This window comes from Salvia splendens, chromosome 16 (assembly GCF_004379255.2).
Source record: "Salvia splendens isolate huo1 chromosome 16, SspV2, whole genome shotgun sequence".
Classification (NCBI taxonomy): domain Eukaryota; kingdom Viridiplantae; phylum Streptophyta; class Magnoliopsida; order Lamiales; family Lamiaceae; genus Salvia; species Salvia splendens.
The window spans coordinates 23,906,657-24,050,835 of NC_056047.1; the positions used below are offsets into that span (position 1 = coordinate 23,906,657).

The 144,179-nt window shown below is 37.8% G+C and overlaps 7 protein-coding genes, 5 long non-coding RNA genes and 1 pseudogene across 26 annotated transcripts; 8 read left to right on the forward strand and 5 right to left on the reverse strand.

Annotated features, from left to right (window-relative positions):
• The first annotated feature begins 2,131 nt into the window (after nucleotides 1-2,131).
• Nucleotides 2,132-5,042, forward strand: LOC121772415 (protein BASIC PENTACYSTEINE6-like). 6 transcript variants are annotated; one of them, XM_042169519.1, is made up of 5 exons: nucleotides 2,132-2,555; nucleotides 2,621-2,696; nucleotides 3,063-3,297; nucleotides 3,563-3,613; nucleotides 3,973-5,042. In XM_042169519.1, exons 4-5 carry the CDS (start codon nucleotides 3,611-3,613, stop codon nucleotides 4,885-4,887), a joined length of 918 nt encoding a protein of 305 aa, XP_042025453.1. In that variant the 5' UTR covers nucleotides 2,132-2,555; nucleotides 2,621-2,696; nucleotides 3,063-3,297; nucleotides 3,563-3,610; the 3' UTR covers nucleotides 4,888-5,042. The 6 variants fall into 6 exon arrangements, with proteins under 6 accessions (XP_042025453.1, XP_042025449.1, XP_042025454.1 ...); XM_042169515.1 differs by having other exon boundaries at nucleotides 2,132-2,477; nucleotides 2,556-2,696; XM_042169520.1 differs by having other exon boundaries at nucleotides 2,132-2,477.
• Nucleotides 5,043-9,829: 4,787 nt separating this feature from the next.
• Nucleotides 9,830-11,839, forward strand: LOC121770978. The gene is made up of 2 exons (XR_006043896.1): nucleotides 9,830-9,894; nucleotides 11,641-11,839. It is a non-coding gene; the product is annotated as an uncharacterized LOC121770978 (long non-coding RNA).
• Nucleotides 11,840-33,782: 21,943 nt separating this feature from the next.
• LOC121769971 (glutamate decarboxylase-like) lies at nucleotides 33,783-36,104 on the forward strand. The gene is made up of 4 exons (XM_042166757.1): nucleotides 33,783-34,258; nucleotides 34,555-34,808; nucleotides 35,320-35,372; nucleotides 35,452-36,104. The coding sequence occupies exons 1-4, from the start codon at nucleotides 33,819-33,821 to the stop codon at nucleotides 35,923-35,925; spliced, it is 1,221 nt and encodes a 406-aa protein (XP_042022691.1). The 5' UTR covers nucleotides 33,783-33,818; the 3' UTR covers nucleotides 35,926-36,104.
• Nucleotides 36,105-36,936: 832 nt separating this feature from the next.
• LOC121772066 (pre-mRNA splicing factor SR-like 1) lies at nucleotides 36,937-40,671 on the reverse strand. Of its 3 annotated transcripts, none has more exons than XM_042169012.1 (5): nucleotides 40,555-40,671; nucleotides 39,437-39,743; nucleotides 39,242-39,322; nucleotides 38,192-38,263; nucleotides 36,937-38,090 (listed from the first exon to the last, which is right to left on the reverse strand). In XM_042169012.1, the coding sequence occupies exons 2-5, from the start codon at nucleotides 39,725-39,727 to the stop codon at nucleotides 37,293-37,295; spliced, it is 1,242 nt and encodes a 413-aa protein (XP_042024946.1). In that variant the 5' UTR covers nucleotides 39,728-39,743; nucleotides 40,555-40,671; the 3' UTR covers nucleotides 36,937-37,292. The 3 variants fall into 3 exon arrangements, with proteins under 3 accessions (XP_042024946.1, XP_042024947.1, XP_042024945.1); XM_042169013.1 differs by having other exon boundaries at nucleotides 40,505-40,646; XM_042169011.1 differs by having other exon boundaries at nucleotides 40,464-40,609.
• Nucleotides 40,672-53,141: 12,470 nt separating this feature from the next.
• LOC121772522 (transmembrane 9 superfamily member 3-like) lies at nucleotides 53,142-56,690 on the forward strand. Its single transcript, XM_042169656.1, has 8 exons — nucleotides 53,142-53,406; nucleotides 53,788-53,828; nucleotides 53,907-54,492; nucleotides 54,581-54,718; nucleotides 54,830-54,986; nucleotides 55,511-55,995; nucleotides 56,087-56,326; nucleotides 56,420-56,690. The coding sequence occupies exons 1-7, from the start codon at nucleotides 53,255-53,257 to the stop codon at nucleotides 56,304-56,306; spliced, it is 1,779 nt and encodes a 592-aa protein (XP_042025590.1). The 5' UTR covers nucleotides 53,142-53,254; the 3' UTR covers nucleotides 56,307-56,326; nucleotides 56,420-56,690.
• Nucleotides 56,691-63,392: 6,702 nt separating this feature from the next.
• On the forward strand, nucleotides 63,393-66,443 carry LOC121772021. Of its 3 annotated transcripts, XR_006044249.1 has the most exons (5): nucleotides 63,393-63,644; nucleotides 63,854-65,322; nucleotides 65,890-65,964; nucleotides 66,054-66,110; nucleotides 66,192-66,443. It is a non-coding gene; the product is annotated as an uncharacterized LOC121772021 (long non-coding RNA). The 3 variants fall into 3 exon arrangements; XR_006044247.1 differs by having other exon boundaries at nucleotides 63,854-65,964; XR_006044248.1 differs by having other exon boundaries at nucleotides 63,854-65,964; nucleotides 66,202-66,443.
• Nucleotides 66,444-103,918: 37,475 nt separating this feature from the next.
• LOC121772452 lies at nucleotides 103,919-105,596 on the reverse strand. Its single transcript, XR_006044345.1, has 2 exons — nucleotides 104,305-105,596; nucleotides 103,919-104,210 (listed from the first exon to the last, which is right to left on the reverse strand). It is a non-coding gene; the product is annotated as an uncharacterized LOC121772452 (long non-coding RNA).
• A 7,083-nt stretch (nucleotides 105,597-112,679) lies between these two features.
• On the reverse strand, nucleotides 112,680-114,342 carry LOC121772199. 6 transcript variants are annotated; one of them, XR_006044282.1, is made up of 4 exons: nucleotides 113,810-114,342; nucleotides 113,290-113,367; nucleotides 113,051-113,197; nucleotides 112,680-112,956 (listed from the first exon to the last, which is right to left on the reverse strand). XR_006044282.1 is itself a non-coding variant. In XM_042169204.1 (3 exons), exons 1-3 carry the CDS (start codon nucleotides 114,038-114,040, stop codon nucleotides 112,828-112,830), a joined length of 507 nt encoding a protein of 168 aa, XP_042025138.1. In that variant the 5' UTR covers nucleotides 114,041-114,342; the 3' UTR covers nucleotides 112,680-112,827. The 6 variants fall into 6 exon arrangements, 3 of the variants coding, with proteins under 3 accessions (XP_042025138.1, XP_042025137.1, XP_042025136.1); XR_006044283.1 differs by having other exon boundaries at nucleotides 113,290-113,372; XR_006044281.1 differs by having other exon boundaries at nucleotides 113,290-114,342.
• A 1,740-nt stretch (nucleotides 114,343-116,082) lies between these two features.
• LOC121770390 lies at nucleotides 116,083-118,622 on the forward strand. The gene is made up of 2 exons (XM_042167127.1): nucleotides 116,083-116,131; nucleotides 117,817-118,622. The coding sequence occupies exons 1-2, from the start codon at nucleotides 116,086-116,088 to the stop codon at nucleotides 118,620-118,622; spliced, it is 852 nt and encodes a 283-aa protein (XP_042023061.1). The 5' UTR covers nucleotides 116,083-116,085.
• Nucleotides 118,623-123,685: 5,063 nt separating this feature from the next.
• LOC121770391 lies at nucleotides 123,686-124,807 on the forward strand (annotated as a pseudogene).
• Nucleotides 124,808-126,282: 1,475 nt separating this feature from the next.
• LOC121772419 lies at nucleotides 126,283-129,835 on the reverse strand. The gene is made up of 2 exons (XR_006044339.1): nucleotides 128,331-129,835; nucleotides 126,283-126,926 (listed from the first exon to the last, which is right to left on the reverse strand). It is a non-coding gene; the product is annotated as an uncharacterized LOC121772419 (long non-coding RNA).
• Nucleotides 129,836-129,846: 11 nt separating this feature from the next.
• On the reverse strand, nucleotides 129,847-139,955 carry LOC121772418. Its single transcript, XR_006044338.1, has 3 exons — nucleotides 139,827-139,955; nucleotides 138,677-138,766; nucleotides 129,847-130,240 (listed from the first exon to the last, which is right to left on the reverse strand). It is a non-coding gene; the product is annotated as an uncharacterized LOC121772418 (long non-coding RNA).
• A 781-nt stretch (nucleotides 139,956-140,736) lies between these two features.
• LOC121771228 lies at nucleotides 140,737-141,345 on the forward strand. Its single transcript, XM_042168002.1, has one exon. It carries the CDS (start codon nucleotides 140,855-140,857, stop codon nucleotides 141,176-141,178), a length of 324 nt encoding a protein of 107 aa, XP_042023936.1. The 5' UTR covers nucleotides 140,737-140,854; the 3' UTR covers nucleotides 141,179-141,345.
• Nucleotides 141,346-144,179: the final 2,834 nt, after the last annotated feature.

Sequence of the window (144,179 nt, forward strand, 5' to 3'; positions counted from 1 at the left end):
TATTAATTTTATAATAAAATGAGAGTGAAGTGAATTAGTGGAATGTGAGAATTACTTACAATAAAGTGGCACAATTATTATTGGACGGACCGAAATGAAAAATAGTGACATAATTATGGGACGGAGGGAATAGTATTTACTAGCTATGTGAAAAATAAATAATTTTGTGAGTTTTCAGATTATTAGAATAATTATAAGTGTGTAATATGCATCGAATGAAATGTTAGACTTAAATTTTACAATAATAATTTTAAAATATAAAATTATCAAAAAGCCATGCATTTCTTAGATTGTTGGAACTTGGGGTATAAAGTATATGATCACCTAAAGTTTTGGTGTGCTCGCTCATCTCCAGAGTTGAGGCACTACGGATTTGGGGATTCATGCCCCCTTAATATGTAATAAACCTTAATGAATGCAAGCTTACGTTTAGTTATATAACAATATTTCGACAATGTTGGTCATTATTTTAGTGTCAACCTCTTGTAGGATTTTATTGATATGCATTCGAATTAAATATGTCTTGGCTTATGAACATTTGTTGTCAGTAAACTTTAATTCATTTATCGTAGATAGATTTGGTTAAACAGAAGATTCTTTAGTGAATTTGCAGGATATCTCTATCAAGTATAACCTCAAAACATATTTGGGTGTAGTTAATTAATAAATTAATGATCAACTAATCCAACAAGGACTCGTTTGATGATATGAAAACACCAAGGACTTTGGTGTACCTTAGGGCTAATAGAGGTGTAAACAATAATCGCTTTCTATGTGTCATATATGAGTCTCGCAAAATTCGAGTCGATCTTGTGGCCTGGTGTATTTTCCTCCCAAAAAAATACTTATTTCATTTTTAAGAGATTGTCGTCTTGTGGTGTATTTTCCTCTACTCAAATCTATTATGGTTCCTTCTAGTGCACACCATAATTCAAGTTGGCAATAGTTTTGGGGGTGGGTGAGTGGTGGTGGAGAACAAGAGTTCTGTTCCTAGCTTGCCCTAAAGAGTCTTCCCATATAAACCTAGAAATTTAACATCATATCACGCACTGTGGTTCTGAAAATACCATAGATCATAACTACCTCTCTATAGAGTAGGTTGCCTACATGCTTCGCATCATTATGTTTTTTTACATGGTATGAATTGAGTCATTTCATTTGGAAACCTTTGACGACCTCAAAAATGCTATAATTATTTTTTTAAATCTTTTCTAAAAAACAATAAAAAAAAAGGGAGAAAAGAAAAAGGACGGGAGCAGGGTTAGCAGACCACTGAGTTAATCTCAGCGGCCCGCTGAGGCGAGTCAGACGCGCTTTCATTATTTCATTTATTCTACTACTTTCAAACCCTAGCACCCACTCCCCCCTCTTTATATTTTGTTTTCTCCACATTATTCACACAACCACACTTCATATTCACATCAGTCTTTCAACTAACACTAGGTACGTTCTTCTTGTAATTTCTGAGTATTGATCTTGAATTCTTTCATTGAATAACTTTGTTGTTGGTATATATTTTGGTAGTGTGGATTGGAGTTTGATGGGGGATAATATACTCATGGTAAATTGTTGGTGAATTTGTGAGGTGGAGTTATTGAAATTTATTAATTGTTGGGTGTGTTTGGATATGCTTAATTTCTTGTAGATGAATTTTGAATACTCCCTTGGCTTAATTGTTTATACGATGTATTTCATGTTCATAGCATTGTGAGACTATTTTAACTTCCATGACTTGTGTATATCTAAACTTAATTGTGTTGCATGATCTTGGTCTATTATTTTTTTAAAATTCTTGCAAATCATTAGAGGATAAAGATCATGATGAGGGGGATGATTTTCGAATCAATGTAGATTAGTTAGTCTTGTATGTTTAGTTTGTTTTACAGACGTTTAATTATTTTTACTACATTAGTCCAGCTCGACCCTTGGTTCAATCGGTCCAACTAGTTAAATCGATAACTTTCTTAGTTCACTCACCGATCCGATATTTAAAATATTGACTAACACTATTTTAACTATTTTTCTACGAATTTGTCTTTTATTTTATGATATTAAATGAGCAAAGCCCGGGGGTTAAAATACTACTAATACATAAACAATTGAATGGAAAAAAAAGATAGTGAAGGGGCAAATGGTGCAAAATGAAGTTTATCTTGACTAGCAAAGAAGGCAAAGGACAGAAGTGCGCAGTTCCGGCGATATCAGAAAACGGATACGGTTCAACTCCGACCCGTACGACCATTAAATGACGTCGTTTCATCCTAATAACCACTAAAACGACCCCACTTAGCAGCTCCGAATTCCCAATTCAAAAAGGAAAGAGCATCTTTTATTCTCTCGCCTGCAAACACGCACACTCAGCTCTCTTCTCTCCGGCGAAGAGAGGGGAGAGAGTGAAAGTAAGATTTCGAGAGAGAGAGAGAGAGAGCGTGAGCTTAAGGAAGCTGAAGCTCTTCATCGCCGGTAGCCTCTCTCCGGTTTGTGTTGAAATTCAGTTGTGCTTCTTTCCCCGATCTACTAGCTCGATTCTCGATAATCGTTTAATTTATTGCCAGGTTTTGAATTGAGTTTCCTTGTTTCCGATCTTGAGCATTCCAACCTTCTGATCTTCGTTTTACAGCTCGCAATTTGGTCGGTAATTGTGAAGATCGAAAATTGAATTTACTTTGGGAATTCATACACCGGCGATTTAGTTGGTAATCATTTTTTTGTGCTGTTTTACTGCTTTCTTATTCTCTAAATGGGGAATTGTTAACTTGATGCTTTACTTCGAGCTACAAAGTCAACCCAATTAACTCCGTCTGCATTAGCAGCTATTATGAACTGTGTTTTTTTTATTTTCTATGCTGACTTTACTGTGTTTGTTTCGAATAGATATGAACTGCTCGAATCCTCCATCCATTCTACTTAATTAAGTGTTAATTTGCCTCGATTTTCTTTCCAAACGAGGCGCGTCTTGCTGTACAATTTCAATGGATGTCGCATTGTGTTATGTGTTTGAGGGAGGTTGTATTTGAAATCATGAGCTGTTACAATGAAGTTAAGTCAGTGGCATTTGGCAGGTAGAACTGTAGAAGCTTCTTGGCCAAGATTTCCCGATCAAGCATCATGGCTTCGAAAATCACTTCTTTGCAGGCATCTTCCTTTTGTGCCTGCCTAAGTGATTGGCTAATTTTTCTACCTATCCGTTTCCATTATCTTGTTAATTGGCACAATAGAGGCGTTTAAAATTTGAAAGTTTTGATATGAACTTTCCATTTGTCTACTCACAACTTGATCGACCATCAGGAGAACAATGTATGTGAAATTTTCTTTCTCCCTTTCTTTCCTTGAATTTGGTAATCAATATTAACAAAATCACCATTCCTCTTGAAGACTGAATTGATGTTATCTAAGACTAGTAGGTGTTGTGATTGAGTGCTTTTTGGCGGCTATGATTATATAGTTGTATAAATTTAATTAGGTACTTTAGTAGTTTTTGTTAGTACGCACTGATGCAAACAGCAGAAAAATCAGCTGCTGATAGCTTTGTTTTCTGAATGATGTTATTTGCCTCTTGCAGGAAAAGACACTTAGAGGATGGACTTCTAAACTAGTTCTACTGTTAAAGATGGTATGAATATTGCAGTTTCAATCATTCGGTGCCTCTGTTAATTTCTCAATTGTGGTAGACTTGTAGACAGTAGTATATTACGTGCATTCCTGAAAATTTCAACTGGTTAACTGTAGGGTAAAATAGTGTAAGATATGATAAAAAAAAGTTTCCAAATGTAGAATGCGGCCATAGACCTTTTATGCAGAATATCATATTTTCTTGAGAATAGACTAATTAGTTGATGTATTTTCTGCACAAGTTAATAGCATCTTCATCTCTTTCATGCATTACGAAAACAGGTATACTGTGAATGAATGTATGTCTAACCTCTCATCTTCATCAGATACTATTTTTACTGACTTCATGCTTTAATGAAGGACCACAATCACTTGACGATAAAAACCTTTATGGCCATCACGGCCGACAGAGATGCTGCCATCCGAGAAAAGAACATGGCATTGGAGGAGAGGAAGAGGGCTTTTCAAGAGCGTGATATGGCAATGTTACAGAGGGATGCTGCAATTGCTGAAAGAAACGCTGCCATACAAGAACGGGATGAAGCGATTGCTTCTCTTCGATATCGAGAGAGCTCAATGAACGACAACACAGATATCCCTGATTCATATGGAAGTGAGCTTGCAAGTGGGGGAAAACATATCATCCAGTACCAGCAACAACAGCAAATGCGTGTTTCTGAAGCTGCTGGATATAGTCCTAAAGGAAACTTACGAGGCAATGAAATTGTTATTGCAGAGACTGCCGAAACCCCCAAGCCTCGGAGAGGGAGGCAGACGAAAGACAAAGAAGGAAAAGCGACAAAATCAGCCAAGCCTCCGAGAGCAGGCAAAAGAACTGCTGAAGCAGTGGTAAAAGAGGAGGTAAATTCTGATGCGTACAATGGTTGGAGTAACGAGCAGGGTTTGGACAGTGAGGAGGAGTACCTAGATAAGCAAGTCTCGTGGAAGGATAATCTGGGTTTAAACCAAATCAATTTCGATGAATCAGCCATGCCAGTCCCTGTTTGCTCGTGCACAGGCGCACCACAGCCATGCTACAGATGGGGGAACGGCGGCTGGCAATCCGCGTGCTGTACAACTACGATCTCAATGTATCCGCTGCCTCAGGTAGCGAACAAACGCTACTCCAGAGTTGGGGGGAGAAAGATGAGTGGGAGTGCGTTCAACAAGCTGCTCAATCGACTCGCTGGAGAGGGGTATGACTTCTCCTCTCCCCTCGATCTCAAAGACCACTGGGCGAAGCATGGCACGAACCGTTACAGCACTCTTAAGTAGATGATGCTATGCTCTGTTGTTGTATTCCATCCCCTAGATTTTTATTCTCTCTTTATAAATGCCATTGTAATTGCGTTGATTGGATTCGTAATCTAATATACAATCTGTTATATACTGCTTATTGGATCGAAATATGGCATTGCTTTAAAATTAAATGGACTTTTTTTTCTTGTCTATCAGTAGCATTTGAAGCCGTTAATCAATTGAGTTCATAGTTGGTTGAATACACACGCACACACATATGGTTTAATAACAATTTTCTTAATTTTCACATTAAAAATGAATATATGAAATATATTGGTGACGGAGAGAGCATTAGAATACAATCATTCAAATTATATCAAACTATTATTTTATGAACAAAATATATCATTTTTGCTAAAATATCGTTGTATGCTGAATTTATATCATTCTAAAACTATCATTTTTATATAAACAAAAATAACATTTTATTGATTATAAACATCATTTTATACATTCAGAAAGAATATCATATTATTGAGTACAAACATCATTTTATACGTGCCGAAAGAAATACTACTATCATTTAATTGATTACAAATACTCTCTCTACATTCTTACTTTTTACTACTTTTGGTAATGAACCACATATTTTACTAACTCATTTCACTCACATTTTATTATAAAATTAATACTCCCTTCGTCCATAAAAAATAGTCTCGTTTTGCCATTTTGGGATGTCTACAAAAAATAGTTCCATTTCTATAAATGGAAAGTCTCTATCTCATACTTTACCCATTTTTTCTCATCTCTCTTACTTTATGAACTTTTTCTCTTCTCTTATTTTATCAAATTTCTCATTAAAACTCGCGCCGTCAACAAATGTGACTATTTTTTGTGCAAGGAGGGAGTATATAAAAGTAGGACCTATATTCCATTAACTTTTTCTACTACATTTCTTAAAACTCGTGTCAAGTCAAATAGTGTCAATTAATAAGGGACGAATTGAGTATTATTTTTATATGGTTATCACCCTAAATATGGGTTATAATGTGATCACACCTCTACAATATGCAAAAGTAGCCATTCTTGATATTAGTGGAACTGGAATGTTGATCAGGCCAACCTACTAACTTGAACTTTGAAGTCATTTGTATTCGGGTTGTGAGCCATGGAGTTAAAACTTTATTGAGTTAGAAATTTTAAATTCTAATCCTAGATGTTCAGAATTTGGGCTAGCTCACTGGACTAATCAGGCTACAACTAAAATTAAAATTAATCTATATATTATTTTATTTTTTTAAGATTTTACTTCATTCGTCCACAAAAAATAGGGCACTTTGTGAATAACACGAGTTTTAATGTATAGTAATTGGTAAAGTAAGAGGGAATGGAAAAAAAGTAAAAGAGAAGTAGTGCTAGTGAAATGTGGGGTCCATATTATTAGTAAGAGAAAAAGGAAAAAAGTAAGAGAGAAGTAGTGTTAGTGGAATGTGTGGTCCATATTATTTGAATGTGCCCTATTTTTCATGGACAACCAAAAATGGCAAATGTTCTATATTTTTCATTGACGGAGGGAGTATTTATCTATCTATACATATATAAAAAGAGAGTTTTAGTTGATATTTTCACAAATGCCATTTTAAATAAAAAAAATGTAAAACTTAATTAAAACTATGTTTGAAAATGAAATTGTACATCTTTCATAGCGGCTGTTTCATACATATATATAAATGCAGCTCGCCCGCGGGGGCGTAGCGCAGTTGGCAACGGAAGGGCAGATCTTGCTGCAATGAGCCTAGATTGTCGTGTAGTTGGTTTCATCTCTCAGGCACAAGTGTGAGGCCTTGGGAGATGGGCTTCTGACATTCAGTGGGTTAAGGGAGAAGTTAAGGGTTCTCCGTTAACGGGCTACTGCGTATCCTGATTTAACCCCTCACATGATGTCGAACCGGAGTGTATGGGCCGCCAAGGCGACGGAATCGCTTTTTTTTTCTGCAATAAATGCAACTCACACTTTTAAGGAAATTAAAAACATTAATTCCTATAATTGTTGCCGATTAAAGTTTCAGTTTCATATATTAATGTGATTCACGGTTCAAGAAATGAAAATTGGATCTATAATGGCAGCCAAGAGTACATTGTCCCACCAAATTCCTCTAGATCTATTTTCAATTATTTTTAATTATAGTCAATTACACATGAAAGTTGAAAAACGTATTCGTTCCATTAATTTTCATATCTTCTTTTCCTATATATTATCCCACTTACTGAATCATCTTACACATCAAACAATTCCCCTCTCATAGCAAAAAATATTAACAAAAAAAAATATTACCCGTGGTTCTACTTGCCGAGCACTTGCCTTAATTCGTTGATGCAGTGACGGAACTAGTAATTTAAAAAAGTCGAGACTAAAATTAAATGATACTATATTATTTATGAGATAGACTAGCCTTTATCCAGACACATACTATAAGATTATCAATTAAAAAATTCAAAGTAAATATTAGTGAGTTTTTATATTAATATGAATAAATATGAATTATAAGGATATGTGCGTTATATGGCTAACTCACCCTTAAATTGATAACTACAACTAAATACCCAACAAAATTATTTTAATCATAGTGTCTAAATTTGCTATTTCATATTTTCGTTCACATATCCACATCAAGATCTCTTTGTAGATAAAACAAAGATTTTACAAGATATATTCAATCACCCAAGTATATACTCGGAATATACCTTTCAATTTTTTCTCAACCGTTGAATTTAATTACAAAAATCAAATATTCATATGACAAAAACTAATTTCCCATGAAAATCATTAACATAAACCCTAAATTGGTGGCAGGACTTATATAGTAATTCAAAACCTTCGTTTACGATATTCTAAACCTTCTATACACAAGCAAATAACGGAAGAAACGAATTCTCCTATATAAGGGAAAAAAATATTGAGACAAAAACGAAAGTCCAAACCCTAAATATATATATGAAAACTTTGTGAAGGGAGTATTTCCTTTTGAGTTAATTATTTTGTTCACTGGTGGACACACATGTGATTAGGGAGGGGCTTAAGCCCTTCCCCGATTAATTTTTTTTATAATTTTAGTTATATAACATTATGGTTTTGTTGGTATTTTGTGTAAAATGAAGTGCAAAAGCCCCTATCAAAATAATAAATTATAGGAAAATTATTATCTCATACAAAATTTAGAATATATAGCCCCTACTATAATAATTTTCTGTGTCCGCCCTTGATTTTGTTATTTAATTTATGTAGTGAGTTGGGCTTTCACGGCCCTGTTTGGGTTTTCTTGATGGTTCTTTCCCAAATGTATAGGTTACGTTGAACCAACGCATGGGGCTAGGTCTTTTTGGTTTCTTATAAATATAGGGAAACATCATCAATAGTTGACATAGAAATATAATAATAAAATTGATATTTCTCCAAAAATTATCGCTAAACCCTAGTTCATGCCTACTTTGTTAATTCTTCTTCTCACAAAGCTAGACAAACACTTCTACAACCTCCTGGAGCTAGCACTCCTCCTAACTCCCTCGTCGGCCATCACGCTGCAGTCACCGCCTCCCTTCTCAAGCATCCCACAGGGCGTGCGGAGGAGTGCTCGTGAGCAGTGGCTGCAGCGTGATGGCCACCAAGGGCGTGAGGAAGTGTGCTAGGTGCATGAGTGAGAAGCTCCAATTAAATGGGATCGAGAGATTGAGGAGTTTGTGGAAGTGTTGGCTTTCATTGAAATATTTGTTGGTTTTTGATTTCTTGTTACTCCATTTAAATAGTACTCTCTCCGTCCCATAAGAATATGCATTTTTTTTCCTTTTTAGTCCGTCCCACAAGAATATGCACTTTCTAATTTTAGAAACTCTTTTATCCCTAATGAGTTGGGACTCATTCCCCACTAACAATACTTTATTTACTTTTTCTTTCTATCGCTCTCTTAATTTACTAATTTTGCATTAAAACCCGTGTAGAAAGTGTATATTCTTTGGGGACGGAGGGAATATCTTTTTCAGTTGTTATTGTTATCAGACCCTATAATCTGTAACTACTGAACTGCAGTTGGTCAATAAAAATTGTGTTCCAGTGAATTAAATATAAGACATGTCTTTTGATATTAATGACATGCATAATACAATGCCTTCATCATTTCACAATTTTTTTTACTTAAATCAAAACATTGGAATTTTAATTTATGCATATATATGACTATTGACAAAGATGTCATTAGTAGAGAACACTTAAAAGACCACGGATGTTGTGAAAGTTTATTATGGATAATAGATGTTACGTAACATCCCAAATTATAGGGCTCGATGAAAGGTTTGGATATGTGATGAGGAATAGTAGTTAAGTTAAACCGTAAGGTATAAATTTGATACGAAATGCCGATTAGTCAATTTTCGGCAATTTCTTTTGTCCGTGTAAAATCATAAATCGAAGCTAAGGGTAATAATTTTATAAATTACAAATTATGGCCTAGAATAATTGTAGATAATGTGAGGAATTGTTTTGGACCATTTGAAGGTAATTAAAAATTTTATCTCCGATTATTTCATTTTTTAGGGAAAACGATCGGCGAAACGTTTGGAGTTATAGACGGAGATAATTTTACATTAAACTAGAATATAAATGCTAAATGATGGTATATATAAATAATTAATATGATATCTTATGATATGGAAATAAATTAGCACAAGAAATGAAATTAAGTTAACTAAGTAAATAACTATAAATTAAAAGAAAATTCTAGAAGATTGCCACCTATTATTATCAAATAAAGCTTGACTTCTTCCTCATTGGGAAAAGAGGAAAGAAACAGCAGCCATGGGAGAAGAGAGATCCGTGAGTTCTCATGGCACTTCTAAGTTCGATTTTTCGTTGAAATATCGATCCAATCGCGTAAACGTTAAGAAATCAAGCGAAAGAGCCTATAGTGTGTTTTGGACACAAAAGAAATGGACCTAGAAGATAGCGAAGGGTAGGAAGATGAAATAGGCTTATATTCATAAGCCTGCGAGGTAGCGTATCCTCTCTATGGTTTTTGATTCCTTTGGTTGAGATGATGTGTGCTATAATGTGATTATATGTGAGATGTTAATTAAATAATGTGCTTAAATATGCTTATGATTTAATATGTGGATTATTATGATACTTATTCATTTTAATATGAATGATCTGCGGAAAAATGGTACAAATATGAGTAAAAGACATTGGATATGATATGCAATGAAATGTAATAAATTATGAAGATCTGAATAATGTGAAATATGTCTGAATAGATTATGAAAAGATATCTGAATGTATATGAAAAAGAATTTATCTGATAAGTAGAGCCTGAATAAAATGAAACAAGAGAATAGTATGTAAAGGTTATAAAAACATATACTAAAAGTTTAGAATGTCTGTGAATTCGATAAGAATGGTTATCTGAAGTGATATTTGGAAATAGAATAAATGTGAAAAAGATATTTGAAAGAATAATATGAAAAAAAAAACGTCCCATTTGCTTGGTCATATGTGTTGGGTACAATTGGCATGCCATAGGACAGCAGCGCTGCATTATCTGTGATGACTCGTCTTCTGGATAACCGAAGCGAGGATCGTCTGTTATCTGATGGGCCCCTTATCTAATCTGTCTGATCTGCACCCTAATGGGTGGTTGATTATCTGTCTGCACCCTCATAGGTGGTCTGATTATCTGTCTGCACCCTATGGGTGGTCTGTGCGGAGTCCTCTCGAGGACAAAATCCGCGTCTGCATCTGATTCTGTTTCTGATCTGGTCCGTGTACCCTGCCTGAAACCAAGCAGATATTGGGGCTATATGATAAGATAAAATAAAATAATATCTGATGATTTCTGAAGAAATGATATGTAATCTGTAATCTGTGATATGTGATAATATAAGATAAAATAATATCTGATGATTTCTGAATAAATGATCTATAATCGGTAATCTGTAATCTGCGATATATGATAAATAAGATAAAATAATATCTGATGATTTCTGAATAAATGATCTGTAATCTGTAATATGTGATATATGATAAGATAAGGAAAAAAATAATAATATCTGATGACTTGTGAATAAAGGATCTGTAATCTGTGATATGTGATTTGTGAAATATGATGTATGATATGATTGTTGATCGGTCCTCACGGAGGAAATGATATTTTATGTTGAACGGTCCCCGCTCGGGGTAATTAACACGGAAGAATAGTATATGAAAATAAATGGTAAAAGGAGAAAAATGTGATACGAAATGATATATGATGATATGTGAAATCTAGAGAAACCAAAGCTATAAGATACAATGAAAACGTTGTATTATAGAAATAAATATATGAATATGTTATCAAGAGACCGTAAGAGAAATATAACGAGAATGATATGACGAATATATATGGGTATCTGAACAGGTATGCTTTGGTGTGAAAATTATGAGGATTTGGAATATATATATATATATATATTGTAATAATAAGTCAAGATGATAAGGAAATGACATTAAAAATGAAATCTCTGAAGAGACATGAGTAAGAATGTATGGAAAAGTTGTATGACAATAATACAAATAAGTTTGATATAATGAGTTTGTAAGTAATTTTGGAAATCTGCGATATTGAAATGAAAACAAGCAAAAGATTAAAAAGAAAATAATGTAGTTATTATAGCTACTATTGTCTTAGCTGAGAGGGTTGGATTCTGTAGTTTGGATATTGCTACTAGGCTTTCGAGCTCACTCCCCATCTTTCTCCCCTGCAGGTTAGAGTCGACATTATGTCAGTGGTGTTGCGCAGCTTTGCATCTTTGGCGAGTCACTGGTGGTCAACTTGGATTAGTAGACGTGGCATGTTGTGTAATAGTTTAATCTTTAACCTTCCGCTGGATAAATGTTACGTTTTCAAATGTAATAGAATTTAATTGTGCTTTTAAGCTAAAAAGAAAAGGAAAAATTTCAGCACGGGTTTTTGATACTGAAACGTGACATCACTTGTTTGGTGGGTTACCAACCGGGTAAGGGGTGTTACATGTTACTTTGCCGTTTAAAAAGATATACTCCCTCTATCCATTATTTAAAGAACTATTTTGGATTGTCCGCGATTTATTGAATCATTCAAGAATCATTTTGGGTTGTCCACGATTATAGAATCATTTGAGTCAAAAGGGCTCTTTAAATAGTGGACGAAAGGAGTAATCCTTATGCAGGTAACGTCTTTTTCATTTTACGTACATATTATGTATTCCAAATAAGTAGACTAAATAAGATCTTACCTTGTACTCCCTCCGTTCCAAGGAATGGACTAAATAAGATCTTAACTTAGTACTTCATTCGTCCAAAGGAAGATGACTCATTCTTTGGGCGACTCGGAATTTTATAAATATTTATTTTGTGTTTTAGGTGGAGAGAATAGAGTAAGATAGAATGAATAAAATAAAGATAAATGAGTTTTTATTTTTAGTAATGAATCTTTTTAAGTGGTACAAACTAAAAAGAAAAGTGAGTAATTTTCTATGGGACTCGTGAGGGAGTGATTCTTTATAAAAATAACTAGTGTCTCACCCGTGCTATGCATGTCACATTGTATTTTCTTACAAAATGTATATAACATTAAATTATTATGCATCATAAATATTAGTGAATGAAAAATCACTTATTGTAATTAACCTATAAATATTAATTATAATTTTTTATATACCTAATACAAAAACATATATAATTGAGAAAATGTATAATTTAATAGTGAAACACTATTACCCAGAAATGAAATAATACAATTAAAAGTTCACGGTGAAAATTAAAAAAAAGTCAGTATAAACAAATGATTTTACTATAATTATAAAATTAGAACATAATTACAATTTAATTTTAATTATGTATTACTTTCTCGGGTAGTAGGGTGCAATTGTGCGTCGGATCTCACAATTGTTTTGAAGAGCTCTCATGCCGTTGTTGAAGAGCTCGTCCACAGAGCCATTTCCCAATTGCGCAAAATCGAGATCATATCATCATCTTCAGCATTCACCACTGATTTTGTTGTACCTGCCGATTATGATTAATAAAAATCAGTTTTAATTAAATTATTATTTTAAATCTAAAATGGCAGTTTTGTAAATATCTCCAAAACTCCCCTTTTATATAGATTATATATTTATATAAAATCGAAGCATCTTTTTGTAAATTTTACTCACTAAATTACTTCAAACTTCTTAATTTGATTCGTTCAATTGGTTAATTTCACAACCTTATATATCTACAATAATGCACCTGCCAACTATTATGGTGAATTTAGTATCAAAACTGATACATCAAATATTTGAATGCTTTATTAATAAAGTCTCCGAGTAGACATGGATAAAAAGTCCGCTTGTTTATTTTCTAATAAAAGATAGTACTACTTTCTCCGTTCCATTATAAGAGCATCCCAGGGGAAGAGATAAGATAAATAAATAGGTAAAATCATATAACTACTATATTTACATTTTTTCTATGAAAATTCATTTTTTAAGGGAGTGATATTTGAGAAGATATTATACATTTTCTCATTTTGAAGAGGTATCTTTACCTCTTCATTGATGGAGAGGTAAAATCTTATAACTATCATACTTGTCTTCTTTTCACGAAAAATCATTCTCAAATGGGGAAAGGTATTTGAGAAGGTATTACACTTTATGGATTTTAATGCATTTTGTACTACTATTTTATTTTTTTAAAAATGATTTACCTTTCTATATACATTTTTTCCTTCGGAATATGTTATTTTTTAGAAGGGTATATTTCACTTTATGAGAAGGTAAATAGATAATATAAATCTTCCATTTACCCCTCCTTGTCGGAGTTGTTCAAAGTGGAGCGTTTCTATTTTAACACAAAATTTTATATAGTACTCCCTTCGTTCCATAGTAGTGGAGTCATTCTGTCGTTTTGGTACATTCCATAATAGTAGAGTCATTTCGTTTTTAGTAAAAGTCGATACATTTCTTCTCGCTTACTTTTCCTCATCTCTTACTTTATTCTCTCTACTTTTTACTCTCTCTTACTTTATTATCTTTTTATTTAATACATTACAAATCATTTTCTTAATCTCTGTGCCGAAAAGAAATATCTCCACCATTATGGAACGGGAGAGTATATTTCTTTAATTTCCCAACAACCAAACATAGCCTTTGGGGTGTATTTCTTTTTGGAATATGTTTTCTATTATAATTAGAAATACGACTATTTATTTTGTTTATAAATAGATGTGCATGTGCTCTCCTATGGTAAAATCATCCAAAAATTATATAATTAAATCTCTAGTTTGACATCATCTGCAAATATAGATATATCGAATTGTCTAAACAGTTCTATATGTGAATCTCTGATAGGATTTGCAATGTCGAGACGTGATCAATTACTAACTTTGTTAAGTCATCAACGTAGTGTATTAAAAATGTCAACACGATGATATTGATATGTCATAACATAATTTTGTTAACATTTTCATATATTGTATTGCCATTATATGTTGATATTTTAATATCATCGTGTTGATAGTTTAAATACACTGTATTGATGAGTTAACAAAGTTAACAATTTGAAAAGTTAGCAATATAACGCACAATTGTCTGGGTTTATATCTCAAACTTGCCATTTATATGAGCTCCTCTGGAAAGTCCGAATAATGATTGTAGGAAAGGTTGAATTTAGTTATAGGTAAAAAGGAGATGAATCATCAGAAAATAAAAGGTAAAAATTTAATATTCATTTCCAAGTAATTAAATACTATATAGGATGGAAATCATTTCCCTTTAACCTTTTAAGCCGACAGGATAATAAGGGACTAAAAGTAGGGGCCAAGATCTCCTGCTGTGCACAGCAGGGGCTGTGCCACACATACACACACATTTATTTGTTTTATAATAAACAAACTTAATATTTTAATATTATAATTTAACAATTAAAAATTCTATGTATGGAACAGCATCCCCTGCTGTGCTAACAGCCACAGCAGGGGATCCAAACCCCTAAAAGTAGAAGCAGCAGCCATCATACTTACATATATCATATATGGATGATGTGATCTTAATCGAAATATTTGTTCTAGTAATAAACATTACCTTAATTCATTTAAATAAATAAATAAAATAAAATAAACAAATAATAAACCACCTAAGTTATGTCCCACATTTATTAATGTATGATAATTATTATCTACGATCCTTGTTTGTCATCTTCCACGATCCGACATTCAGACTTACGTTCCACAATTAACTAATTAGTTGCAATTTTGGGGTAAATAATTAGTATTTTATATATTAGCCGTGGATGGAATATTATAAAATGAAGTTGTTTCTCTAACTAACTATCACTGCACATTCTTTTCTGATTTTGAGTCTCTACTAGATTAGTGTTTATCTAAAAAGTCTTCGTATTTTGCACAAAAGTTAGTTGTGATTTAACTATTTAAGATAACTAAACTAAAAATTCATTAAGAAATTAATAAACATGCATGAAAATGAAGAGAAGAGGGAAATTGAATCGAGAGTGAAAAGAGGTTTTTGTATCTAAAATTTAGTATTTAATTATTTGGTTTGTTTTAATTTATGAACATTTGATTTAATTTTTAATGAGGCGATGTCGTAGGCAAATGGAAGGGTTTGCACGGATGGTAACATCGATAAAATTGACCGATACTGGTTATAAAATTCAACACTCAATCAATTTTATGGATTTGATTTCTTTTGTTTGTATTCAATTGTAACGCGTCTCTACACTTCCCAATTAGTAATCAAAGTTGCAAATACTAAGATATTTCCACGTTTCAATTATTTGTTACACTCAATATGCGTTAAATATAAAGACACCGATTCAATCAAATCATCTAATCCCCTCACTTGTATATATATTAGTTTTAAATAAAATGTGAGTGGAGTGAGTTAGTGGAAAGTGAGACCCTATTACCATTTAATCAGTTTTAATCAGTTTTGTATCGTCCTAAAATGGTACGGAAATAGAAAAATGGGACTCCTAGTCACGGACGGAAGGAGTATATTTTAATCAGTTTTGTATCGTCCTTCTAGTATCTTTTAATTTTGGTAAACTTATTCTAAATACTCAACTAATTTGATGATATTACCAATATATTGTATAATGGTACGGTAATTCAAATATCAACATATAATGTCAATATAGTATATTCTAAATACTCAACTAATTTGATGATATTACCAATTTCAATCAAAATACTCAACTAATTTGATGATATTACCAATATACTGTATAATGATACTATATAATTAAAATATCAACATATAATGTAAAAAATACTCAACTAATTTTATGATTTCTAAATACTCAACTAATTTTATGATATTACCAATTTCAATCTGATGAATTATATGATGTTGCAGATTTTGTGGTAGATATATAGCCATAAGCAATTAATAAAAAATGGATCTGTGATTTCTTAAATTCAATGAAAAAATTGAAAGCTCAGACGAGAGGTTTATAGTATATAATTATCCTTATTTTGACAACGGCATTGGAAATTCGTAGCTAGGAAAGATCACATTCATGCCTCGTGTCCACACTATTAAACCATGCTCCGATCTCAATTAATTAAGCGACACTTATTTTTTTTAAAACCCAACAAATCAACATTTCCATTACTTTTGATGGCGCAATAAATAACTACAACTTATTACAACTCTTCATAACCATAAATTCATCACCACTGAAAGCTGACAGATCAAATGATGGTGGAGCCAAAATTCACTTACTATTATTCTTTTTAGAAATTAATTTTAATATTACTTCACCAATACAATAATGCAATGTGCGCCTAATTTTAAAAATACTTAAATTCCACCACTTTTAATATGGAATTTAATTCCAAATCGCAGTATTTTTATGATACCAAATACTACCTCAATCCCTTAAAAATATAAATTATTTCCATTTTGGGTCATCACATAAGAATAGAAATATTTGAATCTTTCTATTTTAGAACGTGAACCCTATAATCAACTAACACTATTTTCACTATATTTGCTCTTCCTCTCTTTTACTTTATCTATTTTATTTCTCTCTTACTTTACCAAGTATGCATTAAACTTGTGTCGTTTCAAAGTTTCTATTGTATGAGGAAGGACGCAGTACTGTGTTTGGAATTGAAGGCTCCAATAAAATTCTGTGTACCAAACGAAGCACAATACTCGCTCGCCATAGAAATAAGTCATATTTCATTTTTTATCCGTCTCATAGAAATAGTCCATATCTATTTATAACAACATTTTTCTTCCTTTTTATTTTATCATTTATGAGCCCTATCATCGACTATACAATCCAAACTACTTTTTCTCATTCTCTTTTATTTTACCAATTAGGCATTATAACTCATAACAAAACTTTAAATGGTCTATTTGTACAGGAGCATACTTTTACGAAACGGGTGAAAATGAAAAGGCATGAGAGCTGCACGACCACTCACCCCCCTATATATATATATATATATATATATATATATATATATATATATATATATATATATATATATAGGGTAGTGATCTATGGCAAACACCTCTTAACCAAATAACTAGAGAACAAATAATAGCCACAAGATCAAAAAAATCAAGGGCTAGTATTAATTTTCGAATTTAATGAGATATTAGTTCCCTCAATCACAAATTTACTCCACAATAACAAGGCGGGGGTATAATTGTCATTGCAGCCAAATCCTGCGTCGCCACCATCGTCAAACAGCTCAAACCTTCCCCGACCTCCACAAACTAGCTCACCGCCTCCACCACCAAATCTGCCCCCGCGATATGCACCGTCACCGGCGGCGATTCAATCCCCTGCCCGCTCGAAACTTGTAGCATAAACCAAAAGTCCCCTGCGGATCGGTAGCCTTCTCCCCGTCGATCGCCTCCGCCAGCGCCGAAACCACCCCCTCGTAGATCTCCTGCGGCACGAACGTCAGCGTCGTCCCCGAATCGATGATGATGTTCCCCTCCTCTACCGATCCCCCAATTGAGCTTTCGAGGATGAGGCAATATCAGTCCTCTTCTCTCTGACGCTGCTAGTGACCGATCCGACACTGCCCTCTGATGCCATGTTAAACTATATTGGGAAGAAGAAATTGAATTGGATTGCATTGTATTACATCATTTGGAGTACCGAATACCTTAGTATATAGGTGGAGTTGGGGACTCTAAACAAAAATTAATCTTAGAACAATAATACTTTGGGACTAAACATTATCAATGCTAGGCTTTGGTACTCTAATATCTCTTTAACCACAATTATGCATTTTTTGGAAATGCTAAACACAATTGAGCAGAATCAATGGAATTAGAACAAAATGATAAACAAATAAGCAAGAATGAAGATTGGAAGAAAGCCCTAGTTTCATTAATTTGTGATTTGTAATTATAACTTATCTATATGGGTACATAAAAATTGTGCTTAATTTGTGATTTATGACTTGTCTATATTAATCGAGTACAATCAATAAGAAATTTGTGTTTTGTGTTGGTATTAACATTAATGATTTTACTTCACTCTTGTTTACAAAACACATCACTCTTAGCATGATTTTACTTCACTCTTGTTTACAAAACGCATCACTCTTAGCAAGATTTTACTTCACTCTTGTTTACAAAACACATCACTCTTATTATGATTTTACTTCACTCTTGTTTACAAAACACATCACTCTTAGCATGATTTTACTTCACTCTTGTTTACAAAACGCATCACTCTTAGCAAGATTTTACTTCACTCTTGTTCACAAAACAAGAGTGAAGTAAGATCAGAATAAGAGTGATGTGTTTTGTGAACAAGAGTGAAGTAAGATCAGAATAAGAGTGATGTGTTTTGTGAACAAGAGTGAAGTAAGATCAGAATAAGAGTGATGTGTTTTGTGAACAAGAGAGAAGTAAAATCAGAGTAAGAGTGATGCGTTTTGTGAACAAGAGTGAAGTAGGATCAAAATAAGAGTGAAGTAGGATCAAAATAAGAGTGACGTGTTTTTTGAACAAGAGTGAATTAAAATCAGAATAAGAGAGACGTGTTTTGTGAACAAGAGTGAAGTAAGATCAAAATAAGAGTGATGTGTTTTGTGAACAAGAGTGAAGTAAAATCAAAATAAGAGTGAGGTGTTTTGTGAACAAAAGTGAAGTAAAAACAGAATAAGAGTGATGTATTTTGAGAACAAGAGTGAAGTAAAATCAGAATAAGAGTGATGTGTTTTGTAAACAAGAGTGAAAAAAATCATGCTAAAAGTGATGTGTTTTGTAACCTTATGTAATTTGTTACACTTTCTTAGAGCCATCAATATACAAGCTGTCATGATTATAACATAATCTACAGATTAATCATTGGTACAATTGAATCTGGCCTCGAAAGTCATGAAAAATAAGGACTAATTTTTCTCCTACTACTATTTTTATTTTATTAATATTGCTTGTTAATGATTACGTACTTATAATTTAAAGGAACATTCCCAATTAACCACAGACACCGCCTTCTCGTCCCCTCCATCACCAAAGCATGCGCCCATTCCCAATCTCCCCGCATTCTCGGCCGCCATCTCCACTGCAACGCCGTCAAACTCGGCTTCACTTCAGATTTCACCGTATCGAACTCGCTGCTATCCATGTACGCCAAATTGTCCGACACGGGCAGAGCTGACCGCCGGAATCCCCACTCCTCGCTTCGGCCACCTGACGCAGTTGGAGGACGAGGCGGCGTACGTTGATGCTTCCTAGATAAGGCGCCCCCTGGAGGGCTGATCGCGTTGTGCCGACGTTGATCCCGGTGAGTCCGACGTAGAGGTACAGCCACCGACGGACTATGCATACAGCGCCAGAGCCGAAGAAGTCGACGAGATCACCACAGACGGCGGCGGTGCAGCCGTCGGAGCCGTCTGAGAAGGCGTCGGAGTGGGCGGCGGTGGGGAGGCGGAGGGTCACAACCGAGCCCGACAGTCACTTGGCATATTCACATTCATGTATTGAGTTCCCAAAATGCCCTTGGACAAGTTTTTTTCATAAAAATCTAAAAGTTTGTTTAAGCCATAGGATTAATTTGGAGTATTAAGATGTGTGGCTGAGATTTATTCTCTAGTTATACACTTAAAATTAGTTATATCTTGATCAGTACCATATATATATATATATATAAAACAATAACAACCACATTAATCAGTCTTCTGATTTCTTCCGATTTTCCGAACTCGGCATGGTTCTCTCGAAGGCGGCTTCCCAGTCAGATGTGTCGGTCCACTCGACTTTCGCTTCGCGATATGTTCGCCACTCTCTCCCCAGGTAAATATACAAATTCAAATTCAAATTCAAATTCAAATTCAAATTAATGGTCAATTAGGTATAAGATGTCGGAGAATTCGATCCCGAAGGAAGCAGCGTACCAGATCATCAACGACGAGCTGATGCTGGACGGAAATCCGAGGCTGAATCTCGCCTCCTTCGTCACCACCTGGATGGAGCCGGAGTGCGATAAGCTGGTTTTGGCCGCCATCAACAAAAACTACGTCGACATGGATGAATACCCCGTCACCACCGAGCTACAGGCCAGTCATTTTTCTCCCCAATTTCACTTTTTTTTTTTTTTATCTACATGCTTTATTTCAACTTTTTTTTATCTTAATTTTAATTATATTATTATGCATTGAAAGTCCGACAAACTGTATCTCATAACGACTCACCTAATCATTTTCTTTTATCATTTATTTGCCAATATATTTAACTAATAATGTAATACCCGAAAATTTGTGGAATTTTATTCTTTTACTTAAGGATGAAATTCTTTTCTATGTTTTTGTGTTTATTTGATTGTTGTGGATGTGGTATTTTCTACCTAGGCAAATTAAATGTAATTAAATAATTAATTAAGCCATGTGTTTAAAAATCCTAATTAAAATTAAATCTCTCTCTCTCTCTCTCTCTCTCGGTTTCTCACCCCCTCCCCACTAATTTCTCAACCTCCCCCACTCCCTCTTAACCGATACATCTTTCCCTTTCCAATCTCTCCCCACATCGTTTTCTCTCCTTTCTCTCTTGCAATTGCTCTCAACACCGGTAAGCTCCCTCTCTCCTTCTCCCTCTCGGTTCTCATCTTTTTCATTCACTCCCTCTCATCATCGTCTTGAATTCCTCAAGGTGATACCCTCCTTCGTCGTGAATCGGAGTCGGAAAAGGAAGTAAAGCTTTTGCGTTTCGTTTGAACCATCCGGGGAAGGTAACCCCTAACCCTTGTTTAATTCGAAAACTCATGCATATAGGACGTTTTTGGATGGGTTAGATGTTGAGTAGGATTTGTGGCTATGTGCTTGTGTTGAACATGTTTTTGATAGTAACTGGCAGTGGGTTCCGACCCCTTTTTAACTGAGCAAACGACCTCCTTTTGGTACGATTTTTTTAACTGTATAAACTTTGGTGTGTCTTCTGTGTGGTGTGTAATTTTCAGCCTCTTTGGATGTCGTATGAATTTATTATGATTTTTGCAAGTAAACTGCGCAGTTCTGCGTGTGGTGTGTTCTGGGTGATGTTTTCATGTGCAATGGTTGGGTTTCTGAGTGTTATGTTTTTGTGTTGAATGTGGGTGTGTTTGGCCAAGAGATGGCTCGGGAAAATCTGTGTTTGGCTCAAGGGTTTTGTGTGGGTTGGCCGAGAGATCTAGGGTCCGGCCTAGGGCAGGCTGGTGGGAAGTTTTGAAGGGACGATCCCAGGTGTTTGGGTGTGTTTTGGGACGTAGAATGCGTGGTGGGAATGTCGTATAGGGTTTGAGAATCGGAAGTTGAAGGAAAGTGAGTGTACACGGAACCAGCGGCCGAGGTGCCGAACAGATGGCCGAGGTGCCGAACAGACGGCCGAGGTGCCGAGCATAAGATGCCGAGGTGCCGAGCAGGCGGCCGAGACGGTCGGTCGAGGTGCCGAGCCGGACGGCCGAGATGGTCGGCCGAGGTGCCGAACAGGCGGCCGAGACGGTCGGCCGAGGTGCCGAGCCGGACGGCCGAGATGGTCGGCCGAGGTGCCGAGCTGTGCCGAGACAGGTGTCGAGCTGTGCCGAGATAGGTGCCGAGCTATGCCGAGACAAGTGCCGAGCTGTGCCGAGACAGGTGCCGAGCTGTGCCGAGACAGGCGGCCGAGGTGCCGAGCCAGGCGGCCGAGACGGTCGGCCGAGGTGCCGAGCCAGGCGGCCGAGACGGTCGGCCGAGGTGCCGAGCCAGGCGGCCGAGGTGCCGAGCCAGGCGGCCGAGATGGTCGGCCGAGGTGCCGAGCCAGGCGGCCGAGACGGTCGGCCGAGGTGCCGAGCCAGGCGGCCGAGACACCGAGCCAGGCCGAGACGCCGATCCTTTTTCCGAGCTTTTTCCGAACCTTTTCCGAGCCAAGTGAGCCGTTGCACAGTAAGGGTATGCCAGGACTTGGAGTGCTGTGTTCGTGTGTCGTGTGCGCGTTTTGGGTACGTCGTTTGCGTGCGGGGTGTGTTTCGAACGTGTGACTTTGTGTGTTGTTTTGTAATATGTTGTTAAGTGTGCGTTCGTGTAACGTGCTAGATGTTGAAGTCGTCCACGTAGGAATCATGCATTGTCGTTTAAACCTCGTTTACCCTGACTCTAATCATGATATTATTTATCTTTCAAAAGGGTGATCTTTTTCGAGGAAAGTGTGGTTGAAGGGAACTGTTTTAAAAGCTAAGCAATCGAGGTGGGCTTTTCTACCCTACTTTTATGTGGGTTATCTTTAAATACGGACTTTGTTCCGGAAATGTTTATGGAGGTGAACTGTTTGTCTTGCCAATTATTTTGTTTTGAAACCTATCTGAAGTGGTTTACCACATATGTTTAATCGAATTCGGGTCTGTTGGGCTGCGAACCCTCAGGCTAGTGTACACGAGACTGGGTGCCATCTGAGAGCAAGTTGGCCGGTCTAGATGACCTGGGGTGTGGCCACGCCCCTTGTCATGGTTTGGATCAGATAGTGTATGATTGAGGGAATAAGGGTGGCAATATCGGAAAATGACTGCGCAGTCGAATTTATGAAATGTGTTTTGTGTACTTGGGTTATTTTCATTATACTCAAAACCCCAATGTTACACTGTTATGGCATGACAAACTTTGTTTTTGGCGTGTGTCCACTGAGTGCATTAAGTACTCAGCCCTGCATGTTGTTTTCTTAATGTGCAGGTTGAGCGGCGATGGGGAGGACGGATGTTGAGCAGTTAAAGCCAAAGTGTGTTTTTATCTTTTGGATGGTGTCGTGTCGTCATACCCGGCATCATCTGTCTTTGGGTCTTTTCCGCTGCTTGTAAACCGTCACGATGTTTTCATTTAAAACTCTGAATACTTTAACTCAAGAATGTCGTCACAGTACTTTGTTTTGAATTGAATTTCCTTTTATTAAATGTTTTGGGTCAAATATTCTTGTTACCCCCCTTTCTTCCCCGCTTCTTTATTCCCCCCCTAGTCGCGGTCCACCGTACTTCCTATCCTTAGGAAATGCGGGCGTGACAGAGTGGTATCAGAGCCTAGGTTTTCTCTTTCTGCTCTGGACCCAAAAAAATTCTTTTTCTGACTGGAGTAAGTTTTCAAAAGTGTCATTGGCTCAACATCCGACTCATCGCACTCAACCAGAAATGAGGTAATGAAAATTTCGAAATTTTGGAAAGTATATGGAAGTGGAGGAAATTGTGATTTTGGTGTTGAAAATGATTTTTTTATGTAAAGTTTAAGTAAATGTTGAGACATGTGGAAGGGTACAACGTGATGTGGAAAAGTTGGAAATTATTTGAGTTATGAACTGTTAGGGTGTTATGAACTGTTGATGTATGATGAACTTATATGGAAGCATGTGGCTGATGTGTGATGATATGATGACGTGAATGTTGATGTGAGCTTTTATGTGAGTATGTGTTGGCCTTTTGAATGTTTGAACTTAGACGTGATAGAATTTCACTAGTGCTTCTTGGACCTATGATAGATAAAAGCTTTTGGCCTTTGAACACCAGCGGGTTTGGGTTGGAACAGCGATACGTACACTCTCTCTCTCTCTCTTCTTCGGTTATGCACTCTGTTTTTATACGCGAGGCGGTTGTTTCTGTTTTTCTATAGATGGCGCGTATGTTCCGAACCCCGCGACGGAGTGATCGCGATAGACTTAGGGCACAGAGGGTGCTCAGAGATTATAGAGTGTACCGAAAGAAGGATCATGTACCGTTGATCGAGTTCGTGGCACACTTCGACACCCTCTGGAGGGCAGCTCAGGAGTTCGGAGTGACAGAGCATGACGGCATTGAGAAGCTAATAGATTTGCTTCCCGATAGCTGGAAGGAGTGGGCCGAAAGAACGGCGAGGAGGTACACGTGGCATGAGCCCGCTACCGATGACATGGTGGGTGACATGGCTGGCTTTCGGAAAGCCGTGTATTGTGCACTGGTGGACTCTCGAGAGGAGCAGCCCCCACAGGAGGTGGAAGAGAGGGTCGTGTATCAGGATAAGTATGTGAGCATGTACGAGGGTGAACAAGGGTATGAAGATGATTATGAGGAGGCTCTGCCAGGGAACTCCGAGGAGGACGACGACGAAGACCCGGAGGAAGGGCCTATGGATGAGGATGATAGAGTCGTAGTCTAGAATTAGAATAGTTCGTTGTCTTTTCAGTTTTTGCTTTCTGTACGATCTACTCTTGGGAACAATGTTGGCCTTCTTTCTTTTAATGAGAATTTTGATTTTGATTTATATCCTATGTGTTGCATCTTATACTACATGAAGGTTTTATAAGAAAATTTTGAGAAAGTGGTAATTTTGGATGAGAATTGTAGTAACACTTTTTGGATATTGAATCAGAATGCCGCCAAGACGTGCACGCCAACCACGACAAGAACCCCACGTGGAGGCACCACCTCCACCACCTCCACCACCACCACCTCCACCCCCGCCTCAACAAGAAAGGTTCATAGTTACGTTCTCAAGGCAGAATCCCCCAAAATTTGACGGACAAGGAGACCCATCCAAAGCGGAAGAGTGGATACGCGGCCTCGAGCGTATCTTCAGGGTCATGGAGTGCACAGATAGGGAGCGCATTGCTGGTGCTACCTTTCAACTGTTAGGTGCTGCCGATTACTGGTGGGAGACTCGGCAGAGAACTATGGATCCTGCACGCCTGGAGGCGCTAACATGGGAGGAGTTTAAGGTGGAGATTGACAACAAGTATGTTCCAAAGACGTACAGACGGGCCAAGGTGGTAGAGTTCCACACACTAAGCCAAGGCCGAATGACTGTAACCGAGTATGACCGAGCCCTCGCGCAGATGGCACGATATGCGCCCGAGTTGATGGACACCGATGAGAAATGGGCGGTGAAGTTCCGGGCCGGGCTCAGAGATGAGATAAAGGCCGCATTGGCCTGTCGAGGAGAACTCTCCTACTCGGAGATCTTGACTTGTGCACTGGACGTGGAAGATGCACTCCCTAAGCCAAGAGTTGTGGCAACAACAAACGCGACACCTCTACAAGCTCAGCCGGGCCACCAAGAGAAGAGGAGGTGGGATGGTGACCAGGCTCAGTATGGTGGTAAGAGGCCACAACACATGAGGAACCCACCCTACAATGGCGGGAGACAGAATACTTTCCAACCGAGGGCAAACTTTCCGCCGAGGAACCCTCAATGTGGAAGGTGCTTCAAGTACCACGCCGGGGAGTGTCGAGACCCTAGGTGCTTCAACTGTGGTGGGAGTGGCCACTACATCCGAAATTGCCCAAACAAGCACATGGGAACGGGAACGAGACAGAACCAGCTAGGTTTCCGTCCACAATCCCAGGCACTACCTGCACCTCCACCGCAACAACGCCGCCAAGGATTACCATCGCAAGCAAGGGCCTACGCCTTGAAGGGGAAACAGCCGGCAAACGGGAAAGAAACCTTTGAGCAAGGAAACTTGGCAGGTATGGGCACACTTCTCAATATGCCTATAGTTGTCTTGTTTGATACGGGTGCGTCGCATTCCTTTATATCAACGTCTTGTGTGGATACTTTGGAATTACCTACTGTTAAGACCGAACCCACTATGAGTGTGACCTCACCGGTAGGCGGGGCTATAGATATATCCCGATCTTGTGCATGTGTGAACTTTGGAATAGGTGAACTCAGTTTAGTGGCTTATAATTTGCAAGTAATGACGATGGGTAGCGTAGACATAATCTTGGGTATGGATTGGTTAGCGGAGAACCACGTTACCCTTCATTGTAGAGAAAGGAAAATTTCGTTTGAAACCCCCGGAAAAGAGCCGATGAAGTTTCACGGAGTCCCAATGAGCCGACGCAAGTCCATTATCTCTGCGCTGCAAGCCACTACAATGATGAGGAAGGGATGTCCAGCGTACCTTGTTTATTTGAATGGGGAGGAGAAGAAAGACAGGAAGATAGAAGATGTGGCGATAGTGAGTGAATATCCCGACGTCTTCCCCGATGCGTTGCCAGGACCCCCACCCGACAGACAGGTAGAATTCACGATCGATCTGGAGCCCGGATCGGCACCAATATCCAAAGCACCTTATAGAATGGCACCAAAAGAGTTGGAGGAGCTTAAGGTGCAACTGCAAGAGCTATTGGAATTGGGATTCATTAGACCTAGCGTGTCACCATGGGGAGCACCAGTGTTGTTCGTAAAGAAGAAGGATGGAACGATGAGGATGTGCATCGACTATCGGGAGCTAAACAAACTAACGCTGAAGAACAAGTATCCACTACCAAGGATAGACGACTTGTTTGACCAACTTCGAGGGGCAGGAGTCTTCTCTAAGATGGATTTGAGGTCTGGGTACCATCAGCTGAGGGTTCGGCGAGAAGATGTACCCAAGACAGCTTTTCGAACAAGATATGGTCATTATGAGTTCGTTGTAATGCCTTTTGGACTGACGAACGCCCCGGCAGTGTTCATGGACCTTATGAACCGCGTGTTCCATCCATTTCTGGATCGGTTTGTCCTGGTTTTCATCGATGACGTGCTTGTTTACTCAAAGAACGAGGAGGAGCACAAAGAGCACTTGAGAACCGTCCTAGCAACTCTAAGGGACGAGAAACTATATGCCAAGTTCAGTAAATGCGAGTTTTGGCTCAAGGAAGTAAATTTTCTTGGACATGTAGTAACTTCAGATGGAATTCGTGTAGATCCGGCCAAGGTAGAAGCGGTGCAGGAGTGGAAGTCACCTTCTACACAAAACGAAATCCGAAGCTTTTTAGGACTGGCGGGCTATTATCGAAGATTCATCGAGGGATTCTCGAAGATAGCAAGGCCAATGACGCAACAACTGAAAAAGGGAGTCAAGATGATTTGGACGCCAGAATGTGAGGCGAGCTTTCAGTTGTTGAAGGAGAAATTGACCACCGCACCAATCCTAGCTGTGCCGGAGCCAGAGACTGACTATGCGGTATATACGGATGCGTCGAAGGTGGGACTGGGATGTGTGCTTATGCAGAAGGGGAAAGTGATTGCATATGCATCGAGACAATTGAAGCCCCATGAACTGAATTATCCGACGCATGACTTGGAACTGGCAGCTGTGGTACATGCTTTGAAGATCTGGAGACATCATCTTTATGGAGTCCGTTGTGAGATATACACGGACCATAAGAGTCTAAAGTACTTCTTTGAGCAAAAGGAGCTGAATATGCGCCAACGTAGGTGGCTCGAGTTGGTAAAGGACTACGATTGTGGTATAAATTACCATCCGGGAAAAGCAAACGTAGTGGCCGATGCTCTTAGTAGGAAGTCTCAATCTCAGCTGGCCACCTTTCTTACTATCGAGGAGAGTTTAATCCAAGAGTTCAGTAAGATGCGGTTGGAAGTAGTGAGAATGCCCGAGACTGTGGAAGGAATAGTAGCCACGTTGGTGATGGAACCCGACTTAAGAGCCAAAATTGTAGAAGCTCAACGGCGAGATACGTTACTAGAGAAGATTCGCTCAGAAGTGAGGACGGGTGAACTCGGAAATTTTCGTGAGGCAGCGGATAATGGTCTCACATACAAGGGAAGGTTGTGTGTGCCTAAGGATGAAGGCCTGAGGATGGAAATCATGAGAGAAGCACATGAAACCCCATACGCTGCTCATCCAGGGAGCACCAAAATGTATCAAGATTTGAAAAGACAGTTTTGGTGGAACGGTATGAAAAAGCATGTTGCGGTATTTGTGGAGAGATGCCTAGCATGTCAACAAGTAAAGGCGCTACACCAACGGCCCTATGGGAAATTGCAACCCCTCGAGATTCCGGAATGGAAGTGGGAACATATTGCAATGGACTTTGTGGTAGGACTGCCAAAATCCCAGCGAGGGAACACGGTGATTTGGGTGATTATAGATCGCCTCACCAAATCTGCCCATTTTGTGCCGGTTCGTGCCACTTATGGATCCGATCAGTTGGCTAAGGTATATGTACGGGAAATTATACGCTTGCATGGAGTCCCAGCGACAATCACATCTGATCGTGATGCTAAATTCACTTCTAGATTTTGGACAAGCCTGCAGCACGAGTTGGGGACTAAGTTGAATTTCAGTACAGCTTTCCACCCACAAACCGACGGGCAGTCGGAGAGAACAATTCAAGCCTTAGAGGATATGCTGCGAGCCGTGGTGCTAGATCGAGGCGTAGGTTGGGAAGAAGTGTTGCCCCTGGTAGAGTTCGCTTACAATAATAGTTACCAGGCGACTATCAAGATGGCCCCATATGAGGCTTTGTATGGAAAGAAGTGTAGGTCGCCACTTTATTGGGATGAAGTGGGTGAGAGAAGAATTCTCGGACCAGACTCTGTAGAAGAGATGATAGAGATTGTCCGACAAATCCGTGGGAGGATCAAGGAGGCACAAGATCGACAGAAATCTTATGCGGATGTTCGAAGGACCGACTTACAGTTCGAGGTCGGGGAAAAGGTCTTTTTGAAAGTTTCCCCTTCTAAGGGAATAACTCGTTTTGGAGTGAAAGGAAAACTGAGACCCCGATTTATCGGTCCATACGAGATTTTGGATAGAGTCGGCGTGGTAGCATACAGATTGGCCCTACCACCAAGCTTCGGAAATGTGCACAACGTCTTCCATGTGTCACAATTGAGGAAGTATGTGTACGACCCCACACACATCGTTCACCAAGAAGAAATGATGGTCCTAAATCCCGATCTAAGCTATGAGGAGAAGCCCGAGGCCATTGTGGATCGAAGAGTGCAAGAATTGAGGAATAAGTCAGTTGTTTCGGTGAAGGTACGGTGGAGGAATCATGGAATCGAAGAAGCAACATGGGAATTAGAAGATAAGATGAGAGAGAGGTTTCCAGAGCTGTTTGAGTAATCTAACAAATTTCGGGACGAAATTTTTGTTAAGGTGGGAGGAATGTAATACCCGAAAATTTGTGGAATTTTATTCTTTTACTTAAGGATGAAATTCTTTTCTATGTTTTTGTGTTTATTTGATTGTTGTGGATGTGGTATTTTCTACCTAGGCAAATTAAATGTAATTAAATAATTAATTAAGCCATGTTTTTAAAAATCCTAATTAAAATTAAATCTCTCTCTCTCTCTCTCTCTCTCTCTCGGTTTCTCACCCCCTCCCCACTAATTTCTCAACCTCCCCCACTCCCTCTTAACCGATACATCTTTCCCTTTCCAATCTCTCCCCACATCGTTTTCTCTCCTTTCTCTCTTGCAATTGCTCTCAACACCGGTAAGCTCCCTCTCTCCTTCTCCCTCTCGGTTCTCATCTTTTTCATTCACTCCCTCTCATCATCGTCTTGAATTCCTCAAGGTGATACCCTCCTTCGTCGTGAATCGGAGTCGGAAAAGGAAGTAAAGCTTTTGCGTTTCGTTTGAACCATCCGGGGAAGGTAACCCCTAACCCTTGTTTAATTCGAAAACTCATGCATATAGGACGTTTTTGGATGGGTTAGATGTTGAGTAGGATTTGTGGCTATGTGCTTGTGTTGAACATGTTTTTGATAGTAACTGGCAGTGGGTTCCGACCCCTTTTTAACTGAGCAAACGACCTCCTTTTGGTACGATTTTTTTAACTGTATAAACTTTGGTGTGTCTTCTGTGTGGTGTGTAATTTTCAGCCTCTTTGGATGTCGTATGAATTTATTATGATTTTTGCAAGTAAACTGCGCAGTTCTGCGTGTGGTGTGTTCTGGGTGATGTTTTCATGTGCAATGGTTGGGTTTCTGAGTGTTATGTTTTTGTGTTGAATGTGGGTGTGTTTGGCCAAGAGATGGCTCGGGAAAATCTGTGTTTGGCTCAAGGGTTTTGTGTGGGTTGGCCGAGAGATCTAGGGTCCGGCCTAGGGCAGGCTGGTGGGAAGTTTTGAAGGGACGATCCCAGGTGTTTGGGTGTGTTTTGGGACGTAGAATGCGTGGTGGGAATGTCGTATAGGGTTTGAGAATCGGAAGTTGAAGGAAAGTGAGTGTACACGGAACCAGCGGCCGAGGTGCCGAACAGATGGCCGAGGTGCCGAACAGACGGCCGAGGTGCCGAGCATAAGATGCCGAGGTGCCGAGCAGGCGGCCGAGACGGTCGGTCGAGGTGCCGAGCCGGACGGCCGAGATGGTCGGCCGAGGTGCCGAACAGGCGGCCGAGACGGTCGGCCGAGGTGCCGAGCCGGACGGCCGAGATGGTCGGCCGAGGTGCCGAGCTGTGCCGAGACAGGTGCCGAGCTGTGCCGAGATAGGTGCCGAGCTATGCCGAGACAAGTGCCGAGCTGTGCCGAGACAGGTGCCGAGCTGTGCCGAGACAGGCGGCCGAGGTGCCGAGCCAGGCGGCCGAGACGGTCGGCCGAGGTGCCGAGCCAGGCGGCCGAGACGGTCGGCCGAGGTGCCGAGCCAGGCGGCCGAGGTGCCGAGCCAGGCGGCCGAGATGGTCGGCCGAGGTGCCGAGCCAGGCGGCCGAGACGGTCGGCCGAGGTGCCGAGCCAGGCGGCCGAGACACCGAGCCAGGCCGAGACGCCGATCCTTTTTCCGAGCTTTTTCCGAACCTTTTCCGAGCCAAGTGAGCCGTTGCACAGTAAGGGTATGCCAGGACTTGGAGTGCTGTGTTCGTGTGTCGTGTGCGCGTTTTGGGTACGTCGTTTGCGTGCGGGGTGTGTTTCGAACGTGTGACTTTGTGTGTTGTTTTGTAATATGTTGTTAAGTGTGCGTTCGTGTAACGTGCTAGATGTTGAAGTCGTCCACGTAGGAATCATGCATTGTCGTTTAAACCTCGTTTACCCTGACTCTAATCATGATATTATTTATCTTTCAAAAGGGTGATCTTTTTCGAGGAAAGTGTGGTTGAAGGGAACTGTTTTAAAAGCTAAGCAATCGAGGTGGGCTTTTCTACCCTACTTTTATGTGGGTTATCTTTAAATACGGACTTTGTTCCGGAAATGTTTATGGAGGTGAACTGTTTGTCTTGCCAATTATTTTGTTTTGAAACCTATCTGAAGTGGTTTACCACATATGTTTAATCGAATTCGGGTCTGTTGGGCTGCGAACCCTCAGGCTAGTGTACACGAGACTGGGTGCCATCTGAGAGCAAGTTGGCCGGTCTAGATGACCTGGGGTGTGGCCACGCCCCTTGTCATGGTTTGGATCAGATAGTGTATGATTGAGGGAATAAGGGTGGCAATATCGGAAAATGACTGCGCAGTCGAATTTATGAAATGTGTTTTGTGTACTTGGGTTATTTTCATTATACTCAAAACCCCAATGTTACACTGTTATGGCATGACAAACTTTGTTTTTGGCGTGTGTCCACTGAGTGCATTAAGTACTCAGCCCTGCATGTTGTTTTCTTAATGTGCAGGTTGAGCGGCGATGGGGAGGACGGATGTTGAGCAGTTAAAGCCAAAGTGTGTTTTTATCTTTTGGATGGTGTCGTGTCGTCATACCCGGCATCATCTGTCTTTGGGTCTTTTCCGCTGCTTGTAAACCGTCACGATGTTTTCATTTAAAACTCTGAATACTTTAACTCAAGAATGTCGTCACAGTACTTTGTTTTGAATTGAATTTCCTTTTATTAAATGTTTTGGGTCAAATATTCTTGTTACCCCCCTTTCTTCCCCGCTTCTTTATTCCCCCCCTAGTCGCGGTCCACCGTACTTCCTATCCTTAGGAAATGCGGGCGTGACAAATAAATTCAATAATATGCACAAATTTGGGAATACAATATCAATATGTGTATATATTGGTGGTACAATTAATTTTGTGCAAACTGAGACCTACAACTCCTCGACGACGGTTGGTGATCACTGATCACATTCCATGATACAGATTAACATTATTTAATTTCTACACCATTTGGTTCTTCTCATTTAATAAATGTGGACAATTGGACTACGTGTAGACAAAGGAAAGTTACAAACAATTTTTAATTATCGAAGAACTTTTGCACCAATACAAAAAGTCTAGTGAGAGAAAGTAGGGACCAACTACTTATCGACGAGTGGATGTCATCCTATACAATTTCAACGGAGTGTGAGTGAATAGATCCTTGATTTTTTTTATGTTATTTCATACGAGTATTTAATTCTTTTGATTTCCAACAATTATTTTTAATTTAGAATTTAATTATTAATACTTCTTTATAGGTAGTATGTTATATTTCAAATATTAATGAGACCCAAATTACTTTACATAAGGAGGCCACTTAGTTATATGTTTTTCCTAGTTTATGTACTATAATAATATTTTACATTTTAAGAGAGCATATATATATATAGCTTCTTTTTAATCACAGCCCTTGGATCCTTGAATTGGATGGTTGTGATGATATGCATTATTACACTATAATGGTGCATTATTAGTCGGTGTGCATTATTCAACTGAAAATCTGCATTATTACACTATAATAGTGCATTATTAGTCGGTGTGCATTATTCAACTAAAAATCTGCATTATTAAATGACACGTGACATCAATCTAACTGTCGGATGACAAAATCGTAAGGCTGAGATTAAAAAGAACAATAGAACAAAAGATACAAAAATGATATGAATACATCCCTATATATATATATATATATATATATATATATATATATATATAATGTAGAAAGTAAAGTAAAACGATTATATCTGCTACCAACTTATTATGTTCAGATAGAGCTACTAATAATTTATGGTAAAAAAGTTTATAATTTGAACTAAAAAAAGAAGTTGGTACTCCATCTGTTCCATTTTTAATGGAACGTTTTTTTGTTTCAATAAAAATGAAACGTTTCATAAAATGAAAACATATCATCTCTACCTTTTTTCTCTTTTTAACTTTACTTTTTTTCAATAATTATAAAACAATATTATATAAAATTCTGTGTCGGAAATTAAATATTTCATATTTATTGAGAAAGAGTGGATATAATTTAACTAATTAACATAACCAATCTCGAACACTCTAGATAGTGGTCCTAACATTGCAGGCCCAACTAGGGGAGGAAGAATCCTCCAATGAGTAAGATAGAAGTATGGGATGTTTTGGTTTTATTTAAAAATTAAATGTGTCAAGTGTTGGGATGATGGATCCAAAAATATGTTAGTCATTACAAATTAGATCCACTTAATTTAATTTTTTATGGTCCATATTAGTCCTTCCAGCCTACCCAATCCCCTTCAACTTAAGGATTTCACTCTAGAAAGTAGAAATAAGAGTCCGTCCGCTAAAACCTAATACGTTTTATCATTTCAGTTGTTCACCAATTAAAGACATATTTGCACTTTTTTTTTAATAAGTGGATTCTATGTATTTTACTAATTTATTACATTTATATTCTACTATAAAATTAATACATAGAGAATAGGATTCACATTTCATTAATTATTTTAGCAAATTTTTTTATAAAGTTAAACAATTTCTTAAAACACATATCAAATCAAAATGTGTCTTTAAATGACTATCCGAATAAGTATATGATAAATGTCCTCCATTCTTAATAATGTTGAATATTGTGTTGGAGCAGAACCGGTGCGTGAACATGATCGCGCATCTATTCAACGCACCACTAGGAGACGACGAGACGGCGGTGGGAGTGGGAACCGTGGGATCTTCGGAAGCCATAATGCTGGCCGGTCTGGCATTCAAGAGGAAATGGCAGAACAAGATGAAACAGCTCGGGAAACCCCACGACAAGCCCAACATTGTCACCGGCGCAAACGTTCAAGTCTGCTGGGAGAAATTTGCCCGCTATTTCGAAGTGGAGCTCAAGGAGGTCAAGCTAACTGAAGGATACTACGTCATGGATCCCGACAAGGCCGTCGAGATGGTCGACGAGAACACCATCTGTGTCGCCGCCATCTTAGGCTCTACTCTTAACGGTGAATTTGAGGATGTCAAGCGCCTCAACAACCTCTTGGTCGAGAAGAACAAACAAACAGGGTATCTTATTTCTTACACAAAAACTCGTATATAATCCTCTCTCTGTCCCATTAAAAATGAAACGTATTTTGGGTTATCCCATTAAAAATGAAACATTTCCTAAAATGAAAATATCACCGTCTCTACTATTTCCCTCTATCTTACTTCCCACTATCTTACTTTATTCTCCTTATCAACTCACAAAACAACACTAAATAAAATCGCGTGTCTAAAAGTAAACGTTTCATATTTAATAGGACGGAGGGAGTAAATATCTAAAAACTGATATATTACTAGTATCTAATTTCTCTTGGCAGATGGGATACCCCCATTCATGTGGATGCGGCTAGTGGTGGCTTCATTGCTCCGTTTTTGTATCCGGAGTTGGAGTGGGATTTCAGATTGCCGTTGGTGAAGAGTATCAATGTGAGTGGGCACAAATACGGGTTGGTGTATGCTGGTATCGGATGGGCCATTTGGAGGACCAAGGACGACTTGCCCGACGAGCTAATCTTCCACATCAACTATCTCGGATCCGATCAGCCCACCTTCACCCTCAACTTCTCCAAAGGTAATGTATCCCATACTATCTCATGCCACTGAAACTGAAAGGATAGTCTACTACACATTAGTTTGATATTGTCTGCTTTGTTTCGATGGGTTTGCCCCACGATTCCGGAACCGGCGGTTAAGGTTTGAAACCGCCGGCTTCGGTTTTGGAAATTGTCGAACCGGAACCGAACCGTGAGGGTGGTTTGCGGTTCCGATTCCGGTTTCGGTTTTTTGTTTGGAATCGACGGTTTTTCACGGTTTCGAACCGCCGGTTTGCGGTGGTTCCGGATCGTTTCACGGTTTTTCGGTGGTTTTTCAAGGTTCCGGTTTGGAACTGCCCGAAACGGCAATCCAGCACGGTTTCGGTTTTGGAATTTTAGAACCTGAACCGGCTTACGGTTCCAAAAGTGACAGTTTCGGTTCTATTTAAATCTCACGATTCCGGTTCGGAACCGTAAACCTTGGGCATCTCTAGTTTGCACCCAACAATTAAGTTCATCAACTAAGTTTGATGTTTCAAAAAATTGCAGGGTCCAGTCAAATAATTGCTCAATACTATCAACTCATTCGGTTAGGTTATGAGGTAAAGCAATCAATCGCTACGTATGCTCAACATTTATTAGTATGAATACAACAAAATGAGAATAGAGGTAAAAATGCAGGGGTATCGCAACATAATGGAAAACTGCCAAGAAAATGCAATGGTGCTAAAAGATGGCCTCGAGAAAACAGGGCTCTTTACCATCGTGTCAAAGGACCACGGCGTCCCGCTGGTGGCGTTCAGCCTCAAGGACAGCAGCCGCCACAACGAGTTTGAGATCTCTGAGATGCTCCGCCGCTACGGGTGGATCGTCCCCGCCTACACAATGCCGCCAGACGCGCAGCACATCACGGTGCTTCGCGTCGTCATACGCGAGGACTTCTCGCGGACTCTGGCGGAGAGGCTGGTGCTGGACATCGAGAAGATCATGCACGAGCTCGACACGATCCCTTCGAGGGTCACGGAGAAGATCGCCACGGACGAGGAGCATGCGGTTGTGGTGAAGAAGACTGCCCTTGAAGTGCAGAGGGAGATCACTGATGCTTGGAAGAAAATGGTTGCTGATCACAAGAAAAAGACTAAAGGGGTTTGCTGATTATTTTAATCTACATAATTAAGTGAAATGCTACTGCTTTGGTTTGGTTTGGTTTGGTTTGGGGCATTATTAGCATGAACTATATTTCGTCCAGCTATGTCTGCGGAGTTGTGAATCTTTAGGAATGTTATGTAAGAGTGTATTATGCCACCTTTATGTTTAATACTCTTTTTCTTTTTTCTCTGAAATTCTCTCCCCTATTTCCCTCTTTTATTCATAAACTAATCTCCATAACCTCTTCAGCCTCCACGTCATTTTCTTGCCTCTTTATTCTTGCGCAATTTTGACTTTTTTAATCAATTTAGAAAGAAATATTGGTCTCTAAAATCATCAACTTTGCCTATGATTTGGTATTTCCCATGAACTTTAAAATTGATCTATAATATCACAAACTTTACATTTTGTTTGGTATTTCTCAAATTCACTCAAATAAGATATTTTCATTAAAATTTTATTTTACGTAGGCAACCATGATACGTTTTATGATATTTTAAACCACTTTTTAATTTTATAACATGTAGGATAAAAAGTATGGTTGAAAATTACGCTGATTTAATTGTGTCAAGTATGATAAAAAAAAAAGTCTCGTAAGTTAGTCAAATATAGTAATAGACATGTCATGAGAAATACCAAACAAAGTGCAAAATTGTGATTTTATACTAATTATAAAGTTCGTGGATCATACCAAATTTTAGGCAAAGTTTTTGATTTTATGGACCAATTTCCTATATAGAAACCACAAATTTCATTGTTTCTCCAAATGACAGAAACTACTCAATTTTGTTTCTATTTGCAAGTACAATTTCATCACCAATTACCACCTCATGTTTCTTCTGTCACCACACAATCTAATTCAGTCAAAAAATTGAATGCTCGCAGCCGCACCGGATTCGTCCCCAAAGTTTCCACTCTTCAAATTTCGAATCTATAAGCATTGAGTTTGAATTCAATATCCCCTCACCTTCGTCCCATAAAAAAATCTCAGATTAAATATCAAGAAAGCAAGAGAGGTAGAAGAACATCGTCAATTGAAATAAATTCAGAATACGGGGAGATGAGGGTTAAAGGAAAAAACTCATCAAGTATACTGCTCGTACATTACAGTTTAAAATTGGCTTATACAGTAGTTGAAATTACAAGAAGCAAAGATCTTGAGTAAGAGCCTTACCAAATTTTTCATTGTCGTAAACAAGGTGATCTCTCGCTTCATATCCCCCTTTCATTTGCTAATCATGCCACGAATACATTACACAGTGCTTGATTATGCATCAATCTCTTCCCATACTTCCCGGTGTCGTGAATCAGTCAGTCACTTGTTCGCGATAACATTAACAACGAATTTCCTTCATGTTTGCAAGTGAATCACATTACCTCCATGACGAACCACCAAGTCTGATCACCTCCTCAGTACCACCGGGCCTGTAAGGGCGACCCTCCGAGGCCTCAGCCACGCCCTCCTTTTGATTGCTCGACACACCGTACAGATCTTTGAGCTCAGCCAGATTACTTGATGCAGATCTCTTCTCCTTACTTTCATGGCTAAATGGATTGTGACCACTTACATTATGCTTGCCATATTCATTGGTGCTCTGACTTTGACTCCGGCACCTGCTCCTACTCCTACTTCTGCTCTGATGAGAACCGCCTTCTCTCCTGTAGTCTTCACGGCCCCTCCTATCATAACTCCTTCTATAGGTGTCTCGGGATCTCCTGTCATAATCATGCCTCCTATCCTTACCTTTTTCCGGCTCTCTTCTCCTTTCATCATCCCTGTCTCTATACCGCCGATCCCTGGTTCTGTCTTGATCGCGGTTGTCGTCCTTGTCCTTGCCCCTGTCTCTCTCCCTTCCAGGATGATCCCGATCAGATAGATCACCATTTTGGGGAGATCGTCTTGATTCATTACCTCGATCATAATAATGATTAGCTGTTCGCCGAACTGGAGATGAATCCCTAGTTATTGTCCGATGAGGGGCACGTTGACCGAAAGAGACAGAAAGGGCAGCCTTAACAGAAGGTGGTCTTCTTGCAGTCTCTTCACTGCCACGAGTGGTCTCACCAGTAACTCCACAGTGTTTAGATGGCAGGTTCATACTTTCAAGATTGGCTACAACAGTGCGCAACACCAGCACCGGAATACGAGGAAGAAGTGTGTCAAAATAGTACTGCATGCAGAAAACAATTTATCAGAATGGACAAAGATGCTGATGGTAGAAAAGCAATAATCTCAAAATTTTAATCAAAGCAAGAGCAGATGATGCACAACCTGTCCAAGAAGCAAATCCCTCACATACGCACCCATTGTTGTCATACGGCCATTACAACCAGGAGAGAATTCCTGGAATTAAGAGATGGACATAAAATATAGTGATGTTCAATGGATACAAGTTGACGGTGAAAAAAAAAAGAAAATTAATAACATAATGGTGCTGACATAAAAAAAAAAGGTCCCCCAGAAGCCACTAGACAACTTGAGAATTATTCAAGAAATGTTCCCAGATATGACTAATGCAACAGCCTAAGTAATCCAGGATGAGATACCAAGTGGAAACAGAACTAGACCAGTCAGATAATAAAACATGAATAACTTATCATATATACAACAAAACCTTGTCCAGATATTTTTTAAATTCCCACATAACATTTCACCTGAAGGGAATCATGCCAATGCACCACTGATGAATTGTAAAATTGTTCCATCCTGGCCATAATGCATCAGACACAACAGGAAATTCCAGTCATATAGGCAAGAGATCATCCACACATAACCCAAACAGAACGATCATAGATTCCCTTGCAGTCAGTGAGAGATAGCACGATAACTTATAAAATTGCTAAATAAAAAACATCAAAATAATAGTGGAAATATCAAAAAGTACCGTAAGAGAAAGTATTCAATAAGGAGAGACTGACTTCCGAGAAATATGTAAACCACAGTGCCTGGTTTTATATGAGAATATGCCACAGGAAAAACAGGCTGAATGTGTTCGAAGAAAAAAAAATCAAATATTTCTTTCTTTTTTTAAATGTTTGGAGAAATGTGCTGTGAATCTTATATTTGTTTGCCTAAATTATATTTATGTGTTAACTTTTATGTGTGGAAATTCGGACGCTATGAGTAATACATTAAAGATTAAGTTATTATAACAAACACAATGCTGACATGTAATCTAGTTGGTCGGCTCGAGCTGTACCAGTCCATTGAAAGTCCAACACATTACAGTCGTTTCAAACTACATAAAACCAACTTCAAGAAACCAATTCATGATAAAAACGAACTTTACAGAATCAAGTGGACAAGGCATTTACGGCATACCTCATCATCTTTTACATACGGTTCACACCAACTCCATAAAGTCTTTGGATCAGCTACATACCTTAGATAGAGAAATCCTATCTGAAAAATGATACATGACAAAACATCAATCATTTCATACCAAATAACTGTAAACAACTTAAAACAGAAAATAGGAAAATCTTCTATGTCCTATATACCAGGAAAGGTTCTTACTGCTCTAATATAAGGAGAATCTGGGTGATTCAATAAGCCATGCATTTGCTTGACAGTGAGCTTCATAAGAAAGAATTTGTAGAGGAGGCAGAAAGCAGTAGAAGGCCCTCGGCAGTTTCCAGTCATCCATGGCTCCACGTGTGTGACAGTAACATAAATCTCATCAATAACCTCATGATAAGTTTTCAATTTCAACAGGTCACGAAAATAATCAGAAGAAAGTATATTCATGCATAATACTTTCTCCAATAATTGATCAAATGGTCTCCCAGATGACTTTATCTCGGACATTATGGATCACCCGTTCCTACAATGATAAGGAATCAAAGATCATATAACTGAATTAATGATCAAGAGCAGTAACGATAAAGAAATATCACCATACCACACACATGGAAAAGAAATAGTAACTGTTAGATAGAAAGAGAATCATCTGGTTTACATTCTTGCCAAAAAGCCTAACGAAACTAGCCTCAAAATATCAAAATAAACCAATAGAGACTGTTAGAGGGTGTTAGCCCCAAAATTTAAGGATTCAACTGAGTATGAACACCATTCCCCAGAAAAACATCCAAAGTTTCCAGATATTATTTTATTTGCAGTATAAAAGTTTTTTTATTAAAAAAAACATTATTTCTTACTCACATGAATGCTTCCTCCAACTTGAAAGACATACAACTTCAATAATCAGTCAAAGTTGACTCCAAATCTAAAACATATACTCATTTTCACAACTCCATATCTCAAAATACCCATTTCCCCCAAAAATCCTAAAAGAAAAAACATGTCAAACCCTAGCTACAATAAAAAACTACATGAAATCCGACCATCATAAAATTCAGTACAACCATGCTCAATTACAAATGCGCCTAATCAGAATATATATTAAAATCATATCTTTCAATTTGCTTCTCAAACTGAAACATAAAGCAGCTATGAGCAGAAAAATAATACTTTAAATAAGTAAATAGACATTCGGCGCGCGCATAATTCACATATACGATTGGGGATTGAAGGAATCACAAACCAAAAAGTGGCTGAAAAATTGTTCTTCCAATTGAATTAAACCTGGCTACAATTTATCGTAAAGGAGCTGAAGCAATGATCCATTTCCTCACCTTGAATGAAATGGGGAATTGCGAAGGAAAAAGGAGAAAATTTGAGAGAGAACCCTAGGCGGAATAGTAATGAGAGAATTTGGGGATTAAAAATGTAAATATTGACTATTGGTTGGACCCCCAAATGAATAGATAAACCACTATTTATATAGTATTAATTAGTCGACTTGATTGGTAGCAAATTCAATAATAAAAAGTTATACAATTCGTAAAAATTAAGATAAAATAGCTTTTTTTTATCCTAGAGAGAAGACAATACAAACTTCTCTGTATCGGCCAAAATTTACAAAATTATACTACTGTTTAAGTTATTAGTAATGTACTAGTACTTCTTCAGTTTGCTAGTTATTTGAAATCATAATTATTTATTTTATTTTATTTATGAAAAATAAAGGCTGCCACAATAAGAACATTAATGCACGGATAATTAAAAAATGGAGTCCTATATTTAAAGGAATATTTTAGCTACTTTATTAGTTACTACACTGTATCGAAGCCTAATTTCCAAAACACTTAATTATATTATTATGATCGTTAGTATATAAATTAAAGAATTATATTATCTTTCAATAACAAATTATACCCTCCGTCCATTAAAAACGATATTACAATTATTATAAAATATACATATTACAGCTTGATAAGACTTACTGATTAATGTCGAACTAATTTTAAAAATCGAACTAGAGACTAAATTAGGGTCATTAAATCTAGTTTTTTTAGGAGATTCGTTGATGTGTAAATTATTTCGTTCTTCATTACAAGCTCATTTTACTTAATTATAGTAGATTTATTACCTCATTCCGATACATAGTACATTGAAACTACAGTATATTTTTACTTACTTCCAGTAAGTTTTGAAATGATTCACCACATGCTTCATTCTAATTCATTGAACTGAGTTTTTACTTTATTCACATTAAAAAATACAATATATTCCAGTAGGTTTATTACTTCATTAAAGATGTTATTACTACCTCCGTTCCATAGTAATAGAGTCATTTTGTCATTTTGGTACGTTCCATAGTAATAGAGTAATTCCTCTTTTTAGTAAAAGTCAATACATTTTTGCACACCTAATTTACTCTCTCTTACGTTTTCTCTCTCTTCATCTCTCTACCTTTTTCATTTTCCACTTTATTCTCCATTTACTTAACTCACCTAACACAATTTTTCTTATTCTCCGTGCTGAAAAGAAACGTCTCAATTACTATGGAACGGGGGGAGTACTTCATTGGACAAGGTTTTTTCTTCATTCGAGTAGGACTTCAAATGTTTCTACACATACTTCGTTCAAATAGTTTATTACATCATTGCATGTGCTTATTACATCATGAAATTAGGCTATCATTCCATTTAGTTGTCAGCGATGTGGCGGTGGTGATTGAAGAGAGAAAGAATGGTACGCGACGGCAAAACGCATGAACGTACTGGAATGAAATAATAATCCTATTGGAATGAAGTAATATATATTCTGGAATGAAATTAGATCCTCCTAATATGTTATGACTTATTTGCCCTGGGCTGAAACAAAATAAGCTCGTGATGAAGGCGAAAATATTTTATACATTTGCGCATCTCATCCATATAAAACTAGATCTAAAAATCCTAATTTGGTGTAGTTCTGCAGTTATGCAATTAGGAGTGGATTTGCATATAATGAGACTCTCACAGATAATATCTATAATATGTATAAATATCTTTCAAAATATTGTGTACTTTTTAGGGACAGAGGGAGTAATATTTACATACACATTGAATTATAAAGATAAAAGAAAAAATATATTATTTCATTGATTGATTGAAATGAATAACAATGTCTCTTCTTTATAATATTCCTAAATAACCCAACATGAGGGCTGGTGCGGCGGGGGGTGGTCGTATTGCTGAAGTCTGAGTTGTTGGAGTTAGATAGGTGAGTTCCAACAAGTTGGTGGGTGTTGCGGCAGGGGATGAAGCGTCTAGCAGTGGCGGTAGCTGCTTGTGGGTGTATGGAGGTGGCTGATGGTAGCAGGTGAACTAGAATTGCGGTTGTGTGGCGGCGTACAACGGGTGTTCGTTGGGTGGATCAGGTTCTGGGCGCAACGGTCAGTGACAGAAAGCTATGACTCCATCTCGGCAAACACCTTCATCCTTCTGTTAGGTTCTTGCAGCGGCGGCACAGCTGCATCAAAGACAGTGTAGAATAGCTGATCAACAACTGAGGTCGTCGAAATCTGGTTGTAATATAGTTGTTGCAATTCTAATTGGTCGGGCGGTTGAGTGGGCGGTGGGTGCAATCCCGCGTCGACTAATGGCAGGTGGTCATATGGTGGCGACGTATATGTGGGCTGATTGTTGGTCGGTGAGTGACATTGCCAATTTTGTGAATCGGGAGGCTGCTGATATACCGGCTGGTCAAAGTATGGTTCAGCCGTTATTTGCCACGGTGTGACGTAAGCATGCGCCGGATATTGCAACGGCGCATATGAATCCATATAGGTAAACATGTGCGTCAATCACATCCAACCTCTTGTTTAATCTGTTGCAAACAACCATTATCCGGTCACATAGGGAAGACATAATAATCTCCTCGTTGGAATTCATGGATGGAGGATGAGAACGCAATGAAAGCATCTATTAATAAGGGTTTAACTCCTTATCAAGTAGGAAGATGAGAAAGTCGCAGAGAAACGTCGCTCTGTCGACAATATATACTTTTAAGATTTTAGACATAAAAGTAATTAAAGATAAAAGGCAAAATATTATATTATTTCATTGATTGATTGAAATGAATAACTGAAGGAGATCGTTTCTGACTTCGTACGCGTAAAGAAAATAAGTAAAATTAACGCAGACTGATCAAGAGGACATCAACGAACTGACCCAGCAGACTCGCTTTAAACTGACATGCAATGACTAGCAGACTGATCAAGCGGCAGAAATCTAACTGATCAAGGCGACTCTTAAGGACTCTATCTACGTGTCGTTGGGCGCGCAAACCAGAACAAGGACTTTCAAAGCCTTAACCCACAATACTATTAACTAGTAAAGGGAAGTAAGGGTCATATCCCACAGAGATGAAAGTGTTTTGACGAGATAATCATGTTGATATTTCCCTGAAATGACCAAACAAAAGGTAAAAACAAAGTGAGGACCAATTCCCTTAACTAACAACTCCTGCAAAGCTGCCAAAAAGCAAAAGGTGGTGCAAAAGACCGCAGATCGGGATTTTAACATCTAACTACTTCATCTTCTTCATGTGATCGACGAGAAACAAAGCATATACATAATTTCACACATCATTAGAACAGAGCATGTTTCAGATAACGCATAAACATGAAATTCAAACTTAAAACTGCAGATCTAATCTAACTAATCAAACGGAAGTAACGTGAAGGCAGAAACAATCCATGACCATGCAGACTCAAAACAAAACAATCCATATCTATCAACTTAAATTCTAATCCTACATGAATCTACCATCATCAGGCACAAACAAGCTCATATCGGTAACATCAGATGTCAACAAACTAGATCACAAATTTTATAAAATGAAATCGACAGCAACATCCCAGATTCGGGTTCTAGAACAGATTTAAACAAGATCCAACAATAAACCAAACATCAACACCATAAGATTCAAAGAATCATCCACAAAACATGCATAACTTTAGCAACTACCAAATCTCATCCTCCAAACATCAAGATCCACAAAGTAAAAGCAAAATAACTTCGATATTCAACAGCTGAATGTATCGGAACTAGAAATATCTCAAAGCACGAAAGCTAAAAACTAAAACAGAAAGTAAAGATTGTTTTCTCGCTTAAAAGAGCAGTGGAACACTACAATGAAGACTGAAAAAGCAGCAGCAGCAGCCAGAATCAACTCCCCTCTAAGTGCGCACAACTATAAACTAAGATTTGAAGTGACTTAAACTAAGAGTGAGCTAGAGAAGCTCAAATGTGAGCTCCCGAACCAGTCTTTCACCCCCCCCCCCCGAACTCCATTCATCCTTCCAATTCTATCCCTATATATAGGATGACTTGAGGCTCTGATCCATAAGGCATTCCTCCTTTCAATTGATGCTTATGCCCTTAAACAGGATCTTTGGAATATGTTCTCTTCTCCCACTTTGCTCTTGTCGCATTCTTCATGATTCCCCTCGGTCAGTTTGTCGACTTTATGGTTCTTCACTTCAAATCTGCCTGATTTTTCGGCTGCTTGGTCAATTTGCACAATCTCCTGAACCTGGCAGATTTCTACGCACCTGAACTCAAAATCACACATTAGCTTCCCAAAATTACAGAAATTCACCCCAGACCGATGCATGAAATGAGCCTTATTAATAACAATGTCTCTTTTTTATACTCCTAAATACCCTAACTTAAGGAACAAGAAATAAATATCCTAAGGCATATTTGATAAGTTGTTAATGTCTAGATATAGATACTTAGATGATCATTTCCAAGTATTTGGTAACATGGTTAACCTATCATGTGAGCCTGTATTTTTCCTCTAAAGCCCATCCGAACCTGCAGATTTTTCCTAAAGTTACACTGATATGTATCTCACACATTTGATGAGACAAATCTACCTCAATTTATCTAGATAGAAAAGAAAAAAATTCTCCTTCATGCCCTTGCATCAATCTCTTTTGGACGTCCACCTATACTCTTCCTTAGTATCGTGAACAAGTAAATCAAAAGTTCACTACCAAAATTTCCATTCAGTCGGTGCTTCTTTATCATCAATCTTTCTCTCTTTTTTTAAGTATGAATGTTTTTGTGAGCTATTCAATTTGTTGCCTTCTTTTGACGATATCCCCAATTCAATTCCACCGATGATTATGTTGATTAAGATTGATTTGGAACAAATTTAAATCAAGCATAGGTTTAAAAAGCTCTCTTTGTGAACAATTTATCATGGCTATGCTTTTAAATCAAGCATAGGTTCAAAGAAGATTGCAAGGTTCAAAGAAGATTGCATACTGCTTTAGGTTTAGAGCTGCCAAGAAATAACGATGGAAAAATGGAGAGGGAATTGTAATGTTTGTTTTTACGTAGCATATTCAACTAGGGTAGAGCTAAAGACAATTTAGCAAATAAGTAGGTTTTGTATAAGGTCAAATAAGTCATTATATATCTAATTTTGACTTTCGTATCAAACAAAGTAGGCTTATAAGAAAAGAATTAACTACGGTATCAAACAAGTGATATTAAAATCAAATCATATCCTCACTTGGCCTCAAATGCTGGTCATCTACTAATCTGTGCATATCTCACATCACTTATCAAACGGGCCTAAACATATATAAGAAAGATATGACAAATTACTAATACAGTAAATAATAGAGATATGAAGATATTCTTATGATATGATCTTATCAGATGCTCATCGTGTGAGTGCCAGATAAACGAGTTTGTAAGATCTTTTGGCTTTTCATTTTTTTAACTCCCATTAGCTAATTTAATGGTGATCAAAATTTAAAATATGAATTTAAATTAAGTCAAATGACATTCTTGTTAATTCTTTCAAAACTCCCCTTTCATATAGGGTTATTTATCTTTAATTACATCAACTTTCACAATTTCCTATTATTTCCCCTAAACTTTATTTTCTGAATATAAACTTTAGAGCTTTCTAGTTTTCTCATAATTGAAAAATCAAAACTAATATGGCAATTAAATGCTTTTGTGGCATTGTAGTTTTAATTAAATAATCTAAATCTAAATAAGTAAAAGATTAAAAAATAAAATTTCATGTAATCATCTTCCTTTAGACCATCCACAATAGGCGCCCAGCGACCGCCCAGCCGAGCGCCGGCGCTGGGCAGTTCGCTGGGCGATCTATTGCAGTCGCCCAGCGGACGATTGGAGAGAGAAACCGCGCAGCGCTGGGCGGTTTCGTGGCGCTGGGCGGTGCGCTGGGCGATCCGCTCGGCGCTATTGCAGCGCCCGGATCGCCCAGCGCGATTTTTTTTTTTAAATTCGAATTTTTGAAATTCAAATTTTTTTAAAAAAATCAAATATAAAAAAATATTATTTATTTATAAAAATTGTTTTCTATATATAAAAATCAATTTTTATAAATAAATTTATACTAGAAATTCGTAATAGCCCATATATATTTAATGGGCTTGCGAATTTATGAAACTCATTCTTGGTTGTCTCTCTTTTATAGAGACATCCTTGAATGTTTTATGTTCCACTTTCGATGTGGGATAAACTCATTCTTGGTTGCCTCTATTTTATAGAGACATCCTTGAATGTTTTATGTTCCACTTTCGATGTGGGACAAACTCATTCAAGGATGTTTCTCTTTTATAGAGAGATATCCATGAATGTTTTATGTTCCACTTTCGATGTGGGACAAACTCATTCAAGGATGTTTCTCTTTTATAGAGAGATATCCTTGAATGTTTTATGTTCCACTTTCGAATGTTTTATGTTCCACTTTCGATGTGGGACAATCTCATTCAAGGATGTTTCTCTTTTATAGAGAGATATCCTTGAATGTTTTATGTTCCACTTTCGATGTGAGACAATCTCAATCAAGGATTTTCTATAAAATTGTATTTTAAATTATGTCATTTTTATTTTTAAGATTTTAATTATGTCTTTTTTTTATTTTTTAACTTTAAGTTGTAATGTTATTTTAAATTTTCATTTGTAAATTTAATTAATGTAATTTTTTTTAATTATGTAATTTTTTTTAATTATGTACTTTTTAAATTTTATTAATATTAGTGAATTTTCCCGTATATGTCTCGTAAATTAAATTTCGTATATTGCGTTATTGTTAATTATTGTATTTTGTATATATTTGTTAATAGTGATGTGGATAGTATGTGGCTAGGCTATGACTGGGCTATTGCTGGGCTATTTGCTTGTTTTGATGATGTGGCAGAAGGATTTTTAGTGCTGATGATGTGGCAGTGGCTAGGCTATGGCTGGGCTATTGCTGGACTATTTCTATTGTGGATGGCCTTATCAACCTCAATCCCCTTTTCTTTCTCTTCATGTTTTAATTTCTCGTTCTCTTTCTTAATGGCAACTTTCTTTTCCACTGTTTAGCAGAATGAGTTAAGAGTGGTCAAATCAAATTTAGCAAAACTTCCACCTTTAAACTGAAATCTAACTCCATTAGTACTTGTGTAGTTTTTTCTCCAAATTCTAATTTTGAATTTGCTGTTGCCACATAAACTTTAAATTGCCACATCAGTTTTGATTTTTCAATTTGAGGAAAAAATAGAAAACTCTCAAGTTCATGTATTTATATTGAAAAAATAAAATTGAGAGGAAATAGCATAAAATTATGAAAGTTTGTGTATTTATAAAATAACCATTTTATATTTGTATGGATAAATATGTTATTATAATATAAAATTATAAATATGTAACCGTTATGATGAGATCCGTTGCATGCATTAACTATGAAATTAAAAATCATCATAAATTATAATGTGGGAAGAAAAAATATTACAAAACGTTTGTGAGTGATATGGAAGTCCAATGATTTTTATAATGCCAATATAACCTATATAAAACTAATCGAACATTCAGTTATACTAATTGTAAATTAATTACTAATGCAAATTACCAGAAGATTAAATAATTTTAGTGCTTTAATTTTTTTTTGGTTACAATTTTTAGTGCTTTAATTTGAATCATTATACTTTGTGCTTGATTACGATTAAATTATTTTGATATAAATAAAATTGATTAGAATTAGTAAATTATTAGTAATAAATACTAGTACTCTACTACTATTATTTATGTAATTAAAGGTTGCGTTGCGTTCAATGTATTTATCAACAAAATATTAAATAATAATTACTTACATTAAATTAGTTTAATACGAATTGAATTACACAATTAGTGAAGGGATCTTTTGACTTTCCATTTACCTCCATTGCCTTAATGGTTGTTTAATAGTGATTTAGTTTCATAAATTTCATATTCCCAACTTGTGTCTATGAAAGATATGGAGGCATAAATATTAGGAAAATGATTTTTAGACATAATGACATTACCATAATGGGGTGTAAATAGTAATTTCAATTATATTTCATTGTCGATTAAATTTATACAAAGTATATATACCTTGTTGCCCCTTGTATACGGAAGTATTAAATAAGATACTCCCTCCGTCCACGAAAAATAGGACATATTGTGAATGACACAGGTTTTAATGTGGAATTGGTAAAGTAAGAGATAAGGGGAAAAAAGTAAGAGAGAAGTAGTGTTAGTGGAATGTGAGGTCCATATTATTAGTAAGAGAGATGGAAAAAAGTAATAGAGAAGTAGTGTTAGTGGGATGTGAGGTCCATATTATTAGTAAGAGAGGGGGAAAAAAGTAAGAGAGAAGTTGTTGAAAATTTTCCTTTCTAAATGTGCTCCATTGTTTGTGGACAATCAAAAATGACAAATGTGTTCTATCTTTCATGGACGGAGGGAGTATTGGATAAGGAAAGCTTGATTAGGGAAAATATATATGGAAGATGTGAATATGGGTTCTCATATTCTTTATTAATCGCCAAAGTCAGAGAGATAAATAAATTAATCAAATTCTACCTATATTCTATCCCTCCAAGAGTTAATTTTTTCCCTTTTTTAAAAATATTAAAATTCTTAGTATAATTTATTATACCATGCAACAACAAAAAATTGATATATGTTACGTATAATTATAGTTTTATAATTTTATTAATTATTTAATTTCCAAAATATAAATTTCATTATATTGAAACTCAATTAAAAAAATAATCACATGTTTTTGCTCATCTATTTTGTATTTCAAAACTATATGGTAAATATTTTTTTTTGTATTAAATATTAGAATTCCTATCTCAATTCACTCGAACGCGCAACAAATTAAATTTGACTTAATATTGTAAAAATATTAAATTGACTTAATATTGTATAAACCACAAACAAACCAACTATTAAATCACAAAGCAAACAACTAAAATCATGCAATAGCCTCAATTTGACATCTCTTTCCAAAGAAGCGTATAAAATTAGTATTCGGGCATATTCGTCAAAATAAGAAATATCATCAAGGAAAAAAACCATAAGGGGAATATGGCATGGAGACATTATGTCTCTAAATCACTATCCTAAATATTATCACGTTACAACATAAAGCACAGCCGCTCTCTCTCATTTGTAGTATAATAATAGTAGCTTGTATTTTAGGAAGATTGCTTTACCTAGTTTCCGCTCGACATTAAGTACGTCGGTGCCTACGAGCTTGGGGCGTTTCTACTTGATATGAGACAAGTCGTTTCATCGCCTAAAAGCTTTTAGATGAAAAATGTTTAGTCACTCGCCGCCACCATCTAGCTTCGCTCCTCTGCCACATCACCTCCACAACGGGCAGGTCAAGTAAGAAACCTAGAAGAGATAGTTGTCGGACGACGAAGAGGAGTGGCTTAGGCCATCCACAACGCTGTTCCTATACCGTTCCTATCTCGTTCCTTAAACCACTATTTGAGAGCCCCACTGTACTTTTTTGCTCCATTCCTTAACTAAGGAACGGAACCTGCAACCCTCCGTTTCTTATCCGTTCCTTAACCGTTCCTTAAATTACTATTCATTCAATTTCATTTTTTATTTTTATTTCCAATCCAATTCAATTAAAACAAACACACTTCATTAAAATTAAAATAACATTACAACATAAAATATAAATACAACTTAAAATTCAAAAAAATAAAAAAAGACATAATTAAAATCCTAAAAAAATGACATAATTTAAAATACAATTTTATAGAGACATCCTTAAATGTTTTATGTTTCACTTTCGATGTGGGACAAAATCATTCAAGGATGTCTCTATAAAAGAGAAACAACCAAGAATGATTTTATCCCACATCGAAAGTGGAACATAAAACATTCAAGGTTGTCTCTATAAAATAGAAATAACCAAGAATGAGTTTGTCCCACATCGAAAGAGAAACATAAAACATTCAAGGATGTCTCTATAAAAGAGAAACAATCAAAAATGATTTATCCCACATCGAAAGTGGAACATAAAACATTCAAGGTTGTATCTATAAAAGAGAAACAACCAAGAATGAGTTTGTCCCACATCGAAAGTGAAACATAAAAACATTCAAGGTTGTATCTATAAAAGAGAAACCACCAAGAATGATTTTATCCCACATTGAAAGTGGAACATAAAACATTCAAGGTTGTATCTATAAAAGAGAAACAACCAAGAATGAGTTTGTCCCACATCATCGAAAGTGAAACATAAAACATTCAAGGATGTCTCTATAAAAGAGAAACAACCAAGAATGATTTTATCCCACATCGAAAGTGGAACATAAAACATTCAAGGTTGTATCTATAAAAGAGAAACAACCAAGAATGAGTTTGTCCCACATCGAAAGTAGAACATAAAACATTCAAGGTTGTCTCTATAAAAAAGAAACAACCAAGAATGGTTTCATAAATTCGCAAGTCCATCAAATATATATGGGATATTACGAATTTCTTGTATTCATTTATTTGTAAAAATTGTTTTTATAATTAAAAACAATTTTTATAAATAAAAGTATTTTTTTTTAAAATTCGATTTTTTTAAAAAAAAATCGAATTATTGCGTCACCGTGACGACGCCCACTCGCGGGGCAGCGAGTGGGCGTCACGCACGTCGCGGGGAGAGCCACGTCGCCGAAGCGCGTGGCGGCACAGACCGTGCCGCGTCTCATGCCGACGGCACCCGTGACGGCATGGGCACGGAACCGTGACGAAACGTAGCGCCGCAACACGTTCCGCTACGGTTTCGTTCCGGAGGAACGAAACGCGGAACGCCCACGGCCCGCGTTGCGGGTGCCCTTAGGTGGAAGGAGATGTGAATGTGACAAGAAGGTTGGACAAAGAAGAAATGGAGGTTTTTGCATACTGCATACATTGTTGAATTGTTAGAGATTTAAAAATTATAATTCTGACAATTTGTAACGTAAAATTAAATAAGATCTTAATCAAATTCAAATATTTAATTTGATTTATTTTAAGAAAAATCTAAATTATGTAAATGAGGTGGTTTAACTTTTAAAAAATATAACACAGTCGAAATAAGGATAATGTTTATAATTTCAATTTTTTTACATAATAAATTATAAATTTTAAAATAAAATACATTATGTTATTTATGTATGACCACTTTATTTATAATAGAAATCCAATTTTATTTATTACAGATACTAGTTTTTATAAAATAGCAATATATAAATTTATTATAGTTAAAATTTAATTTAAAAAAAAAAATGATAAAATATGTTGTGATTGATTTATTGCATGTGTAACATAGGAAAAATAAATGATGGATGGTCGTTTTTTCTTTCTTATTAATTATTCTCTCCGGTCCATAATAAGATCATCCACAATAGCGGACTAGCCGACGCCCTAGCCATCGGCGTGCGGCAAGGGCGCTCGGCTCGTCTGCTATTGCGTTAGGCTAGCCCGACGGACGAAAAACCAACGCCATAGAGCTAGCCGAGCTAGACGAAAAATCCGACCGGCTAGTCGATCGCTAGCCGCCTATTGCATCGGCTAGCCGATTTTTTTTTAATTTTATTTATTTATTTATACTCTATATTTACAATTCACTGCACTTCATTTTTTAAATATTTGATAAACATCAAAAGTTAAAATGAATTAATCGTATTTGTAAATTTATTTGCTGGGCTAGGGCGTTGGCTAAGCTATTGTTATAGGCTGTTGTTTGGTTAGACTATTGCTAGGTTGTGGGAAGGGAATGGTAATGTGGCAGAAGAAGTTTTTGGCTAGACTATTGCTAGCATATGTCTAGTGTGGATGCTTTAAAAGTCACATTTTTCCATTTTAATATGTCACGTAATAAGAGTTATATTTCACTTTTATCATAAATGGTAAGTAGATCCCACATTCAACTAACTCACTTCACTCTTATGTTCCATTAATTTTTCCAACTCATGATTAAATATCCTCCCTCCGTCCGCGAATAGGAGTCCAGTTTTGCTATTTTAGTCCATCCGCGAATAGAAGTCGCGGTGCACTTTTACCATAAATGGTAATAGGGTCCCACCTTCCACTACCTCATTCAACTCACATTTCATTTAAAACTATTATATACAAGTTGGACCCTTATTCCACTAACTTTTTTCCATCCACTTTTTTAACATTTCTTAAAATCCGTGCCGTCAAGAAATGAGACTCCTAATGGCGGACGGATGGAGTATTTCTTAAAATTTGTGGCCACATCAAATATGACTCATGTGGGACGGAGAAAGTATTATACTACTCCCTCCGTCCCAGCTTAATTATCACTATTTTCTATTTCGGCCAGTCTCAATTTAATTGTCACATGTTGCACATTCCATTCACCCTACTCATATTTTTATATAAAATTAGTATAAAAAAATAGGTCTCACGTTCAACTAACTCTTCCAAATCAACTGGAGTCATAATTAAGTGGGGGGGGGAGAGAGTAAGATATTTCTACAATGTAAATAACAACTTGACAGTCAGGTGCGTGGCCATAGCCCACGCGCTCTTAACCTCGCGTGTACTCACATTTCCCTCAATCAAGACTTATCCGGCCCTGTATACAAGTCGAGATCCAGATCTGAGCTTCTTCTCTCTCTACAACTTCTATCTCTAGAATTTAGTTCCCCTCTTTTTGTTTACAGTAAACCCCCCTTTCAGTCTGAAGCAATTAACAATCAAAATGGCGAGGGGAGGAGGGTGGCACGTCGTCGTTTTGCTATTGCTCTGCTCCGCGTTCTCCGCCGTGAGGTCGGATGGCTCCGATCACAAGTACAAAGTCGGAGATTCGGTGCCGCTGTATGCGAACAAAGTGGGGCCATTTCATAACCCGAGGTCTTTTTGCTATCATATCTTCCTCTTTTGTTTAATTACTCGAGTAATGTTGATTTATATTTGGGGATTTTTGTGCACTATCGGTTTTGTTCATTGTCGTGGACGATTTAGGATTTACTAGCTCCAGATTAAGCTAATCGGCGTGTGGAATTTACTTTTGATTGGAGATACTTAGTTTGATTGGAGAGTGTGGGGTTTTGACTTTGATTTTGCAGTTGATGGTTGTGTGATTGTGTTATCATGAAGCTTCGATGAACATTGGTTTCCTGATTGTGATTCTGTTTTGCGGTGTTCATTTAATTCGTTAGTGTGTTGTGTGATCGAAGGAAGAGTTTCATCATCTTGTAATGCTGATATTCTATTGTGTGTTCTGATTTACAGTGAAACTTACCGTTACTTTGATCTCCCGTTCTGCTCTACAGGTATTGATTCACATTACTCTTATGTTATTACCTTTTGTTTTTCCATTCCCTCGCTCATCCTAGCATTTGTGCCAACAGGTGAAGTGAAAGATAAAAGTGAAGCTCTCGGTGAAGTTTTGAATGGAGATCGTTTGGTCAGTGCTCCGTACAAGCTTGACTTTTTGGTTGACAGAGAGTCTGAAGTCATTTGTAAGAAGAAACTTTCAAAGAAAGATGTCGCTGAGTTTCGAAGAGCTGTGGCAAAGGACTACTATTTTCAAATGTACTATGATGACTTGCCCATTTGGGGTTTCCTGGGAAAGGTTTATAAGGAAGGCAAAGGCGATCCTAGCGAGTACAAATATTACCTGTTTAAGCATCTCCACTTTGAAATATTTTATAACAAGGATCACGTGATTGAGATCAACGCACGCACCGACCCTAGTGCTCTTGTGGATCTAACTGAAGACAAAGAAGTGGATGTTGAATTCATGTACTCAGCCAAATGGAAGGAAACTCATGTGCCTTTTGAGAAGAGGATGGAGAAGTACTCTAAATCCTCTTCACTTCCTCGCCACTTAGAGATCCACTGGTTTTCAATTATCAATTCTTGTGTGACTGTTCTCCTTCTAACTGGATTCCTTGCTACTATCTTGATGCGAGTGCTCAAGAATGATTTTGTTAAGTAAGGCCTTTTTCACATTCTTAAGCATTTAGGAGCGGATGAATTATGTGTGATCTCTAATGACACTTTTCTTGTTTTGCTAAAAAAGATATGCCCATGATGAGGAGGCAGCAGACGACCAAGAAGAAACTGGTTGGAAATACATCCATGGTGATGTTTTTAGGTTCCCAAAATACAAGTCATTGTTTTCTGCTTGTCTTGGAAGTGGCACACAGCTATTTACCCTGTAAGGATGTCATCTTCTATTTTTTGAAGTTATTTTTATGTTTATGGAATTGTTATTTATTGACTTTAAAAAATTGGAGAGCGCTTAACAATTGAATTTTCTCATTTCCAGGGCCATCTTTATATTCTTACTTGCTCTTGTTGGTGTATTTTATCCCTACAACCGAGGAGCTCTTTTCACTGCACTTGTGGTCATATATGCGCTTACATCTGGCATTGCAGGCTATACAGCAGCTTCCTTTTATTGCCAGCTAGAGGGAACAAATTGGGTTAGTAAATTCAGTCCAAGCACCATGCTCGAGTTTCATAGTATTTAATTTCATGTACATAGATGTTCTTTGTGTTCTGCTCTGTTTTCTGTAGATATATTTTACGTAAACTTACTTGTGGAGAATCTTGTTTATCAACAAACCTGATGTTTGTTACTGTCTTCTCCTGCCTTTTCCCTGCACTGACTATCGTTATAATTTATGAATATACTCCATAGATGAGTTGCATGAACTAAAATGTAATTCAAATGAGGACTGAGCTGGCTTTGGTTTTCAATTTAATTGTTGGTAACATATGAAAATTTTATTGAGCATTCAGGTAAGTCCAAGATCTTTAGAACATTGAAAATGAGTTACTTATTTTATTTTCTCCCTTGGTTCTATCTTGGTGAATATTAATTACAAGATAACTTATGCCAAAATTTCCAACATCAGTCTTGTGACTCATATTTCCTATATCTTGTGTGTAGTGCATGTTGCTCTCCAACATGTTTCTTATCTTTAGTGCTTTATCTTCTTAACAGGTAAGGAATTTGTTATTGACTGGAGCTCTTTTCTGCGGGCCATTGTTTCTCACATTTTGCTTCCTCAACACGGTGGCCATTGCTTACCATGCTACTGCAGCTCTTCCTTTTGGCACCATCGTGGTGATATTTCTGATATGGGCTCTTGTGACATCACCTTTATTAGTTTTGGGAGGGATTGCAGGAAAGAATAGCAAGGCAGAGTTCCAAGCTCCAGTCCGTACCACAAAATATCCTAGAGAAATTCCACCTTTGCCTTGGTACCGTGCTACCTTGCCTCAAATGGCTATGGCTGGATTTTTGCCATTCAGTGCCATCTATATTGAACTTTACTACATATTCGCTAGTGTTTGGGGCCACAGGATCTACACCATTTACAGTATTCTGTTCATAGTCTTCATTATCCTCCTGATTGTCACTGCATTTATCACCGTAGCCTTGACATATTTCCAACTTGCTGCTGAAGATCATGAATGGTGGTGGAGGTATGTTAGCATGCTGTGAACATTGTCGTGCTCTTAGTATCTCTCCTTGAATTTATCTCTCAACACCTGATTTTTCTTTTCTACCAACCAGGTCCTTCCTATGTGGTGGATCAACCGGCGTGTTTATTTATGGCTACTGCCTGTATTACTATTATGCACGGTCAGATATGTCGGGCTTCATGCAGACCTCATTTTTCTTCGGGTACATGGCCTGCATATGCTATGCTTTCTTCCTAATGCTTGGAGCAGTCGGCTTCCGTGCTTCTTTGTTCTTTGTGCGCCACATATATCGCTCAATTAAGTGTGAATGATAAGCATCCAAGTTCTGCAGGTATGTTCCCTTCATATGGATAAATCTATCTAGTACTATGTATATTGGAGCCTAATTTGAAAAAAGGTACTGTGTTATATAATCCATGTACAGGAAGTATTTTTGTGTGGGGAAAATGGCGGTGTATCATATCATCCTTGAGTGAGTGGCTGCATCCAGGGTAGAGTGGCCATTGGGGTTACTTGTTGAAACATTTTATGAGAGGAAAGTAGTTTGTTAAGTAGGGCTAATAAACTCTTATCAAACACTAGTATAGGGCTTTTGCTATTGCATGTAGTACTATTTTTATTTTATTTTTTGTTGAAAATTTTGTATCAGACGAATATGAGATGTGAACATTTATGTTGATTTGATCCGTCTATTATTTACTGGTGCACTTCATCCAAATCTCCTTTGTTTCTTTTGGGAGAGTCCAGTTCAATTTCAACACATGTAAAGTGTGTTCATTTTATTTTTAAAAAGTTGAACTGGAGTTCACTTGCTGTGGAGTGCAATTATTAGAAATTTTTTTACTACCTCCGTCCTTTAAGAATACTATCCTTGTCCCTCAATAATTGTTCACTTGGTCCGGCACGGAGTTTTAAGAAATGTAAATAAAAGTAAATTGATAATTAGTTTTATATATTAATTTTAAAATAAAATTTGAGGGAAATTAGTTAGTGCAATATGAAGCCTACTTGTCATTTATGATAAAAAGTGAAGTGGACACTTAATGAGGGGTGAATAAAAATAGCAAAAGTGGACAATTAATAGGGGAAGAAGGGAGTATAAATTATTTTTGTTTTGATCCGTCCCTTAAAACATAGTATTCCCTCGTCTCAAGTTACTTGAGTTGTATTCCATTTTGGGTTGTCCCAAGTTACTTGAGTAATTTATCTGTTTAGCTAAAAACAAAACATCTAATCTCACTATCTCTTACTTTATTTTCTCATCTACTTGATTTATCATTATTTAACTCACTAAACACCACTTTCTTAAATCTCGTGCCGAAAAGAAACGCCTCAAGTAACGTGGGATGAAGGAAGTATTTTATTATTATTAGACGGATGTAGTAAATGTATTTATTTTGGGTACTCCCTTCGTCCCAAGGAAGACCCCTTCCTTGGGCGGCACAAGATTTTATGCAAATTTACTTTATGTGTTAAGTGGAGAGAGTAGAATAAGAGAAAAAGAATAAAATAAAGATAAATATGTTTCAATTTTAAGTAATTGGTTATCATGACTGAGACAAACTAAAAAAGTAAGTGAATCATCTTTAGTGAGACAGATGAGTAAGATATTTTAAAAAATGATGTTAAGTAAGTTACACTGAGTCATATCTGATAACATTTCTTGAATAAATTCTCAAATTGTCTAGTCGCTTATAGGGAGTATGAGATTTTAAAAAATGATATTAAGTAACTTAAGTGTAGAGAATAAAGTACTCTCTCAGTCCCAAGAAAGATGACTCCTTCTTGGGATGACACGAGATTTTATGCAAGCTAATTTAAAAGTGTTTTAAGAAAGGAGAGAGAAAGTTGTTGGATATTTAAAAATAGGAGAGATGAATAAAGTAAATGAGATAAAAGGCTGTTAATGTTTAAAAGTAGGAGAGATGGAAAAAAGTAAGAGAGAAAAAAGGCTCTTGAGTGTTTAAAAGTAGGAGAGATCCAAAAAAGTAAGAGAGAGAAAATGTTGTTGGGTTTTTAAAAGCAGGATAAATGAATAAAGTAAGAAAGAGAAAAGATAATTGAGTATTTTAAATATTTCCTAAATAAGAAAAATGGTCATCTTGGTTGGGACAGACAAAAAAAGAAAGTGAGTCATCTCAGTGGGACGGAGGGAGTACTAGAAAAGAGAAAAAAAGTAAGAGAGATGAAATGTGTTGTATTTTGCCAAATAAGAAAATGTCTTAACTATAATGGAACAATCCAAAAAAAATACTCCCTCCGTCCTCAATGAGTATGAACATTTGACTTGACACGAGTTTTAATGCATAATTGGTAAAGTAAGAGAGAAATAGAAAGATAAAGCTTTTTAGGTTCCACCTCATTAGAGAGAATAGTGTTACCAAAATTAGATTGTTCATACTTTTCAGGGACATACTAAAAAGGAAATGGTTCATACTTTTCAGAGACGGATAGAGTATGACTCAACTACAAATAGAATGTGTTTTACAATATTTTGATATGAAATATCCCCCGTCCCGGCCTAAGCGAGATGTTTCTATTTAGGCACAAGAATTTAGGTAGTGGTGTTTAGTGAATTAAATTATTAATAGTAAAGTGAGAGAGAGTAAAGTAAGAAAGAGAAAGAGAGAAAAAAGTAAGAGAAATGATGATGCCGGGGATGGGGATGGGGAGCATGACCCCAAATATGATGGGGGGCATGACCCCAAATATGATGATGCCGGGGATGATGGCGGGGATGATGCCGGGGATGATGCCAGGGATGATGCATGTGGGAGGGGGTGGCAGGGGCCCTGAACCACTAGCGGACGATGTCTATCGGCCGGTTGTGGATATGCAGTCTACTGATACCCCTTCCACTTATGTTCCGGATACTCAGTTCACCGGCATAGACACTTTCTCTTTTGAGGAGTTGGGGATATCTCCAGTCAGGCAGACGCCCGATGATATGAGCGGGGGCAGGGGGAAGGGACGTGGCAAGGGCAAGGGGAAAGCCCCAGGGTCTTCCTCACGAACGGTGGCAGAGGAGGAGGATGAGGAGACGGGAAAGAGGACGATCTGGAGCCAGTGGGAAAACGTCGCGCTTGCGAAGGCTTGGATTGCAATTGTCGAGGATCCCTATGTCGGTGCCAACCAGCATATTGACAGACTGTGGCATCGGATCGCTGAAGCCTACCACACACACAAACCGGCTGGGGCGAAGCGTCGCCTTCCCGAACAGTGCCAGAAACAGTGGGAGCGGTTGAGGCCTAAGCTTAGTCGATTTGCTGGCCTCTACCAAAACAACCTCCGCCAGGCAAGCAGCGGTATGTCCGAGAAGGATGTCCGGAACCGTGCCTTTGCTCAGTACCCTGACAAAGCCTTGAAATTCAAACAATTCGACCAGTGTGAGGCCTTTCTCGTGGTGAAGGATTCCCCAAAGTTTTGTGGGGGAGTCGAATCGGGCTGGGCGAAGCGGACGAAGATCAACGCTTCCGGTGAATACAGCAGCAGTGCTGGTTCGCACGAGCTCCCGGAAGCCGACGAAGTGTCCCCGCTACCGCAATCAGACTCTCGCCGTCGTCGTCGCCGGGTTGGGCAAAAGGCTGCGCAGCGGAGGGCTAGGGGAACCAGCGGCGGTAGCGGGTCGTTCGAGGTCGAATCGGAGGCCCCTGCTCCCCAAGAAGATATCGACCGCCTCGCCCGCGCGCAGTTAACGACAAGCTTGGTCCGGACCATGCATAGGTGGCATAGCACGACCGATCCGCTGTACAAGAGGATGCTGAAGGATGTCATCGATGGATGTCGGCGCGATTTGGGGATGCCCCCCATTGGAGATGATGGCGCCGAGATTAGCGGAGGGGACGACGGGGGCGGCACGGGCGACGAGGACAGCGCGGAGTGAGCCGGGGATGTTGGATTATGTATTTTTCTTTTTTTGAATGACTATGTATTTTGCTTTTTTCTAACTATGTTTTTTTTATGTTTTATGAATATGTATTTTTGCCCGTATTTTGCTTTCCCGTATTCTGTGTCAAAATTATATTTCCGTTTTTACGTAATTAAATTATTGTGATTTTTTTTATTGCGAGATGTCCTAGTGGGAAGGGCGGACATAGGAGGGGATGTCCTAGTGACGTGGCAGTGGGATGGGAAGTCCTAGTGACATGACATGAGGTGTTTTTGGGATGTCCTAGTGGATGTCCGCCCACTGGAGATGCTCTAAGAGAGAAAAAGAGAGAATAAAATAATAGAGAGGATAAAGTAAGAGAGATAAGAGGATAAAGTAGGAGAGAGAAGTGAGTTGATTGTTGCCAAAAAGGAAACGTGTCACTTAGGTTGAGACGTACCAAAAAGGAACAAGCCTCACTTATGCTTGGACGGAGGGAGTATGAAGTACTTTGCAAAGTAATCTTAGGCCTGGCATTCTTGCCCGATTGAAAATACTCCCACCGTCCCCCAAATTTTGTCTTAGTTTGACCGGCACGAGTTTTAAGAAATGTAATGGAAAGTGGGTTGAAAAAGTTGGTAGGATGTGTGTCCTATTTTTAAAGTATTAGTTTTATAATGAAATGTGAGTTGGAATAAATTAGTGGAATGTAGGCTCCACTACAAAAAATGGTAAAAAGTAGAATGTGACAAATTTTTTGGGACAAATGAAAATGAAAAAATGTGATAAAATTTCAGGGACGAAGGGAGCATTAGCTTGAGGGATCGCTCACTAAAATAATTATCAATTCATGCTCTTACTGCAATTAAAAAAAATACAAATGCAGCTATAACAACAATATCCATGATCCCTTAATTTAAGCACATATCTCTTCATTATTTTGGTAACTGGAAGAAATATGAATTCAAAATTCATCCATGTCCAGACAACCTTGCAGATTAGTTCACCAAGTGATTTTTGGATGAATTTGTGATCTTTTTTCAATAAAAAGGTGCAAGAGCATTATATTTTCTTTTTTGGTTAACCACGGGTGTACCAAACCCGCCTTTGGCGGAATCCGACTAATCCTGCTCGACCGAGTTTGCGGATTAAGGCCGAAAGTCTTAGGGCACCCACAGTGGGGCGGACGATAGGCCGCCCGATGCCTCGGGCGCGCAATCGTCCGCCACTGTGGGTGCGCGGACGATGGACGATGCGTCGTCCTCGCCCGACAGATAGTTCGCGGAGGAAGCACGGACGATATGGCATCGTCCGCGCCATCGTCGCCCACTGTGGGCGACGCGGACGATGGCGCGGACGATGGCGCGGACGATGCAACGCGTTTTTATTTTTTTATTCGAATTTTGTCTATTTATTAAACCTCGTTTTTCATTCTATTTTTCATACGAACATTTCTCGCATCTCTAATTTTTCTCATCTCTCACATTTCTCCATCTCTCACAAACCAAAATGAACCACGACGACGACCGGAGTTCCTCGGAGGGTGGTAGTCCGACCTTGACTCAAGCCTTAAATGCAGCCGTTCAAGACGCAATGGCATAATGCGTAGGAAGTCCTCGCCGATGTCATGTATGCGTGCATTATCTTGCACAACAAGATAGTCGAACATGAAGGTGAGAGCATCACCGATTGGACCGATGATGAAGGTGCATCTAGCTCCTCCAGCACGCGCCCCCCTCTCGAGGATTACCGGCGAGCTTTAATGAGGTTCTATCTAGACAGACCTCAATGCGCAACCAACAAGACCATGCTCAGCTCATGAACGACATGATTGAAGAAGTGTGGGCCCGTAACCGTGTCGCTGAGTTTGCGTATTTTTTTAAATTCTTATTGTAATGTATTAATTTTATAAATGAAATGAAGGGTTTTCCAATTTTTGTATTTATTTAAATATTCAAATAAAAGAAAATGCTTAGGGTGCCCCTTAGGGCGGCTTATAGGGCGTCCCACTGCAGGTGAAGGGGTAGGAGGATAAAATGCTGAAGTGACGGTGCATAGAGCGAGCTTTAGGGCGCGCCTTAGGGCGCCCCACTGCTGATGCCCTTATATTGATGATATAGCGAGGGTTCATTTCTTTGTTATTAAAGCTTTTGACTACCCAGAGCTTATGAAAGAATCATCTGCTAGCAAACAACAGCACTAGTTTGAAAAATGTGTAGGAAAAAATCAAGCTGTTGATAGCATCCATCTTTGGATTTGTTTCGAACTCAGGGTCTATGTTAAAGAACACCTAGATGATTCACGCTAATACGCTTGAAGAAAAACACTGGCAAGAGGAATAAAATACAGCACCACTTACAGCCTACAGGCATATCAATCTGTTGTCGTTGCTCTTCAAAGCAGAAACACTATACTCCATCCGTCCCACATTAGGAGTCACTTTGTCGATTCTGCATTTGTTTTATAAAAATGATAATAAATAATTAAAGTGTAGAAATAGTAAAGTAAGAGAGAGAATAATGTAGAGAAGAAGACTATTTTCTACATTATTCTCTCTCTTACTTTCCCAGAATAAGGTAGAAAAGACCCTTCTCTATATTATTTTCTCTTACTTGTCTTCTATGCATTATTCTCTCTCTTATTTTACCATTTCTCCATTTTAATTATTTATTATCATTTTTATAAAATGATTGTTGAAAAGTCAAAGTGTCCTAATGTGGAACATGGGGAGTATTTTATTGAAGTAAACTGCAGCCTAGAAATGATAACCTAAAAAACAAAAACAAAGAAGAGAAACCAACACTGAATTATGACAATCTATTGGAAAGAAATCATGGAATTAAGATTATTGATTGTGAATTGATTGTATACCATAGTTAGAATAGGATCTCCAATGATCTCGTTTACCATAGGTAAATTATTTCAGGCTGTAACCCTAATACATATTGACATTAGAAATAAGAATACAAAATAATGATCCCCAATTGTTTCTTCATGGCGTCATAGAAGAATTCTGGATTAGAGAATTCTCATCATAGCCGTGATTTACCCAATTCCCGGCCAATAGGCTAAAACCAAATACAGAAACCAATCCCCTACATATATCAACATGTCAGAGATAGACGAAGATAAACCAACAATTGAGACCTCAAAACTGAGGACAACCAGGAACGTTACCATGGCGTTCAAAACTGAACGAGAAAAACTACCTGTTGTGGTCGCGCCTAATGAAGGCCGCGACAGGAAGCAGGAGGGGATACAAACATATCAGCGAAGAACAGCCAGAACCGAGCAGCAAGAGATATGCCAATTGGGAGGAGACCGATCTAGTGGTCTTCTCGTCACTACTAGAAAAATTGCTTCTCACTACACTTTTTTTTATCACACTTTATAAAAAGTGATATAATATATTGTTACTGCACTTCAACATAATTGCCATATTAAAATTCATTTCCTGCCACTTCTATTCAGTGTAAAATTTTACAATAAATTTTTTTAACATTAATAAAACACATAAATCACACACAAACTGCCATTCACATACACACATACCGTGACACACGCGCACACACACAACCCTTCGCCGGCGATGCCGCGACTCCGCCGACTACCGCCCTCCACCGAACGTGGAAGCTCTTCCTTGTCTCCCTCTCTGTCTCAACACTTCTCTCCCCCTACACACGCACACATACATTCATCTCTGTATAGCGGCTGTCCCGCCGATTCTGCCGCCGCCGTCGCTGGACTTCGGATCTCTTGAATAGTCTTGTCTATCCTCTACGTAAGTAACCTTCCCACACCTCTTATTCATCCAATTTCAGATTCGAATTGAAGTTTGGGTTTGTATTCAAATTCTTCCCCAATTCGAATTTAAGTAAAATTAGGTGGAAATCCACACATGTTCCTTATTTGCTATGAGTGAAGCAGCAGTTGTGAAGAAATGTTTTGTGCTTATTTTTTTGAAACCTGATTTTTGTGAATCTGCCTCAGGTTCAGTATTGCTATGTTGCAGCTTCTGTTACGATCATTATTGTGCATTAGTAATCTTCCCTCTAGAAGCAACTGCCCAAGAACCTTTACAAGGAACAGTAGAAGTTGAGAAAAAAAGGTTATGGGAGTCTGAAATGAGGAGCTTGATAATTGATTTAAGAGCTCTCCTTCTGGTTTGTTGTTGGTACCCTTCATTCTTGCTTGTTTGAGATTTAGTAATTTTTCTAGATAATCAAAATTACTTCCACAATGTGTCTTGAGTGGCAGCAAGTCTCGTGGTTATCCTCTTCGTGTGGACATACTATCTTACCTCACAAAAAGTAGACGGGGGAAGACAACTGCTACTAGCTTTGAAATCGTGATTAATTTAATTGATTGCTTACTGTGTTTTTAAATCGTGATTTTTTTTCGATTCACCTATTATTTATGTTTATGAATTGTGAACAGACATTTAGATGTACATGGAGAAAAAAAAGTTCTATTTCCAATGATAAATTTTTAAATAGGAGTAGTTTTTAATATGAATACTCATACTCCAGAACAGCGCATAATTGAAAATCATCTTACTTAAACTCAAATGTACTACTACTACTTTTTTTAAAAAATATTAGTACATTTTTGTTAATTTGTTCGACCCCACCATAAATATTTTCTGAATCCGTCATTGCTTATGTTTATTTCCTTGTTAGTTCACATTGTTTTTTGGGATCGGAATAGCTGAATCTTTTAATAGGTAGTGTGGTTTACCTTGCTCAGATTATCTTGCTTGGTATCATTTATTTGGTTTGGAGTTCTCAAAGCTAAATTTTCTTATGTTTGTTTGCTAGTTAGTTCACATTCTTTTAAACACGCATGGATGCATTTGGAGTTGATGATTATCTTAATAGATTTTTCATGCTGCCAATAAATTTGTTGCAGGAAACGACTACTAAAAGGTTGTACAAGGCCTTTTTCTAATTTTTTTCAATGCAGAATATGCAGGCAGTCACCCTTCCCTAATAATGTTGGCTCAAAAATTTCCACTTAATTTTAAGCTCATGTTGGTTCTCCTTTTAAATATACAGAACTACTAGATGAAATAATGGAGCATATCTGCAAAGTTGTGGGCAATGTCATGAAAAATTGAGGTAGTACTATTGCATTATTCTTGTTTTAACTTAGTGCTAAAATGGTCACAAATTCTCAACTTTGTCGAGTGACAATCTGCCACAGTCATGAATCCTGTATGAGATTAAAAAGAGTCAACGCCTTCACAACTACTTATCAATTTACGGTGGTTTCCTTCCCATTTACCATTTTGCTCGTGATAATAAAATTTATGTTTTGTTTGATACTGTTTAAATTTTGGAATTGTTGTATACATACTATTTACATCTACAAAATTCGCAAAATAGTGTTCGTGAGCAAATTTAGTTGAAGGATTAGTCGATAAGGAGATGGCAGGTCGTTATGATCAGAATCCATTTGCTGTAAGTGTTTCCTCTTCATCTGGTATCAATTGTTCAATGTTTGGTGGGATTAGCGTTTTTTGCTTTTAATTATTTGTGAATGTAGTTTTGTGTACTCTTGAGATGAAGTATTTGAATTTAAGATAGGGTTTTTGAGGATGATCAGACTTAGGCTGACTATGTGGCCTGATCTAGTAATTCAAGAGCTCTTGCTCAGAAAATATACGAATTTGAGAACTACATTTGAGAACTACATTTGAGAGGTTTCTAATAGTACCTTCGGATTGTAGTTTGAGAAAAAAAAATGAATGATAAACATACTCTATTTGCATTTGGAGTAATTCTTGTTATGAATGATTGTGGATTTGGGATATTTTGTATCTTTTGTGACTCCATTTATGAATAATTTTCTTTATATGCTTCAATTTGAGAACTAAGTAGTCTATTGTGGTTATTTTAGATGATATTGTCTATGGAAGAGAGTCTTGCTGTTTACTTTGTAGCAAATAGCAAATTTTACTTTATAATCAAAGGTTTATTGATGGTTTCCTTTTCTCTTAATTTGCCTATCTTTGGATGAACTAGCAGAATATCAATATTATTTGTGAGATATGAAAGTGAAGATCTATGTTGGGAGAACATGCAGAATCCGAGTAATGAAAGGTATGCATTTAAAAGTTATATTCGCATATACCCAATTACATATACAAATTGCTATGAATACTTACTAGGAAACTGTTGCCACTCTCAAGGAAACAAATATCAGATCGATTGGTATTGTGTTTGAATCGACTGCTATTGTTGAAGAGGTTTGTTACTGCTAGCATAATTTACTTGGTGTTGTATTTAAATTGTTTTGCTATTGCTATATGGGGCATGTTCTTGCAAAGGTGCTAACAGGAACAGAGAAGACCAACGGAGGAAACACGGTGATGAGGCTGCAAGGGATGGTATAACTGGAAAAGAGAAGTCTGACGAAGGAAACACTGTGATTAGGACTAATCATTTTTAGTACTAGTATTGTTTTTACAGAAGTAAAAGATGACCAACACTGTGTTTAGTTTGTGTGTTTAAACACATTAGATTTGGTGTAATTGGATTTGATACTTTGGATATTATTACAATTTTCCATATTATTTGAATGAGTTAGTTTATTAAATTTTGTTGAATAATAAAAAATAATTTGATAAATTTTGTAGAATTGAAAGAAAAATGTAAATAATTAGTATTTGAATGATTGAAACATAATTTATAAATATTTGAAGGATAAAAATATAAATTATAGAGATTTGTATGAGAAAAAAGTAAATACAATAAATTAGGGAGAAATTGTAATAATAAATATTTATTGGGGTATTTTGTAAATTTTCGTTCAGAAGTTAATGTAGTTTAAGAAAGAAAAAGGAAAGGAAAAGCCGTTGTGAAGAACAAGCCGAGTACCAAAAAACCGCGTACCGTGAACACATGCATAGTGATCACGGAGGCTGACCCGAGGACCCCATCAAACCGGCAAACACAGAGTGACAGTGAATATGAGATCAGTGAAGAATCTGAATCCGATAGCGATACGACCATGGAAGATGAGGAGTACAAGGAGCAGCAACTCCCTAACGATCATCGGGAATTATTGCATCCACTTGCAGAACCACTCCGATATAAGCGTTGGACGGTGGAGCTCACAGATGACGTGGTGGAGGGGATGAAATTTTTTGACTCCAAGGAGCTCCAATCCATCTATCGCACCAAGAACGCAAAAGGCAAGAAGGTTAAGTGTGGAAAGGTAATTCATCTCCCCTCTTTAGATGAATTGAAGGTTCAGGAATCGTTTCTCGCCCTTGTGCATGAGTTGGGTTTTGAATGGCTGTTAAGAAATGAAAATTTGAATGTTCCGGTCGATTTGGCCAAAGAATTTTTCGCGACCTTTCGATTCAAGGTCACAACGGATTTGGATGTAGAGTGTATCAGTTTCAGAGTATTTGGAGGTGAGATTAGGATGAATTTGATTGAATGGACTGTTCGGCTAGGAATATGCAATTTGGAGGAGGCCATAGGGCCCGAGTGGAGAGATAGGGAGCGGGGGATTCCCCGCAGGCATGTGGAATTCGAGCCCCAGGTAGCTTGGGAAGAACTTACTCACCCCGGGGCAGGACAATTTCAGTCCACTATCTCCCGATCTATCCATCTCAACGATCCTAATCTACGCCTGGTTCAACTCTTCTTGGATTACAACCTTTTAGGACAATCCAATTCGGCAGTCCAGACATCGATGACGGAGCTGTATCTTATGTGGTGTGCCAAGAAAGGCAGGAAGTTGCACTTAGGGTTCTGGACTGCATACACATGTCACCTCATCGCTACCCACCCAGCACGGAATATTTCCCTCTGCCATATATTGGGAATCTTTGTGAGAAACAACATCACCGTTTCGGAGGACGAAGACTTAACCCCCTTGACGATGGTGGACGCCCCAGGATTGTTTGATACCCCCCTGTTCGTCCGGACGAATGCGGTATACATGAGGCAAGGCGTGCCACACTTCTATGCGATGGGAGAGGAAGCTATACCCACTGCTCGGTTAGCAGTAGCTCATGAAGCACCGGCACACGACCAAAGGCAAGAGGGGATGGAAAAAGCTGTGGATGAAATAGCGGAGGAAAGCAGACAGATAAGGGCAGAAATGATCGGATTGGCATCAGACCAGGAACAGCGTCAAGCCAGAATGGAGAAGGCAATGGACGAAGTTAGAGAGGAGAATAAGCAGTTGAAGGCAGAGATGGTCAAGCTAGCGGGAGTAGTGGAACGGATGTTGGAAGGGTCTGCAGAGCAGAGGACATTGGCTCAGAGGCAAGATGCTATGGAGACGTTAGTGACTACTTTAGGAGAGGAGAACCATCGATTGATCACGGAGATGGGCCGAATGACATCCGTGATAGATGAGTTGTTGAAGGAAGTGACCAGCCGGAAGAAGGAACCAGCTACAGGAACAAGCGGCCATGGAGGCCAGGACGATGAGACCCACCCACCAGAGACAATGATAGAAGAGCCCGAGGAAGAGAACGTCGAGGTGTCGGCAGAGGCCGAGGAACCGGCGAAGGAAAATGAGGATCACACTGAAACGGAAGAGGAACCCCTGGAAAAGTAGCCTACACCACCTGCCCCACGGAGGAGCAGGAGACTTCGCTAGACCACCCCCCACCCTGACAAGTTAGTTTTATTTTTAGCTTTCTGTTTGTTTTTAAGTTTTTGTTGGTGTTAGTTTTTGTTGTGATAGGTAAACTTCTGAGTTTGTTTTTGTGTAGCATGTTTTTGTTTTTTTTTCTTTTTCTTGTTTCGTACGCATGTTGACTCACACTTAGTCCGTTGCACGACCTAAGTGTGAGGAGTTATATATATATGTGTGTTTTGTTGGTCTGTTTAGGTTTTCAAACTCTCCCACTTAGCCTATTCCATAGTCTAAGTGTGAGAAGTTTTAGTTTTAATTTGTTGTTTCTGTATGTTTGTCTATGTGTCCATCATACTGGTCATTACCTTTTTCACTTCACAGCCTTATCTGAGGGCAGACACTTGTGAAGTGGGAGGGGAGACGCAATGACCAGTATGATGAGTATGTGTATATGTGTATATGTGTAGTTTTTGTGTTCGTGCTTGTGTTAGTGTCCTGTTAAGTTTAGTTTTTTTAATTTGTGTGTTGATTGGGCTTAAAACTCAACCGTCTTGAGCTGACGGTGAAGGGAACTGAGGGAAATAAGACATGCTGGAAAACCGAAACCACCCTCCCTAGTACCTCCTAGTCAGGATAGATGATGTGAGTATGAGAGAAAAGCCCATACTTAGAGCCAAACACGAAAGCCCTCTTCAAATGTGAGTTATAAGCTTAAAGTGGAACCACTTTCCACAAATATTGAAAAGAAGGAGAGGCTGCCACAATTCGCCTAGGATGAAGTGACCACGGGTAGCAAACACTGAAGGCAGTAGGAAACGCCCTCCGTTAAAAAAAAAAAAAAAAACCACCTTTAGAACCTTTTTTCTAACTCTTTTACCCAGATAAATACCCCTAGCCACTGGGGCTGTGTGTGTGCGAGGCATGAGGCGAATGAAGCTTACTAGCCAGAAAGATGTGAAAGAGAGCAGACTCCAGCTGGGCAAGAAAGTTTGGAAGAAAATCGATCAGGGAGTTATCCCAATTCCACACAAAAAGAAAAAAAAGGGGAGAAGAAGATATAAGGGTGGCGAAGCCACAAAGGGAAAATAAAAGAGAGAAGAATAAAAAAAAAAAAGAGAAGGAATAAGGGTGGCAAAGCCACAAGATGATACTAACCAGTTGGAAACCCAAGCCAGAAGCGCCAGCTAAGAAGCAACTGATCAGGAGCCTAATGCACACAGTTCCCCCCCCACATCAATAAAATAGAAATTTTGAAGACTTAGAGCCTTAGGAACATCTACCCCAAAACACTGCAACCCAATAGCCCCATTACAAGCCTTTAAGCCCTTCAGTAGCTGCACGTGAGATCTAAGTCCGAAGCAAGTGTGGTTGAGCATATTGAGAGAATGCGGTCCTAACATTCCTGGTGAGGTATGAGAGACCGAGTGAATCTAGTGTTTGGCCGAGAGTTTGGGCGATCTTGACAAGCGGATATACTGACCAGGAAGGAATGGGGGGGTGGCAGAAGTTCAAGGCTGTCTAAGGCCGGATTGCACCAGATCCCGAGGTAAGGGATGGTTGAAAATATAGCCCAATCTTTGTGTTTTAGTTTTATTTGTGTTTGTGTGTTTTTTCTGTGTTTGACCAAGTGTTTTTCTATGCGTCGTTGTAGTATAGAGTCTAGTTTAGGTAGAGTCGGTCAGGGGAGTAACCAGGCTAGAATTCGACTTATTCCTTTTTGTTTGTTCTTCACGCTTGAGGACAAGCATGTGGTAAGTGTGAGCAGTTTGATAAGTCGTATTCTAGGCCTAGGTTACGGGTCAGTATGATGTGCATAATTGAATTATATCTGCAAAACTAGTTGCTTAAGCGTGCATGGTAAGCGTTCTAGCCAGTAGGCAGAGTTTCAGACACTTCAAGTGAAAAGGGCGTCAGCACGATTACGTACTGACCAGTATACATGCAAAAATGGCTCGAGATGGAGAAGGAGGATAGCTGGGACTGCTCAATCACAATTAAGGGCAAAGAAGTCATTTCACCGCAAGGTCTTACCCTAAAAATCAAGGGTAAGCCTCTCTATAAAAGGAAGCCACTTGGAGAGAAAATGAGGGAGATAAGATCGTTCATCATCATCACTTTTAGGAGAGTTCTCTCGGAGTTAAGTCTTTCAGCCCAGTCCAGAATCTCGTTCCTCGCCACTGCCATGGTCACTTGAAGATCTAGATGTTCCCGGAGTTCCAAATCGTCCGTTCCAGCCAGCAAGACCGTAGCTTAGAGATTTCATCGCCCGGAGTGGCAAAACACTTTTATTCGCTTTCGTAGTTTAATTTACTTGTTTTCCTTACGTTGGATTCTTTGCTTGCTTTTGGATATTTTCTGCTTTTGAAGTACTTGTTGAAGATCCGAACGTGTTAATGCTATGAAGTTGATTTCCGTTCAGTTATGGTGTTGATTTCTTTTCCTTCCTATTCCACCTAGTTAGCTTAGATCTAAGGTTCCTTGGTGTTTTAAGTGCTGAATCTTTTCTTTCCTTGTTTCCGTCGCAATTTCCTTAGTTAAACGTGGAACTGTTCGATCGTGAGTGAATCGCTGCATGTGAAGTTTAGTTTGAGTGCGTTTCGTTTCCTGTTGACCAGTACGCGGAGTTGCTGTTTCTGTGTTTTGATTTCAGATTTGGTGTTCTTATTTGTGGATCTGTGTTCGCGAATTGATAAACTGTGTTTCTGTGTTGAATCTGGAATTATTTTCTGATTTTAGTTTGTGTTGTTGAAGAAGATGATGTCCAAGTCTAATGTTGGGGACCACTTTGCTTTTTAGATGCTTTTTGCTTTTTGTCCTTTACTTTTAGTTATAACCTGCAGATTTGTCGGCCTAGTCACCATGACTACCACTACCCTCTGAATATTCTGTCTAGCCCAAAATAGAATTCCGTACCTTCCAAATATTTTCTGTTACAAAAATGTCTCCCCATTTCCACGTACACAACTGCACCTCTACACTACTTTCCCCATTCTAGTCAGTAGGAAATTACCTTTAAGTTCTTGCCTAGGTAGAGACTCAACCCGAGCGTGGTAGCTAACCAAACCATCCAGAATATCACCACAATAGTTTTAACGCACCATCTCTGTGGGATTCGACCCTTACCACCACTATACTAATCAGTAGGAGTGGGTTGAGGAATTTTTGAAACCAGGGCCTAGGTTTAATTAGGATCTCTATCCTGACCAGTAGGATGTATCCTTACTTGAACGACACCTAAGCGCCCTGAGCCCTAACCGTTTCAATGACACAAAGTGTAAATATTATGTCTTTTCAAGTTTAACTCACCTCAACTCATTTTCTATGCTACTATTTTCAAGTACGGATTTGGTATTTGTTTTAACATTTAATGTCTTGTTATTCTCATGATGACCCTAAGCTGTGTTTTCTATGGCTTAAATTGATTCTGGGGGTACTCACATTGACGATTCGAATACCGTTTTCCTGGTATACCTATGTATTCTGTAATGACTCGAAAATTTAGTTAGTATGACACAAACTGGAAACAATATGACATTATGGAGTAATTCACACAAATATGGCATGTTTGACTATTTTTACGTTTCTTTTTTTTTGCTAACATGACCATAACAAGCATAGAGTATGACATAAAAAGGAGCTTGTTTGACACTAAAAAAATGACCCGTATTCATATATAAATTGAAGAAACAATAACATTAAATGCCATTTCTAAAACACCATCCAAATATGTAAAGCTGAACTGTTCAAACATCCTTAATTTAAAACAGTGGTAAACTATAAAAAATGAAACAAAGTTTCAGTCTTTTGATTTATGACATAACAATTGCTTAAGATATGTAGTTTGCTATCATTTTTTCAATGTCGACCTTCGAGTTCTTGTAATTCAGCTGCATCAACATTCTCTACCACAGTACCTGTATAGATAAATGAAGTCATTCTTATTCTTTTTACGGCATAATAGAAAGCATGACCTAAAATGATCTAAATTACATACGGCATGTTTAGACAACACAAAGGTCATTCTTAATATGTTTTTTATGTTATGATATTAAGCATGCCCTAAAATTATGTAAACATAAACTAACAATGACTTAAAAAAAGTAAAAATGTTGTGGAATAACCTCAAACAATCCATAACACTAAGCTCTGTTCATTCCAATTTTTAAAAAACAAAATTGCAACAATCAATGTTTCTGAACTATGACACAAAACAGTCAAAGCTATGACCTCATTCATTATTTGTGTAGCTTAGCACATTAACCTTTAACAGCCTATGAAACATCCACTACGACAGTCCGAGTATGTGATCCTAAGTTGAACTCAATTTGTAGACAAAATTCATTGTTTCAGTGTAGAAAACCATAATAACCTAGTACTACATAATAATAACCTAAAAAATAACACATTAACCTTGTTTTGGGTCATCGTTTCCAGCCGTCTTTTCATCTGACGCATGTGGAATTTATGTCATGCATAGCATCGCTTGCTTCAGTTGTTGGTTTGGATGCAGAATGACCTTTTGCTTATGAAAAAAATTCCCAATTACATACTAGCTTCCAAAATCAAAACAGTAGTACCTCCTTAAAAAAACTAGAAGGAGAAAGCAATTTACCCGTCTGAGCTTTAGGGATCCGCGGTGGCTTGTTTTTAGTGATACATTAGGTGAACAAAATAAACGACATTATAGTTTTGAATTAGTTTGTGGGATGTAGGTCATGGGATACTACAAACATCTAACCTTTTCCGTCATTAGTTGAAGATCCAGATGCTCGAGTATTAACCATTGTCGTAGTTGACTGTTGGCTCTTCTTGTTCGTCGCTTGCTGGAATCGGGATAGATTTTCTAGGCTGGAACGCTTCTTGTGGGTGGCCGCTTTATGTGAAGTATCCGATTAATCTTCGGTCGAAACGAGAAGTGGTTAGAGCTTTCTATTGTTTTGCCGATTCGTATGCCCAGAAGTAGTTGCTGATTTATGGACTAGGGTTTTTTGGGGTGGAGTAGATATGTTGGGGGGAGAGATGAATTCAATGGAGCGGGAACCGAACAATCAGGTTAATGGCGTTTGGAGTAATGATCCTATGATTTCCGCGTTTAAAAACGGAACGTCGGTTTAAATTATCTTTTAGTACCCAAATTACCCTTTTATGCCTCAATTCGTTATTATTATGACCTAACAAAATGGTTGACAAGATTAAATCGTGACCGTTCATAATCAGATCTCCGTTCCAGATTTGGTCTGTATTTTTATACTTAAGGGCGTTTTTTATAGATGAAGACCCTATATATATATATATATATAAATATAAAATTCTAGTTTCACTTCCAACATATATAAAATTCATATTAAACTATAATTATTCATCCAACAAAATTTCATAAACAACAAATTAAAATAAAATGCCATATTTACATAAAAAGTTCAAAGTATCTAATGCCAAAATGTAATGTATTTTTAACATGCATACTAAACAATATTAAAAGTGTTTTTCATCTTCTATGTAAAATAAACAAAAGATACTAGCACTAGTAAAATCCTATCTATCCAGAAGTGCATTGCTTGTTTCTTTAGATATGTTAGCCTCTTAAATCTGTTTAAGAGCAAACGTTCTCTGCGACACCACCTGAAACATTTGATTTTAAAAATCTGGAGTTATACATAAACAACAAATATATATATATATGTACTATGTACCAGAAGAACTAAAAAAACTTTAAGGAATAAACTATCAAAGAATGAAATATAACCAAACAGGAAGAGAAATACACATATCAGAAAATGGAGGCACAAAACGGAAAATGGAGGCACAAGCATCTGAAGAGAATGTCTAGTATGCATGAAAATGACAGGACTCGCAAACTTGAAATTTAAATCATTATTTTGTGAAGTTCGACATTTTGCACATTGTACTTGTACATAGTTTGTCCTATCTAAGTAAGAGAATATGGGGACTCATATAATTTGCAATTATTGCTAAGATTTTCTTTCTTGATGAGCTAATGGATAGTGCATATTGATCATTTGATCTACTACCTGATGGACCTTGCACGGATGAAATTAATGCATCTTTGGTTAAGAGGAAAGAGGAAACTGAAATGGGTACTGAATTGACACGCATTGATATCATTAAATGCTCACAGTCTGAGAAGGTCAGGTTTCGAGGTGTTAATCTCTCTGGGCTTGAAGATTAGATATATATGATAAGAAACTATATCTACTGGGGAATTTGAAATGATTTACAACCACAAAGCCATATGTATAACATGAGAAGAAAAGTAAAGGTCAAAATAATCCCTAATACAAGTAGCATAATAATATGCATATACCAAACTATATCTACTGGGCTTGAAGTGATTTACAACCACAAGACTCTCTTTCATTTTCAGCCCAAAACACAAATAAATTCGGAATTGGGCTACCCCTATTTAAAACAGTCTTCATGATTTAAAGGATTGGGCTCATTTTAATTCCTCACTCCCTTGGCCCAAGTAAAAAAAAAGACTAGCCCAAATCATTTAAATCCCACATATATAAATACACCTATCTTCACCTTCTTCACTCCCAACCCTAAATGAGAACCCTCCCCCCTCCTACTCGGCGCCGCCGCCTACCGCCGCCTTACCAGCGCCGCCGCTCCGGCGGCGCCTACTCCTTCCTCTTCTCTCTCTCTCTCCTATCCCTCTCTCTCTGTCTCTCTCTTCTCTTCTCTCTTTACCGTTGCGCCGCCATCCCCCTCTGTCTTTCTCCCGATCCGCCGTCGCCGCCGTGCATGCATAGGCTGCGGCTTCGTCGCCCTTCTCCCGGAAGTCCACCATCTGCACGCTCCGTCTCTCTCTCCCGGTCAGCCTCCCTCTCTCGGTCAGCCTCTCTCTCTCTCCTGCTCGGTTCACCGCACCGCTACCGCCGCTGCGGATCTGCCGTCGTCGCGGGTCCGCCTCAGCCGATGTCGCCGAGGATATTCCCTAGCCGCCGTCGTTGTTTCTCGACAGGTAGGGTGGTCGGAAAGTTCGTTCCTCTACCCCTCTCTTTTCAATATTTTTTTAGATATTATTATTATTATTATTATTATTATTTTTGATAACTTTGCTAATTACATTCAAACTTTCCAGATTTTTAAAGATATGGAAGCAGTGGCTTTCGGAGCAAAGGTCGTCGCTTGTTAGCGACAGAGTGTCGAGCTTGCTGCCGGAATCCGGCAAGTTCATAAAGATAAGTGTTTGTTCTTCTTTCTAGTTGTTAGGGCAGTAGGATCCTACTTGGTTTCTATCTACTAATTTTGGTGAACTAAGAGTGTATGTTTGCTATGTGGATGAATAAGTAGTGAAGATACAGTATGGTTGTAATTTGGGGGGGCAGATTCTAGGATTGTGATCAAGATAGAACCATTCTTAAACGTAGAACCATTCTTAAACGTAGAACAAATGTTAAACGGAGGTCGTTAGATCTTTTAATCCAATGGTGTTGATTTGCACAACAACTTCCCATTACAACCAAAACTATTATTAATGGGTGAATGCAAATAAGTGAAAAAATAAAGCATGCATGGACTCTTCTTCGTTTCATTCATTCTTCCATCAACATGTGAGTTTTTTCACATGTTGAGTCCGGAATGTCGTGAAAACATAGTCTAATATGTATGATTTTTAATCTTGACCGTCATTTTTTCCTCATCCAATGAATAAAATATGTAGAGTTCTAGGTTCTACACTTAAGAATGGTTCTATCTTTAACGCAACCCTTCATATATATATATATATATATATATATATATATATATGCATATACTTGTACGTAAAAGTAAAGGAAAATGATGGTTTGAGATTCACCTTTTTTTATGTGGAAAGATGTTGCTGGATTGTAGTGAAAAAGTTGTGCAAATCTCCTTCGTACTCCTTTATCTTTTGTGGGTTGTGTGTGCAGAGAAATGGATTGTATGATGGTGATGTGGGGTGAATGAAGAATTTGTTTGTATATCTAAGTATACAAAAGATGGCAGCAACCTGACAAAAGATGTTATCTCAATCTTTATCTCACAGGGAATGATTGTAGTTTAGAAAACTTTGGTGGCATTGTTGCAGCTTTAAATGATGTGTCGGAAGATAATTAAGCCATTGGGATCTGCCCTCCCTTTTTGTTTATTAATATTATTATTATTATTTTTTATTATTTATTTATTTACTTGTTTATTTGGTGTAGGAAAAATTGGCTCAAGTCCGTGGCCATCCACGTTGAAGTACCTGATTTTCTTAGAACGTAGGATGTATTAAATTTTGCTGGATGTATCGGACATTAAAATTTTAAATTTTGGGATCTTATTTATTTATTTAAATTTAAATTTATTATATTTATGCATGTGTAATATATCTACGTGTTGTATTCATTTATTTGACGTCCAACAAACAACAACGACAATATATCGTAGTTCTGATTTAATCGCATAAAAGTCACTTATATATATAATCAAGCTAATAATATTGTTTCTAATAATACCGGCTTAGCGGGTCGTTACATAGAAGGGAACGAAAAGATCTGACAAAGTTAAATAACATTAACTACCTTTACAATGTCAAGCATCTCAGTTTTTTTCTCCTTTGGAATGGCATGCCAACTTTTAATATCTATAGGACAATAATTACCGCTTCTTGCTATCGAACATAGGAAATGGCAGAGTGCGCTATCTTCACCACCTATAGCTTGACCGAACTCATTATATTCAACATGAATGGGAGGCAAGTTTAGAGGGCTACCCCAAATATTTTTCATATACGTAGGGCCTCTACTTTGCTTTTCAACAATTTCAGAGCACCAGATGCAATGCCTTGAAGAAAGACGAGTATAATATGATTAGTCTATTATTTAAAAGGTTACACAACTTGTCACAATGTTTGATTTCCCATTACCTTCATCTTCTTGTTGTTCGACGTCAACACTCAAGACCTCATTCTCCAATGGTGGCACACTTTCATGGCTGTGGTGCGAAGGTGTGACCATGTCCAAAGTTTTTTGATGTAGATTTCTACTATAAACTCTTCTGCCTATTATTGTTAGTAGTGAAACCTGTATATCATTATAAAGGAATATATTGAAGTCATAACTGCTATATTAGAGTAATAAAGTAATCAGTTCACTATTTATTATTACCTTCACCGGTTTCCAACCTTTGTTGTGAAACATTTGGTTCGTCTTGCAAACGAACACTTTTGCTACACTGCCCCCGTCGTTTAGAAGTCATAACTGCTACATTAGAGTAATAAAGTAAGCATAGACAACATGATTATTGATCATTATAAGAGGATAACATTCACCATTATTCATAACCAGAAAATGCTGTAGGACTTCAATAGAGGTGCATTTTGTTATAAACTCTCCATTGTACATAATCTGACATCTTGGCTACTGACACTAGGGCTCATAACGACTTCAATAACTTTATGATTTAGGACTATTCTCTACGGAAAATGAACCTTAGGCTGTATGCTTTACTAGGGCAGTAGAAAGCTTTCGCATATCAGAGATTTTAACAATGTTGTTAGTAGATCCGATTGCTAAAAACCACTCATTAAATGGATTGAAGGCTAAGCATTTAAAATGTTGGCCAATGAAATATGCATCCCTGTTGATCAAAACAAGTGCAAGCATAAGAGATAATACTATACTTATATTTCACCCAAAACCCAAAATTGCCAAAAATTGTATTCCAAACATAAATAAGCATTATTCTTCCCAGAACAGGGACTATATATATTAACCAATTTCAATTAATTTCAAGCATTATTTCACCTTCTCAAAGTAATTTCAAACGAGAAACCCTATAATCCAACAATGAAAACAAATATTACTCTTGTAAGAATGTCTCGAATTAGAAATTTCCGATGTTAGAGAATTAACCTTTAGCTGTTTCTTCAAATTATCTTTGGTCACCCGAGTGAGTTATTCTTTTCGCTTGGGAATTGTAGAAAGAAACCGTAAATTGGAAGTTGTGGAAAGAGTGGACGGTTGTGATATTTGAGATTTAGCGCTATTATTTTTTTCGCTTGGCGCTTGATTTTCACATAGTGAAGAATGATAAATACACGTATATTAGTATATATATCAATAAAATATGTATATGTAGTACAATAAAATAATACTAATATCCACATCCATCTAAATTGTTGAAACTTGCGCATTTGTAGTAGAATAAAATAATCAACATCCATCTAAATTGTTAACAATGAGTATCATTTATTTGCATATTATTTTTCTGATTATCAAGTTTTAAAAATAGTTGTTTTAATGACTTTCTTAATTAATTTTTCGTAAGGATATTAATAAAAATTATAAGTAATTGCTTAAAACAGAGCTATAAGCAAAAAAATATTTAATGTAATTTAAGTCAAATTCAACATGAGTTTTGAAAGTTAGACAATTAATTTTTGGAACTTTCCAAAATATTAATTTCTTTAATTTAGTAATTTTTTAAATGTTACAATCAATAAAAAATTCACATGTTTTCTTACTAATCTAGTACTCCCTCCGTCTTCATTGACTTCTTTTTTCCACTCGTTTTGAAAAAACTGCATTAAATAGTTAGAGTGAATAAATAGTAACGTAAAAGCAAGAATAATGTAGAGAAGCATCCTATCTACATTATTCTCTCTTTTACGTTACTATTTATCTACTCTAACTATTTATTGCAATTTTTTCAAAACGAGTGCAAAAAAAGAAGTCAATCAAATATCTTGGGACGGATGCAGTATTTAATACTCCATCCGTCCTTGAAAAGTATGAACATTTGGTTCGGTACGAGTTTTAATTCATAATTGATAAAGTAAGAGAGAGATAGAGAGAAAAAGTAATTAAAGTATGCTTAGTGGATAATGGGTCCTAACTTTGTAGAGAGAAAAGACTTTTCGAAAATTAGAATGTTTATATTTTTCTGGACGGACTAAAAAGAAAATTGTACATACTTTTTAAAGACGGATGGAGTACTATTGTAAAGCTATGTGGTTAATATGTTCTGTTTTTTCTAAATAGAATTCTTAACTTCAAGATTAAGTGGCGAATCTAGAATTGGTAATACATGGACGAGAAATAAGATTATCACCATACGAAGTAATAGTTGACCCCGTTTACTTTATACTTTAAACAACACTAGTGAAATTCAAGTCATCTTCAAACATGAGTTTTGAAAGTTAGACAATTAAATTCGACCACTAGAATATAGAAATTAAAAATAGATTAAGAACATTTATTAGAAACTAAAGTCCGAGTAAAACTTTTGAATTTGTTAACTTTAATATATTATATATTAAATGGCGAATCTAGAATTGGTATACCGGGCGAAAAACAAGATTATCACTAGACAAAGTAATAGCTTACCCATTTACTTTATACTTTAAACAACTCCAGTGAAATTCAAGTCAATTTCAAGCACGAGTTTTGAAAGTTGACGATTAAATTTGACCACTAGAAATATAGAAATTAAAAATAGTTTAAGAACATTTATTAGAATCTACAATCTGAATAAAACTTTTAAAATTGTTTACTTTAATATATAATATTAAGTGGCGAATCTAGAATTGGTATACATGGACGAAAAACAAGATTATCACAGTACGAACTAATAGTTGACACCACTTACTTTATACATTTTACAATTCCAATGAAATTCAAGTCAATTTCAAACACGAGTATTGAAAGTTGATGATGAAATTCGATCACTAGAAATATAGAAATTAAAAATAGTTTAAGAACATTTATGAAAAACTACACTCCGAGTAAAACTTTTAAATACGTTAACTGGAGTATTATATTAAGTGGCAAATCTAGGATTGGTATACAGAGATGAAAAACAAGATTATCATTGTGCGAGGAGGCAGCCTGGGCAAAGAGTTCGTTGGTGCACCGGGCAGCAGCGGTTGCGGAGACGACGAAGCAGCAGCTCTCGACAGTAGGCTGGAAGGTGGCAGCAGATGACAACCCATGCCTTCCGTGTGGGCAGTTCGTGTGGAAACAAAGCTATATATCATAATCTCATACAGATGCTAATCTAAACACGTGCATTCCAGCCCCATTTCTTGCACCATATCAGAAAATCAATCTCATGAATCATATTGTGATCAAACTAACTAGACAGTGTAGCTCAACTGAATCCTGTAAGACCTCAAGTTAACTATGAAACCCATTCATAGTATAAAAATCTCAAATGAGAATGCATTTGCACAAAATCTTCACACCTATCTCAATCAAGACAAACTAAGATTCATAGCAACAGAGATATAGTAACTGACGCCATCCACGATCCAGAATCCAATTATGGGAGCCAAAGTTGCACCACAAATTCCAGATTTGAAAGCCCAAAAGTTTCAAGACTGATAAAACATAAGAGTTCTTGTAGGAAATAAAGGGAGAGCTGAAATGTGGAGTGAACACACTTCACTTTATACCCTTCTTGGCTGCTGCCATGGTGTTGACAGCCTCATAATTTCCACATCCAACAGGGACAAGCTTAGCTGTAAAATCATAATTTACATTAATAAACAATTCTAAGAATGTGATGTAATACCCGAAAGGATCAAACTTTGCTATAGAATCACAAATTGTCTTAATTCTACAAACTAAGACGCATAGAAAATAGCTAAGACGGAGGGACCTAAATCCTGATAGAACAATTCTGAGTAATAGGATGCAATCTATCTCTACTCAATAACCAATACTACACCTCTTCACTCTGATTTCTAAGAGGCCAAAATTTAGATGATGCAAAACAAAATAAAAACTTGAAAATTAGTTCGATTTTAATAAATGTGTTTATGTTTATGAACACAATGTATAGACATTCAAGAATCACAAAAACAACGCATAGCAATTTATCATGTATCGTATTGTCAAAGTAAGAAGATATTTCTTTACTCACCATCGTAGTTTCCATACTGAATGTTGTTCTATAACCGCCATCTGATAACATATAAGTCATAAAAATCATTCATTTAAGCCAATCTCTATTCCATCGATGTCTTCACGAACCCAACCAAAGTCATCTGACTCTATACTATCAGCAGGAACACAAATATTACTTTGTAAGTAAGTTTCCACATCGATAATAGGTTCCATGTCATAATGAGACCGTGCTGCAGCAGAGACAACTACGCTCCATTGTGATTCAGTTGGATCCTTTACATAGAAGACTTGCTCAGCTTGAGATGCAAGAATAAATGGTTCATTATGGCGTATCACATTTGAAAAATTAGCTAATGTAAATCCATCAGCATCTATCTTCAATCGTTTTCCTTTTGACACTCATTCACAATCAAATAACACAACTCTATGTCCATAACTGTAATCCAGCTCAACGACATCGGTTAGAATTCCATAATAGTCCAACTCGCTTAAGATTGGATTTTGATCCCTAGTACTAGAAAAACTTGACGTTGTAGCTTTAACACGCACCCCACTATTTTGTGTTTTCTTTGTACACTCCAAATCTTTTGTGTGGAACCGGAAAGCATTTACAATATACTCCCTCCGTCCCATTAAATATGCAACATTTGCTTTTCGGCACGAGATTTTATGTAGTGTTGTTTTGTGAGTTAATGAAGAGAGAAGAAAAAGTAGAGAGAGTATTGTTTCCATTTTTAGAAACGTTTCATTTTTAATGGGACAGACTAAAAATGAAAACGTTTTATTTCTAATAGGACAGAGGGAGTACTTTTTATATTTCACTCCAATTATATTAGGCCCGCGAGCAAGTTACTTCAGGTCTCTTAATGTTGCATTTTCCTCATGGACTGTTAACCTTGCATATCATCATCGCCTAAAGCCTCTACATTATTATGTTGGTTTTCATGCCTAGAAGCAAGAATACTAGGAAGTTCTCCATGAGCTATCCAATCCGTGTATCTAGGAATAAATCCATCGACTGCCAAATGTTCATACGCCTCGTCTCTACACACAAATATTACCATTTGGCAGCGTTTGCATGGACACATTATCTTATCATTTATGCTTGCATTGTGAAAAGCAAAATCTAAGAAGTACTGAAGTCCATTTTGGTACTCATCCGTTACTCTACTTTGTCATCCAACTTTTATCCATATTAATAAATTCCTACCAAACCTATATAGATCATAAATTAATGTAGACAACTTAGTCAATAAGAGAATGAATAGTCATATAAAATGTCAAACAACATGAGATAAGCATATTAATTTTGCAATATTAATTATGCTAAATTCACAAACAAGTCATATGAAATAGAAAAAAATGTTAGTAGTTTTTTTCTTATTCTTTAAAGGAGGATCAACGATGGTTCCCAATTTACCCTCCGAAGTGACTCGGACCCCCGGCCTAACGGTCGGAGGTGAAGCGTCTTATCACCGAGCTGCGCTTCGTTGTCTGGGTGGGAACAAACAAGTCCACCTACCTCCCCCAAGCACGGGTCCAGGCCGCCTCCCCCAAACATGGGTACATGCTACCTCCCCCAGTTCCTGGGTCCAGGCCAGTGAACCCATTACCCCAAGGGAAATTAATCCCCAAGATGCGCCTCCCAGGGGTCGAACTCGTGACCTCCAGGATGGACGCGGTATCCAGCGCTCTTTACCACTTGGCCAAGGGGCTTGGATGAAAAAAATGTTAGTAGTTATCTATATTGAGTTTCCTGATCGATATCAAACTCAATAAAAATGTCAAACTAAAACCAAGCTTCAACAAATTATCTTTATTTGATTATACAATAGTTAATTGTGACTGAGAAACTCTTATGCAATAAAAAGTGGTATAAACAAAAATTTATTATTATGGAAATTCTTACAAAAAGAAAGCTATAAAACCAAAAATTAATTAAGAACGAGAGATGATGATGAGTTGAGCTGAGAGAGAAGACAAAGCACGACAGTGGTGTGGTGGCACGATAACCCTTCGGCCGAGATAGAGCACACAAGAAGAGAGAGATTGAATTCTTTCGACTCAAATAGAATTGGAAAATGTGAAGAACGATAGAGCAGTAGGGGAGAGAAAGACGAGAACGATGGGGGTGATGAAGAGAGCTGATTATGTTTTGGCTTAAAGGTTATGTTATGTCAGAATAGAGTAATTGTGTAATCGGTAAACGAAAGAACGTAAGGAGACACAGAATTTACGTGGTTCGCCAATTAGCTACATCCATGGGCAAGAACGAAGAACAAATTTTATTATGACTGCAGTTATAGATTTCAGATCTAAGATCACGATTATACAGAATTATGTGCTCTACTCACATATAAGTAGGCACACATGAGATCCTATCCTAATTAAGAAACATAATTCTATTCCAATTAGGAAGCATAATCCTATCCCAATTAATAAACAAATTCAAGCCATACTAACAAATCTCCACCTTGACTTGAATCCTCCTTCCAAATGCATCATCATAATACCAAACAAACAAACTTCTTCATCCTTGCCTCAAATTTGCCCTCCACGGGCAACTAACAGCTCATGACATTAAGCAAGTCCAAACAATGTTGAGAAAATCTGTATCCTTTAACTCCATTCCCATAACCAACAAATATACCCTTCTTAGCTCTCGGTTCTAGTTTACCCTCACTGACATGATAATAAACAGTACAACCAAAAACTCTAAGCGAAGAATAATCTGCAGGCATATCATTAGACCATAGCTCGTAAGGTATCTTACAGTCAATGCCAGTGTGGGGACCACGGTTGATCAGATAACACGCCGTGTTTTCTGCCTCTGCCCAAAACTTCCTAGTCAAACTAGCATGAAAGAGCATGCATCTTGCTCTCTCCAATAATGTTTGATTCATGCGTTCTGCCACACCATTCTGTTGTGGTGTATGTATAACGGTGTGATGTCGAACGATCCCTTCACTCCTGCAGAACTCATTGAACTCAGACGAACAAAATTCCAGACCGTTATCTGTTCTCAATCGCTTGATCTTCTTCCTTGTCTGGTTTTCAATCAGAGTCTTCCACTCTTTGAACTTATTGAATGCTTCACCTTTACGTTTCATCATAATCACCCAAGTCATCCTCGAGTAGTCATCAATCATCGACACAAAATAATTGTGTCCTCCAATAGATTCAACACGTGAGGGACCCCAACAATCCATATGAATGTAGTCAAGTATCTCTTTCGTTCAATGAACACCTTTCTTTGGAAACTTGCTGTGATGAAGCTTCCCAAATACACAGTGTTCGCAGAAATCATGTTTCTGCACTTTATGCCCAGAAAGAAAATCACGATTTGACATGATTCTCATGCCACGTTCTCCCATATGACGAGCCTCATATACCACAGCTTGGTCATATCCTTGGTTGCAACCTCGAATGATGCAATATCAACAGAATTTGCCACGATGGAACCTCTCAGAACATACAAGGTACCTCGTTTCAGAGCTGTCAGAACCACCTTCGAACCTTTTAGAATACGCATTACTCCACCTTCACCTTTGAAATTGAGACCCTTACTGTCAAAAGTACTCAGCGATATCAGATTCTTCGTCATTTGTGGAACATGCCTAACATCGTTCAATGTGCAGAAGACCCCATCATGCGTCCTAATCTTGATTGAGCCGATTGAAACCACCTTGCAGACAACACTGTTGGCCATGGTAACATTGCCTCCATCTATCTGCTCATAAGTGGTGAAATACTCCCTGTGAGGACAGAGATGATACGATGCTCCAGAATCCAAAATCCACACATCATTACAGTATGGTTGTGCATCCGCAACCAAGGCCAGTTCTTCTTCCGAGTTTGCTTCATCAGCTTCTGCTACAGTCGCAGAACCGTTAGCATCATCTTTCTTGCCCAACTTCTTCTTTATCTTTGGACAATCAACCTTCCAATGCCCTGGTTCTTTACAATATCTGCAAACGTCATCTGACTTAGGGGCTTGATAAGTCGCATTCTAGGCCTTGATTACTGGTCAGTATACGTGCATAATTGGATTATATCTGCAAAATAGTTGCTAAAGTGTGCAGGGAAAGGGTTCCAGTCAGTAGGAAGGGTTTCGGATAACTCAGGTGAAAAGAGTGCCAAAAGGGTGCAATACTGATCAGGATGCATGCCAAAAAAGGCTCGAGATGGAAAAGAAGGATTGCTGGGAAGGATCAACCACAAACGAGGGCAAAAGAGTCATTTCACGAAGAGAGTCTACCCTAAAAATCAAGGGCAGGCCTCCCTATAAAAGGAAGCCACTTGGAGAGAGGAAAAAAAATCAACACATTCACACTTAGTTAGAGTATTCTCTCTCGGTAGATCAGTTCCTTCAGCATAATCCAAGATCTTCTCATTCCTCGCCACAACCATGGTCACCTAAAGTTCCATCGGAGATTCGCCTTCCATCGTTCCAGCCAGTTTATTTCGTAGTCGTAGCAGTTTCATTGCCCGGAGTGGCTAAACAATCTTTTTTCGCTTTCTTAGATAACCTTTACTTGTTTTCTTTCGTTGGATCTGCTGCATTTTCAGTACTTATCATCTTATGAAGCGTTTTGTTGAGATCCAATCGTTTTATGCAATGAAGTTATTTTTATGCATCTCTTTCTGTTTGAATCTGTTTCATTCTGCCTAGGTAGCTTAGATCTAGTTGTTGCAGTAATTTCCAAGTGTTGGAAGCATGATTTCATTTGGAGTTGTTCGATCTGAGTTTGTAGTTAAGTTTGTTGTTTAGATCTAATTCCCGAAGTGTTTAATTGTGAAATTTGAGTTTACGTAAGTTCTGTCACCTTGCATGTCGTCCAGTATGTGTAGTTCTAGATTTCGCTTGTTTAATCTTTGAATTTTAGTGAGTTAATTGTGGATCCGAGTCGTGAAGTTGTTAATCTGAATTGCAGTCCATGGAATCTGAGTTTGTTTGATTTGGGGTGCATTCTTGTTGGAGAAGATAACATTAACATCTAAGTTTAGGACCACTTTTACTTTTTAGTTACCTTTTGCTTTTGTCATTTACTTTTTCATGCTGGTACCCTACAGATCTGACAGTGCAGGCACCTAAATACCTCTTATTCTCTGATATTCCATTTAGCCTTTTATAGTAATCATCTACTTTCCACATGTCCCTGAAACACCTTGTCCCCCACTCTCACGTACACAGCTGCATGTCGATTACTTTCATACCACCTTTAATTCCTGTCTAGGTAGAATCTCAACCCAAGCGTGGTAGCTAACCAAACCCCTCCAGATTATCACCACAATTACCCAAAGCACATCCATCTCTGTGGGATTTGACCCTTACCTCCACTATACTAATCAGTAGAAGTGGGTTGAGGAATTTCTTTGATACCAGGTTCAGGCATAGCCGGGGTTTCTATCCTGATCAGTGGGATACATCCTTGCATAACATGACACCTGCAATCCTGTTAAGTCATCAGGGCTTTAGGACCTTTTGAACTTTCGGAGTTCTGCTTCTTCTGTCTGAATTTCTTCTGCCCCTTACCCGCAAAACATTAATCCCGATGCCAGATTTTCTGTGGTTGAACTCGTTGCCTGTTGACGATCCTCTCTGATGTGAAGAGAAGATCGAACCTCCTTCAAAGGCAGAGTTTCTTTCCCAGTCATAAAAGACTCAACGAAATTCTCGTACGACTCAGGCAAAGAAACTAGCAGAATTAAAGTAGCATCCTCGTCTTCTACTTTAACATCAATATTACGCAAATCCAGTAAAATTTTGTTCAAATTTTCCAGATGATCCCGAAGGGGCATACCTTCCTGCATGTGTAATCGAAACAAACGTTGCTTCAGGAGCAACTTGTTGGTTAGAGACTTCGTCATGTATAGACTCTCCAACTTCGTCCAAAGGGCAGCAGCAGTCTTCTGATCAGCAACTTCGATGATAACATCGTCAGACAGGCACAACATGATGGTCGAGTGGGCCTTTTCGTCTAAGGTTGTCCACTCCTCATCATCCTCCATTGCCTTCTTTGTTTTGACCGGCGCCCACAAACCCTGCTCCTTAAGCAGGGATCACATCTTGATCTACCATAAGCCAAAACTATTTCTCCAGGTGAATTTGTCGACCTTCACGTTCAGAGCAGACATCTTGATCGATTAACACAAAAACCCTAACAGATGCGGAATTCAAAACCCTAGTCCGAAAACCAGGCTCTAGATACCAGTTTGTTGTGACAGAATAGAGTAATTGTGTAATCGACAAACGAAAGAACGTAAGAAGACACAGAATTTACGTGGTTAGCCAATTGGCTACATCCACGGGAAAGAACGGAGAACAAATTTATTATGACTGCAGTTACAGATTTCAGATCTAAGATCACGATCATACAGAATTATGTGCTCTACTCACATATAAATAGGCTCACATGAGATCCTATCCTAATTTGGAAACATAATCCTATCCTAATTAGGAAGCATAATCCTATCCCAATTAGGAAACAAATTCAAGGCATACTAACAGGTTATTTAACTAGCTAACATTGAGAGTATGGAATATTTTGCATCTAGACCCACCGAGCAACATAATATTATTGATCATTGAAGTGTATCCTAAGATATTTTATATAAAAACTAAATCCTCATATCCTGAATACAACCACAAGTATAGAATAAAAGAGCTTTTTTCCCTTAACCAACATTGAAACTTAGATATTACAATCTGAAAAAACATGGAAAAAAAAAATCTGAAAAAAAATGGTGAGCACAAACATACTCAATAAGCACAAACTGGAACAACATGGTGAGAAAGCAAAACCTTAGAGCTCAATCTTATTGTTCATGTCAAGAATTATTAAATCCTTCAAACTCTTTCAACAGGACAATAGGCATTGACAATGCAAAATAGAAAATCATATAAGAAAAAGTCAGAGTTAATAATTAACAATTGCTATGAAATTTGGGAGCCCAAAATCGAACTTGCTGTTAAAACAGTAATATGAATAGAGTTAATAATTACCAATTGCTATGAAATTTGGGAGCCCAAAATCGAACTTGCTGTTAAAACAGTAATATGAATGCTCTTCAGTTCAATCCAAAATATCCACTGCAATCGTTCACCATATAAACTCATGTGATTTGATGTAAATCATAGGTAAATTAAAGATTGAAGTGAAAGGAAAACAATAAACTACCTTCAAATTATTTGATGATAACAAGAAGCTAGCGTCGCTTCTGCCCCTGAAAATCTTGAATAATTTAGTTTATGGGTGTAGCTGGAAATATTAGGGTATTTAGTTATTTTATTCATTAGTTTGTTAAAATAAATTAGATAAACACGTGTAGTTTAAATATTATGTAAACTCTAATCAAGTTTGACTAGGGATAAATATACTTCCGTATATATACATTTAATATGATGCACACTCATATTATTTATTTATACATATCTTATTATCTTAAAGATATTTAAAATTATACTTAGTATATAGTATTAAAGATATTTAAAATCATATATAGTGTATTTATGCATATCTTATTATCTTAAAGATATTTAAAATCATACTCCCTCCGTCCCATTAAATATGCAACATTTGCTTTTCGGCACGAGATTTTATGTAGTGTTGTTTTGTGAGTTAGTGAGAGAGAGTAAAGTAAGAGAGAAGAAAAAGTAGAGAGAGTATTGTTTCCATTTTTAGAAACGTTTCATTTTTAATGGGACAGACCAAAAAGGAAAACGTTTCATCTCTAATGGGACATAGGGTATGTATATTAAAATAATGTTGTTAATATCGATTTAAAATATTAAATAAATTATTAATTTAGTCACATAATTTTGGCCATATATAACATTCGTTTATATATATTTTGGAAATAATGGTTAAGTGAGAAATTGAAAGTGCAAGTAAACAAAATTATTATGGCATTTATTTGAAAACGTAGCATTAGTATTTGATAGCAGTGCAACAACACACTAGTGTAATGACAAGTGATTTATATTGGCATCTTTAAGAAAGTGCCACGAATTTAATGTAGTGAAAGTCCATATTTTAGTAGTGGGTATTTCCTGCAATGATTCAACGAGAAGGATATTAGTATGGACCTTACAAAACATATTTAGAAAATGCTTGAACTACTGCTTTCATCCTTCTTCTGCTTGGCGACCCACTTCTTGTTTATGTCCGCTACTCGTGCTGGTGCCTTTGCCTTGTCTTCCTCAATCTTTTTATGGACTTGGTCCATTTGAGTTTTAATGTTCGAGACAACAGTGGCGATTGTGTTTATTCCTTGCTCGAGGTTGTTCAACCTTCCCTCAACGACTCTAATCTTGGTGTCATTGGTCTTTCTATCTTGCACTAGCACTTCTAAAATCTTCATAATCCCTTAGTCATACTTCTCCTCCTTCTTGACAGGTTCAACTACTCCACATTTGCTTACATTAAATCCTGTGGGGGGTTGCAAGAAATTATTATTAGAGTACGAAAGGTTAGGATGAGGATGGTTCCCATTATAATTATTGAAATTACCGCCCCCTGGTTAGGGCGATAATTGCTGTTATAACCCCTATTGGGATCGCCTCTTTGTTGCACGTAGTTGACATCTTCAATAGGAGAGGGAGGAGCGTCGGGTTTGGTGACCGCAATGACGGAGGTCGGTGGAGCCGGATCCTCTCTTCTAGATGTGTCCATTTGGTCAACCCAAACTCTAAGCTCGGCCAATTCCTTAGCAAAAGAACTCTCTTCGGCCTCCTCTATGGCCGCTACTCTCCTTGAGTTGTGCCTTTCTTTCGACCATCCCCTGCTGTTGGTGGCGAACTCCTCAATCACTGCCATGGCATCCGGTCCACTCATCCGCAAGAATCCCCCATTCACCCTTGAATCCAACATAGCACAAATCTTTTCATTAAATCCACTACCTGATGGTCCATGGTGAAACCGTGGTTGGGGCACTTGTGGAGTAGGCCCTTGAAACGAGAGACTGCCTCGTAGAGGGGCTCGTCGTGGCCTTGCATGAATTGGAAGATCTCACTCTTGAGCTTCAATATTGTGCCTGGCGGGTAGTACAGGTCGAGGAAGGCAACCACTATATCCTTCCACGTGGAGACTTGCTCTGTGGGCAGACACTCAAACCACTTTTTAGCAGAATCAATCAAAGAAAAAGGGAAGACTCTTACCCTTATGGCGTCGTCGTCGACACCATTTAACTTCAAAGTGTTGGCAATTTCCACAAATTTTGAGAGATGGTGGTTGGCGTCTTATGTGGCCCTGCCTGCAAAAGGAAACTGCTCAACCCTTTGTATAAGGGGCATTCGCAGCTCAAAATTGTTAGCATCTATATGAGGGACTTCGGGAAAAATGATCATATTCCCGTGATTTAACATGTGCATCACAGGAACTATCTCCTTGTTCCTCCTTTCCTGCTCCTCGCGGGCAGCCTTCTCTGCGGCTCTCTCATCCATTAGCAGCTTAACCGTGGCTTGAAGCCTCTCTATCTCTGTTCTGTCTCCCATTGATCCTGGCTCACTTCTTATTTTACTATAGGTTCTTTCAAGTTCGAGATCAAGCGACTCTAAGATGTTCTTCCCAGAACACGTTCGCATACACAACCTTAAGGAAACAAAACAAAAATAAATTAAACTAAAATTAAAAACAAAAAGCAATTAAAACCCAAAGTAGTAAAATTGTCCGTTTGAAGATATCAATCACAAAGTGAATTGTAATCCCCGGCAACGGCGCCAAAAACTTGATTCACTTTTATTAGCACTATAAATACCTGCAAGTATATAGAGTAGGAATAGTATAGCTAAAGGTTAGTACCGGATATCGATCATGGGGAAAACAAACACAGATTGTCTATCTTTTACTTAAACTCAATTACTATCGGGAACAACCGAAAGTTTTGGAGATTTTTTTGGAAAACAAAGAACAATTAAAAACAAAGAAACAACTAATTGCAAATAAACACGGAGATAAAAGTATAGAGATAAGAGAATTTCGGGGATGTGCGTTCACAGTTATGGTTATACAAATTCCAACTACAACACCCTAGCACAATTCTTTCTTCTATAGAACGAGTCACCTAGGTTATGCTCATGCGATGAAAACGTTGATTACAAACATTAAGGTTGTCAATCCTAAATATGTAACTCCTAAAAGCTCCTATGACCTTGAAAAGTCCCCACTCTGAATTAACAATACCATTTTAATGGAAGCTAATTGTAGTGTCTATTAAGTGGATCTAACTCGCCAACCTCCTCTCACAATTATATAGCAAGTTATATTAATTCGTCACAGAATGTGTCACTCAAACGTGAAGCATTATCCATTAACTTAAGGAAGAAACAAAGTAAGAACAAAACATATGTTAAATAGAAAAAGGAATTGTATAACCAAAGTCGTTACTAACACATCCCTAGAATCCTTTGAGTTTAGTTACACATGATTGAATAAACTAAAAACATAAATTGAAGGGAAGACAATGAAAACATAAGACTAAAGCAAATAAAACTCAAAGGTAGAATCCTTGTAGCCTTGATGATCTTGAATCCTTCTTCAACTCCTTCCACAATGAAGCACTCTAACTTTTTAAGCTCTGGAAATATTTGGCAAAGAGAAGATCTATTTTTGATGAAGCTTGAGGGAATATTTATAGGGGAAATTTTGTCCCTCTTCAAACAAGAAAAATGATTGCAAAGTATGGTAAGTCTTGGAGAAAAAGTAGGTCAAATTTTGTTCGCCGTTGTTCCAGCAGGCCGCTGCACCTTGGCCAGCGGTTGCTGTAGGCTGGTCCGAGGCTTCTGTCTCTTGGCTGGTGGGCCACTGCACTTGTTTCAGCGGGGCACTGCACTTGTTTCAGCGGTCGTTGGCTATCATCCCGTAAATCTCTGGACTCTCTGTAGCCGTCGCCACGCATTTCCCAGAAGTCGCTGAGCGTGTCCTTTCTTCATGCATAACTTTCCCGGAGCGGGCCGCTACTGACTTAGCAGTCATTGGGTGCCAGCGGTCGCCGGCTGTGTTGCAGCGAACCGCTAGACATGTAGAAAAGCTCCAAATTTCCAACTTCGCCTTTTATCCCCTTTTTAGGCTCAAATATGCACATTTCTCACAAAACATGTCAAAAATACCAAAATAGATAAAATATGCAAATAATGGACATGTAATGCAACTTTGATATTAAAAACGGACCAAAAGATGGCCTTAAAGCCGTGCTAAATCCGAGCGTATCACTTACGCCTGGATGAAGGCCCAAGAGGGCATCAACCTCGAGAGGTGATGAAGGGGGAGAGTATTCGAGTGTGAGGAGGCGAGACTTTAGGGGTGCCCAAGCAACCATGCTAGGCTTAGTATGCTGGGCCGGGATAATGACTTTGAAAAGTTTCTGAAGAGGCTTCCCTCTATGTTTAAACGTCTAGATCATTGAAAGTTTTGATCATCGCCTACATATGAGCTTTAGTCTTGCACTCCCCCTTAATCTGTTTCCGCCATGTGGTGCAATAATTTTAATATTGAATAATCGTTGTTTTTGTAATGCCAAAATTTCTAAGGTTATTGTTCTATTTTGCACAATATGGACATTATGCATTTTACTACCTCACATACTATATATTTGCATGTCAAAGCAATGCATTTCTTAAATTCTTTAAACCTTATTTAGTTGTAACGGCACTGCATGGATAAATTCCATTGCGACATTAGACATATATGAAAGATTTTGAAAAATTAAGGACACTATGGACATTATACCTTTTTTAGCCGTAACCGGACGCACCGCATTTGCACAATAAAGTCATTTGCATCGGTATTTTGAAACCTTTTTTAATAGTAACTGGACGCACCGCATTTGCACAAGTAACTTTTTTAGCTGTAACTACATGCACCGCATTTGCACAATTTAGCGATACACCGACTCTACCATTTGAATAAGCAAAAAAAATCTAAATAAGGGACATATATTTTACTCATGCACATTTGAATCATGCTAATTTTGCAATTAAAACGTTACTCACAAGTGTACGGGATATGTAGCACGTGGCAAGCAAAAATTATCGATTCTCGAAGACTAAAAGCCAGTTTGAGTATTACGATGCTAGGTCGAACACTATCTAGACTAATGAAAGGTGTTTTTGGGTTTTCTTAAACTAATAACAAAGAACAAATAAGAAAATAGAGACAATCAACTAAGTAAAGCAAATAAAGGACGGTTTTTCACACAAATTGGGAAAGGTAGAGATATGGATCTGTTAGTATGGATCACGGGTGTCTCCTAGGGATCATGCTCATTTAAAGGGTCTCATGTGTGGTTAGGAAAGTCGGGAAAATTGGTTAGACCCTCTCTCGGGCGCATCTAACACGTGGGTTAATCTCTAGTGTAGAAGTCTCCTTCATACAATTCAAGATTGACTCCCAAGAACAACGGACCCAAGTCCTCTCTCTAGCTCATGCATCTCTCGATCACATGTAATGCACAGAGTTGTTGATTACTTAACCATTCTAATCATGCATCTCTCAATAATATCAATTAGAACAAGATGTATCAAATTGGTAGCTAAGCAATTGAATAATAAGAGCTCAATAACCAACTAAACCAACACAGAGGAATATAGCATAAATCAAGATTTAACCCATGAATTCCATACAAACATCACCACATCCCTAAAGAAGATCGAGCTACTCATGTTCAAAGTCAAAACAAAAAGAAAAACAAAGGAAACAAAGCTAAACATGGATGGAAATGGAACTAAGAACTCCTTATAGGTGGAATTGATGGTGGGGAGTCTTATTCCTTCAATTTCTTGAATGGGGAAGCTCCTTGCCTTCAAATCCTCTTCAATCTCTTGAAATCTTGATTAATTTGGTAGTGTGGGAGTAAGGGGACGAAATGTGTGAAGTCCCTTTTATATTTGGAGTGAAAAATGGGCAAAATAAGGAAGTTATCAAAAACATCCGACCGGGTGATTTGTGACTGTCAAAACACCAGAACGGGTGTTTTGTCTCGCTTCAAAACGCCCGGGCGGGCATTTCTTCAGATGGGAAACGCCCGCCCGTGCGAATTCTCTGTCTCTCTCTGTGCATTTCCAGCCAGAACGCCCGTGAGGGTATTTCTTCGTCTAGAAAATACCCGGGCGGGCAAACTCTCTGTGTATTGGCCCATTCAACCCCGCTTAAGCTCGTTTTAGACAGTTTTTCATCAAGACTTTAACACTCTTGTTAGCTCTAAAAATATCAAATAAGTGGATGAAACCTAAACTTTATACCGCAAATTACTCAACAACTTGTGTTAATCACCCATCTAAACATCATAAACTATGAGTTTGTCAACATCACACATATTGTACTAGTATTAGTATATGCCCAATGAACATGCACCGGTAAATGTACATGAACACATAAAATGCAATGAAGAAAGTAAGAAACCCTATAGTCTATCTAGACCCTCACATTTCTACTAATATAATTTATTGAATACTATATCATAATATAAATATTTTAATATCAAGTATGTAAACTAGATTATGCACATCTTAAACATACATATAATAATCTATTAATGGAGTGGGGCACATAGTAAGCATAATATACAATCAAGAGATAAATAACATTTATAAGACATAACATGACCTTTTGCAGTTATCTCTTCGTCCACAGCTGCATACATCCAGACTCATTTTCTTTTCCCTAGCAAAAAGAGCTATGGATTTCAAATTTCCCATTGTAGCAAAAAGAAATAAAAACCATCAAAATAAGGTGAACAACATTCAATATTGCTTTAAATTGAATCTTTGGACAGATTTCTAAGTCTTCGGTTAGAGCAAAATATTTGAAGAAAACAAAATATATGTGATTGAATCTTTAAAATTTGTTTCTTAATGCATTGCAATATTATTTCGCCCAACTAAATATTTAACCTCGAAGGCTTGTTTCCTTTGCAAGTATAAATATTTATTCATGTCATGATAGCTATCTTGATTCATGTGTTTATATTGAGTATTACCTTTACTCGTAGGGTTACTCCTTCTTTGACTTCAAAATTCTGCCCTTTAGGAATTACTAAGTTGGGCTCCTTTTGATTCCGACTTCCAAGTGTAGACTATTAACCAGTTTGCACAATTTGTTTTTCTCTTTTTTGCTGCTATTTCACGTAATCTGCTTTCAGCACCCCTTGTGTGAATTTATAATATTCTTGTACATTTAGCAACTAATTTGTGCACACGGTAAACTGGCTAGTAACCAGGGCACAAAACGAGACTCATCAAATGCAATGGTGGTCTTTTAGAAGCATTTGAAATTAATCTTGGAGGGTTGTTTACTATTCAAATTCAAACCACTTTTCCTTTATCCGCTTTCTCTTATAGCTTAGTCATTTGTCCTACAATATATCAAAATGAGTTCATTTTCACCTTAAAAAGTGTTTTAAAACAATGCAATAAAGGACTACAATTTGATTCACATCAACTATAAGGAAAAAGAATCTTCAAACTTATTATCGTGTATATATATATATATATATATATATATATATATATATATATGTATATAGGAATGTAGAGTAGTGATCTAGAGCAAGTGCCCATTAAGTACATAACTAGAGAACAAATCACAGCCACAAGATCAAGAAAATCAAAGGCTAGTATTAATACATGTGATTTTCAAATTTAAAGGAGAATCAATTCACTCTTATCACAAATTTACTTCACTATAACAAGGCGGGGGTATAATGGTCACTTCATAGATAAAATTATGACAAAAAGTAAAATGCTTTCATTTGAAAATTAACATCGTCGCGCCATTCAACCTTCTCTTATCTCTTCTGCAAAATTCGCGCGATTCAACCTTCTCGTCGCCGGCGGCAGCGGCGGAGCTGTGGTAGGACGAAAATGGGGATGAGGCCATAGCGGAGGCGGAGGGGGACGAGGCGGCGCGATTGCCGATGGAGCTCGAGTGCCGGAGCTCCGCCGTCGTTCTCTTCGGGCTGAACGTCAGCTTGGAATTCGGGATGCTGCTCCAATTGGCCTTGCCTTCGATTTTTTCCCGTAATTTTATCCATTTAGAACAGTTCGATCAACCAATAGTCGCCATTCAATTTCTCTGTAATTTTCCTTTTCGATTAAATGTAATTGAATCACAACTTTTATAGACGTGGAATTCAATAGAGGGACGTCGACGAAAATAATTATAATAGGGAGTATCATAAAGTTTTATGTGATTTGATTACGTGAATCGCAAATAATTTTTTAAAAAGGTTTTGGTGCTGATCGAAGGAATTAATAATCAGATAATGCAAGTAATGTTCAAATAATTTTGTAATAAGGAATTCAAGGTTTTGAACACATCACTCTAAGCATGTACTTACTTCACTGATGTGAACAAAATAGATCACTACAAGCAAATATCACAGAGACTTCACTATAACCTTGGAACACATCACTCTAATCATGTACTTACTTCACTGATATTAACAAAATAGATCACTATAAGCAAATATCACAGAGACTTAACTCTAGCCTTGGAACACATCACTAAAAGCATGTACTTACTTCATTGATGTTAACAAAATAGATCACTATAAGTAAATATCACATAGACTTCACTCTAGCCATGGAACAAGTCACTCTAAGCATGGTTTTACATAAGTGATGTTAACAAAATAGATCACTATAAGTAAATATCAGTGAGACTTCACTCTAGCCTTGGAACACATCACTCTAAGCATGTACTTACTTCACTGATGTGAACAAAATAGATCACTATAAGTAAATATCACAGAGACTTCACTCTAGCCTTGGAACACATCACTCTAAGCGTGTACGTACTTCACTGATGTGAACAAAATAGATCACTATAAGCAAATGTCACAGAGACTTCACTATAACCTTGGAACACATCAATCTAAGCATGTACTTACTTCACTGATATTAACAAAATAGATCACTACAAGTAAATATCATAGAGACTTCACTTTAGCCTTGGAACACATCACTCTAAGCATGTTTTTACATCACTGATGTTAACAAAAATAGATCACTATAAGTAAATATCAGTGAGACTTCACTCTAGCCTTGGAACACATCACTCTAAAATGTACTTACTTCACTGATGTGAACAAAACAGATCACTATAAGTAAATATCACAGAGATTTCACTCTAGCCTTGGAACACATCACTCTAAGCATGTACTACTTCCGTGATGTTAACAAAATAGATCACTATAAGTAAATATCATAGAGACTTCACTCTAGCCTTGGAACACATCACTCTAAGCATGTTTTTACATCACTGATGTTAACAAAATAGATCACTATAAGTAAATATCAGTGAGACTTCACTCTAGCCTTGGAACACATCACTCTAAGCATGTACTTACTTCACTGATGTTAACAAAATAGATCACTATAAGCAAATGTCACAGAAACATCACTCTAACCGTGGAATACATCACTTCATTAATATAACGAATTATTGTATATGTTGAGAAACAATCAATAAATGGTAGTAGTAATAAGTTGAGCAACAATCAAGAAATGACAAAAGTAATAAGTTGTGCAAAAACTAAGAGTGATGTGTTACACGGTTAAGTGATGTTTCTGTGATATATGCGTATAGTGGTCTATTTTCTTCATATCAGTGAAGTAAAAACATGCTTAGAGTGACGTATTCCACGGTTAAGTGATGTTTCTGTAATATATGCGTATAGTGATCTATTTTCTTCATATCAGTAAAGTAAAATCATGCTTAGAGTGATGTTTTCCACGGTTAGAGTGATGTTTCTGTGATATTTTACATTATCACTTGAAATTATAAATAACGACATGTTGCAGTCTGACGTATCCTCCAATTAACTAAATCATTTGTAATTATAACTGAATCTTCCAATTCAATTCCTAAGTCTGACGCTATGAATTTCATCAAATCCATAATCTCAGACGATCACAAAGCTCCCTCTTCCGAATCCGACCCGGATTCTTCCGGTGGGCCGAGCAATCCCAACGACGCCGCCGATGCCTGGAGTTTCGGGGGTTTTATCAGATCTGTCTCCATGCAATCCGAATCCGTGATCAAGTCGTATCGCAAAGATATGTAGGAATTCGGGTCGGGCTTGAAGAAAGAAACTGAAACTCTCCAGGATACGACCATCCGCGCCATCAAGGACCTGCCGTCTTCGCTCGACGTGGTGCTGAAATCCACGGTCAGTATGTTCAACAAAGAAGCCCTAGGGCTGTCTTCCGACGGTGAGCCCAAGACACTGGGCGCCAACCGAACCCTCAATTCGGGCCAGTACAGTCAGTTTGAGTCGCATCTGAGTGCGATGCAGAGTGATTTGAAGACATTCTGCGGTTAGAATGATTTTTCATAAAGTGATTTCCAAAAATACCCTTGGCCTATTTTACATTATTAAAATAAATAATATTTGTTGCATTTACTTGTGTCGCTGAGATTTGTTCTCTAGTTATACACTTAATATTAGTTATACTTTGATAATCTCCATAGGGATGTATTCATATCCTTTTTCCATCTTTTGTTTTATTGTCCTTCTTAATCTCGGCCATTCAATTTCAAGATCTGATGGCCCAAAATAGACGCTGCATGATTTTAATTTACTTGATTAAAAAAATTGAAAAGGCTAAAATTGGTATACACAAATGTGTTTTTTATGGTAAGTTCCTTGATTTTCTCTCCCAAAATCTCAGCGGTTATTCTCAATGATATCACGATGCAATCTGTCTTCTCTCCCTCTTTCTTCTCTCGTTGACCGCAGCATTGGCTGATATCTCTACAGGAACCCTAGTTGACAGCATAGACTCATACGCTACCACCCTTTGCTGAACCCTAGCAGACCGACGTGAAACCCGCACCGCCGTGGTCGGTTGCATTGATGGTGAAGAAGCCGCCTCATTTTCCTTTTGCTTGCGGGGAGTTATACATCACATCAGGCTCAGGCTCGTCGACTAGGTGCCCATTTTTCCGATCGGCGATTCGATCCTCTTCCATCTCTTTCTGACCCGCGCCGACCAGGCTCACATCATAATGTACATATTATATTATATGATGGTTTTTTTAGGTTCTGTAATGCATGATTTTGTGATCTGTAATGTACATTTTTATTGAACAGTATAATTTAATTTTGGCCGTGTTTGATTGGTCAGCATACGTTTCTTGTTTTCCCCAAGGGGTTAACAATCATTGGGGCTAGGGCGTAGTATGTACTAAGTCTTCAAACCGTCGTGAAAGTAGACGAGTTTCAGTCATTCATCTAGGGTCTAGAAATCATATCCGCTAGGTAGTATTTTTTAACTGATACACATAATGTACATATTATATTATATAATGGTTATTGTAATGCACGATTTGTGATCTATAATGTACATTTTTACTGACCAGTTTAATTTAAGTTTGGCCGTGTTTGCTTGTTCGGCGCACGTTTCTTGTTTTCCCAAAGGGTTTAGCAATCCTTGGGGCTAGGGTGTAGTTTGTACTAATTCTTAAAACCGTAGTCTAAGTACACGAGCTTCAGTCATTCATCTAGGGTTTATACATAATATTGGATAGGTAGTAGTTTTTAACTGATGCACATAATGTACATATTATATTATATAATGGTTATTTTAGGTTCTTTAATGCACGATTTGTGATCTATAATGTACATTTTTACTAACTAGTTTAATTTAAGTTTGGCCGTATTTGCTTGTTCGGCGCACGTTACTTGTTTCCCAAAGGGTTTAGCAATCCTTGGGGCTAGGGTGTAGTATGTACTAATTCTTAAAACCGTAGTCTAAGTACACGAGCTTCAGTCATTCATCTAGGGTTTATACATAATAAGTGTCAGGTAGTAGATTTTAACTGATACACATAATGTATATATTATATTATATAATGGTTGTTTTGGGTTCTGTAATGCAGGATTTATGATCTGTAATGTACATTTTTACTGACCAGTTTAATTTAAGTTTGGCCGTGTTTGCTTGTTCGGCGCACGTTTCTTGTTTTCCCAAAGAGTTTAACAATCCTTGGGGCTAGGGTGTAGTATGTACCAATTCTTAAAACCGTAGTCTAAGTACACGAGCTTCAGTCATTCATCTAGGGTTTAGACATAATGTTGGCTAGGTAGTAGTTTTTAACTGATACACATAATGTACATATTATATTATATAATGGTTGTTTTAGGTTCTGTAATGCAGGATTTGTGATCTGTAATGTACATTTTTACTGTCCAGTTTAATTTAAGTTTGGTCGTATTTGCTAGTTCGGCGCACGTTTCTTGTTTTCCCAAAGGGTTTATCAATCCTTGGGGCTAGGGTGTAGTATGTACTAATTCTTAAAACCGTAGTCTAAGTACACGAGCTTCAGTCATTCATCTAGTGTTTAGACATAATATTGGCTAGGTAGCAGTTTTTAATTGATACACATAATGTACATATTATATTATATAATGGTTGTTTTTGGTTCTGTAATGCAGGATTTGTGATCTGTAATGTACATTTTTACTGACCAGTTTAATTTAAGAGTCGCTGTTTTTGCTTGTTCAGCGCACATTTCTTATTTTCCCAAAGGGTTTTAGCAATCCTTGGGGCTAGGGTGTAGTATGTACTAAGTAACAAAATCTTTACCAAAGTCCACGAGTTTCAGTAATTCAACGAGGGTGTAGATATCATCCCGACTAGGGTGTAGTTTTAACTGATTTACATAATGTTCATATTATACTAAATAATGGTTGTTTTAGGTTCTGTAATGGTATAGACATGAGCTGTAATGTATATGTTTAATGCACCGGTTTTATTTTGGTTTTTGTACAGTGGTGGTTGTACCTGATTGTTCTCCTGAGTTGAAGCCTGTCGTCGGTCAGAAATTCCAATCCCTAGATTTCACTTTCGCTTTTGATACGCGCAAACAAGGGATGAGGAAGGCGGACGATGTTACAACCTGGTATTATGTTGTATGCAATAGGGAACACAAGAAGAAGCCAAACGCGGATGACCAATTGAATGCACGGTCTGTTTTTCCTATGAAGCGCAGAGGTTATCCAAGCGTTGTGGTTGTAACGACTAAAACATAATATGTTTGCATTACTAATCTATTTTCGCTCATTATTGGTAATGAAGTTTTACATTATCGAATATTAACACTTCACTTACTCTATATAGTTATTCCATTACAGTTCATTATTAGACACATTATGTACATTATATATTGCATTACGAAACAGATAATGTACATTGTTGGCCTTTAATTTGTACATTATTGTGCACATGCACTTGATAGAATGTACATTAATAATATACTACTGCTACGCACCATACTATCATTATTCGTTTATTTATATCCATTACTTTCAGTCTATTGGACATTATTATTAAAATAAACTTAACTTTATCTACATTATTTTATTCCTATTTTACATTAGTATGGAGTAACGTTTCATTATTCTATAAAATAGAACAATTACATGTGCCGAGTTAATGTAATCATACACTAATACCCAAACAGTTTTCAAGCAGTTTAGGAACTCGGACGGGGTTCGTCGACAATACAGATGGTCCACCTTTCTTCCCCTGAGTTTCTTCTGCTCATCCTGTTCTGGAGCTGTGTTTAGGCCGGCCTCGGCCAACCGTTCTCTAAATTTCTGGGCTAGTGCTACTGGAATAACGTCATCGACTGCTTCGTCGATTTCCAGTCGTAGCTGTTTCTCTGCTATGGAATCATCAACATACAACAACAGCACATTATTATTACAAACCACATAATGCATAATATTTTATATATAATGGATACTACTGGATAAAGAATGCACAGATTCATTTAAATAATGCACAAATGATTATTATGCAAGCATAGTTGTGATTTGTGATTTCTACCCTGTCAACTTTGTACACATGCAGTCTCATAATGCATACTACCAGGTAAATACTGTAAACTACTACCTACATAATGTACAAATTCAATCAAATAATGCACATAGGTATATTGCATTAACCAGTCCACCCACATCACTCAGTAAGCAGTCTAAAAACGCCTAATAATTGACAAATATTGTATACTGCCAAATACATAATGTACAATTTCAATCAAATAATGTACAAGCATACTTGTGATGTGTGGTATTCACCATTTCACCCATGTACACAATGATTCCCTAGACGCCTAATACCTGGTTGGTAAATAATGTAAACTACTACATACATAATGTACAGAATCAATCAAATAATGCACACAGGTATATTCCATTCACCATTTCACCCACACCACTCAGCAAGCAGACAAATAATGCCAAATACTTGACAAATAATGTATACCAGTACACATATAATGTACATTTTCAATCAACTAATGCGCACATTAATACTTCAGTGAGTTAATCTCCCATGTAGACAAGCAGTTTAAAAAAGGAATACTTCACGATACATAATGCATAACCCGAGAATTAATCATGTACCAAACCAATTAAATAATGCACAGAAGAGTTTTACAATTACCCATCCAGCCATTTACAAGATCTGTCGATGAATGCACACAGGAAGCCTAATTGATGTTCAACTCCTCAAGTAATTTTACATTCATTTAAATTGATTTGTTACCTGCAGCCTGTGTAGGTTGATATCTTGACGGTCGGCCTCTTTTCGTCATGTTAACTCTGTGATACGAACCACAAATCAAATCGCCGAATACACCCTTTTAAACCAGTAAATAATTACAATTTCTATATAAGACAAAACTCTAACCAAAACGACAGCCCATTTGAGCTTACACAAAATCGCGACCAAATCGAGGATAAAAACATTGATTTTTTGGATGAAAAATACGGGAATCGACTAGTAGACGGTCTCTATCGTCGTCTACTAGGTGTTATTACTAAAAAAAACTTTTTGCAACCCACCTTGTCGATGCGTTCAACAATATGTTTGCGCGCTACCAGAGTGAGAGTTGGAGAGTGAAAGCGACGAAAACGATCACTGTCTGCAGATACCCGACGGAAAATAGTGGCGGCTAGGGTTTGAAGAGTAGTGGAATATGGGGAGACGAAATCTCAGAGACGTGGAGAGAGGGATTGACGTTTGGAGTGAGAGGGAGTGAGTAGATGGAAGGTTGTATCAATATCCAGCTGAAATTTTGCTCCTACCGTATTGGGCGGTTTTTAATTTTATTTTTTACTAGTTTACCCTTATAATGCACATAATCCTACCTATAATGCAACACGAGATCAAAAATAAGGATTACATCCGGTCCCTCAATCCATCTAATCTAACGCTCCAGATTAAGAAGAAACTTAAATCTAAGTCCCCTATGTATATATATATATATATATATAGGTGTATAATCAAATACTAACTTTTTACTGTAATAACTAATAACTAAATATCAATTTTGTATGTTAAAAATATCAACACAAAGACATAAATTTATCAATCTTTCTTGTGTTGATAAATTATGTCTTTGTATTGATATTTAAATTTACTTGTTGTATTGATATAATTATGTCTTTGTGTTGATAATTTTAATACACAAAATTGAAAGTTATTAGTTATTTGTAATAGCCGCGATCTAAATTCTCAGAATTTAGACTAGAAATTTAAAGAAGAAAGACGAAAGAGTATTGGTTCAATTCTTGAGTAAACAAAAAAAAAACTCAACATTTAGTATCGAGATAAGTCTTAACTTACAGATATTGACAAAGAAAAATAAAGGAAACGAAATACACATGAAATATTACAGAGACTTGTTTACATGTTAAAGAAAATGAGAAGATTACGAGTAAGAACCCTATCTCTTTACAAATGAAACTACTAGCTTCGAGCCTTCCTTCTTAGCTTGGATTTCGGTCTGATTGTGCCGACAGCCCGATGAGCCGAGACATCCACGGAACCCGCTCTCGGTAGTTAGCCATGACCTCTGCCAAACCAAACAAAATCAAAGAGGAATTTCATGCTTCATAGAAGAGAAAAGGGGCAGCGGGACCCCTCCGGGAGGAGTACGAAAGACTCACCAATTGGGACAACCTGCAATAGTGCATCTCCTGCACATCTCCAGCCCATATCCAGCCGCTACGAGCCAAGAAAAGGGCCACAACTACAGCTGCTCTACAGAGCTTCAACTGCAGAGATTCAGTTAACCACCTTACAGAGCTCAGTCCCTGCAAAAACCGTACCAAAAACTCAGATAGAATGCTGGAAAGACAGGGGAATAAGGCCACCGCAGTAGAGTAGCAAATGAGGATGGAATCGCAATATTTTTATGAGTACATGCCCTGCCTTGCTGCAGGAGGATCAGCCGACATACAATCAAAGTGGGGACCCTTTTTCCTGCACTAAACAGCAGCTTTCAGTTACACACCCTCTATATATGGAGATAACCCCTCCGTCTCACCCTCTTTCACCACCGCATACCAATTAGCAAGATAATGTGTAGAGAGTGCGAGAGAGACAAGTCTAGGAGCAAGATACAAAGTGGTGAAAAAAAAGGTAACCTCCATATCCCTTTCTTTTCCTCAAACTCAAACATGAATCACAACATCACATAGAGACACCGCCACATAGAAACCTCATTTAGCATGCTAAATCTCAAGTAAATCAGTAGAAAAAAAAAAGACACCAAGCATGAAGAAATTTGGAGTTATATTACATGATGGAAAATGAGGAACAAAACGCTACTGCCACATGCTCAACATCTCAAATAATCTAAGGAATAACAATTAAAAATTTGCAAATGACGAAGGAGATTGAGTTGGGTTAGAGATAGCTTAGCTTTAGTCGGAACATCGAAGGTGAGAGGGCGGCGCCTCGAGCTTCGCCGAACAGCAACTGAGGCAGAGACCTCGCCAGAGGACGACGAGCCTTGCTGGACTTCGGTAATGGTGCGCAAACGCCGGGAGTGAACGACGGCGACGGCAGCTCGACGGCGCTGAGACGCCATGTAGTGATAGAGGTGAAACATGCGGTTGATGGTGGCGGCGGTTCCATCGAGGAGCGACGCCGTGGAGTGGAAAAGGCGACGCCTTCTTCCCACCGGTGACTCCGCCACGAGAGGAAGAGGAGCGCCGCCGCCTCTGCACGATTTAGCCCTGCCTCTCGGTTCCGAAGAGAAGACGGTGAGAGATCGATGAACGTAGGTCTCGATTCGCCGGAGATGGTGGCACGCCTCCGTCAGGCGCGGCAGGGGCGACTGCCTGCAATGTCGACGAGAGGAGTGAGAGAGATGGAGGAGTTCGGGATTTGAAATCAATTTGGGGGAGAAATTAGATTAAAGAGAAAAGAAGAGAAGGAAGAGACAGTCGACGGACGGGAGTATTTTATAAAAAAGATTTGGACTTTGTCATTTTTTTTAACCTCATCTTCTTTTATTTTGGGCCACACTTCCTTTATTCTAATTGGGCCTAGAAATTGAGTTTTAGCATTTGGGCCAAGAGTAAAAGAAAGAAAGAAGGGGGAGTTGGAACCTTTTCATTTTAAGTAAATGGGCCACGCTTTTAAGAAAAAAAATTGGGCCACTGCCTTAATAAAGTTTGGGGCCATGAAATCTAATTTTCTTTGGACATTGGAGAAATGTTAGTCATGATAACATGATGTCCAATAAATGGTTAAATTGGACTTTTATTATACCCGAGAAGTTCGGCCAGTTTCCGAATAAATTAAATTGCAGATTTAATTAAAGAATTCAGATTTCTAAATTTTAAAAAAAGAAGAAAAAAATAAAATAAAGAGCACACACTTAGGCATGCATTCATGCAAGATGAAAATTTACTTGAAGATAAAATGTTTTCGGCATGAGCCCACTGAGTGCATCAAGTACTCAGCCCTGCATATTGTTTTTCCTTAATGTGCTGGTTGATCGATGTCAAAGCCGAGCAGGTGTTGGGACAGAAGACTAAATAAGTAGGAAGATAGCTAGTGCAGTATGTCTTCATATATATTACATCTGTCTTGGTACTCTTCTGTTGCGCAAATTTAGAATTTGCTTTTAGCAAAGACAATTGTTCCACAACTACTCTGATTCAGTATGATTTGTACCCTCAACACATTTCAGACAATATTTCTCTTGATTTAAGCATCTTATGATGAGTTGAGACAGTTTCAGTAAGATTTAGTCGCGATATAACTACACTTTCTTTGACTAGGAAGATGTGGTCGTGACGGAGTGGTATCAGAGCACCTTTCTTTCGCTCTGACCCAAGAATCTTCCTTCTAAGCCCCACTCCAGAATAATAGTACTAGGCTAGGAAGTGAACAAAATGATAAGCACAAGATCCCAACACCTCAGCTCGACACGATCGACTGCAACAGAAATAGGGTCGACGCCCGCTCGTCCAGAAGAAAGTTTTAATGAAAAAAATATTTTCCTTATGAGAAGGAAAATGAATTTTATGAGATTTAAGAAAAAGAAAAAAAATATATTTTCACAGCCCTTTTGGGAACGAAAATGTTGTTTGAAATGTTTGCGTGATGCAATGTGATAGCTGATACTTTGCATAAGATATGCTTAATATATCTGTGATTTATTTTCAAAGAGCTTGACAGAAATGTATAGATGTCATGTGGGACTATGCATGCGAACCTAGAGTGCTTTAGAAAAGTACCTTAGGTAAGACATACGTGACCAAGAACTAGCAGAACAAGAATTTGTTACCGCTTTCCAGGGCGATGAGACCAACTAACACCCATCAGTTTGGGTAAGCTTCTAATTCCAAGGAATTATGAGAAAGTAACGACGAAACATGGAGTACTATTGTATGACCTATAGACCGCAACGGAAGGAAGTCCATTCCTTTGAGCACACAGATAGTATATACATATATATACTAGACGATGAACCAAGAAGTTCCCAATGTCTTTTTTAAAGACCAAGTCATAACAAAAATAGTGTGCCTTCAATCCTGTTCGGGAGATGCATCCCTGCACGAAAAGAGATCGTACCCGCGATCTAGTAAAGTGATCTAAGCTGGCGTAACAGGCCCAAGTGGCTACGTGACCCATAAACGATACTTATAGCGTGCTATGAAGCACGCTGGAGAATGCAATGTTTTAAAAGAATCAGCGTTCTAAGTTATCGAGAACGATATGAAAGTATGACCTCCAGCTACGGTTATCAGTTTAACAGCACGAGAAACCCCATCTTGGAATGTATGGTTTCCTAGAACACAGTTATCATGTCCGAGCTCCACAAGAACAGACAAAGGAGTGTCACATAACTAGAACCGATGATTATAATCAATAGTACTTACTTGGATTCCCAATGAAATTCCTTCTAAGAGTCCTCCCAAAGGACGGTACCCCCGTCTATTCAGACTTTAGATGGACTCGCAAGTAACATGTCAGTATTCCTCTTTCTATGTAAGATTTGATTCACTTCCAGTTCATGGACTGCAGTCCTTTGACTCATCGTCCATAAAGAGTAAAGTTTTGACTGTGTAAGCTCCGGTCATAAACCTTAAATTCTAAAGTTGTTTATATCTATGACCTTCAGAATGAGCTTATTCTTCAGACCTTCTCTGAAACTCCTGGACAACGATGTCCTCTCATCTATTTAAGACTTGTGATGGACTCACAATTTTTGCAAGAAATACGCCACTTTCATTTTTTTCACGGAAGCGGTGAATCAGTTTCAGTTCCCAAATTTGGGATACTCCTATGTTTCAAGCATTGTTATTTGTTGTTGTCCCTTTTGAGCCACGATATAGGGGATTTATATCCCGATTTCTTGGACCCATGCAATGAAATTTCATTCTTACGATGCTACGTTTGTGATCTCCAGAATGATCACGACACTTAAACAATTTTCCTCAGGGAATTTCATATGGTGTTGGAACTTTTGTTCACCTCCCTATTTTGAAACCCTACAAAGGTGAAATTATTCTACCTCTGTTCCAGTACATGTATTATTCCTAGTCTCGGAATTTTTTCTGCAGTTTGAAGTTAAGGCAAGCATATTGCACTTTTCCCTAACGAGCTTGGCCTAGCTGATTTTTCTGAATAGTTCATTTCAGTGTATTGCCTTAATGAACCTATGAAATCATTGATGTGATTTTGTTATTCCATATCAAGATGCTTTTGAAGCATGATAAATGTTCCTTCATTGCAATCGCCCACGTTTCTAAATTTTCGCGGTTGATCATCTTAGGCATGTTTGAACCACTATCCTTGATGCTCAGATCCTTTCAGTTAAATTGGACAACTGTATTGTCCTATTTGGCAGCTCACTATGGGAATTTACAGTTAATTCATTTCCATTCAGTTTTCATGACCTATCTCATGATTATTTCTAGCTCCCACCAGGGGTGAGCCTCAGCTTCTATGAGTTTATCTGAAACCAGTTAAACTACGTAGTTCTTTGAACGAACTCAGTACTTACCTTCAAGGTCGATTATCGACGAAAATTCATATGAGTTGAACAAGAGATGTTATTCTTGGATCCCTTCAAATTTTCAGTCATACTCTCCTGTGTGAATAATAATCCAAGTTAAGACTATTAGATTAATCATCGAGTTATTGATACGAGACTATCAGAAAAGGCATGGTCTCAGTTTATTTCAGATACGCATTATAAATACGTCTCTATTAAGACACATGCAGAAAATTATGCACCAACCAGAAGCGTCACATAACTAAAAGCACAAAGCGTTAAATATTTCACGTTTACGTACCGCTTGTAACAAGTTGGTAGAAGATCGGATATTATGTTATGTAGAGAAATAACTAGCCTTGAGAAGAGAAACATCAAGGAATATACAAGGATTAAATGACGTCCGAAGACGTAAAAGACCTATATGACAGTTTGATCGATCGAAATGCTTGTTCCGAGTAGGATAAGTAAGCCACAAGAACAAAGACTAAGTCATGGTTATGTAAGGAAAGCCATGGAGAAAATGTGAGTTTATGCGTAGCCTATATTGACGAAACAAATCCCATCAGCAAGAGGGATTCGTCTGAGAGGTGGCCAGGAAAAGCTAAAGTTGGAGAGACATGCGGGAACGAGGAACACGTGATGGCATCGCTACCCTTACCATCCCTACTACGAAAGGAAGAATCAAAATTCTTCTTTAAAGAGTTATCGCAAGAGAACCGATGTAGAGCCCTATAATATAAGAGCAAGGGTAAACGTTAGCAATAAAATGCGACGAAGTATTCTACGATATGCCACACCCCAATTAAGCGGCTCATAGAAGAGCTGTCGATAGAGTTTTGTGTTAATCTAGACACGAGATCCAGATCACTTTGGAAAGTCATGCTAGATTATTTCACCACAAATCGCCCAGTCGAACCACAAGGGCATGGAGACAGTAGCGTTGGAAGAAAGAAGCCAACACCTCCACATGCACTAATCCAGTATTCAAGGATTAACGCGAGTAGAACAAAGTCTGTGCTATATCATGGAAAAGATCGCAGTAAGCACAAAAGCATCTTGAAAGCGGTGAAAGTAGACTACTTCAGCTAAGCGAGAGGTTACGAGGTCATTATGCCAGCTCAATGACTACGATTACGATCGATGGAAGCATTAGAGAACTCAATATCTGACGATGAAATCTAAGATTAGAAATGGCTTCATCATCCAGACGAAATAAATTACCTAATGAATGACTTGAATCAGTCATATTATCTCAGTCACCATATAGAATGACGGCTATAGAGTTAAAAGAACTCAAGATACAGATACATGAACTATTAGGCTTGGGTATCACATGACCCAGTGTATCGCTTTTGAGCGCACCAGTACTCTTCGTGAAGAAGAAGGATGGAACTTTGAGAATGTGTATCGACTATCGAGAGCTGAACAAGTTAACCCTCAAGAACAAGTATCTTTACCGAGAATCGAAGACCTCTTCGACCAGCTGCAAGGAGCTGGGGTCTTCTCGAAGATGGACTTGAGATCGAGTTATCATCAGCTGAGAGTCCGACAGGACGATATACCTAAGACCGCATTTCGCACCAGATAGGGACATTACGAGTTTACTGCAATGCCTTTTGGGCTTACAAATGCCCAGCCGTGTTCATGGACCTAATGAACCGCGTGTTCCACCCATATCTGGACAAGTTCGTCCTAGTTTTATAGATGACGTATTCATTTACTCGAAGAATGAGAAGGAGCTCGAAGATGCACTTGAGGACCACCTTAGAGACGTTAAGAGCCGAGAAACTCTATGCTAAGTTTAGCAAGTGTGAGTTCTGGCTTAACGAAGTGAACTTCCTTAGACACATAGTGACGAGAGAAGGGATCCGAGTGAACCCTGCTATAGTTGAAGCCGTGCAACGTTGGCAAGTCAACAACGACGCCCAATGAAATTCGGAGTTTCCTAGGATTGGCAGGATTGAAGGGTTTTCTAAGATAGCGAGACCATTGCCTCAGCAGCTCAGCTGCTAAAGGAAAAGTTGACCACAACACCAGTTCTATTCGTGCCGGAAGCGGGAGTCGACTATGTAGTGTATACAGATGCATCAAAAGTCGGACTCGGGTGCGTGTTGATGCAGAAGGCAAGGTGATTGCGTACGCGTCACGCCAGTTAAGGCCGCACGAGTTGAACAACCCGACGCATGACCTAGAATTAGCAGCAGTGGTGCACGCTTTGAAAATCTGGAGACATCATCTCTATGGAGTTCGATGTGAGATTTTCACAGATCATAAGAGTCTCAAGTACTTCTTTGAGCAGAAGGATTTGAACATGAGACAACGCAGATGGCTGGAATTAGCCAAGGACTACGACTGCGGTATAAATTACCACCCAGGTAAGGCCAATGTGGTAGCAGATGCTTTGAGCAGAAAGACCACACCTCAGGTGGCTACTTTCCTCACACAAGAGAAAGAGTTTATCCGGGAATTCGCTAAGATGCGACTGGAGATAATCAGAGCCCCAGCATAATTTCCACCTTGGTTATAGAACCAAACTTAAGAGCCAGAATCATCTACGGCCAGAGACGCGATGAGGCGTTAGAAAAGATCCGCCTCAAAGTGAGGACCGGAAAAGGGGACAGTTACATCGAAGAGGCGGATAACGCCCTCACCTTCGAAGGAAAACTGTGTGTACCCAATGATAAGGCACTTAGGAACGAGATCATGAGTGAAGCTCACGAGACGCCCTACACTGCCCATCCTGGAAGTACGAAGATGTATCAGGACTTGAAGATGCAATTTTGGTGGGATGGCATGAAGAGAAGCATAGCTTCATTCGTAGAAAGATGCCTGGCTTGCTAGCAAGTGAAGGCTTTACATCAACGACCCTATGGAAGTTGCAGCCCTCGAGATTCCAGAATGGAAATGGGAGCATATAGCAATGGATTTTATTATAGGATTGCCAAAATATCAGCGAGGAAATACTGCCATCTGGGTGATTATAGATCGTCTCACCAAAAGTGCTCACTTTATACCAATTCGTATCACATATGGATCAGACAAGTTGGCACAGATTTATGTACAAGAGATCATACGCCTGCATGGTGTACCAGTGATGATCACTTCGGATCGAGATTCAAAATTTACTTCTAGAATTTGGATAAGCCTACAACGAGAGTTAGGCACTCAGCTGAACTTCAGCGCAGCATTCCATCCACAGACGGACAGACAGTCCGAAAGGACAATTCAGCCATTAGAAGATATGTTGAGAGCCATAGTGCTCGACCGTCGAGTAAGCTGGGAGCCAGTACTTCCACTTATAGAGTTTGCCTACAACAACAGTTACCAGACAACCATCAATATGGCCACATATGAAACACTTTATGGGAAGAAGTGTAGATCATCGCTTTTTGGGATGAAGTTGGTGAGAGAAGAATTCTCGGACCAGACTCGGTAGAGGAAATGATAGAAATAGTCCGACAGATCCGAGAGAGGATCAAAGAAGCTCAAGATAGACAGAAATCTTACGCAGATACTCACAGAAGCGAGTTACAGTTCCAATCGGGAGACAAAGTCTTTCTGAAAGTATCCCCGTCGAAAGGGATAACTAGATTCGGCGTCAAGGACAAGCTAAAACCGCGTTTCATCAAACCCCATGAGATCCTAGAAATCGTCGGCCCTGTGGCATACAGATTAGCACTTCCACCGAGTTTTGGAAAGGTGCACAATGTGTTTCACGTGTCACAATTGAGGAAATAGGTGTTCGATCCCAAACACATAGTACACCAATAAGAAATGGTGTTAGAACCAAATTTGAGCTATGAAGAAAAGCTAGAAGCTCTAGACCGAAAAGTAAAAGAATTGAGAAATAAAGTTATTGTAACAGTGAAAGTCCTATGGAAGCACCACGGCCGCGAGGATGCAATGTGGGAGCTTGAGGACCAGAAGAAAGAGAAATACCCAGAGCTTTTTGTAATAGCCGCGATCTAAATTGACTAGAAATTTAAAGAAGAAAGACGAAAGAGTATTGGTTCAATTCTTGAGTAAACAAAAAAAACTCAACATTTAGTATCGAGATAAGTCTTAAATTACAGATATTGACAAAGAAAAACAAAGGAAAAGAAATACACATGAAATATTACAAAGACTTGTTTACATGTTAAAGAAAAGGAGAAAATTACGAGTAAGAACCCTATCTCTTTACAAATGAAACTATTAGCTTCGACCCTTCCTTCTTAGCTTGGATTTCGGTCCGATTGTGCCGACAGCCCGATGAGCCGAGACATCCAGGGAACCCGCTCTCGGTAGTTAGCCATGACCTCTGCCAAACCAAACAAAATCAAAGAGGAATTCCATGCTTCATAGAAGAGAAAAGGGGCAGCGGGACCCCTCCGGGAAGAGTACGAAAGACTCACCAATTGGGACAACCTGCAGTAGTGCAACTCCTGCACATCTCCAGCCCATGTCCAGCCGCTATGAGCCAAGAAAAGGGGCACAACTACAGCTGCTCTACAGAGCTTCAACTGCAGAGATTCAGTTAACCACCTTACAGAGCTCAGTCCCTGCAAAAACCGTACCAAAAACTCAGATAGAGTGCTGCAAAGACAGGGGAATAAGGCCACTGCAGTAGAGTAGCAAATGAGGATGGAATCACATTTATTTTTATGAGTACATGCCCTGCCTTGCTGCAGGAGGATCAGCCGACATACAATCAAAGTGGGGACCCTTTTTCCTGCACTAAACAGCAGCTTTCAGTTACACACCCTCTATATATGGAGATAACCCCTTGGTCTCACCCTCTTTCACCACCATATACCAATTAGCAAGATAATGCGTAGAGAGTGCGAGAGAGACAAGTCTAGGAGCAAGATACAAAATGGTGAAAAAAAAGGTAACCTCCATATCCCTTTCTTTTCCTCAAACTCAAGCATGAATCACAACATCACATAGAGACACCGCCACATAGAAACCTCATTTAGCATGCTAAATCTCAAGTAAATCAATAGAAAAGAAAAAGACACCAAGCATGAAGAAATTTGGAGTTATATTACATGATGGAAAATGAGGAACAAAATGCTACTGCCACATGCTCAACATCACAAATAATCTAAGGAATAACAATTAAAAATTTGCAAATGACGAAGGAGATTGAGTTGGGTTAGAGATAGCTTAACTTTAGTCTGAACAGCGAAGGTGAGAGGGCGGCGCCTCGAGCTTCGTCGAACAGCAACTGAGGCAGAGACCTCGCCAGAGGACGACGAGCCTTGTTGGACTTCGGTAATGGTGCGCAAACGCCGGGAGTGAACGACGGCGACGGCAGCTCGACGGCGCTGAGACGCCATGTAGTGATGGAGGTGAAGCGTGCGGTTAATGGTGGCGGCGGTTCCATCGAGGAGCGACGCCATGGAGTGGAAAAGGCGACGCCTTCTTCCCACCGGTGACTCCGCCGCGAGAGGAAGAGAAGCGCCGCCGCCTCTGCAAGATTTAGCCCTGCCTCTCGGTTCCGAAGAGAAGACGGCGAGAGATAGATGAACGTAGGTCTCGATTCGCCGGAGATGGTGGCACGCCTCCGTCAGGCGCGGCAGGGGCGGCTGCCTGCAATGTAGACGAGAGGAGGGAGAGAGATGGAGGAGTTAGGGATTTGAAATCAATTTGGGGGAGAAATTAGATTAAAGAGAAAGAAGAGAAGGAAGAGAGACAGTGGACGGATGGGAGTATTTTATAAAAAAGATTTTGACTTTGCCGTTTTTTTTAACCTCCTCTTCTTTATTTTGGGCCACACTTCCTTTATTCTAATTGGGCCTAGAAATTGAGTTTTAGCATTTGGGCCAAGAGTAAAAAAAAAGAAAGAAGGGGGATTTGGACCCTTTTCATTTTAAGTAAATGGGCCACGCTTTTAAGAAAAAAAATGGGCCACTGCCTTAATAAAGTTTGGAGCCATGAAATCTAATTTTCTTTGGACATTGGAGAAATGTTAGTCATGATAACATGATGTCCAATAAATGATTTAAATTGGACTTTTATTAACGAGGTGGGCTTTTCTTTCAAAACGTGACTTTATATGAAAACGTGAATATTTTGAGATGAGTTGTCATGCCTTGTTTTATTTAGGATTACCTATCTGTTGGCTATGCCAAGCAAGTTAAATCGAATTCGGGTCCCAGTAGGGCCGCAAACTCTACTCGGACTAGTGTACATATAGGGACCGTGTGCTAGCGCTAGGTTGGCCGGTCCAGTGACCGTTGGAATGTGGCCACATTCCCGGTTCACACAGATCAGATATGGTATTTCATGAGATGTTATGTGACTGCACAGTCAACCTTTTGAAAAGAGAAAAGTTTTAGTGACCGGGAATTATTTTCAGAAAAACCCCGCGATCACTCAGCTTGACTGACAACTAAAAGATAAAATGTTTTCGGCATGAGCCCACTGAGTGCATCAAGTACTCAGCCCTGCATATTGTTTTTCCTTAATGTGCAGGTTGATCGATGTCAAAGCCGAGGAGGTGTTGGGACATAAGACTAAATAAGTAGGAAGATAGCTGGTGTAGTATGTCTTCATACATATTACATCTGTCTTGGTACTCTTCCGTTGCGCAAATTTAGAACTTGCTTTTAGCGAGGACAATTGTTCCACAACTACTCTGATTCAGTATAATTTGTACCCTCAACACATTTCAGACAATGTTTCCCTTGATTTAAGCAACTTATGATGAGTTGAGACAGTTCCAGTAAGATTTAGTCGCGATATAGCTACACTTTCTTTGACTAGGAAGATGTGGTCGTGACATTATTACTTTAAATTAGTTAGCACACTAACGCAACCCTATATATATATATATATATATATATATAGGGGAGCATTATTCTCCTTTTCCACTCTAAGATCCTTTTCTCTTCGTAATAATAACCGTTAGATCCTTCCAATCAACGGACCACGTTAATCCTTATTAATTATTTCCGCATTGCATTATAGCTCCTTTCGTTGTGCATTACGGGGGTAATATAGTAAACTTGATAAATTGGAACCGCCATTTTTTTGGGAATTGTGAATGTCACGCCATTTGCAATCTTCCACTCTTCAGTTTTCTCCTATTTACTCCAGGCGACTCCTCGACTCCCCCACTCCTTCCCCTCTCTAAACCCTAATTACATCCGCCAAATTTCGATTTCCATAGCCTCCGCCACCGATTTGCGTCGATTCCACTCCACCGCGGTTACAGCTGCCACAAAATCGACCGGCGTTGACGTGTTTGCACGCCATATTCAACAAATCTCGTAGGTATGTAAAGGGAAAACATTCAACTGAGCGTATGCCTAGGCTTTAGGATATCGGAATTACCTAGGTAATCGTCTAGGGTTGTCTCTGATTATGATTGCTCGACATTGTGTTGGGTTTACCACGTCTCGATTCATGTATCTTATTTCTTTCGGTTTATTCCAGATCAAATATGCCAAAAAGAGGTCGTCCGCGCTCGCAAGCATCACAGGAAGCAGGTAAATTGCACTTGTTGGTTGTGCTTTTCAGTATTATTTTTGTTGAGGATTGCTACTTGCATGTTTCTTTGATGCTCACTATACAGTGTAAAAATGTCTTACTGGACCATTTTAGGTAATTGTTTTGAGGTCAATTGGTTCGAAATAATCGTGTATGTGCTTTCACATTTTATGAATATGAATAGCCTTATTTAGATGTCTAGTTTCATTACTTGCTGTAAAACTAGCATTTTAGGGGTATTTTAATGTGCAGTGCTCAAGAGTATATACATTTATTGTTTGTTCGGATTAGTGCATTATGTATATGTTTGGAGATTCATTGAGGGTTTTGAATTGTGCATTATGTAGAGTATAGGTAGTGTGCTGCAGAATGCATTATGTAAGAATTCCGTGTGCATTTTTTTGGCCAGACAGTGCATTATAGGTAGGTTTGTATTCATTATTTGTTCATTTTGGGTAGGCCAGACGATACCTCCACAATGTTCATTATTTTCTTTATCTTCTGCATTATAGGTAGGTTTGTATTCATTATTTGTTCCTTATGCATCATGATGTACTCTTATTTAATATGTAGTGCATTATCTAAAAGAATAATAGCATACCTGGCAGTATATGGTGCATTTTAGAGGTGGGTGCAGTGTATTGTGTGTTATGCAATGTATTTTGAAGACTTATAGTTATATGCATTATTGAACTTAGCCTGTGCATTATTTACCAAGATGTATGCATTATTGTATTAATATTAAGCATTATTGTATTAATATTAAGCATTATTGTATTAATATTAAGCATTATGTATGTGTTTGGAGATTAGTGCATTATTTAAGTGCTTGGAGATTCATTGTGTGTGTTACATTGTGCATAATGTAGTATAGTGTGCTCCAGAATACAGTATGTAAGAATTCAGTGTGCATTTTTTATGCCAGACAGTGCATTATGTATCATTATGTATTCATTATGTTGCTTTTAACATTGGTCATTGGTTGTATAGGTTTGTTGCCACAGATTTTTACAGAGGAATCTGATTGATGATTTGATATAAATTGATTAAACGTGCATCAACAGTGTTCATTTTTTTCTTTATCTTCTGCATTATGGGTGGGGTTTTATTCATTATTTGTTCATAGTGCATCAAGTTTGTGTGTTATACAATTTATTTTTAAGACATATAGTTATATGCATTATTGAACTTAGCCTGAGCATTATATACAAAGATCTATGCATTATAGTATTAATATTCAGCATTGCTATTGTATTAGCCATGGTGGTTAAGAAAAACACTTAAGTCCTTTCTTTTGTGTTAATGCACTGTGTTTGCTATAGGTAGGGTTTTATTCATTCATTATTCAGATGGTGTTGTTTTACTAGCTATAAAGTGCATTATGTAAATTAAAATTGCATATGTTGAAGTATATGGTGCATTTTATAGGTGTATGTAGTGTATCCCGTGTGTTATACACACTGGCTTCAAGAAAAAGTTTAGGGTGCATTATTGAACTTAAATTGTGCATTATGTACCATCATGTATGCATTATAGTTGGCATATTAAGCATTAGTAATGGTAATTGTTGTGGTTGTTAACATCTTAAGTCATTATTTGTTATGACTTAAGCATAATATGTTGTTAAATATGTAGTACTCAGTCTATATAATCTGTTCATGATGTGTTGTTTGTGTCATTTCAGATAAGCTGCTTAGAGTAGACATAGAAGATGCGGTAGATGACATTATTCCAGTTGCGCTTGCAACAAAACTCAGACAAAGATTAGCCGAGATAGCTCCTGGGACTTCTGGTTGTCAGGATGAGCCTAGACCAATTACAGGGCGAAAACATGATCGACTCTACTCCCGTCGAACTCCGTCCGAATTCATAGACTGCCTGAAACGGCTGAATCCCCGACAAAAAAAGGCTGTCACTGATATAGGATTTGGGGCGGTCCTTGATTTTGACGTTAAGGAAATCCCGCCGTATCTTGCTTATTGGGTTCTGAGCGCCTTAAATCTGCCCCGCTGCCAAATTCAACTCACCGGCGGTGAACACCTTACTCTAGACGAGGAGGATGTGCACCTCACGTTGGGGTTCCCTCGAGGGCCAAAATTGATATCAAGGCCGGAGGATAAGCAGTCAAACTTCGGCTTCAACGACCAAGTGGCAGAGAGATGCCAGAAGGGTCGCTTTAAAATGACACCAAAAGACATTGCACATCTTATGATGGCCGAGGTTGATGGTGGAGACGACTTCAAGAAGCTGTTCATGTTCCTCCTTGAAAATGCGTTGATAGAAACTCCTAGTGATGGCCACTGCAAGCCGAAGATTCTCCATTTCATCGACCATGTTGCTGATATCAACAATCTGAATTGGTGTGGCTACGTGTTGTCTGTCCTGGAGGCCACACACCCGAGCTGGTCTAGCGGACAATCTGTGGTTTATCTATACAGTGCATTATGTATACAAACAAAGGCATTATTTACAATATATTATGCATCATGAGAGTTCTACTGATTATACGCGTAAGTTGGTTTTCTATTTTTATGCGTACTTTTGAATTTGGTACATTACTTTAGTGAAGCATCACCGTCCACATCAGCCAAATAAAATTTGAAATTACGTGAAAGATCCTTAATGTATTCCATGTTATGGAAAATAACACAGTATATAATGCACGGTGTAACACAAATAATGCACTTATTCAGACATGTATTATGTGCAGTACGTTTGTTTATGTAGTGCATTACGATTACTTATTACACCATTATTTACAATATATTATGCATTATAGAGTTATGATGTTTATATGCGTAAGTTGTTTTGTGAAGTCCTTTACAATCGTGTAATTGTTTAGTGTCTTACATACTTTTGTATTTGGTATATTACATTTTTCCTGTTTATATGTGCATTACTTAACTAAAATTGTGCATTATTCATCAACAAATGGTCATTATTTTGCATGCAGTAGGAAACACAAGTATCCATGGCATCATTGAGTTACCTACACACATATACTAGCCGTGCAACCACACCGCTTAGATAACTTCCTACGCTTTATAGTGAAATCAGAACGGGCATTCAACTGGTCATCTTCATCACCCTTCTTCATTTCTTCCCTATTGCATACAACACGATACCACGTCGGGACATCGTCAACCTTCCTCATAGCTTGTTTGCGCGTATCAAAGCCAACAGCGCGGGCATATACCTCGTAGCAAGCGAAAGCGAAATCAAAGGATTGGAATTTCTGACCTACAACAGGCTTCAGATCGGGAGAACATTCAGGTACAAGGACCACTGTACATAATTAAAAGAGGGGTCAGCATAAAAGTACAACTTTGCGATGTAGTAAGCAAACAATTAATGCACAAACATATATAAATTGGAGAAGTACGTATTTTATGTATACATAAAATGAACGCTAAAATTAAACGTTGTTTGTAATGTGTACGTACTATACCCTAGCCCCTATGCGTATTAACCCTTAGGGAAAAAATAAGAAACGTGTACCAAAGATCAAAAGTATTTGCCGATAACTAATCCCAAGACAAACGAGACCTACTAGTTGTTCTATCTTAATTGGCACAACATAGACATTGGACATAAGATTTTATGCATTATACAGACAATATAATCCATTACGCATATTCAGTTCGTGCATTATTTGTACGACCATTATTCAGCATACAATGTGCATTGGAGACTTACGTGATGAATTTATAGGTCAAACACGAACTACTCTAACACGTTGTTAGTAATGTGTACGTACTATACACTAGCCCCCGGGCTTATTAAACCCTTAGGGAAAACAAGTAAGGTGCGACAAATATCAAAACAAGGACACAAAAATAAATGCATTACATAGGTATTATGCATTGCTGGTCAAGAAATATGCATTATATAGGCAGAAATATTCATTATACGTGATCAATTTGTGCATTACATGCATCGTTTAACCTACTGCTGTAGCTATACCGCGAGCAAAACCTGGAAGAAGTCGTCAAATTCGTCGCTGATTAATTACTCTATCCTGAACATTGCTGTTCTTAAAAAATCACATCGAACATTCAGGTACAAGGACCACTATACATAATTAAAAGAGGGGTCAGCATAAAAGTACAACTTTGCGATGTAGTAAGCAAACAATTAATGCACAAACATATATAAATTGGAGAAGTACGTATTTTATGTATACATAAAATGAACGCTAAAATTAAACGTTGTTTGTAATGTGTACGTACTATACCCTAGCCCCTATGCGTATTAACCCTTAGGGAAAAAACAAGAAACGTGTACCAAAGATCAAAAGTATTTGCCGATAACTAATCCCAAGACAAACGAGACCTACTAGTTGTTCTATCTTAATTGGCACAACATAGACATTGGACATAAGATTTTATGCATTATACAGACAATATAATCCATTACGCATATTCAGTTCGTGCATTATTTGTACGACCATTATTCAGCATACAATGTGCATTGGAGACTTACGTGATGAATTTATAGGTCAAACACGAACTACTCTAACACGTTGTTAGTAATGTGTACGTACTATACACTAGCCCCCGGGCTTATTAAACCCTTAGGGAAAACAAGTAAGGTGCGACAAATAACAAAACAAGGACACAAAAATAAATGCATTACATAGGTATTATGCATTGCTGGTCAAGAAATATGCATTATATAGGCAGAAATATTCATTATACGTGATCAATTTGTGCATTACATGCATCGTTTTAACCTACTGCTGTAGCTATACCGCGAGCAAAACCTGGAAGAAGTCGTCAAATTCGTCGCTGATTAATTACTCTATCCTGAACATTGCTGTTCTTAAAAAATCACATCGAACATTCAGGTACAAGGACCACTGTACATAATTAAAAGAGGGGTCAGCATAAAAGTACAACTTTGCGATGTAGTAAGCAAACAATTAATGCACAAACATATATAAATTGGAGAAGTACGTATTTTATGTATACATAAAATGAACGCTAAAATTAAACGTTGTTTGTAATGTGTACGTACTATACCCTAGCCCCTATGCATATTAACCCTTAGGGAAAAAACAAGAAACGTGTACCAAAGATCAAAAGTATTTGCCGATAACTAATCCCAAGACAAACGAGACCTACTAGTTGTTCTATCTTAATTGGCACAACATAGACATTGGACATAAGATTTTATGCATTATACAGACAATATAATCCATTACGCATATTCAGTTCGTGCATTATTTGTACGACCATTATTCAGCATACAATGTGCATTGGAGACTTACATGATGAATTTATAGGTCAAACACGAACTACTCTAACACGTTGTTAGTAATGTGTACGTACTATACACTAGCCCCCGGGCTTATTAAACCCTTAGGGAAAACAAGTAAGGTGCGACAAATATCAAAACAAGGACACAAAAATAAATGCATTACATAGGTATTATGCATTGCTGGTCAAGAAATATGCATTATATAGGCAGAAATATTCATTATACGTGATCAATTTGTGCATTACATGCATCGTTTTAACCTACTGCTGTAGCTATACCGCGAGCAAAACCTGGAAGAAGTCGTCAAATTCGTCGCTGATTAATTACTCTATCCTGAACATTGCTGTTCTTAAAAAATCACATCGAGCAATCAAATAATCACAGCAAGCGATCATATAATACCATGAAAACGAACTACACGAAATACTTGGTGATTAACTATCTCATAATCAGCCTGCTGCAACTAGAACCCTGACATCCGAACCAAAAAATAAAAAAACCAAATCAGATTTACCTTCTTCCATTATTATTGCTCGAAATCGATTGCTACGACACCAATTAGACAAGCTTGAAAGACCACGTATTGATACACGCCAAAATTGAGAAATGTGAAACTTGAAACCTTGTTGCTAGAAATCAAAATACAAAAAAAGTGCGCCTGACTTCAAGCCCTGCTTCTTCACCGTGAGATATGAAAAAAAGAACGTGAATATCTTCAAGGAGGGAATCATGGATTTTCCATAACCGCAACATAATATTTTACCAAATTTGCCCTTTTTAGATATTAAATTGATTATAATTAAATGTGATCTGCGAATTTTAGCATCCATCGGATTGATGTAATTGACGGTATAGATTAAGAAGGAAAAATGAGGAAATATAGAAAAAGGAAATGAATACATCCCTATATATATATATATATATATATATATATATATATATATATATATATATATATATATAAATAATACTTAAGGGGCAGAAGAAATTGTAACCTCAAATCTATATATGAGGAAAACAACATCAACTTTATATACATTTCTAGTATTTTGAATGAAGGACTCGATGGTTCACATTAAATAGAAAAATCTTCCCCATATTCTATGTCTATCAACGCAAGCATTCGAGGAAATTAGTACAAGTAAATATCGATCAACTAGAAAATGTCAACTATTTAAAATTACATACCATAAGAATTTGAGCATGGAAAATTTTATCGTACATATCTCTATATAATCCTCGGGGGGAGAAGCAACTGTAACGGCAAATCTATATATATTTGAAAAGCAAACATCAACTGTATGTATTCATTGTATTTCGTAACTGCACGCACTGCATTTATGCATTATTCCTTTTTCAGATGTAACTACATGCACCGCAATTGCACAATATAGACATACATTGACTCTACTGTTTGATTAAGTGGTCATTCGACGCATGAAGCTATAACTGTATGCACTAAATTGTAACTGTAAATCTATATATGAGGAAAGATACATCAACTTTATATGCATTCCTATCCAGTATTTGTATTTTATATTCCAAGGATCAATATTAAAGTTTTTTTTCCTCATATTTATTTATTAGTGATTTTTTTACGTATTAGTCTGTGAAGTTCACTCTTATTATTATTATAAATGGTCTCTCCCTTTTATATGGGAATCGTTAGAGGGTTAGATAGTATATGTATTTTGCATGAGTGCAGACAAACCTTCCCCATATTTTATGTCTGTCAATGCAATGTACTCCTGGAAACTCTTAGGCCCTTATTGGTTTGATAGAATGGAATAAGGAATGAATGGAATGAACATGAGAATGAAATCATTTTATTTTATTCCTTTCCTTGGTAGTGATAAGAAATACTAAAGGAATTGAAATTGTTATTCTTTGGTTGATTCTCCTTTTGTGCTTGGCGATTACAAAAATATAGTAAGAGAATGAAATGGAATCGGATGAAATGTAAATAATCAATATGTTTATTCCACCAAAAAAATTAATTTTGTTCAAAAATATTATAACCATATATTTTGGATCATATTATTATGTTGTGCATGTGTGTGCATAGTGTGTGTGAGCTGGTGTGTGTGCGAGAGAGTGTGTGTGCGTTGGCGTGTGTATGTGTACTGGTGTGTGTGTGTGCACGCTCTGGTGGTGTGTGTTAAGATTTTTTTTTCCAATTATTAGTATGTTGTATAATTTTATTAAAATCTAAAACAAGAACAAAGAAGAATGGAATGGAAACATGGAATGACCATTCTTTGACCAAATGGAAGGAATGGATATTCACATGGGGAATGGAATGTTGGTTCCATAAAGCCCTTAGTTACTTAGCTAACCCCAATTGCACCTGCTGGTTTATGCTGCCTAAACTCGAGCAAGGAATCAGAAATCTCCACAATTTGGTGGGAAACGCCATCGTGGAAGGTCGCCATATTGTGGTGGGGAATGGATCAAGCCCACTCCTCCAACCCGCCCTTTACGCCCTGGTTGATCTCCTTGACCCCCTAAGCCCCATCAGTGTTGTGTCCGCCGCTCTCTTATACTCTGTTAGTCTTCAAATCCTCATCCATTGCCATCAATTGTTTAATACTGCTATTAGTTTGGATCTAATTCGCGAATAGTAGACTACGTCAGATCAAGGTTATTCAAGTGGGCAGGTGATGCTTAGGGTTACAACCATGATGATAAACCATACACCGAGATGGTCATTTCCCCAAACAATCCTGATGGAGAACTAAGGGGCCTTGTTGTGAATAAGTCCAATGGCATGCTCGTTCATGACCATCACAGAGCCTGCTCATGCGCTTCACCGTCTCCAAATGCACTGGACACACGGGGTCGAGGATCGAGTAGGGGATCTAAAATTATTTTGGTTTTCATGACAATAAATGACCTTGTTAATGTGTTTTAATATGTGGTTAATTTATTTTGTTTTTTGGTGTATGTAAAGATGGTAATAGTGAAGGACCCAAACGTGGCGAAGCAGATGGTGAAGTTCATGGAGATCATCACCATTGGGGTGTCTAAGGAAGCTCAACTCAGATCCATCAACATCTTAGAGATGATCTCCACTAACAGCTGCCTAGTAATTTCTTCGAGTTCAGGCAGTCTTTATGGCTGAGAGATGGAAGAAGCTATGAGAAGCTCTTCAAGGAATTGACGTCTTGCAGATTCCAGACTTCCCTCCTCAACATTGCAACTTCAAACACGACTATAAACGAATTCCATCCAGGTAAAGAACGTGTAGTGGTTGTTTGTCTTTGTCAATACTGTAAGATATTATCCACTTTAAATAGGTTACGCCCGGTTTGAACAGCTTATGCCTGGATGAAGGCCTAAGAGGGCATCCACCTCGAAGAGGTGATGAAAGGGGAGAGTATTTGAGTGCGAGGAGGCTTGACTTTCGAGTGCCCTAGCAACTATGCTAGGCTTAGTATGCTGGACAGGGATACTGACTTTGATCAGTTTCTGAAGAGGCTTCCCTCTATTTTTAAATATCTAGCTCATTGAAAGTTTTGATCATCGCTTACATATGAGCTTTAGTCTTGCACCCCCTTCATCTTTTTCCGCCATGTGGTGTAATAATTTTCAATATTGAATCATCATTGTTTTTGTAATGCCAAAATTTCTAAGGTTATTGTTCCAATTTGCACAATATGGACATAATGCATTATACTACCTCATACTCTATATCTGCATGTCAACGCAATGCATTCCTTAAATTCTTGACACCTTATTTTGTTGTAATTGCAGTGCATGGATAAATTCCATTGCGACAATAGACATATATGAATGATTTTGAAAAATTAAGGACACTATGGACAATATACCTTTTTAGCCGTAACCGGACGCACCTCATTTACACAATAGATAGCTTTTTTTTAGCTGTAACTGAAAGCACCGCATTTGCACAAGTGCCTTTTTTAGCTTTTTTAGTTGTAACTACATGCACCGCATTTGTACAATTTAGCGATACACCGACTCTACCATTTGATTAATGAAAGCTCTCAACTCGCAATCCGATTATGCAACGTGATGCAAATTAAAAACAACACAGACTGATAAGAAGGCGTCGGCAAACAGAGCAAGCAGCCTACTAAAATTATGTCGTTGGGCATGCAAACAGGAACGAGGCTTTCAAGACCTTAACCCACTATACTATTACTTAGAAAGGGAAGTAAGGGTCGAATCCCACATAGATGAAGGTGTTTTGACATGTGTTGTGGAAATTTTGGGATGGCTGCTGCCACGCATAAAAAGTGGGTTAAGTTCTACTTTACTGGACTGAACTGGCCTTGAATTAAAATCCTAACTGATCAACTAGAATAAAACGGGTGATGAAGCATTAATATTCCAAACGGATCAAGCAGAAAACGAAAACAAACATTAAAACAGAAAACAACGAGACCAATGTGTACGATCAAATAAAGCTGGAGAAAAGCAAAAAGGTGACACAAACCGCTTCCTAACTAACTCTAACCGTCTTCTTCCTCAAACATGCCAAATTAAACACATATTGGAACGTCATCCCTGATCGGAAACAGAGCATATATCCCAAAAAGAACAGATCACTAAATCACGACCAGATCCATGCAATTAAATCTCGTAAACAGCTGATCAAACAGTAACTACTCTATTTCATTCAAAACTCGAAACTACACTTCAGATCTAACGTAATCAACTCCCTAATAACTAGATCTATGAAATCAAACAACGATCAAACATGATTTAACCATGCACAACATCGAATCAAACTTGCTAACTCCATATCCAATCCAACGTCCAACAGAAAATTTCATTACACCAAACATTTCACAAAATTCCGAAATCAGAACAACAAATCAAGCTCAGATTTAAAGATTCACCGATAAAAAAAATTCGCAAGATGAAATTTAACTAAGGAAAACTGGGAAACAACAAAATTCAGAACAAATATCTCGGAAACAAACAGGATACGAAATTAAACGATTGTATTGGCTCCTCAGAGCTTAAGAACACAGAAACAGAGTGTAGATTCTTTCTAAACTAAGCTCTTTCCCTCCAAGCGAGGAGGTAGAGAGTATTCTTCCAGTAGAAACTGACTTTTCTAGCTTCCTTCCCCATGGTTGCTGCTGATTCCCCTGGAGTAGTGTGTATCATCTCTGATAATTGTAGGCTAAGTGATCCTCGCTTGGTGATGATAAGTCTCCTCTCCTGATCTTCGGAGCTTCCTCTTCTATTTATAGGACGGCCTCAACACCAATCTGTAGGGCAAATCCTTCATGATTTGGCATTAATACCCTTGCATATTTGCATTCTCTCTCCTCTGACTCATCCTTTGCAGCTTCATTGGTAGTAGATCCGCTTGATCAATCTGCATGGCCGCCTGGCATGGTTACTCCATCTTTCGCCCACTTGATCAGTTTTGGTCCATTTCTCAGCCATTTTTCACTTCTGTTTTCACTTGATCAAGGCGCATCGTTACTTTGTTGATTTCCAATCCTGCTCACTAAAACTCCACTTTTCTCGTGTTATCTCCTCAAATCAGCATGTTAACTACCATCAAAACTACGCATGAAATAGGCCTTATCAATTAAGCAAAAAACATATCTAAATAAGGTACATATATATTTTACTCATGCGGATAACATATATTGTACTACTATTAGTATATATTCAATGAACATGCACCGGTAAATGTACATGAACACATAAAATGCAGTGAAGTTAGAAACCCAGTAGTCTACCTAGACCCTCACATTTCTACTAATATAATTTATAGAATACAATATCATAATACAAACCTTAATATCAAGCATGTAAACTAGATTATGCACATCTTAAACATACATATAATTATGTATTAATGGAGTGGGGCACATAGCAAGTATAATATACAATCAAGAGATAGATCACATTTACAAAACATAATTTACAAAACATAACGTGACCTTTTACGATGATTTCTTCATCTATAGCCACATACATTTAGTATCATTTTCTTTTCCCTAGCAAAAAGAGCTATGGCTTTCAAACTCCCCCCTCCCCCTTAGCAAAAATGAACAAAAACCATCAAAGTAAGGTGAAAAGCTTTCAATATTTCTTTAAATTGAATCCTTGGATAGATTTCTAAGTCTTCAGTTAAAGCAAAATATTTGAAGAAAACAACATATATGTGATTGAATTTTTGAAATTTGTTTCTTAATGCATTGCAATATCATTTCTCCCAACTAAATATTTAACCTCGAAGGCTAGTTTCCTTTGCAAGCATAAATATTTATTCATGTCATGATAGCTATCTTGATTCATGTGTTTGCATTGAGTATTACCTTTACTCGTATGGAATAAACCAATTTTTCGTATGTTGCGGAATTCCTATCTAGTCTTCACATTTTGGTAGAGATGTTAAAACTTAGTGTTTTTTCCATACAAATTAAGGTATACAAATCATATAGTAATTACACTAATTAAGGACGAATCAATTATTTCCCTTATCAAAAATCAACCTAATTATAATTTTCATTGAAAATAAAAAGAAGGAAAAATGGTGAGCACTAAAGCCGCATTTTATTCCTTCTTTTTTGCTTTTTAATTTTATGATCTCTCTTTCGGTGTAATTTGCATGTAGTGTGCATTGTGAGTATTTCTCCATTTGTTTTTTACTCTTCTTTTATTTTTCACTCAATCTTGGTGTGTATTTTCACACCTTTTGCACATAACCTACTTGATCCAAATTCCAGCTGTAGATGAGAACGCCGCTGAAAACATTGTGTCAGAATTACTTTAAATCCACACACGGTTTGCGAAATTTGCACGTCTTAGGGGCAAAAAAGACAATATACTATTTTTCCATACTTCCTTTTAATTTCGTAATTTTTGTTTTATTTACTTTAGGTTCCTAGAGTTTCGGCATATAAATAGTGGATGTTTTGGTTTTGAATGCAGTTTTTGATCACTTACCAGTTACCAATTCAACCGTTCTCTATATGTTTGTTTATGCATCAATTAGTATTTGTAACTCGATCCAGATTGATTATCAATGGTTAAACATAGACGTGACAGTAGCCATGGTGGTGCTTGTTGTGCAGGATGCGAAGAGATTCCTCCAAACAAAATGGTTGCACGGCAGCGTGATCTTCATGACATCAAGAATGAAGATATGAGATACCAGCTTTGAGACCTCTAGCAAGGCCTAGCACAACTGGAAACCTCAACTTACAATTGTAACTTATTTACAATTATTTAAGTCAGGAGCTTTGTTTACAAATATTTAAGTCATGACACACGGACTCTAGAATCAGCAAGACGATCTAATGATGCTCTAGTTTTCAAGGCAAGAAGTGACATTGTTGATGATGGCATGTGTTTGAATATGTTTAGTTTCAATTTGTTTTTTGGCTTATGTGAAGATGAGTGATAGTGAAGGACCAGATGTGGTAAAGCGTATGGTGAAGTTCAAGGAGATCAGCACCATTGGGGTGTCCAAGGAAGCTCAACTTAGTGCTATCAAGGAGGACGAGGATTAGGTAAGTGAAGGTAAGAGCACCCAAACTTATTATCGTATATATCTCTATCCAATTTTCAAGCCGAAGAAGATATTGTAACCGCAAATCTATATCTGAGAAAGCACGCCAACAAATTGGGGACACTAGGGGGAGCATTAAAACTATTACACTAGTGGACGGTGGGTGTAATAATAGTATAGCTACAGTGTAACCTTTTTTACGCAATTACCAAAGATTCGAAAAAGTAATCACATTGGAAAAACAAAATTTTCTTATTTTTGAAATATGTGACTTTTAAGGCAATTTTTTTATAGAGAACAACTAGAGTTTAATTTATATCATGAGAGTTGAAAATAATACTTTTATGCATATCTGTATACATTTTTCAAAGTCCTGACATTAATCTGCGTAAAGGAAGGGCGTGAGGTGAGCTTATTAGTCCAGTAGAGAAAAATATATTCAGACAAAATCTTCAAAAATTTAGAAGCATTATGATAGTCCCTTTATCACTTTATGTATGTTATCGATTTCTAACTACTTTTACCTTGTTTGAGTTTACTTATTCAGTTTATCTACATACCAGTTTTGGCAACTGAATCTCTTTCCACACATTCAGACTTCCGAGGCTTATAGTAGACTTTTAGTAGAGTATATACTGATACAGAACTTCATATGCATTGATAAAACAAGTGATTAAATCCCTAACTCTTAACACTAGTATCATAACTCAATAGAAAACACATATAACAAAATCTGATTTCATGGACCAGATATCAGCATATCAGAGTTACACACATATTATAACACATTTTATCACATATGTTAATTCGAACACCATCACGTCCCTATATATGTCCCTATACAGTAGTGATATGGGGCAAATACTCTTAAGTATATAACTAGAGAACAAATCTCAGCCACAAGATCAAGAAATCAAAAGCTAAGATTACTTTTAGAATTCTAGTACTCAGGGTATATTGGTCATTTTGCTTAATTAAAATGAGGTGGGTCTTCTCTTTCCCTCATTTGAACAATTCACTTCCGTCTGTCTCTTCTCTAAATCTCCTTCTCTCTCCGTCGAATACATAGGATTCTGCCTCCGTGACCTCCATTTTTCGTCATGTTTCCTCCATTCCAGCCGCCATTTCCTCCATTCCTCGTCGTCGCATAGTTAGGGCTCATCACCGTGCTTTGCTCCATCAATTTCCGGCGTTGTGTCCTCCATTCCTCGTCGTGTTTTCTTCATTCCAGCACTGTTTCCTCCGACCAATGGCTTCAAACTGGGAAAGCGGAGAGCGACAAAAGAGAAAAAGGCTATGATCGTGGCACTCAGTTGCTCCATCCGACGGCTAAGGGAAAATGAAGCTGGAGATGCGGAAATTTGTTGCCAGAACATGATTTACATTGGAAAAGAAGAAAACGGTGTGCAATATTGCAATTCAAAGAATTTGTGTGAGATATCAAGTAAAACGTGCTTATAGTGATGTATTCCATGGTTAGAGGGAAGTGATCCTTGCTTATAGTGCACTATTTTTTCATCACAGTGAAGTAAAAACATGCTTAGAGTGATGTATTCCATAGTTAAAGTGAAGTGTCTGTGATGTGATGCATGCTTATAGTGATCTGTTTTTTCATCACAGTGAAGTAAAAACATACTTACAGTGAAGTATTACATGGTTAGAGTGAAGTGTCTGTGATGCATGCTTATAGTGATCTATTTTTTCATCTCAGTGAAGTAAAAACATGCTTAAAGTGATGTATTCCATGGTTAGAGTGAAATGTCTGTGATGTATGCTTATAGTGATCTGTTTTTCATCACAATGAAGTAAAAACATGCTTAGAGTGATGTATTCCATGGTTTGAGTGAAGTGTCTATGATGCATGCTTATAGTGATCTGTTTTTTCATCACAGTGAAGTAAAAACATACTTAAAGTAATGTATTCCATGGTTAGAGTGAAGTGTCTGTGATCCTTGCTTATAGTGATCTGTTTTTTCATCTCAGTGAAGTATAAACATGCTTACAATGAAGTATTCCATGGTTAGAGTGAAGTGTTTGTGATTCATGCTTATAGTGATATGTTTTTTCATCTTAGTGAAGTAAAAACATGCTTACAGTGACATATTTCATGGTTAGAGTGAAGTGTTTGTGATGCATGCTTATAGTGATTTGTTTTTTCATCTCAGTGAAGTAAAAACATGCTTAAAGTGATGTATTCTATGGTTAAAGTGAAGTGTTTGTAAGGCATTTTATTAGTGACTTGTTTGATCGATTGAAGACATGTGGTCCGTGTGAAATAGCAAATTTGCAGATCATGAAATTGATAGTTGACGATGGAGAAATCAGTTCTTGCGATGAAGAATCTGCAATTGATAATGGAGATTGTGAGCATGAGCGCGAGCTATGTAGATTATATAATTGGCTAGGGAGATCATAACAAATCAACGTGAGTGATGGAGATCTCAGCGTTAGCGATAAAAATCTATAGAATCTGCGTGAGTATGGTGAATTTGCAGATTGTGAAATCGATAATTGACGATTGATAAAATTAGTTGTTGAGATGAAGATTCTTCAATTGGCGATGGAGATTGCTGAGCAGGAGTATGTGCGATGGAGATTATAACAAATCAGTCCGGGAGCAAGAGGCGACGAGGGCACTGGTGATAGAGATATTGTCGGTGCCCGCGAGAGGAGGTGAGCCGTACTCCGCGAGAGGCAGACCGGAGGAGGGGGTCACCGGAGGAGGGGGCCACAGATGGGGAGGCCCCCGTGAGAGGCAGGCAGGCTAGAGGAGGGTGTCATCGGAGAGGAGGTGCAAGCTGCTCCGCCACTTCCTTCGTGAGAGAAGGAGAGAGTCTGTGTTTGTGTGTGAGCGTGAATGGTGTGTGTATGTGAAAATATGATAACAAAGTTGATTTCCTAAAATATCCCTATGCTATTTTTATTAACTAAAAATATTTACTTATTTTAGTCATTGAATTTGGATTAAGATAATGTGTGGCTGAGATTTTTATCTCAATTATACATTTAAAATTAGTTAAACATTCATCATCTCCTTGTCCCTACATATATATATAGAGAGAGAGAGATTTAAAATGCTGAGCAATAGACTTTGAGCGTCTATGAGCGATTCTTCCATACTAGCACTCATTTATATTTTTCTATGTATTAAATATTAGTAATAAAATTCTTTATCATCTATTCTCTCATCTATCATCCAAGTCTTCTTTAATGAAAACCGCTCCTAGACTTCAGTTCCTTTTGGTTTTTTTCGTAGTTCTGAAATTCATCGTCATAATCTCTCTCTGTCACTCTTTTACCAAACTGAATCTCCACATAATGCTCTACATCTTTATTTCTAAAAATTTGGCTCTTATTCTTCTCCAATTTCAAATATTCTCATTGTTGGGGTTTTGGAACGATGAACAATGAGTTTGAGAGCAAGAACACAATCAACACACGGGTTTACGTGGTTCGGCAATTTGCCTACGTCCACGGAAAGGGATGAGATGTTTATTGCTATCACTCTCTCGGAGATTACACAGAGATGGAAACAAGAAGATGAAAAACCTCACAAGAGCTACTCCACTCTACAATGGTGATTCACACATACACGTTTTTCTTCCTTCCATACTCACACTCTCTCTGATTTCTACAAGATACACGCCGCTTCTAAATGAGGAAACTACCTCTCTTTATATCAAGCTGAAAAGCAAGCCTCGGAAGTTAGTTCGTTGCTAACTAACTCTGCTCTCTCCTTTAGCTTCAATCCCATGCAACGCATCTATCCATGCAGCCTCGACTTGGTGAGCTGGCTGAACGAGCCACGTACTCATTCCACACTCATTCATGTCACGGCCGCATTCAACAATCTCCACCTCGGCAGTGACAGCACAAACCTCTACTTCTCAACCCTTCATCCTTGCTCCACCTCAAACGGACAACACACCTACCAGCTCCAAGCAATGCTCTAGCTTGGAAACCGGTACGGCTTTGGTTAATGCATCCGCTGCATTGTCTTTAGTCCCGACTTTATCAACCTCAACATCTCCATTAGCTATCTCATCTCTAATGAAGTGAAGCCTTATATCGATGTGCTTACTTCTCTCGTGGAAAACCTGATTCTTTGCCAACATTATCGCGCTATTGTTGTCACATAATACCTTCACCACCTTCTGATCCACTTCAAAATCTCCAATGATTCCTATCAACCATTTTCCCTCCTTCACCGCTTCTGTCAAAGCTATGTACTCCGCTTCTGTGGTGGATAGGGCAACTACTGATTGGAGTGACGACTTCCAACTGATAGCTGAACCATAGAGTGTGAAGATATATCCCGTTTGTGACTTCCTAGTGTCCAAATTCGTTGCAAAATCTGAATCACAGTAGCCCACAAGAGCTTCTTCCTTCCAGCCTTTCTGCCTTTTGAAGATGATACCAGTGGATTTGCTTCCCTTAATATATCTCATAATCCACTTCAAGGCTCCCCAGTGATCCCTTCCATACTCCTTCATATACCTACTTGTTACACTGATCCCATGTGCTAGATCCGGCCTGGTGCAAATCATGGAGTACATGATGCTCCCTATCACACTTGCATATGGTATCTTTTGCATCTCAGCTTTCTCTCTGTCAGAATCTGGAGCTTGCTGGGCAGACAATTTGAAATGCTGAGCTAAGGGAATGGCCACACTTTTAGATTCTTGCATCTGAAATCTCTTCAAGACCTTGCTCAAGTAATCTTCTTGACTCAGTCTTAGTTCACCTCTTTCCCTATCTCTGCTGATGTCCATGTCCAGAATTCTTCTAGCTTCCCCGAGGTCTTTCATTTCAAACTCCTTCTTAAGGTCTTCTTTTACAGAATTCACCTCAGTCATAATCTTTGCAGCCACTAGCATGTCATCAACATACAACACTAGATAAGCTATAGCCTGACCTTCCACTGCCTTGGTGTATACACAATTGTCATATGCTGATTTCTTGAGGCCAATTGATTCAAGATGAGCAACAAACCTCTTGTACCACTCTCTGCTACTCTGTTTAAGTCCATAAAGACTCTTCTTCAGCTGACACACTTTATTCTCCATACCAGGAACTACAAAACCAGTAGGCTGCTCCATAAAGATGGTCTCTTCCAGTTCTCCATGAAGAAAAGCAGTCTTGACATCGAGTTGATGTAATTCCCAGTCCCTTTGTGCTACAACAGACAGCAAGACCCTTATAGAAGCGTGCTTGACAACGGGTGAGAAGATTTCATTAAAATCCATACCCTCTTTCTGAGTATATCCTTTGGCTACAAGCCTTGCCTTGTATCTGATTTTATTCCCCTCAGAAACCTCCACCTTCTTCTTAAAAATCCATTTGCACCCCACGGGCTTCTGAGATTTTGGCCTATCAACAAGAATCCAAGTACCATTTTTTAATAGTGACTCCATTTCTTCCCTCATAGCCTCCAGCCATTGCTCCTTTTCCATTCCTTTCATGGCCTCTTCATAGGTGGCAGGCTCATCAAAGTCAATAGATTCTGCAACACACAAGGCAAAATATGCCATTTCATAATCTGAAAATCTGGCTGGCAGCTTGATAGTTCTTTTAGGCCTTTCAATGGGTTGATGATGTGGCTGAGCTTCTGGTGTCTCATCACCTTCAGGGATCTGAATATGGGGGTGTCCCTCTTCTGGATCAGGTGTTCTTGAAGACTCCACCTCAATGGATGTACTGTCATTTTCCCTCTTCAACAATGGCATCTGATCCTCATCAAATATAACATCTCTGCTCACTATCAATTTCCCTCCACCTGCCTTAGTGCACCAGAGCCTATAGGCTTTAGATCCAGATTGATACCCAAGGAAAATGCATCTCACTGCTCTAGGATCCAACTTCCCCTGCCTACTGTGAGCATAAGCTCTACAGCCAAATGGTTTGAGCCTGGTGTAATCAGGCATTCTACCATACCATAGATAATCTGGAATCTCAGAATTGACTGCTGATGATGGACTCCTATTGATCAAGTCAGCTGCTGTGGAGGCTGCTTCACCCCAGAACCTTTTGTCAGCACCAGAGGTTAATAACATGCACCTTACTCTTTCAAGAATTGTCCTATTCATGCGCTCGGCCACCCCATTCTGCTGTGGGTTTCTTGGAGCAGTTCTGTGCCTCTTAATGCCTCTGGCTTTGCAATATTCATCAAATTCTGAGGACAAATACTCTAATCCATTGTCGGTTCTCAAGCATTTAAGACTCACACCCTTCTCTCTTTCAACCATAGTGTGCCACTCCTTAAAGAACTTGAATGCATTTGACTTTTCTCTCAAGATCTTGACCCATAATTTTCTAGAGAAATCATCTATTATTGTGATGAAATATTTACCTCCATTCATGGTAGGTGGTTGAGCCGGACCCCAAATATCACTATGAGCATATTCCATGACAGATTTTGAAGTGTGCTTGGCCTTTGGGAATGGCTGCTTCTTGCTTTTCCCCAATGCACACTGCTCACATTTCTTGATATCTTGTGTTTCATCAACCTTAATCACACCTTTCTTGACAAGTTGAAGCAGTCCCTTCTCACCAAGATGTCCAAGCTTCATATGCCAGCTTGTCATGTTGGATTTCACTGATATATTTACAGCAGAATCTTCAGTTATCACCTCTGCCTCCAAGTAGTATAGGCTTCTCTTTCTGACAGAATTCATGACAATCTTGGGTCCCTTTAGAATCTGCATTTGATCATTTTCTGATCTAAAACCGTATCCCTTTGATTGGAGCACTCCTAGAGATACCAGATTCCTTTTTATCTGTGGTATAAATCTGACTTGTGTCAATTTGATGGTAGATCCATCCCTCAGCCTCATCTTGATGTCACCTATGCCTCTGATGGAACATATCTGGTTATTCCCCAGAGTAACAGAACCTTGTGATGGTTCAAATGTCTCAAACCAATTCTTGTGTGAACAGATGTGGAAGCTGCAACCTGAATCAACAATCCAGCTTTCCCCCATCTCACCTTCTACAATGTTCATTATCTGCATTTGCTCTTCTTCTTGAACAATATCAGTAGAGCCTTGACCATTGCCCTCTGCCGATTGTTTCTTCTTCCATGAGAAACAATTCTTCTTGACATGACCCGGTTTCTTGCAGTAAAAACAGCTTCGGGTTTCCTTCTTATCCCATTTCCCTTTATCTTGGGAATTCTTCCACCCCTCAATCTTTGGCTTGGACTTTCCCTTGAACTTCTTGACATTCAAGATTCCTGCAGATGTGTCGTTGTGGTTGTTCCCTGATCTCTGCAGATCCTTTGACTTTAATGCCGATTGAACTTCCACCAAACTGATAGCCTTCTCTCTTCCATACAACATAGCATCCCGCAGCTGCTCAAAAGATTTGGGAAGGGCATTGAGCAATGCAATAGCCTTATCTTCTTCCCCCAGCTTGGCATCCACATTTTCAAGATCATCGACTATTTTGTTAAACTGGTCTAACTGATCTCCTATAGTCTTATCATCACTGAATTTGAAAGAATACAGGCGTTGCTTAAGATATAACATGTTTGCCAACGACTTGGCCATGTATAGCTCCTCCAATTTCTTCCAAATTCCAGCTGCAGACTCCTCCCTCGCGACCTCTCGAAGAACTTTGTCATCCAGATTCAAGATGATCACACTTCGAGCTTTCTTCAGCATCTCAAGCTTCTTCGCATCCGGCTTCTCATCTGAATCAGTCGCATCCAGAGCCTCATCGAGCCCTTGATGAATGAGCATGGCCTTCATCTTGATTCGCCATAGACCGAAATCATTTCTTCCATTGAATTTCTCTGTTTCAATACGCGCCATCGCCATCGATCTATCCTTCGCCTTCGATTCCCACAGACGGCGCCACTTGTTGGGGTTTTCTACGATGAACGATGAGTTTGAGAGCAAGAACACAATCAACACACGGGTTTACGTGGTTCGGCAATTTGCCTACGTCCACGGAAAGGGATGAGATGTTTATTGCTATCACTCTCTCAGAGATTACAAAGAGATGGAAACAAGAAGATGAAAAACCACACAAGAGCTACTCCACTCTACAATGGTGATTCACACATACACGTTTTTCTTCCTTCCATACTCACACTCTCTCTAATTTCTACAAGATACACGCCGCTTCTAAATGAGGAAACTACCTCTCTTTATATCAAGCTAAAAAGCAAGCCTCGGAAGTTAGTTCGTTGCTAACTAACTCTGTTCTCTCCTTTAGCTTCAATCCCATGCAACACATCTATCCATGCAGCCTCGACTTGATGAGCTGGCTGAACGAGCCACGTACTCATTCCACACTCATTCATGTCACGGCCGCATTCAACACTCATCAAGGCGGAAACCAGAGTTCGTCATTTGTTACGACCTTCCCAATCGTGATCATAACTCAACACAACACACCACAAAACAATGAACACAATTGGAACACACTGGGACGATTTCAACGATAGGAATTGTATTAAACGGAATCAAAGATGAATGCGATACAAAATGAAATAAGTAACACGATAGAATGCCTTAGATCCACGATCCTAGCATCATGAACAATCACACACAAAACATGACTTTGGATGAAGTTGTGGTCCCCTTTTATATCCGGTTGATCACACGCCTCGCGCCTCACCTTGCCACCTCATCATGCTAGCTCGGATAAACCCATGTGCTCTTATTGATCTACTCAGCTTATTTAATTAGTTAGGCCACATGCATCACGTCATGCGCGATATCACCATGTAGCACGTAACAATGTTGCATGCATATATAGTTATAGCATCGACAGTCATGCATGTAACATCATTCTTTCTCCAAAAACATACTCAGAATTTTTCTTTCGCTAAGCACAACAACATCAATAACCACCACTCTTATTTTTTTTGTCACAATGAGTCAACGACACCTCCACAATCCAATTCACCCAAAATTTGGAATTCCGCCGCTGACCACCAGATTTATCCCCAATTTTTTGGTCTTCAGATTTCGAATCTATGAGCATTAAGTTTGAATTCGATATCCCAACGATTTCCTCAACTCGGCCATTTAGCTAATTCTTCCAATAAATACTTAGATTTTGTATCAAGTAGATGAATAAAATTACAAATAAATTTGTTATTAAAAGTTGAGAAGATACACTTTGGAGAAAGAATGGTGATGATGTATTGTGAAATTTCACTTCGAAAAATAAATGATGGAGAGAAGTTTTGTAGTGAAGAATGAGGAATGCATTGGCTGGAGTATTGAAAATGCATTGTTAAAAATTTTAAAAGAAAAAAGGGGAGAAAAGAGAGGTAGAAGATGGTCGTCAAAAGAAAAAAGAATCAGAATGTGGGGAGAATGAAGAGTCGAACCTATTTTTCATTTATATATACATATCATTGCATATATTATCATAGACTCCATCACCTATTTTTCCTAAATGTAGTTAGCGGCGGTCATATGTAATTTATTTTATTAAGCTTGAGACAAAGTACCTTGGATGATTTACTCATACCACATCTCATTTATTAGATGACCTATAATAGTTGATAAGTTAACTTAAATATCTACATTAGAAATATAATCATGCCGTATTTACATCAAGTAATATATGACTATCACTAAAAAAACAACAGATTTGTATTTTACTGAGCAATTCATGTTTATAATAGTCATGTCACACTGCCAACACATAACACATATCATTTGTACATAATAACATCAACATGCATATTATTGTTATCTAGGATTTCTATAAGCAATATATTCGCATAATTAAAGAAATCGAGTTCTAATGTAGAACACTCTACCTCATAATATGCCCAGAAGGTCTCGCTTCCTGTGATACGTCTTACTCTTGTAGTTTCCTCTTTTTTGGGCGGTTACTCATGGCACTACACCTGAAAACAATAGTTTTATGCAAGTCACTATCATACATATTCAACTATTTATAAACAAAATTTCATTCCTTAATTGTTCTTGATGCTTATCATTTTCTTTCATTAAAACTTCCCTTGCCCTAATCTTCAAGATCATCTATTATATACCTAATTTATATTGTCAATCAATAATTACTCTTCAGAAAATAAAAGGCAATAATCAGTTCTTTTATCTACTCCCTCCGTCCACGAATAGGAGTCTCGTTTTTCCATTTTAGTCTATCCACGAATAAGAGTCCCGGTTCACTTTTACCATAAATAGTACTCCCTCCGTTCCATAGTAGTGGAGTCATTTTGCCATTTTGGTACATTCCATAGTAGTGGAGTCATTTCCCTTTTTAGTAAAAAGTTAACACATTTCTTCTCACTTACTTTACTCTCTCTTACTTTATTCTCTCTTCATCTCTCTACTTTCTTAATCTCCGTGCCGAAAAGAAATGTCCCCACTACTATGGAATGGAGGGAGTATTAAGGTCTCACCTTCAACTAACTCAAGATAACACCTTCAAAACTTATATACAACCTTCAACTATAATTTCATTCCTGCTTTTGTTATTAATTACACTAACCAGATCTGTACCTCTTTTCGATACCAACTTATAATATAGTTAAACTCAATTAATGACGAAACTATGCTCTTCCATGCCGATTTAATGACTCGATTAATAAAATTGATATTTTCAGCAAGTAGCCCAAATCATAGACAATAAAATCATCACACTATATCAGATTTTGGCATAAGACAAGCATCGAAATCGGCAATAGCTTTCAATGGTACCTATTTTGCTAGGTTTTGGTTTACCTAAGGTTTCCAGAATCTAGCAGTTTTGTGCAGCAAATTATCTCACACTAAAAGAAAGATGAATTGAATTTGCGCAAAACAAGACAACAATTCTCCGATTCAAGCTCTATTATTTTGCCCTTTTTTGTCACTTACCATAACCTAGGAATCAATTTCATTCAATTCTATGCTCTAATCATGTATATGAGACGATATAAACAAGGTTTGTTGAATTCCTACCTTAATTTCGCAAGGATTGATCTTGGGTGTTGAAGCTCAAGCTCTGAAATCCAAGGCTTGTTTTGTTCCAGTATCTTCATTAGGTAGAACTTAAAAAAGTGTGAGAGATGATGATTAATGTTAATGCTATTTGGGCCTTCTTGAATTTTCAGTCAAATTTGTCCCTTCCGCAGTAGATGCATTTCTTTTCGGCTCGCAATTTAAGAAATTTATATTACGTGAGTCAAGTAAATGAAGAATAAAGTAGGAAATAAAAAAGTAGAGATAAAAACTGAATAAAGTAGGAAATAAAAAATACAAAAGATGAAGAGAAAATAAAGCAAGAGAGGAAAACAATTAACAAACTTACTAAAAAGGGAAGGAGAATAAAGTAAGAGAGAGAGTCAATAATAAATGTGTTGATTTTTACTAAAAGGAGAAAATGACTCCACTATTATAGAACTTACCAAAACGATAAAATGACTCCACTATTCTTAAACAGGAGTCACAATTAACGAATCAATGACTGACACATGCACTTACAATTAAAATGAAAAGGCCAACTTGATATATTTTACTCTTATAGATTGATTCCAAATACTTTATTGTATTTTTTTAGGGACTAAAATCCCTTACTTTTTCAAAATTTATCTAATATTTATTCTTAAGAGTGAACTACATCAAATATCCCTAACGTTTCCAAAAGTTCCATTACAGGCCCCTAACAAAAAAAATATCTCCACATAACCCTAACTTAAAGGTAATCACAAATCGTATATTTGTAGCCATTTTTCGGACTAGAATGCCCAAATGCCTTCAGGGGCTTTTTAGTAAACTTACCTTTAATATGGGGCATACACTTTAGACCACCACTAGCGTTGCAGCAGTGTATGAAATTTTAAATTACGTTTGACAGAAGGTAAAGACCAAAGAATTTTACTCATTCTAAGATTATCTATTTTGACATCTCTCTCTTCAATACATTTTTCCGTAGAATCAGCCCAGAACCCTAATTTTATTGAGCAGCAAATTTGGGCGCCGCCGAAGCAATGGGGAAATCGATCAGATCGAAGAGGGAGAAGAGGCTGAGGTCGATTAGGAGGGAGATGGTTGGGCCGATTTATGACAAGAAGGACGCCGCCAAGCTAGCCATCCAGGAGGCGGCCCTCGCCGCTCCCAAGCTCCCAGTTAAACCCACTCGCACCGATGACAATGCTTCCGTCTATTTCGCCGCCATGGAAGTCGAGACTGCCGCGGATGATAATCAGAGTTCCAAATTCCTCAAACCTATTGGAAAGAAGCTCAAGAAGAAGATTAAGATTGCCAAGAAGAAGTTCCACGGCAAGGGCAATATCAGAAGGAAAAACTTGTAATTTTGATGCTAGATTTCTCCCCACTTTTGAAGCTTTTTGTTTTTTTTTGATCTATTAATGTTTCGATGCTATTTTGTTGAATTGATGTGAGGTATTGTGATAGCCAATTTGTTGGGGAAGGAAGAATTGAATCTACTCATTCGTATAAAAAATACATTTTTCCATTATTTTGATTAGTTCTTAGCTAGTACTATTATTTTTATTCAGCCATCATGCAAATCATGCAAATTTAGTGACATGAACTTATTTATAATAGGATTATCAAAAGCTAATCTGATTATTGCTATATAAATTAATGTGAATAGTGTGAATCATGTTTTCGTTCAATCACCCAAAATCAACCACTCTGAATAAAAGTGCCAACCCAACCATCGGTGTGTCAGGCACAGTAAAAGTGCCATCATGCAGGTCAGGTCAAAGTCAGATAGTTCACGGAATTGACCGAAATGCCCTTTTAGGGCTAAAGGGTAATATAGTCACGAAAAACATGATTTGTGATTACCTTTAAGGTTAGGGTTATGCGGAGATATTTTTTTTTGTTAGGGGCCTGCAACGGAACTTTTGGAAACGTTAGGGATATTTGATGTAGTTCACTCTATTCTTAATTATGAAATTATTATATTTACTCAAATCAACTTAATTTTTGGGGCTTACATAAAGGTATATATATATGGTGGGTATCATATCGGCAGATACTAATATTATAATTTTGAATCTTAGTAGTACTATCAAGACTAATGGGGTAATTAGGTTGGGTTATTAACTACTACCAAAATTGAACTAAATAATTAAAATAAGAAAATAATTAATAAATGACAAGATCATATACACACAAAAAAAATCTAATGATTTAAATTAGTTCTATGTTAATCCGATTTAAATTTTACTAGGATTTATCGTCTTCAGGTTCAATCTTAAGTCAGTGATCTATTGACTAATCCTATTAATTATATCTATCGAGTATCAACACTCAAGTCACCAATCTTGCAAGTTGCACCAACACATAAAAATGCCAATCATAGCTATCATTGATTAGAGATTCATAGTAATCAAAGCAATTGTCAATCGTTTAAATAAAAATTCAAGAATAATTAAAGCAAAATGATTTCTTAGAATTTATCTATTTATAGAAAGATAAACTAATTAACTACAAAAGAAAAATAATCATGTTCAATCTAACAAATATTAGATAAAATCGAGAGAAAATAATATTGTTCAACTTGAACTAACTTAAATTCTTCCCATTGCTCTTCTTCTCCAATTATAAAATAGTGAGCATAAGTTATTCTATTATACAAAAGATGGATAAAGTATAAATCCTATAAATCCTTGAACAATTATTCTGCATATTTTATATTGTGGATAAGGCTAAGATATGGTATAATCTGCAAGATATATCTTTAATGGGAAGATATTGAGTTTCTAAAGGGAAAAATATTTCAAAAATTGCAAATATTTGCATTTCCATAACCCGTTCAGTGGACCGTTCACTTCAACTCAGCGGTCCACTCATCGTTGAACAGCCATAATTTTCTCATCTAAACTTTGATTGAAGTATAGATATCATGCGTTCGAAGAATGAATATAGTAATGATCTTATAAGTCTGAATTCATCATTTTCGGCATTTTTCATTCAAAACTCATCAATCACGTCAAAATATCAAAATGCATGAATATAGACAATAATAGACATAATTCACAACTTATTTTCTTTATTATTTTCCCATCAATTTTGCGTTGTCTGGTCTAACTTTAAAAGTTGAAATGAAGCCCAACTCATTTTTGTTATTGTTACCCTGTTGATTACAGTCTTTATTTTAGAGTTTAGTCTCTTGTTATAGTTTAGTAACTTCACTTCATTGTAACTTATAATTATAAATTTTTACAACTATTTAACTTAGGGGTTTTGTTTATTACTTTAATATTTTAATTTGTAAATATTTTATCAAGAAATAATTATCAACATTTTTCTCTCTTACTTATTAATATTATATATTTAATTTTTGAATTATATTTTTTATATCATCATATTTATTATACCATAATGTTAAAAATTGAAAAACTGGAAATTGGTTGGTTAGGAACCATCGTTAGGCCACCCGCAACGCGTCACGCGGGTGGCCCGTATTCCGTCACTAAGGGACGAGACGGCGGCGTGACGCGTTGCAGCGCCCGTCTCGTCCCCAGCCCGCTCCGCGTTCCGTCCCGCCGTGACGAATGGCGAGACGTCTCGCCACGTGCCGAGGCGACGTGGTGCGCTCCGGCGCCATGCGTGACGCCCACTCGCCGGCCCGCGAGTTGGCATCGTCACGCTGAAGCAATAAATCATTTTTAAAAAAAAATCAAATTAAAAAAATTAAATAAAAAGTGAAAAACGGTAATATTACCGTTATATTACCGTTTTTTCCTTTTTTATTTTTATTTTTTTTTACTCTATAAATACTCATAATTCATCCCCATTTCACACACAAATACACATCTATTCTTCCCAAATCATCTCCATTTCCTCTCCAATTTTCATCTAACCTCTAATCACAAAATGTCCGGCGACGGAAACTCTAGCGGTGGCGGCTTCGGCGGGTTTGACATCAACGCGTTCGACGACTGGGGGGCATGTACAACTTGGTATTCCGCCTCCAGGTGGCTTTAGTGCACCTCCACCGCCTTCGCGGGATGATTCGCCGGCGGAGTAGTTTTTTTTATTTTCTATAAAATTGTATTTTAAATTATGTAATTTTTATTTTTTTAGGATTTTAATTATGTGTTTTTTTTAATTCTAAGTTGTATTTTTATTTTATTTTTAATGAAGTGTGTTTTTATTAATTGAATTTGTTGGAAATAAAAATGAAATTAAATGAATAGTAATTGAAGGGACGGTTAAGGGACGGATAAGAGATGGAGGGTTGCAGGTTCCGTCCCTTAGTTAAGAGATGGAGTAAAAAAGTACAGTGGGGCCCATGAATAGTAATTTAAGGGACGGATAAGTGACAGCGTTGCGGAT

Excerpts from the sequence above, each read along its gene's own strand:
- LOC121771228 (XM_042168002.1), top strand. The coding sequence starts at position 140,855 with ATGGGGAAATCGATCAGATCGAAGAGGGAGAAGAGGCTGAGGTCGATT.
- LOC121769971 (XM_042166757.1), top strand. The coding sequence starts at position 33,819 with ATGTTGAATATTGTGTTGGAGCAGAACCGGTGCGTGAACATGATCGCG. Across the intron at positions 34,259-34,554 it reads GAGAAGAACAAACAAACAGG|ATGGGATACCCCCATTCATG; the intron begins GTATCTTATTTC and ends TTCTCTTGGCAG. Across the intron at positions 35,373-35,451 it reads TCATTCGGTTAGGTTATGAG|GGGTATCGCAACATAATGGA; the intron begins GTAAAGCAATCA and ends GTAAAAATGCAG.
- LOC121772522 (XM_042169656.1), top strand. The coding sequence starts at position 53,255 with ATGGCGAGGGGAGGAGGGTGGCACGTCGTCGTTTTGCTATTGCTCTGC. Across the intron at positions 54,719-54,829 it reads GGCACACAGCTATTTACCCT|GGCCATCTTTATATTCTTAC; the intron begins GTAAGGATGTCA and ends TCTCATTTCCAG. Across the intron at positions 54,987-55,510 it reads AGCTAGAGGGAACAAATTGG|GTAAGGAATTTGTTATTGAC; the intron begins GTTAGTAAATTC and ends TCTTCTTAACAG.
- LOC121772199 (XM_042169202.1), bottom strand. The coding sequence starts at position 114,040 with ATGGCGTCGCTCCTCGATGGAACCGCCGCCACCATTAACCGCACGCTT. Across the intron at positions 113,368-113,808 it reads CTTCGCTGTTCAGACTAAAG|GAAAAAGGGTCCCCACTTTG; the intron begins TTAAGCTATCTC and ends TGTTTAGTGCAG. Across the intron at positions 112,957-113,050 it reads ACTGCAGGTTGTCCCAATTG|AGGTCATGGCTAACTACCGA; the intron begins GTGAGTCTTTCG and ends TTGGTTTGGCAG.
- LOC121772066 (XM_042169012.1), bottom strand. The coding sequence starts at position 39,727 with ATGTCCGAGATAAAGTCATCTGGGAGACCATTTGATCAATTATTGGAG. Across the intron at positions 38,264-39,241 it reads CGTATGTAAAAGATGATGAG|GAATTCTCTCCTGGTTGTAA; the intron begins GTATGCCGTAAA and ends TCTTAATTCCAG. Across the intron at positions 38,091-38,191 it reads GGGATTTGCTTCTTGGACAG|TACTATTTTGACACACTTCT; the intron begins GTTGTGCATCAT and ends TTCTGCATGCAG.
- LOC121770390 (XM_042167127.1), top strand. The coding sequence starts at position 116,086 with ATGCCAAAAAGAGGTCGTCCGCGCTCGCAAGCATCACAGGAAGCAG. Across the intron at positions 116,132-117,816 it reads GCAAGCATCACAGGAAGCAG|ATAAGCTGCTTAGAGTAGAC; the intron begins GTAAATTGCACT and ends GTGTCATTTCAG.